Source organism: Rhinatrema bivittatum, chromosome 9 (assembly GCF_901001135.1).
Source record: "Rhinatrema bivittatum chromosome 9, aRhiBiv1.1, whole genome shotgun sequence".
Lineage (NCBI taxonomy): Eukaryota > Metazoa > Chordata > Amphibia > Gymnophiona > Rhinatrematidae > Rhinatrema > Rhinatrema bivittatum.
The window spans coordinates 265,607,757-265,751,935 of NC_042623.1; the positions used below are offsets into that span (position 1 = coordinate 265,607,757).

At 43.9% G+C, this 144,179-nt stretch overlaps 2 protein-coding genes across 4 annotated transcripts; both read right to left on the reverse strand.

Moving 5' to 3' along the window:
* Positions 1-9,468: 9,468 nt before the first annotated feature.
* Positions 9,469-82,630, reverse strand: MFSD1 (major facilitator superfamily domain containing 1). 3 transcript variants are annotated; one of them, XM_029615149.1, is made up of 16 exons: positions 82,355-82,617; positions 80,045-80,097; positions 78,081-78,193; positions 74,189-74,231; positions 73,122-73,189; positions 70,178-70,286; positions 68,431-68,533; positions 67,300-67,398; positions 55,706-55,817; positions 53,806-53,862; positions 52,258-52,414; positions 50,775-50,872; positions 37,579-37,691; positions 30,425-30,472; positions 14,268-14,322; positions 9,469-10,618 (listed from the first exon to the last, which is right to left on the reverse strand). In XM_029615149.1, exons 1-16 carry the CDS (start codon positions 82,524-82,526, stop codon positions 10,606-10,608), a joined length of 1,413 nt encoding a protein of 470 aa, XP_029471009.1. In that variant the 5' UTR covers positions 82,527-82,617; the 3' UTR covers positions 9,469-10,605. The 3 variants fall into 3 exon arrangements, 2 of the variants coding, with proteins under 2 accessions (XP_029471009.1, XP_029471010.1); XM_029615150.1 differs by lacking the exon at positions 78,081-78,193 and having other exon boundaries at positions 82,355-82,491; XR_003858549.1 differs by lacking the exons at positions 9,469-10,618; positions 14,268-14,322; positions 30,425-30,472 and adding an exon at positions 50,959-51,072 and having other exon boundaries at positions 37,669-37,691; positions 82,355-82,630.
* A 5,103-nt stretch (positions 82,631-87,733) lies between these two features.
* On the reverse strand, positions 87,734-115,157 carry LOC115098966 (galactose-3-O-sulfotransferase 2-like). Its single transcript, XM_029616163.1, has 4 exons — positions 114,941-115,157; positions 108,195-108,287; positions 100,738-101,014; positions 87,734-90,452 (listed from the first exon to the last, which is right to left on the reverse strand). The coding sequence occupies exons 1-4, from the start codon at positions 114,997-114,999 to the stop codon at positions 89,679-89,681; spliced, it is 1,203 nt and encodes a 400-aa protein (XP_029472023.1). The 5' UTR covers positions 115,000-115,157; the 3' UTR covers positions 87,734-89,678.
* Positions 115,158-144,179: the final 29,022 nt, after the last annotated feature.

Sequence of the window (144,179 nt, forward strand, 5' to 3'; positions counted from 1 at the left end):
GCACATTGACATGAAGTGCACTTTTAAAGTGTGCCTCTGGTGAAGTTACTATGTACAAAATGATATCATTAGACTTGTCCATGCGTCCCACTTAATACCACGCCGAGCTCATTCCTGCTCATTTTAATAGTTAAAAATCACTTTATTTGCGCACTTATTAGTAAGAACATAAGAAATTGCCATGCTGGGTCAGACCAAGCGTCCATCAAGCCCAGCATCCTGTTTCCAACAGAGGCCAAACCAGGCCACAAGAACCTGGCAATTACCCAAACACTAAGAAGATCCCATGCTACTGATGCAATTAATAGCAGTGGCTATTCCCCAAGTAAACTTGATTAATAGAAGTTAATGGACTTCTCCTCCAAGAACTTATCCAAACCTTTTTTGAACCCAGCTACAGTAACTGCACTAACCAAATCCTCTGGCAACAAATTCCAGCTTTATTGTGCGTTGAGTGAAATAATTTTCTACAATTAGTCTTAAATGTGCTACTTGCTAACTTCATGGAGTGCCCCCTAGTACTTCTATTATTCGAAAGTGTAAATAATTGATTCACATCTACTCGTTCAAGACCTCTCATGATCTTAAAGACCTCTATCATATCCCCCCTCAGCCGTCTCTTCTCCAAGCTTAACAGCCCTAACCTCTTCAGCCTTTCCTTAAAGGGGAGCTGTTCCATCCCCTTTATCATTTTGGTTGCCCTTCTCTGTACCTTCTCCTTCGCAACTATATCTTTTTTGAGATCTGGCGACCAGAATTGTACACAGTATTGAAGGTGCGGTCTCACCATGAAGCGATATAGAGGCATTATGACATTTTCTGTTTTATTAACCATTCCTTTCCTAATAATTCCTAATATTCTGTTTTATTTTTTGACTGCTGCAGCACACTGAGCCGACGATTTTAAAGTATTATCCACTATGATGCCTAGATTTTTTGCCTGGGTGATAGCTCCTAATATGGAACCTAACATCGTGTAACTACAACAGAGGTTATTTTTCCCTATATGCAACACCTTGCACTTATCCACATTAAATTTCATCTGCCATTTGGATGCCCAATCTTCCAGTCTTGCAAGGTCCTCCTGTAATGTATCTGAATAATTTTGTATCATCCGCAAATTTGATAACCTCACTCATCGTATTCCTTTCCAGATCATTTATAAATATATTGAAAAGCACCGGTCCAAGTTCAGATCCCTGAGGCACTCCACTGTTTACCCTTTTCCACTGAGAATATTGACCATTTAATCCTACTCTGTTTCCTGTCTTTTAACCAGTTTGCAATCCACGAAAGGACATCATCTCCTATCCCATGACTTTTTAGTTTTCTTAGAAGCCTCTCATGAGGGACTTTGTCAAACGCCTTCTGAAAATGCAAATACACTACATCTACCGGTTCCCCTTTATCCATGTTTATCCCTTCAAACAAATGAAACAGATTTGTTAGGCAAGTCTTCCCTTGGGTAAGTCCATGTTGACTGTGTCCCATTAAACCATGTCTTTCTATATGCTCTACGATTTTGATCTTGAGAATAGTGCAGAAAGAAAAGAGAATGCAAAGCTCAGGGGATGCGCTCTTTGTTCTGTGACTGTCACCAGTGACTCTCCTACCATCTGAAGCCATCAGTTCTATGCAGTACAGCCCAAGTCTCCACTTCCAGCCTCATGCCGCAGTAAGCAGGTCTGGAAGTCAGTGAACACAGCACATAGTCAAAGAACAGCTACACCCAAGCGCCCAGAAATCTAAACTTATAAACAAGGAATGTAGTCTCCGGGTGACTTTAGTAGAATAAAAATATTCTTATGTATTTTAGCTTTTCAATTTCAGATACACTAGGGTATCTGAAATTGGGGTATCTTTAATGGGTTTTTTTTTTTTTTTTAATTAGTTGGTGCTGTTTGTAAATTTTAGTCCTACAGCTGATTCAGTTTTAGATCAATTGGTAGAATACGTTAACGTCAGTATCTTATATTTATTACACAAGACACAAATTGGAAAACCCGAAAGTTCGGGGTCACAGAGAACACTCTAGGCCAAGGAAAACTGTTGCACCTGCTCTGTTTCGGCCTGCTCTGCATGTCCTTTGTGCAAAAGAGACCCTGAAAGGGAATGACTGTTTCACTGTGCTTTTTAAAAAATGAGCTTACCTTTAGCAAGGTGATGCATGCATTAGGAAGACCTAGGTTCAATCCCCAGGCCAGGTTTCTGTTCAGCAGGTTAGCTGGGGCTGGAAATACAGCAGAGGCAACTTTCACAGCTCCTGGGAAGAGGGACTCTGAGCAGTGGTGACACCATGACCAAATTCGGGGCCTACACTAGCTGGCATCTGGAAGGACTATCAGACAATTAGCAGACTCCAAAACCTCTACCACCAATAACCCATCTCAGCCCCATAAGCAACTTACATACTCTCCTCCAATCCCAGGACTATCTGAAAGCACCAACTTAAACAAGCAGTTAATAATCCCTCTTTTCATTTTTTACAATGGCTACAAAAGCTGTACGAAACCCCTAAGGCCCAGGTGAAAGTCAATGGTAGTTATGAACAAGACTTTAACATCAATAGAAGAAAAAGACAGGGATGTCCGTTATTCCCATTATTATTTGCATTGTTCCTAGAACCTTTCACTACATGAGTTAGAAATACTTCAGCTATTCGAGGCGTGAGATTAGGCCCTTACCATTTTAAAATTTCTCTTTTTGCTGATGATATGTTTATTTTGACAGAACCAGAATGTTCATTAGCTGGAGTGGAAACTGAATTAAAACGTTTTAGCAACTTAGATGTGTCATTGTGTTGGCTCTTGTTAATTGTTGTAATGTTATTGAAAATGATAAATAAAGATGGGAAAAAACAACAACTTTTTAGCAAAGTTCAAGGTTAATTTTGAGAAGTCGGAGCTGCTAAACGTAAATGTGCCAACCTCGGATATTCTTGATATTAAGAAATCTTTCCCATTCCACTTGACTAAATCAACATTGAAATATTTAGGCGTTCATTTGGGATCATAAACTTCTGATCTATATACTCTAAACTTTGCACCCCTACTTAAGGCAATAAACAGGGATCTGGACCAATGGGGAGAGGTTTCTATGCGTGGCTTGGGCACATAGCAATATTGAAAATGAGCATACTACCTAAATTTTGATATTTATACCTGACCCTACCAATCTAGCTACCTTCTGCTCTTATTCGAGCTTGGCAGGAAAAGCTTATGCAATTTCTATGAAAGAGGAGACCCCCTCAGATGGCAGCCCATCTTCTTTATGCACCTAAATCCAATGGAGGATTAGGAGTGCCCAATTTATTGTGGTACTATGCAACCTCTCAACTACGAGCATTCAATAGATCTGAACAGATCTCATTCACTATTGAGCAACATTTAATTGGAGAGATGTCGCTCAGTGCTTTCCCTTGGAGCCCACTCATACCTGGTTTCCATCGCTGTGCTTGCCATGGACAACATGCACCATGCCGAAAGTATGGTGACAGTGGAAGGCTAAGCTAGTTGGCAATTTCTCATACTATTACCAGTCTTCCCTTTTCCATATAATTATGTTTCCAGCGGCAATGGGAGCACAGGAAGATCACGACATTTGGTCACTTATTTCGCCTGGGGAAATTAATGCTGCCAGATAAGTTAGAACATGTATACCACAATTTTCTTGCGTATGCACAAATTAAGTACTTTTTGGACCATATACAAAAATCTAATATTATGCGAGAGAATAGATCTTTGTTTGAAACATACTTTACTCATGCTGACCCAATACGTGGGCTAATTTCAAAAATCTATAGCTTATTAAAATGACCAGAGTTCTCAGACGCCATCTCATGTTCTAAAATGGGAGACAGATTTGGGATTAGCCTTGGATCCTAAAATATGGAGATCTATTTACTTAACAGACACTAAAAGGCCGATACAGTACAGTGCGCTCTGGCAGAGCGCACTGTTAACCCGCGATTGGACGTGCGTTTTCGACGCACTAGCTTTACCCCTTATTCAGTAAGGGGTAATAGCGTGTCGAAAATGCGGGTCCAACGCCCCCGAACCTAATAGTGCCCGCAACATGCAAATGCATGTTGATGGCCCTATTAGGTATTCCCGTGCGATACAGTAGGTAAAACATGCAGCCAAGCCGCACATTTTACTTTAAAAAATTAGCACCTACCCAAAGGTACTGCTTTTCTATGCACCCTCCAACTTAATATCATGGCGATATGAAGTCGGAGGCCCCCAAAGCTAAAAAAAGTTAAAAATTAAAAAAAAAAAAAATTTGAAATGGGCCCGCGGCTCGCAGGTTGAAAACCGGACGCTCAATTTTGCCGGCATCCGGTTTCTGAACCCATGGCTGTCAGCAGGCTCGAGAACCAACGCCGGCAAAATTGAGAGTCGGCTGTCAAGCCCACTGACAGCTGCCGCACCTGTCCAAAAAGAGGCGCTAGGAGCGCGCTAGTGTCCCTAGCGCCTCTTTTTGCCATGGGCCCTAATTTAAATAAATTAATTTATTTAGTGAATTGCGCACACAGGAGAGCAGTTTGCCCGCTCTCCCGCAACTTTTACTGTATTGGCCTGTAGGTGCTCAGTATCTGCAGGAATACAAGAGAATTGTTATAAAATGATATTTCAGTGGTATCAAACACCAGAATTCAACTAGTTAATAATTGTAGTCAGCACTTTGTAAAGTCACAAATTCTTGATGTTGCTATTTCCAATAAAATTCTAAATTTGTTTGAATCTCAAGTGATTTTATTTATATTTTATCACACTTTTTGTTAATTTTTATAAGGGAAGGAGTAGACCTCAGCACCGGCCCAATAATTCTGTTAATTAACAGAAAGATATTTTTTGAAAGCCGTGTTGGTACAATCACTGGTCTACAGCCTATCCTGTTTTTATTTTCACTTTATATAAAATAAAATACTACTTTAATATTACTTTTTAAACTAAAATAGTGATGTAGCTTTTTCAACTGAAAGTCCTATTAATATTGGAGATTTCGATACTACAGCGCCAGTTGATTGTATTCTAACAGGGAAACAAAGATTCTTAGTACCACTGATATATGGACACTATGATGTCTTGATTTCAAAATAGGTTGAAACCTCCAATAATGATTTTTTAACTCAAAGTCCTTTTGGTCAAAGAATCAGAAATTCCTAATGACGTTGTTGCAAAAACACTGAATGATTGCCCAAACTATAGTATCTTGATTCAAACATGAACCTCCATTATGACTTTTCTGTGATATTAACATCAACTTTTAACCGAAGGCATTCTGGTGAGAGGTAAAGAACATGATTACTGTTTCTCATTCAGTTGAACTCAAACTCTGACCGCGAGCACTTCAGGTAAGCAACTTCTGAATTATGTTGACTTGAACTCGGAGCCTGACAGGCTTCCGGTAATTAAACTTGAATCAAACTGCAATAGTTTTAAATGGTGCCACCCGACAGAAATTCAGAGACCTGTTTGTAAGATGGCAAACAACCTTTCATGTCCCGACAATGACTTATCTTAAGAAACTACAATTATTAACTAGTTGAATTTTGTTGCATTTATTATATACTAGTTATATCCCTTATTTTTGTGTCTTGCATCATAGTAATAGGGATGGCTCATACATGGCAGAGCACCTTCAGTTATACACATGAATACGTCACCAATTTACTGAACACCCCCTCCTTATTTTCGAATACTACATTACAGATGTCTTCTAACTCTTGGACAGAATTATTAGCCCTATCCAAAAGGATCACCAGGAGTGAGTTACATGGGGTAACCTTAGTTGAATATTGTAAACATGAAAGGAAACCACGGGGTTTACGTATGTACAAGGAGCCAAAACTGTTCACTGAAGATAAAACTTTCTTGGATCGTTGGAATTCCATACTTAACAAATGTTCGTTAGATTTAATGGTACTGATCATCAAATCTTCACAGAATTTATGTAATGAGCTCTCTATACACTTCGATACCTCAAAATGAAGCATTACAAATTATCCAGTCATTTCTAAATAAAAGGCAACATCCACATCGAGTTCCAACTGAATTCATTTTGCAATTGGCTACATTAGCTCTCAAAAAGAATTATTTTGTTTTTCAAAATCAATTCTAGCAACAAATATCGGGGACAGCAATGGGTGCCACAATGGCTCCATCCCTTGCAAATTTATTCATGGCTGAGTTTGAGACAACGTGGGTGGAGAATTCTCCTTTTTCATCAGAAATTTTCTTCTATAAACGCTTTATTGATGACATCTCTATTATCTAGAGTGGTAATGAGCGGGAATTACTATCATTTGAAAAATGGATCAATTCATGTGATGTAAACATCCAATTTGTGATGTCATACAGTTACAAAGAAATTTCATTTTTGGATGTAAAATTGCAGAAATCGTTCTCAGGAGAGTTGATTACAAGTGTTTTTAAGAAATTGATGGACCGCAACACTATGTTACATTACAACAGTGCACATCCTGTTCCTTTGAAGAATAGTTTGCCTTTTTCGCAATTTTTGCGTTATAAATGGAATTGTTCGAATAATCAGATTTTTAAATCACAATCCAATATGTTGGCTGAAGCTTTCAAACAAAGAGGTTACCCTAAAAAATGTGTTAACAATGCGTTTAAACGTGCACTTTATTATGACAGGGAAGCTTTATTAAATCCCAGTACTAAACAAGATAGCACACAAACAATCATGTGCGTTACAAAATATTCTCCCATGTCACGGAAAATCATCAAGAGTATGCGTCAGCATTGGCACCTAATCCAAATGATACCGGGATTGGAAGAATTGGATTTCCGGATGGCCTTTTCCAGGAGCAAGAATTTTAAAGAAATCTTGAGTCCGTCTACTTTACCTTCCATTAAACGTAACAAACACAACCATTGATGGAGCAACACTTTTAGGACATTACAAATGTGGCCACTGTAAAATATGTAACCAGACATCGGAATTGAAGACATTCACATGTACAATCACTGATTACACGTACAAGTTACGCGAGCAGGGCTTTGAAAATCCGCCCGTTGGAGAACAGAGGTAGAAGTTTTGATTACAGATGTTCACAATCTCTACAGTATAGGTTATGTTGAGATCTTGTGCTGGGGAAGTCCTTCATACATTTTCTTAGAAAATTCATAATTTTTTTTTTTTTGTAAAGTATGATCATGTGGTAGGATCTGATTGCTGAAGCCCTATAATGATTTTGATTGGGGCTCCAACTATAGATGGTGAAGCCATACTGCTTCAAGAATCTGCATGCTTTGTTTTTCTTTTGAGCTTCCTTCCAGTCTGAATTTCTGAGGAAGACTCTGCTAAAGATGACAGAGCATAGATCTATGCTTGTTGATATTATTCAGCTACTGTACTGTCATCATTTGATAGGATTTCTGTATGCCCCTGCTTGGGCGATGAAGATAGTCTGTGTCATACTGCGGCGATAGGCGATCTACCATGCTGTTACTTTGGTGCTTGTAAGTCTGCATGCTCTTTCAGTGCTGGCATGCACCAATGTTTCGATGTCTGATTTTCTTGGTTCTGTTGCTGTAGGATACTTTCTGCACCGATGACTCCTTGAACCAATCTGTATCAGCATTTCAGCATTGGCAAAGCCAGTTTCTTTGATGCTATAATACTTCAGCTTACCCAGCCAGGAAATGATTTTTCAATGGTTCTTGATTTATCTACCTTAGATGAGCTTGAGTACTGGTAAATCAATGCCCTCAGGGACATCTGCCCACAGGAGACACAATTTGTAGAATGGTGCTCTGGACCCAAACATTTTAAGCACAAAAAGAGTGCTGGTCCAATTTAGACATCTTGTGCCCATATTTCCGACCCATTGGAGCTTTTTCCCTTTTCTTCGTCAACATGCAGAACAATCGCAGTGACATGGAAGTTTCCTACCATTCGCTGATGCGGTCTAAATTAGACTAAGGAGACTGACATGCAGGAAGCACTATACATGCTCAAAAAGCAAAACAAACTTTCTTGAGCTTTGAGACAAACAACCCAACTCGGCACCATCAGATGATGTCACCTTTCTAAGTGGCTTTTTCAGATGACTGTCTAATATTTCAATGCAGAAATGTGAAGATGCATGTTATATTGATCAGACAGACACTAAAGGCCAGACAAAAATCAAGCACCACAGGAAAGACCATGCCAACATATCTGTAGGTCAGCACTTTAGAACCAAACTCCTGTATCAACTTTATGATCAAGAAAATGAAAGGAAAATTTAAGACAATTCAGGAACATAAGAATTTTGATAATCAGCTACTTTAGAACTGACAAAATAGGAAACCTAGGTCTCATGAGCCTATCACATTATAATGCAAACTATTCTGATCATCCAATCCCTCCATCTCTTCACTGGAACATCTTTTATGGCTCACTTATGACAGCCACACTACTTTATATTTTCTATGCCATCTTTTTCTCTTTCAAATTCTGTGCTGAAGAGAGTTTTAGCTCTTGAAAGCTAGTCAAGATGTTAATCCAATAAAAAGGTATCACCTGATATTTTTGTTTATATTAAGTTAAACTTATTTCTGTACATTCAAGTGGACTAACATTGCAGCCACATTACTTTAACCCTCCAGATTAGTCAGAGGTAGCTCCTCAACAATGAGAGTTTGAACTGCATTGCAGCTGCAGTCTCTATGATCCACATCTCACTGTCAAATACTACACAGAGACCTTGGCCAATCCAGAAATGATTTAGGGAATCCCCAATCACCAGAGAAGTCAAAGCAGGTGGGTGAATGAGGCCTGAGATTAGGTAGTGGTTTCTAAATAATGAGCTTCCACTAAAGCAGCACAAGGATCCAATTTGCTGACATCTCACTCTGCTCTCTACATAAAGGGGTATCCTTTTATGGTGTTTCAGTGAAAAGCACCCTTTCAATGTGGCTGTCATAGGAGCTGTCCAGACTATGGTGCTGAAGAGCAGTGAAGCACACTTTAACAAGCTCTGAGGTTTATTGTACATTTATGCTGCACCAAATTTTTAGGTCATTTCCATCCAATGTAAACTTGGTTTAAATGTCTGCTGTGGACAATCATTAGCCAAACATGGTTTGATAAATTAGAGAGAACGAACAGCTCAAATTCACTCTCTCCTCTGAAGTAGTGAATACTGAACTCCTAGAAACTCATACCTGGGCTCCTAGCCTGGAAAGGTACCTGTTCCTTAACCCAAAAGCACTCATGGGCCGGAGTCTGGCTAAGCCCTCTTCATTTTGATGCCTATGTTTTTTTCATTTTTTTCTGTTCTGGAAAACAGAAGAAGGATTACAAAATTTATTCAATAACCAGATTACTTATAATAAAAAAAAAAATCTCTCTTTTTTTTTTATAATTTGTTAGTGCTAAGCACATTCTTGCCTGTGTAAGATTTAAAGAGGTAGAAAGCATCTAAACCATACAAAGAATTAAGAAGGCAGTAAACTATGATATTTACAAAACTTTATTTTTATTTAATTAGGAAATGGTGAGTGCAATTTTAGTTACATGTTTTATCATAAATTTAGTTACAGCAAAAAAAATAAAATAAAATAAAAGTCTTCCATGTCTGTTGAACAAAACAAATAAAAGCAGGTAACCATGAAAATATATTTAAATTAGTACCAGACAAGATTAGTGCAAAAAACAAAACCAAACCTGAACCACAGAATTCACACCAAAAGTAAAAAGTGCTCAACAATCTACAACAGTTACAAAGTCTTGCTGAAATTTGGTTAAGATTAAAATGCATCGTATAACAAATCTCAAAATATTATCTACTCCACAGGAGAAATATAGAGTGGAAGTGAAAATGAAGGTGTGCAGCATTGTCTTTTACCCATTACTTCAAGAAAGACCTTAAAAATCATTGCTACTTTGTGTGCCACCCGCTTATGCCATAAAGAAATCTGAAATTTTTCTTTCAATCAGTGACGTTTATTGTATCATCTTTACAACAAGAAATCTGACTATCTGGCTGCTTCTTTGCACTGTTTTTTTTGCCTAGGTCCAGGCTTAGTGTGGGCAGAGCCGGAGAACATGGCGGCAGACGAGGAAGAGGAAGAACATGGAGGGGGAATCAGACCTTGCTGGCTGGTGTCTGTCTCCAGGAAGGGATTCGCGGGCTGAACAGGCCATTTGCAGCAGCTGGACCAGGAATGCTGCAGCAGTGATTTTCAGATAGGTAGCAACAGGGAAAGAAGCCACAAGGATCATGTGTAACACTGCTCCGTGTCTAAAATTCCATCTGCCGGGCGAGAGTATGGAAGGGCCCACACACAGAGAAGCTCCAATGTACAAAGCCACAGTTACAGCATTTTATAATTCCCATTTCAGCTGTGGTGTACAGTACAGTGTCGAATTGAGACAAACTTCAAAGCTATAAATGCAGATTTTAATTTAAGAACAAAGAGCTTAGCCGTCCCCTCCATAATTATAAGTAAAAGCATCTTAATTTAATCACTGTCAAGTTTGATACACAGCAGCTCATCAGCTGCATTTTGCTAAGGTTGGTAATGCACTAAATCTCTTCATGACATCACATGCCTGATCATACGCTGTGTGCTTCTGGGTGGCTTTAGCTATTCAAGTTTCTTTTCTGAAAAACATTATTGTAATAAAAGTTATTGAAAACTTTGGCAGCAAATAATCACACATGCTAGATTGTGTTATCTGATCTATGTGATATTAGAACCAATAAAAACTACAACTTGAGCAAAAAAAGGTAAATTACAAAAAAAATCCACAATACAGCGTTAAGTGCAGAAGAAACCACTGATTTTGTGTACCCTAAAGCCAGAATGTTAGCGTGAACAGCTGTGACCATATTCTGACCTTTTCTCTGCAAAATCTGACTTATAACAGTTGAATATCTGCAGAAATCCGACCTGGGGCATTTCTCTCATGCTGCACAAACATATCTCATAGGTTCTTTGTCTGCACTAGCTGTGCACTCTGACATTCCCAAAGTCGCAGCCTTTGCTAATATCTCATCCCACCCAATGCCAGGGCAACTTTTTCTCCACAAGGACTTCTAGTCTCCAAAGTTTGGAAAAAAAATGTTGCCGAGGAGTAAATCTCCCTGGGACACAGCCAATCATCACTTCAGCGTGAGGAGAAAAAAAAACGCCCATCTTCGGATATAGTCATGCGCGTGGCTTTGGAACTTCATGGAATGGAGGCCCACAATACCTGCCAATGCTGAAGTGCAACCATTTCAAATGCTATAGGGCAGCAGGGGCTTCAAAGAGGTCTGCCATTTTAGACCAGGGCTCTCTGCTCCATCCCTGAATGGCCAAAAACCAGCATGTCCACACTGAACAGACATGTTACGTAGCAAGATATGTGAGAAATTGCAGATTAGATTAGATAGAACTGCTCGCAGCTGGTCCAGGAGCCGGGTTAATTTGCATATCTGGGTTACTCTTTAAGCCTGTGCTTAAATTCAGCATTACCACTCAGAATCTAATCCAGCACTTCATTTGCAACTCCTAAAAAGCACTAAATTCTCAAAATATGTCATAGTACAGAGACAGACTATACAAGCATCCCCACATATCTTCAGGTATTAGTACTTATTGTTTTACACCCCCTTTTCATTTCCAATTCCCAGTTGTACTCCCTTGTTTTATTGTAACTTTTCTCTTTTTCTAATTATTGCCTCTTGTTAATTGTTAACATTATTGTTAAGATCTCTGTTCTCTGTAAACAGAGTTGATATGATTTGTATCAAGAAAGTCGATATTAAAAAGCTATAAACAAACAGAAACATAGAAATGACGGCAGAAGAAGACCAAACGGCCCATCCAGTCTGCCCAGCAAGCTATGCACTTTTTTTTTCCCCCTCTTACTTGTTACGCTTGGCTCTTAGTACCTTTTAGTTCTATTTCCCTTCCACCCCACCATTAATGTAGACAGCAGTGTTGGAACTGCATCTAACTGAATATGTAGCTTAGTTAGGGGTAGTAACCGCCTCAATAAGCAAGCTACACCCATGCCTTTGTTTACTCGACTATGTAATTCAGTCCTTGTTGGTTGTTGTCTATATATAGATCCTCTTTTCTACATTGCCCCTGCCGTTGAAGCAGAGAGCTATGCGTTGAAAGTGAAGTAACAGACTAAATAAATAAATAAATACTCTACAAAACAGACCCGTTTGCGGCCCTTGAAGACCGAGGTTAAGACCCCCTCATTTCATGGCTGTATCTCACCTTCCCCGCATGCTTAGTTCTGAAACTCTGGTCTCCCACATAGTGGCATAGGGATGTGCCTTTGATGCTCCTTCCTTGGGGCAATCATACTGTTATTTTAAATACATTTCCGTTATTCTAAAGTTTTGCTTTCCTCTCAAAATGAATTCAGAGACTGTGACTTGCAACTTGCTTATTCAGCAAGTATTCCCATCTCTGTTCTCATAACATTACAAACATTTCTGCATGAAAATAAAAGCTACACACCTTGCTGGTTTGACTGTCTAACGCTAGCACTCAACAGCTTATTTCACAGTTCATAAAAACGTTAACTGTCAATAGGTTCAAAGCATTTTGCTGGAAGGAGGGCAAACTCCGAAACGACTGGGCCAAAGAGTTTACACACAAAGAAATGAAGTCGCTACAAAGCAGAACTAAAGCGACACACTTTATTAATGCTTGCTCTGCATTGCGTTCACGCTGGGCTGACTTTGTTGTAATTGCTTTATGTGAATTTGTGACCTGTTCTGGTTCATATATCACTGCATTACTTTACACCCTGTTGGGAAGCATCGTTTCCATTTTTTTTCACATTATCTTTTTGGCTCAAATCTCAGAAAAAAAAAAAAATATATATATATATATATATAATGTCTTTTACGATGTCTCCTTTAACCAGAAGAACCAGCAAAACTACACTCATTTAGCTGTTGTGTCGGCAGGCAGCATTATCTGAGTGCAGCCCACAGCAGCAAGTTTCTTCTCAGGCAGTGCGACGCCTGCTGCAAAAATCAAAATAGCAGATCTTGACCTTTTAAAAAAAAGAAATTTTAAAAAATTCCCTTCTGTGGACACAAGAATATTGCGGGTGTGCGGAGGTCGAGGGGGACTTCCATGTACAGGTATATAATGGAATCTGATCCGTGCTAGGCTATGACCCTAACTTATTCTATTATAAAGGGATGCCGCTTCCAAGGAAAGGAGAAAATTCAGTCCTCCAAAACACTGTCGCTCCTTGTGACCCTGGGCAAGTCACTTTACCCTCCATTGCCTCAGGTACAAACTTAGATTGTAAGCCCCCTGGGGATAGGGAAATACCTACAGTACCTGAATGTAATTCGCTTTGAAGTGCTGAAAAAAAGTGCGAAAAGCAGAATATAAAAAAATCTAAATAAACAAAACACATAGCTATGTACATAGTCACCAAGGGACCAGTAATCAGATGGGATTTCCCTGTGTAGCTATGCAGTCTAATTACTGCTCCCCTAATCCCCAAGTGGGGGCAACAGTGGGTTAAGTCAAGCGAGGGAAAAAGAACAGATGGAAACTGCATTTTTAAATCTTTCCTGCTTCACTGCAAGTGCAAGGTGCACAGGTAGTTTGAGTTCGCACTGTGCGCACCAGTGGGATTTTCAAAGGAAAAGTCCCCAAGGGGATGCGAGGCCTGCAGGTACCCTTTAAATTACTTTCTTTATTTAACCAGACTGCTTGAACAATTATTTAACAATTAATGTCAACTATCATTTTATACTGTCCAACAAAATATCACACAGTATTTCGATCTACCATTTTATACCAGGAACAAGATGAAAGCCTTCATGCTTTCAGTCAGACAATACTGATTCAAGTGAACCAAAAAACTAACATACTGGGTGGGTACTTCTGGTCTCATTCCATTCCAATCACCAAAAGATTTAGAGGACATCCCTTAAGAATTGGGTTGAACCCTTATATAAACCCAACTTCTAAACAGACTGTGGCCGGCACACACAAGGGATAACCAGAATTTCTAAATGATTCCCCGTCATCCTCTAGCCCTTCCCTCTCTCCCTCCAGGCAGCCAACAAAACCTCAAACTACAAAAACACATTTAAATCAAACCAACGTCTACGCTTCAGGTGGAGAGATGTCCTCCATTAAAAAAAAAAGAAAGGAAAAACAGGATCCTTCTAGCTCTCTCAAAAGCATACACAACAGGCCCTACAAGTTGAAACTCTTTTATGTTACTAAAAAGAGTTAATAAAGGTCCAGATAACCTAACCCTTGTTATATACTTACTCTATTGCAGTTTGTAGCTTTTTCCTCTTTGAGGTAGATAAGTTAAGTTCACCTCCTAGGAAATATTAAAGAGATAATTGTTCACACTGCTGAAAACATTTATTCATTCATTTTTAAGAATCTCTGCCTTAACCACCAAAAGAAAAGAAATTTGTTAAGCAGTTAGAAAGCAACAGCAGCCAATCCATATTCAGTGAAGTGGGACCTGTCCATCTAGATAATGACAAAGTGACACCAGGTAACAAAAACTCATAGGGCTGAACGCATCCTGGACAGACCAGACTTTCACAGTGTCCTCTGTGACAAGATGAGCGCCAGACATTTAGGAAACCCTACTCTTTTCTCCAATGGTTTTGGAGTTGACTCTATAAAACATCATCAGCTGTACAAGTGTCCCCTCCTCCAGGGCACAGCTAGTGCAGTTTTATTACCACTTTCAGAACAAAGTACTCCATACATCCAGGTGTCTATGGTCTGTGAATGGCAAAAGGCATAAACATTTGAAAACAGGAACTGCTGTAGGATCAGATAATCAAGAGATTTTTGCAAACCCTGCCTCCCCCTCCAAAAAAACCCCACCTTTGCCATAGCCTTAAAAGATCATTGGGGCATGCAGAAGGCACAACCACAGATGCTACATTTACACCTTCCACTCTGCCCACAGACACGCCCAAGATAACTGATTTACTCACATACGTACCTTTCATTCATCTCCTGCAGCCCTCAGACTCAAATTCAGCTTGAAGCTTGCTAGACCATTGCCACAGTCAGGGCCGGTAGAAGCACTAGGCGATCACCTAGGGTGCCATAGGTTTGGGGGGGCAACCCAGCAGCCACCTCCTGCTTCCATCGGACCTGCTCAGAACTGTGAAAAAAATGTGTCCCAATTCCCAACACTGGTGGCAGCTGCAGGACCTCCTTCTTCCAGCCCTCGAGAACTGGAAGAGAAAATGTGTTGTGGACCCGCGTGGGCAGGAAGAAGAATGCCCAATCATCGTAGCTGGAAGGAGTGGCCGTAAGAAAAGACAGAGAGGGTCAATTGCAGCATCACCCGGGCCCGGGCGGCAGAAGAGACGCAGCGATCGGACAGGCCGCGCGGCGGGAGAGAGGCAGAATCAGCTGTATGCACTGCAGAAGAGAGGCAGCATATCTGCTGAATGAGGAAGACAGTGGAGGCCTCCTGATGCTGTGGAAGTCCAAGAAGAAAGCTGCTGCCTACACCTAGGAGGTAGAGTAAAAGAAAAGAGTACATGTGTGTGTGCATGTGTATATGAGATTTTATGGGGAGAGAGAGCATGTGGGGGGGGGGGGGAGTGTGTATTTGTGAGAGAGCATATGAGGAAGAGTGAGTGTGTGGGGGAGAGAGCACAAGCATGGGGGGAGAGAGAATGTGTGTGTGTAGGGGAGAAAGAGCAAGTGTATGTGTATGTGAGAGCATATGGAGGAGAGTGAGTATGTGTGAGTAAACTAGTATGCTTGTGTATGAGAGAGGAGAAAGTCTTTGTATCGCAGCCACCACCTCCTCACGTTAATCCATGACAAGCTCAGACTGGAAATCAAAAGTTCCCAGGTATGAGTGAGGGAGATTTTTTTATCCTTATTTTTAATTATAGGGTGGTGTTTGTGTGTTTGCTGTTTTGAAATATTTTATTGGTGTTTGGGAAAGCTTTCAAAATTTGCATGAGTCTTTATTTATTGGATATTCTATTCATCAGCTGTTTTGAAATTATTTTATTAGTATGATTTTATTATGATTACTTATTTTTATATTTCTTGATTTTGTTATTTCATAAGGAATTGTGAAATTTTTGTTCTTCCATTGTTGCACTGTATAGAGTCTGGCGCTTTGTGTTTTACAATTCAGTTTTTGTCTGCACATTTCTATTTATACTTTATGGTGGCTTTATTCTGTATTTGGTGAGGGTCTGTGTTCTGCATGCAAAGACCGAGATGAAGCACTCTTAGCATGTGGTTTCTTTGTAGGGATCTGTAGTAGCTTGGCTTGTTCTGTTTTCCTGATAGGAGGTGTATTGATATTTTAGATTCTGGTGTAATATTTGTGGTATTCCTTTTCATAGGTAGGGTTGTTACTTGGCAGATAGTACTGTGTTGATACGAGAGGACCATGCCGACACGAAACATGTGATGACATATGAATTCCAAGTTGCAAAGTTATCTTGTTGGCATCACAAGAGTGCATTAACTATCACAACAACGTGTATATTATTTTTACTTCAGAATGTTATTTTTCATGTAAAATCTGTTATAAATGCATAAAATTGTGTATGGGGAGGTGTGTGTGTCTGTGTGGGGGGCAGCACCAGGCTATAAGATTTGTCTAGGGCACCTAATACCCTTGTGCCAGCCCTGGCCACAGTAATACAGTTTCCATTACTTCCTAAGGGAATAATTTTGATACTTGCAATTAAAAAAAAAAAAAAATAGGAGTAGCAACTGCAATATTCTCCAGATCCACACATATGCTAAGGATGTCGAGAATTTCTGTGCGCATAGCAAGGTGGTAATTACTGCTGTCAAATATCCACGCTTTATCAAGTGAGTCCTCTCAAGGGCCAAACTGTAAGACAAAACCAAGTCAGATCTTCATGAAAGACCAGACCTTGTTGGGGCAGGTCCCTGTGCGGTGGAAGGCACAGAGGTATCTCCACCAGCAGTCTTCCACATGTCTGTGTAACAGGAGCATTTGGGCCAATGCAGGGCCACTAGAAGGACTAAATCTCCTGTGACGCTCGATTTTGCGGATGACCTTGACTAGCAGAGACCACGGAGGGAAGGCTTACAGTAAGTCCTCCTCTGGCCAGGGCTGAACAAGGGTGTTGATCCCAGGGATCACCGATATCTTCTTCGTCTGAAGAATCAGGAGATCTTTGTATTGTGAGATGTGGCCAGCAGGTCAATGGATGGGAGGCCCCAGCAATCTACCAGCAGCTGAAAGATTCTGGCCGAAAATGCCCATGCTCCTGGATCCACACTCTCCCTGCAATGTGGGAGACCAAGATCGGTAGATTCAACTCCGCCCATGCCATAAGGAGATCTATCTCCAGAGACACTTGCTGGCACTTGGATCCTCCCTGGCGGTTGATGTAGGCTACCACTGTTGCATTGTCTGATATCACGTGGAGCGTCTAACCCTCAGCATGTGGCTGAACTGTAGACATGCTAATCTAACTGCCCAGAGTTCCAGGCAGTTTATGTTCCAGCGTGCTTCTTCCTTGGTCCAACGCCCCTGGGTTGTCAGGTCCTGACAGTGAGCTTCCCATCCCCGGAGGCTCACATCCATCATGAGGACAAGCCAGTTCAGTGGGGACAGGCTTACACCTTTGCTAAGGTGAGCTTCCTGTAACTACCACTGGAGCAGAGAACTTACTTCCTTCGGTATGTGGAGGCAAACTGAATATTCTTGGGACAGCGGGGAGTGTTGGAGTGGACGCATGTGTTCCTTCGCCCAAGGTACTACCCACCAGGGTTGACGCCATCAGAGGACCTGAAGATAGCTCCACACCCCGGGGCGCATTGTGTTCATCAATCGATGCACCCGACACATCAGCTTCCTTATCCTCAAGGATGGGAGGAAGACCTTGTCCTGCTTGGTGTCGAACCAGACTCCCAGATACTCTAAGGACTGGGAGAGCTTGAGACTGCTTTTGTCCATGTCCTCGATTCAACCAAACTCCCGAAGCATGGATGTCACTCTGCTGATCACCTGGAGTCTCTTTTCTAATGACTTCACCCAGATCAACCAGTCGTCCAAGTATGGGTGCACCAGAATCCCTTCTTTCCTCAGTGCCGCCGCCACGACCATCATAATTTTGGTGGTGGCTAAGCCAAAGGGCAGCGCCCAGAACTGATAATGGTGGCCCAATACTGCAAAGCATAGGAAACACTGGTGGTTTCGTCTGATTGGATCATGAAGGTAGGCCTCCAAAAGAACTCTCCTGGGTGTACAGTCATTATGATAAAGTGCAGAGTTTTCATGCGAAAATTAATTACTTGCAGATGGTTGACACTCTTGAGGTCCAAGATGGTGCAAATGAAATAGATGGTATGATGAAATAGATGAAATAACGACTTGTATTTTCCTGGGGCATGGGTATTGGAATTATAGCCCTCAAATTGAGAAGCCTTATTAAGGTAGATTCTACTGCTAGCTTCTTGTGCTGGGAGTAGCATGGAGACATCATGAATATGTCCTGAAGAATGCTGTGAAACTCCAGTGCTTATCCTTCTCGAATGATATCCAGTACCCATTTGTCCAACTCTATCTTGACCCACCACTGTAGAAGAGCAATAGTTGACCCCCTATCTCCTCATTCCATGGATGGGTCAGCAAAACTTCATTGGGAAGTTTGGGCCAAACCTGAACCCAAACCAGCCCCTCTCTTTGATTGTTAACTCTGAAAGGACTGAAACCTTCGATGACAGAGATGTCTAAAATGTTAAGTTCCTATAGGGCCAAAAGTGCTGGGAGCCCCTGGCCCAACCCCTCATAGGCGAGGGGCATTGTGACCTCTTTCTCTTATCTTCCTATAGCCAAGGCACTGGAGATTCACCCTATTTACTGGCCAGCTTTTCACAATTCGCTTCTGAATAGGAGGGATGCCCGAAAGGACATCTTTGTCAGGTTTGCTTTGGAAGTCGTGTCCGCTGACTAATTTTGCAGCCATAGCTGTCTTCTGGCGCTACCACTGAGGCCACTCCTCTGGCCGAGGTATGGACTAGGTCAGAGCCCACGTCTGCTAAAAAGGCAACGGCGAGCTCCATAGCCTCTCTGGAGTTTGCCCTTGAGTTATATATCTCTCTAGAGAGAAGCAGGCACAAGCGAGCCACCAGGGCACAACAGGAAGGAATCTAGTGTCACTGCTGTTCCAAAGGCTTGTTTAAGGATGGACTCCAACCGCCTATCATGCGCATCCTTTAAGGCCGCTCCTCTCTCCACTGGGATAGTATGCTTTGAAACGGCACAGACCAGGGCGTCCACTTTGGGGAAATGCAGGCATTCTCTGGCAGCTAGATCCAGTGGGTACAGAGCTTCCAATGCTCGACCACCTTTAAAACTGGCTTCTGGGGCATCCCATTCCAGGTCAATGAACTCCTGGATGGCTTCTAGCATTGTAGAATAATAAGAGGCTTTCTGTAGACACACTAGGATGGGATTCTTCTTTAGTTCCGTCATAGGGTCTGCACCAGAAACTCCCAGAGTCTTAAGGGTCTGAGAAACCAGGGCTGGCAATTCATCTCTATGGAAAAACCGTAACATGGTCCGATATGGCTCCAAGCCTGAAGGAATTTCCCCATCCTCCAATGAATCTGCATCCCCTTCATCATCCGTGGTGTCTGGGTCCCTGTCAGAGATACCCTGGTCAGACGAGGCGTGTCTTGAGACCTGATGATAGGGCTGGGAGAGCAAGGCCTCCCTGGCTGGGGTTCGGTCCAGACAAGGGCAGGAGAGACAGACTGTGCCTGTATGAAGGCCTTGAAAAAATTTCACCAAGAAAAGGACGCCGGGTCCATGCCCAGCCCAGGAGGAACTGGAGTAGGTGCAGCTTAATTTCCCTCTCCAATGGTAGACCCAGCCCCGGGATTACTCAGATCCTGAGTAATACTGGTTAAGAACATGGCTGATCCATCCTCTGAATGGGAGAAGCCAGGCTTAGAAAGGTTCTGGGAGTCCAACTCTCCCTGGGCCGCCTCACAGTGCTGACATAGGTAGGAATCAAGGTCAGACTGTGTAGTCCTAATACGGCAGGCAGCACAAAGTGTTGCTTAAGCTTCTTTGCATTATGAACGGTAACTGTGCATTCCGCTGGCTAATGCTTGAAATTGAGTGCGCACAGATCGGGTACCGATGCGCATAATCTGAAGCGCGCATATGTGCAACATTACATGCACAGCACATGTGCAGAGCCGGCACACACCGCACCAACCGACGCTCTATGGAGGACAATGGAGATGCACACAACTTGCACGCAAGATGGCGCTGCAGTGGCCTACCACACAGTGTGCCCACAGAGCCTGAAGCGGGGCCTAGCCCATCAGGGGGCTACTTAACCTGATCAGAAACTCCCTTCCCTTACCCCAACGTGATCGATAACGTCATCAGTACGGCGCGCCGAGCAAGGATTTACCGAAGCCCCTCCACATCTCTGAATAGGGAGGAATCCTCTCCTCTCTACTTACCTGGGCTCAGTGCTTACTGGCTGAGTACAGAGATGGTCTCAAGCTGCGGGGGGAGAGGGCTTTGGCCGTCACTGCCGTGCTCAGCTTCCTGCACCCGCTGCCTTTCAGCAGCAAAATCCATGCCGGGAACCAGCTACTGGACCAAGGAATACCTCTGAGGGATCTAGGAAATTGCCTCAGGAATTTTCGATTGGGGGAGGGACCTTTAGGTATCACCGCAGGAGAATGGGGCTCAATCTTTCTCCAAATTTAAAGGTAAAATTTCCTCTTCTAAAGAGTACTGCAGTCCTGATAGGGAAAGCATGTCCACATCTGCTAGGGGACAGAGATACTGAAGGGCTGAGATCTCTGCAGGTGTATACCTAAGGTGACGTCAGCTTTGAAACCTGACTCAGTCTCCACCTGCTAGCAGCGGAGCATATAACCCATTGGTCCTGAGTCTATTTGGCAACATACTAGGAAAACACATTTTCTACATTCAGCACATTTTCCCCCCTTTCAAAGTATCAGCCGAAACATACAGCACAATGTTTCCAAGGGACTGTAAGAATATCATAACGCTACACAGCACATCATCACGCCTAGCAACCAGTATGACTCATAAAACTAAGCTAAATCCAATCACCAAAGCCCAAATTCAATGTAATATGAGGACCAAATATTAATACCAAACCACAATATGTCTCTCAGTGCATCTACTAGTGTATTCCACTGCTATAACCAACTTTCTTATTTTAATTTATTTTATTTTTGTAGGACCTTCAAGTCCAATTTTATATTTATTCATCATTTTCTTTTTCTTCAAAAAGTCACTTAAAAATCACAACTCTGGAAAGTTCAATATGTATTCAAAATTTTTTCTGTTGAAGGTCCTTCATTAAAGCAGTCTCTGTTTCTCTTATCAAAATCTGGAATCAATCTACATTTCATGAAGCCAATACATGAAAACGCCACTTACCTTAGTACTCAGTTCTCCTGCCCTGACCTAGATCCAAGTTTCGATATCTGCCTCAGGGGATCTCTTTTTTTCTTTTAGAAATTCTTCTTCACATTTGAAACTTATGACTGCTCAACCAAAAGAAAATGATGAATAAAATATAAAGTTGGACTTGTGAGTAAAAAACAGGATGTTTTGGACATTGAGTACTTGAAGGTCCTACAAAAATAAAATAAATTAAAACTAAAATTAAGAAAAAGTTGGTTATATAGGTGGAATACACTAGTAAATGCACTACTGAGACACATATTGTGGTTTGGTCATAAAACTAAGCAACATTAGGATTTTGTTGATTATATAAGCTACTGTACACAAAGGTCACTCATATCCCTCTTTCAAATTGCACAACAGGTGAATAATCAAATCTCTTCCATAATTAGTTTTGATGGCTACACGGCAGCCCATTGTGAGGCAAGAGACAGGTTATTGCAAACCAAGTTAAGGCTTCCTTGTTATAATGTAACTGTATGCTCCGTATCTCTTGTTGATTGGTTAATTTTATATTCTGCTTAGTTCATTGTAAACCGAGTTGATTTGATTTGTATCAAGAAAGTCGGTATATAAAAGCCTCAATAAATAAATAAATAAATAAACCTGAGCACATTTCTGTCTGATGCTGTGTTCCTATGAACATTGGAATAAGGTAACGAAAGCTGATGCAAGTTTGATGGATACATGGCGTATATGAAGTTATTAGCATATGAAAAAGAAGCCACCTCTTGGAATACCCTCAAGCTACTACCTCTCCACCAGTTAATAAGTCATAATTATAAATGGGACATTCATATATAAGCAAAATAGCAGACATATACTCTTCAGTCAGTTGAATCTTTTGGTATGAATACAGAGACAGGTTCAGTATCCTATAAAATTCCCATGGATTGAAATGACAGTTTCTCATTGGTTCTTTATGACATTATAAGAATATAAGAAATTGTCATACGGGGTGAGACCAAGGGTCCATCAAGGCTAGCATCCTGTTTCCAATAGTGGCCAATCCAGGGTACACCTACCTGGCAAGTACCCAAACATTAAATACATCCAGTAATAGTAGTGGCTATCCCTTAAGTCAACTTGATTAATAGCAGTTTATGGACTTTTCCAGGAACTTATCCAAATCTTTTTTCAACCCAGCTACATGGACTTCCCTAGCCACATTTTCCAGCAATGAATTCCAGAGCATAATTGTGCATTGAGTAAAAAATAAATAAATTAAAAAAAAAAAAAAAAATTATATTTGTTTTAAATGTGCTACTTGCTAACTTCATGGAGCACCCCATAGTCCTATTATCTGAAATATCAAACAACCAATTCACATTTACGCACTCAAGTACTCTCATGCTTTTATAGACCTTAATCATAACCCCCTTCAGCCATATCTTCTCCAAGCTAAACACCCCTAACCTCTTTAGCCTTTCCTCATAGGGGATCCGTTCCATCCCATTTAACATTTTGGACACTCTTCTCTGTACTTTCTCCAATGTAACACTTTTTTAAGATACAGTGACCAGAACTGCACACAGTATTCAAGGTGCGTTCTTTACCATTGAGCAATACAGAGGATTTATGACAATCTCCGTTTTACTCACCATTCCCTTCCTTAATAATTCCTAAAATTCTGCAGTGTAGAATTGGTGATTGGATTAATATGCAGGACTTTTAAACAATGCTCAATTTCTGCTCGCAAATAACACTGCCAAGAACAGCTATTACCAATTCTCATCAGAACCCATGAAGAAGATGAACTATCACACTATGGACCTATGTCAGGCCTAGAGAAGATGATTGATTTGTTGTCACTGGCTTTGAGAAGATAAGGACAGTTTATGAAGATCAAATCGGTGAAGATTAGTATTGCTGCATTTTGAAAAAAAATGTGTTTTTAGGAATTTGTAACAAATTATACTAGAGAGAAAATACAGATACTGTGAAGAGGAAAATTGGTTCTTACCTGCTAATTTTCGTTCCTGTAGTACCAAGGATCAGTCCAGACTGCTCGGTTATGCCTCCCTTCCAGCAGATGGAGTCAGAGAAACAAACTGAAAGGACACCCCCTATACAACCTGGTGTGTCACCTGCAATCCCTCAGTATAATGAATATCAAAGCAGAATGAAGTAAATTTAATAACCATTGACTAGATCAATCCAAACCGTATCTTCGAAAAAAAACAGAAAAAAGAAAAAACCTGTGACATAAAACCACGGCAAAGTGCCGGTACATAATGTGTGAAAAAACTCTGCAAAGAGAAAATACAATCAACTGAACGGACTCTCAAATACCCATAGGCGGGCGTCTGGACTGATCCTTGGTACTACAGGAACGAAAATTAGCAGGTAAGAACCAATTTTCCTTTCCCTGTACGTACCCGGATCAGTCCAGACTGCTGGGATGTACCCAAGCTGCCCTAAGAGGGGTGGAACCCAGAGAGTCCAGCTCGAAGTACACTGCCACCAAAAAGTATCCACTTGTGGATCCCAGACGTCCAAACGGTAATGTTTAGCAAATGTGTGCAAAGATTTCCAAGTGGCTGCTCTGCAAATCTCTTGAGGCGACACACATTGGCTTTCTGCCCAGGAGGCCGTTTGCGACCTGGTGGAAAGTGCTTTAAGACCATCTGGTACTTTCCGTGACATATGTAAGACGAGGCAATAGCCTCCTTCAACCATCGTGCAATGGTAGTCTTAGAAGCCTTACACCCCTTCTTTGGACCGCTCCATAAGACAAGCAGGTGGTCAGATAATCAAAAAGGATTTGTCACCTCCAAGTACCGAAGAAGAATACGACGAACATCCAATCTCTGCAGATCCTGGTACTGAGGAGAATCCCGATCCACTCCTGTAAAGGCCAGCAACTCAGCTGTCTGGTTGACGTGAAAAGCCAAAACCACCTTAAGCAAAAAGGAGGGTACTGTCCGAAGCGAAACCCCCAAGTCTGAAATCCGTAAGAACGGCTCGCTGCACGACAACGCTTGAAGCTCGGAGATCCGTCTAGCCGAACAAATAGCCACAAGAAAAACCGTCTTGAGTGTTAAATCCTTCAAGGTTGCCCATTTTAGAGGCTCAAAAGGAGAACCACAAAGCCCACGGAGAACCAAATTCAAACTCCACAAGGGACATATAGCGCGTACTGGCGGTCTCAACTGTTTGGCTCCCCTCAAAAAATGGACTACATCCGGATGGCCTGCTAGAGTAGAACCATCAACCTTACCTCTCAAACATCCTAATGCCGACACCTGGACTCGGAGTGAACTGTATGCCAAACCTTTCTTTAAGCCTTCCTGCAAAAAGACAAGGATGTGAACTACTGAGGCCTTCTGCAGGGACACCTTCATCCCGCCACACCAAGAATCAAACACTTTCCAAACCCGAATATAGGAGAGGGAAGTAGAAGTCTTTTGCGCTCGAAGTAAAGTAGAAATTACTGCCTCCAGATAGCCTTTCTTTCTTAATTGCCTCCGTTCATAAGCCAAGCTGCAAGACAAAAGTGAGCTGCCTGATCGAAAAATACTGGACCTTGTCTCAGTAAATTTGGTAGGTGACTCAGACGTAGGGGGCCTCTCGATTGCGAGGTTGATCAGGGCCGCAAACCAAGGCCTTCTCGGCCACTTCGGAGCTACAAGTATGACTGGACCTGGTGAGATTCTATGCACCTTAACACCTTTCCCACCAATGGCCTCGGAGGAAACACAGAGGAGAATATCGGGAGACCAAGGGAGGACGAGGGCATCCACCCCTTCTAATCCGTGCTCCCTTCTGAAACTGAAAAATTGAGCCGCTTTTGCATTCAGATGGGTCGCCATCAGGTCCCAATGGCACACCACGAGGTGCATTGCCTCCTCGGACAAGTCCCACTCTCCGGGATCTAATCGACAACTGAGAAAATCCGCCTGGACGTTGTCCACTTCGGCAATGTGAGATGCTGCTATGCGGCCCAGATGACGTTCCACCCAGGACATTAGCTGGTCTGCCTCGGAGGCTACCGGCCAACTCTTTGTTCCTCCCTGTCTGTTTATGTAAGCCACGGTGGTCGCATTGTCGGAGAGGATCCGAACTGCCCGCTGCCGAACTAACTGAAGAAAATGATGCAACGCTAGGCGAACTGCTCTGGTTTCCAACCGATTGATGGACCACTTGGCCTGCAGAAGTGTGCACAGACCCTGCGCTATGTGATTGACAGACCGCCCCCCCCCCCCCAATCCGGAAAGGCTGGCATCTGTTGTTACAATTAGCCCCTGCGGATTCTCAAGGTCCACCCCCCGAAGCAAGTGGTCCGAAACCAGCCTCCAATCCAGGCTGGCTCGAGCGGTCTCCAGTAATGGTAAAGGCATGTGGAACTCTTCCGACTTGGGATCCCAACGGGAAAGCAACACCCTTTGTAAGGGTCTCATATGAGCAAAGGTCCAAGGAACCATTTCCAGGGTAGATGCCATAGAACCAAGAACCTGTAAACAATCCCATGCCGTGAGCAAAGGAAGGGTCAATAGACTGTGAACTTGAGACATAAGCTTCTCCATTCTCATTGGCAGGCAAAGTCTCAAAGACTTTGCCTGCCGATGTGTCGAAACGAGCTCCCAGAAACTCCAAGATTTGAGATGGGACCAGTTGGCTCTTGGCATAATTGACTACCCAGCTGAGCGAGTGTAGACGGCGTATGACCACCTGAACCGCCTCCTTGCAAAGTTCCGCTGATTTCAACCGAATGAGCCAGTCGTCCAGATATGGGTGCACCAGGATCCCCTCTCGTCGGAGGCAGGTTGCGACCACTACCATCACCTTGGTGAACACTCGGGGAGCCATTGCTAGTCCGAACAAAGAGCACAAAACCAGTAGTGCTCTGCCAGCACCATGAACCTCAGGAACCTCTGATGGTGCTCTTGAATTCCTATATGAAGGTAAGCTTCCGTCAGATCCAAAGAGGCCAAATATTCGCCTCTGTGCACGGCCGCTATGCTGGACCTCAACGTCTCCATACGATACCGAGGGACTCGCAAAACCTTGTTGACCTCCTTTAGATCCAAGATAGGGCGGAACGAGCCTTTCTTCTTGGGAACTACAAAGTAAATGGAGTATCGACCGGTCCGACATTCATGTGGTGGAACCGGGACAATAGCTCCCAGAGCCTTCAACAGAGACAGAGTTTGAAGAATCACCTGACTTTTTGCTGGCGCCCCACCAGGGGACACAAGGAACAAATCCCGAAGAGGGCGAGCAAAATCCAAAGCGTAACTGTGATTTATAATATCTAGCACCCATTGGTCAGGCGTGATTTTGACCCATTCCTCGCGAAACCGGGAGAGTCATCCCCCTATCCTCGGGACGGAGGAATGGGCCGGCGTATCTTCATTGAGGAGCTTTGTTGGCGGTGAAACCCTGAGAAGAGCCACTGCGGGGAGGCCGTCTGCCATGAAAGGAAGAAGCCCATGCCTGTGACCGTCCTGCCGGTTGCCGAGGGGCAAAGGAAGCACCCCTGCCAGAACGGAAGAGACGCTGCCCTCGGAAACGACCCCGGGTGGTGCCGAACAGCCGAGACTATCTGGGTTTATCCTCAGGTAGTTTGTAAACCTTGTTGTCCCCTAAGGTCTTAAGTTGCTCCAGATCGTCGCCAAACAACAATTTCCCCTTGAAAGGAAAAGAACCTGAGACTTAGACGAGGCATCAGCCAACCAATAGCGGAGCCACAGTAGCCTCTCCTTGCGGAAACTGCTGAAGACATAGTATGGGCAGAGGTACGGAGAAGGTTGTATAGGGCACCACCTCTTCTGGCGGGAGTTCCTGGGAAGTGAGCAGCTGTTGTACCCAGCGGAGAGTAGCCCTTTGCATAAGGCTGCTACAGATGGCGGCACGGACTCCCAATGTGGATACCTCAAAAATTCGTTTAAGCAAAATTTCCAGCTTCCTATCCTGTAAATCCTTAAGGGGCCGCTTCTCCCATGACGGGAATCATGATATGTTTAGTTATGGCTGTGACCGCCGAGTCCACCTTCGGAAGTTTAAGAAACTCCAAGGTCTCACTTGGTAACGGATAAAGCTTTTCCATGGCCCTGCTGACTCGCAAGGTGACTTCAGGCGCATCCCATTCCCGGGACAGAATTTGGAAGAGCTTCGGATGAAAAGGAAAGGTCCCAGGAGGGTCACGGAGCCCTGATAATACCTCATCTCCCGGTGAGGAATCAGACACTGCCTGCGGAGCCGGGATCTCCAGCTCCTGAAGAACATGTGGAATTAAGTGATCCAGCACCTCCTGACGGAACAGTGGGTCATCTCCCTCTAGAGTGGTGGAACTTTCCACATCATTGCCTACGTCCAATGTGGGGGGGGGGGGGGGGGAGGTCTTGCTGTACTGGATTTAAAGGAATGGAGGGTCTGGGCAACCCTGCAAGTGGCACAGAGGAAGAAATCCTAGGTCCAGTACCCCCCAGGTCCTCAGCAGGTCTGATTTGCTTTGCAGGAGCCGGATCCTGAGCGTCCCAGTCAGCCTCCGCTTCCAGATATGCTTTATGGATGAGAAACACAAATTGCGACGAAAATGGATGTCGCTTTAAGGCCCCCCCCCCCCCCCCGAGGAAAGCAGAGGGAGGGTCTTTGTCTAGCTGCCAACTGCACGGTTGCTGGGGGCTCAAATCTGGCGGGGGGAGATCTTCCCCCTCTAAGTCTGGCCCTGCATCTGGTATCGGAGCAGGCAAAATGGCCGCCGCTCCCAAGTCATGCGGGGAGGAGGCAGGCCTCCGCCTGCGAGCTGCCGAATCGGTCTCCGAGCCACGAGATCGTGGCAAAGCTTCCCCCCCCCCCCCCCCCCGCTCTGAATGCGGCCTCCGCGAAGGTCCCTCGCCCCTGGGAATACACCGAGAGCAGAGACCATCGCGTGAGAGCCGAGACGCCAGCTCCCCACAACAGGAACCACGTGGCATGTCAAGCACGTGAAAGAAAGAAGGCAGCCAGGTGAATAAATCCATCCCATCCGGAGGCCCGGGAGAGACGGCAGGCAAGTGCTGAAACCAACAGCTGACAGAAGCAAGTAAGTTATATCGATCGCAGTCAGCCGACAGGGGTAAAGAAATTAACTTCCCTGCATGAAAAAACCAGCACCTTCCAGAGGAAGAAATCGTCTCTGGGAATAAGGTGGGGGGGGGGGGGGAAGAGAGTGATTGGCCCACCAATTAATACTCCCCCAACTCACCGGGCCAGCAGCACTAACTCCGGGAAAAAACTGGCCTTAGGGCACTGCCCTGCCATGCCTGCAGGACACTCAGCAGTTGCTGACAATTTTTTTTTTTTAATTAAACTTTATTAATCGTATTTTAAGAAATTGATCTAGTCAAAGGAAGATCCCCCCCCCCCCCCAATCAAACCTGGTACCCCAGATAGCGAATAATTTGGCAAGGATCAGGACCACAGGTTATGCTCTCTTTCATCTGCTGGAGTCAGAGATATACTGAGGGATTGCAGGTGGCACACCAGGTTATATAGGGGGTGTCCTTTTAGTGTGTTTCTCTGACTCCATCTGCTGGAAGGGAGGCATAAGCCAGCAGTCTGGACTGATCCTGGTACGTACAGGGAACGCAAGGTACTATTTTGCTCATATATAAATGTCCCGTTCATAATTAAGATTAACTAGAGGAGTAGTGGCAAATTGGGGCTATTCACAGAGGGGGAATTTTTGATATCTTAAGTTTATGAACCTTATCCATTCTTAATGGACCTGTGAACTTTTGGTAGTATATGAAGTTACAGACAAAAAATAAACAGTATATTTAAAAACCATTTACAGTAGAAAATGGAAAACTTTTAGCCATTTGGTGGTTGCAGATTCTCCTTCAGGGTCATGGTGTGTTGTGTGTACTGTTTAGTTTATAATCTGCCTCTCCTGTTTGTATGCATCCGGTCAAAAAGTGCTGAAGGACAGACGTGCATCCATTTCACCATCCCCATGCACTAGACTGCCGTGTTTAATCAGCTCTGTGTTGTCTACAGAATAGTAGTTTCACACAGAACGAATGGAGCCTACTTCCAAAATTACAAGTATGTGTGGATTCCAAAAGAATACCCTGCTGCCAGAGCTCTCTTGAATCCCCCGGATAAGTTTTGAAAATGTGGTATACATACGACAAGCAGTTTCCTCCCCTGTCACAATAAAACCATAAATTGAAAAGGAACAGAAAAGGCAGTTCCCTCCCCTGAGGTATGGAGGGGGAACACACATGAACATGGCAATCTCATATGCCTTCTTCCCTTTGGAAAGTAGGATAAATACTGCTGAAGGGATATCTCCTTCCTGATGTACAGCACTGCTACTAAAAGCAGTGAAGGCAAGGCAAAGTGTAAGAAGTGAAAGATTCTTTATTTGTTTTCTGCACAGACAAGAGCCTTCCAGTATAGAATTCTTATAAAAGCTAATTTAAGCCAATTTTTATTTCACCAGGAATGAAAGACTTCTGTATTTTCCTGTCTCTTCTAAGCTTTTCCTGTGGAGCTACGTCATGTACGTGCTTTTCAGCCAATTTAAATGGGGTATCGGAAGCACAGGCGAGTGCTTTTGCCTTTTTTGTCATTAGTTGACATCACAGCCGGAGCGTGCTCAGTTGGGCTTCCCCCATCTACTTCCATACACTGGCGATAATGGCACAGCGACGTCACATATCCAAAAAAGGGAGGCTGAGAATCGTGCATGGTATAATGAAGATATATTACGTGATTCCGAGCAAGGCCCACCCAGCCTGAGCAGGCACATAAAAGGTATTTATTTACTTTTCATAAAATATGCAGGGCCTCCAAATATATGATCATTTCTGTTTGGCAAAGTCTATGAATAACTTTGCCCCAGATAATTATTTTACCATCACAGGAGAGAAAAGTTGCCAGGAATACATTTTAAGAATAAATCAGGCAGGTTCATGCCTATTAATTTGGGAGGCTAGTATGAACCACATGGCAGGAAGAGCATAAAACACGCCCTTAATCTTACCTGTCATACTGTCCACGAAATACAGCATAACTACAGCTATCAGCGAACCTGGAAAACAAACAAAAGGAAATACAAAAAACACACTATTAATGTAGAAACCTAGAAAGTACCGGTATTTAAAATATGTCGTCTATTTGGCATTATTTTCTAAGATCCTTCTTGTAAGATACATCAGTAAACAGGGCAAGAAATTTCCACCCAGAAGCACCAAGCACCGGGATACGCGTGTGCGCAAGACTACGGCCATACGTGAATCCAAAAAGAAAACAACCCTGGCTTAAGTCCTCCCACACCCACTCACGTGTTCTGAAAATCCGGTATGAAGAGGACGCCAAACACAAAACTTATCAATGACACGAGCACACAGATCTCGTAAGACTTCCCCCCCTCCCCCCCCCCCTTTGAAAAAACCAGCCACAGAGACAGAAACATTTGTTCTTTGCCAGGGGGTACAGGGAGCCAAACTTCTGAAAATATAACACACAGACAAAATAGATCAGGGATAGACCAATGGCTCTGGCAGCTGCGCTATTCATTACTTTTCCCGGGGGGGGGGGGGGGGGGGGGGGAGGGGGGGAAGAGAGCGGGATTTGATTCCCAAGCCCAGGCTCAGCACCTTGGCTCAGTCAGGCGCAAGGGAGGAAAGCGTTCAAACACCTTGAGCTGCACGGAGAGGGAGCTGCAGTCATCACACAACACTACTGACCACCTAACTGGATTAAGGGTGCGCTTGTGCCAGGATCCAGGAGGGGCCAGGGTCTACGGTCTCTCTACCAGAAGACAGTCGCTAAATACTGGGCTAGACAGCCAAGGGGGCTTTAACAAGAGAGAAAATCCCAGAGTAGCTGTGAATGAAGGCTGATCATGCACAGCCCCGGTAGGAGTTAAGGTGCGACAGGGTACGAAGCCCCAGAGTAGGAAGATGTTGCGAGTCAAGTTTTACAAACGAGTCAGTTAATCTAAAATCAGGAAGATTTCAGGCCCCCTGGCTCATTTGAAAAGTAATGCATTCCAATACCGGTTTCTCTCATATTTTCTCTATGGTGAAATTTCGCAAATGAAAGTGCTTACCGCATACTTTGCTTATTTTAAGCATGAGTTATTTATCGATAAACTTCACAAAATCAATTTAACGTCACACAGCTCAGAGACACTCACAGGACAGCCACCTCCCTTAAAAGCAGTGAGATTTAAAACAAAGCGTGAACACAACATTAACATGTGGGCTGCAGAGGTAGGAAAGAAACCCCTGGATACAAACGATATAAATAACATGACCTGCTTGATGTTCATTTGGTTTGGCATGCGCGTTTATGAGAAACGCATGAAAGGGAGTTTTCAGTGGCAGCACCTACTATGTGGAATCTTCTGCCACGGGAAAGGAAAATTCGTTTCTTACCTGATAATTTTCATCCAGACTCCTGGGTTTCCCCCCCCCCCCCCCCCCAAGCAGATGGAGACAGAGCAGTTACCATAACAACGCTCCGCCTATAAACAGAGTGGTGCCACTTACAGTCTGGCAGTATTACTCAATGTCAAAGCAGAATGGAACTCTCAAAACCATCAAAACTATATATAATAAAAGAAACAAACTGGTCCACTGAACCATCCTGGGACCTGAACCTTGAAAAAAAACACTTGAGGACAAAACATTAAAAATCTCTGTGAATCTGAAATAGCGAAATAGATAAGAACCGAGCAGACTCTCCTGTTCTTCCATGCCTCTGATGGACGGGACCTCTGGACTGATCCGTGGCACTACAGGAACAAAACTTATCAGGTAAGGAACTAATTTTCCTTTCCCTGTACGTACCCAGACTCCTGGGATGTACCAGAGCTTTCTTACCTGGGATGGGATCCGGAGAGGCCCGCTCAAAACACTCCCTCTCCAAATCCTCCTGAAACTGGAGCCTGGACATCCAATCTGTAATGTCTCACAAAAGTATGCAGAGATTTCCATGTAGCCACCCTGCAAATTTCCTGCAGCGATACCATCTGACACTCTGCCTAAGACGCCGTTTGTGAACGTGTAGAGTGGGCACGCAGATCCATAGGAAGGGATCTACCACGAAGGAGATAGGCCGAACTAATAGCCTCCTTTAGCAGCTTTATGCGCCAGCTGTCCTCACTTAGGACCACTCCACAGCACAAAAAGATGGTCACGAAACTCATTGGTAACCTCAAGGTAATGCAGCAAAGTTCTGCGAACGTCAAGCTTCTGCAAGTCGCTAGCCAAAGGATCCGAACGGTTTAAGTCCATGAAGGCTGGCAGCTCCACCAATTGGTTGACATGAAAAGAGGAAACCACTTTCAGCAAGAAAGACAGAACCGTCCTTAAAGAAATGCCAGAGTCCGAAATCCGCAAAAAGGGTTCCCTACAGGAAAAACGCCTGGAGTTTCGACACCCTACGAGCCGAAGTAATGACCACCAGAAAAATCACCTTTAAGGTAAGATCTTTTAGAGTCTCTCTCTTCAAAGGCTCAAAAGACGCAGAGCAAAGGGCAGTGAGGACTAAATTCAAACTCTACGACGGATAAAGATGCCGAAGTGGAGGATGCAAGTGTTTTGCTCCCTTAAGAAATCAAACTACATCAGGATGTGCAGCTAACGCTACACCCTGGATGGAACCATGCAAACAACCAAGTACTGCAACCTGTACTCAGAGAGAACTACATGACAAACCTTTAGAAAGACCAGATTGTAAAAAACACAGAATATCCAACACAGAGGCCCGGATAGGCGCAACCTCACGGTCCAAACACCAAGACTCAAAAACTTTCCATACTCTAACATATGTGAGATTGGTAGAAGTCTTATGCGATCAGAGAAGCGTAGCTACCACAGCCGGAGAATAGCCTTTGCAAGTTAACCTTTCCCTTTCAAAAGCCATGCCGCTAGACAGAAGTGATAGACGTCCTCCAAACAAACAGGCCCTTGATGCAGCAGGTCTGGGAGAACCGAAACCGCAGAGGACTGTCCACAAACCATCGGGAAAGTAATGCGGACTGTAAAGGTCTCATATGAGCAAAGGCCCAGGGTACCAGTTCTAATGTTGAAGTCATCGACCCAAGAACCTGTAAATAATCTCCGACTCTGGGTGGGTGCTTGAGCATTAAACCTCGAACAGACTTGCAGCTTGGAGATGCATTCCACGGTAAGTAAAAACTTGTGTCGAAAAGAGCACCCAAATATTCCAACGACTGAGTGGGCTCCAGTCGGCTCTTGGCGAGATTGACCACCCAGCCTAGGGATTGCAGGAGCTGAAGTACTTTCTGAATTGCCTCCTGGGCAAGCGCTTTTGACTTCGCACGGATCAGCCAATTGTCCAAGTAAGGATGCACCAGTAACCCCTCTCTGCGGAGATGGGCTGCCACCTTGGTGAATGTCTTGGGTGCTGTAGCCAGACCGAAGGGTAGAGCCTGAAACTGAAAATGCTGATGCAGAACTGAAAATCGAAGAAACCTCTGGTGGTCTGACCGAATGCCTATGTGAAGCTAAGCTTCCGTGAGGTCTAAGGATACTAGAAACTCTCCCTTGCGAACCGAGGCAATGATAGACCGAAGCGTCTATGTGAAACCGGGGAACCGGGAGACATCTGTTTACACTCTTAAGATCCAGAATGGGCCGAAAAGATCCCTCTTTTTGGCACTATGAAGTAAATGGAGTAACGGCCCTTCCTTCTTGCCTCTGGAGGCACTGAGACGATGGCTCCTAGTTGCAGAAGTCATTGTAAAGTGTCCTGCATCGCTCTTCTTTTGGTTTCGTAACCGCAGGGAGAAATTAGAAATCGGTCCCGAGGACGCTGTGCAAAATCTAAAGCGTAGCCGTCTCTTATCACGGTAAGGACCCACTGGTCCGTCGTTACTTTGGTCCATTCCTCGTAAAACAGGGACAGTCTGCCCCCCTATCTCCGGCACCGAGAAACGGACCTGCGCCCCCTTCATTGTGATGCTTTTGCACTGGAAGCAGATGGGGAGTTACCAGGTCTGCCAAATCGACGGCCCCGAAAGGACTGGGACCAAGTCTGTTGCCTATTAGGAGTTTGCCAAAAAGGGGTCGCAGGCGGTCTAGATGGGTGAAATCTTCGATTCCCTCTGAATCTGGCCCGAGAGGCGAAGGAACCTCTGGATTTCGGTCTATCCTCTGGTAACCAATGAATCTTATTCTCACACAGATTGGATCACATCTTCTAGATCCTTAGCAAAAGTAGTTTGCCTTTGAAGGGAAAGGACCAGTTTCTCAACCAGAGGAGCCTACGAGCTAAGACAGCTGAAGCCATGGATCTGGCCGAGGTGCGCAAAAGATCATGCAGCGCATCCGTGCTGTATGCCACCAAAGCTTCCAGACGACCTGCCTGGACCTACTCTTCATCGATAAGTCAGCATTAGCTTGCAATTGCTAAAATTTTGACAAAAATCATGAAGAAATAGCCAAAAACAAAAAGCAAACGCTGTGCTGAGACAGAGAGATAGAGTCGACGAGGGAGAAAACGAAAGTAAAATTTTTTTTTTTTTTTAAATTATAACACTTGCCCAGCAGTGGGCCAATGTGCTGATCCCTTCGGGTGGAGTGAGCCGGGCTCCCCAGTATCGCACCCAGCTGCTGAGAAGATAAGTAGGGCCCTCGACCCTGTGAAGCAGCTGCCTCAGACCAGCGTGGGATGGTTCTCTCAGAACCTAACGACCACCTGGGAGGCTAACGACCACTGTGCTGCCACAAGCTGCTTTCTTATGCTTTTTTTTTTTATTAAATAAAGCTTAAACAAGCCAGAAAACAAAAGCCAACCCCCCCACCCCCCATCCAAATTAATTAAACACAAGAATATCCAAGTAAGCACACAGCCCAGACTATAGGTTTGGCAGCTCCCCCATCTGCTGGAGACAGAAGAATACTGCCGGACTATAGGTGGCACCATTCTATTTATAGGCAGAGCATTACAGTAACTTCTCTGTTTCCATCTGCTGGAGACAGAAGAATACTGCCGGACTATAGGTGGCATCATTCTATTTATAGGCGGAGCATTACGGTAACTGCTCTGTTTCCATCTGCTGGAGACAGAAGAATACTGCCGGACTATAGGTGGCACCATTCTATTTATAGGCGGAGCATTACGGTAACTTCTCTGTTTCCATCTGCTGGAGACAGAAAAATACTGCCGGACTATAGGTGGCACCATTCTATTTATAGGCGGAGCATTACAGTAACTTCTCTGTTTCCATCTGCTGGAGACAGAAGAATACTGCCGGACTATAGGTGGCACCATTCTATTTATAGGCGGAGCATTACAGTAACTTCTCTGTTTCCATCTGCTGGAGACAGAAAAATACTGCCGGACTATAGGTGGCACCATTCTATTTATAGGCGGAGCATTACGGTAACTTCTCTGTTTCCATCTGCTGGGGGGGGGGGCAAAACCCAGGAGTCTAGACTGATCCGGGTACGTTCAGGGAACTGCGGTTAAATTGTACAAAAACTTTCAAAGTTGCACTGAAAACCCATCTTTAAACTGATATACTAAGGTCGTCCCATTTTTAATTTAATTTATTTTAGAGTTTGAGATGTAGTCCCTCTGCTTTGATTGTTTCATATGCTTTGCGTCTATTAGACTGTGTGTGTAACTTTGCAAGTTGCCTAGAGCCATTGGTGGGATATGAGTAGAAATAAATATTTTCTCAGGTCTGGGCTGCAGCACTTCCTCACTTCTCCTTTAAGCTGCTGAAACATCCACCTGTGGGGCTAAAAGGCAGGTCCCTTGCCTTTGGACCACGATTGGGAACAACTGCATACATACTTTGAGTTAGCCAGTGATGGTGTTGTTGGGCAGTAAAGTCCTCCCCTCTCTCACTCCCCTAATATACAGATTTACAAAAAAAAAAAAAAAATTGCGTTACGCCCAGAGCAGATTCTAGTCCAAAACTCAGTAGCACAAAGAACACCACTGCCTTCTCGATTCTAGTACGACAGGGCAATGCACTACTGAGATAAGCCAGACAGGACCACTTTAATTATTCTCTTTACTGCCTGACAGATTCACTGTTGCCCACTACTGAGCTTTGAACGTTGGGATCCCTTCTGGATGCTGTGAGCTTCATTCACAGCCAGCAGGAAATTTTCCCATTATGTACTGCTTCCCTCTTCCCCGGCAGCAACTCTCCTTGACTGAGACACACACAAATCACAGCTTCCTCTGGAGCCCAGCACAAGTGCAGTCTATAGTGGCTGGGAGGTATCATCACCGCATGAAACCCAGGACTCCCTCCTGCAGGAGTGAGGTGTGTGATATCCAGGACAGAACCTGGGTCTCCTGAATGGCAGTGCTGCTGCTGCTGGGCCATCGAGTCGGCCCAGAATTTATGTCAACTGGTCAGATTGTATACAAGCTAAAAGTAGCAACTGAAAAAACCAGCACTGCAGACAAAAAGGCAGAAGCCTGGAACAAACTGGTACTGCATGCAGTGTAAATCTGCAGGCATACAGATACACACACACACAAAAGAAAAGTATACATCAGAGGGGGGAAAAAGGAGATTTAGGTAAACCATTTTAATTCCTAAGCCAGAATCAAACACGTTTAAATCAATCTCCTTTTTTTGTCGACTCATTTTTATGTGCTGCCCTGTGCTTATGGCCGGGGTTACAGCTAAAATTAAAAGCATGGCAGTCATCTACTCACTCAGCTTTGGGGAGCTCTTTTTCTAACTGACCCAAATAATTCTCTCGCTTCCATGTTTCTTAGAGTTAGCAGAAAAATACTTTCAAAATAAATTGAAGAGTCAGTGCGCTTCTCATATTTCTTCTTCTTTTTTTTTTTTTTTAAAGCTACCACCATTCTCTTGAATAGTGGGATGGGAGTTTCTATTGGCCAAACAGACAGGACATAGTGCAGAGTTAGGAAAAAAAAATGTTGCTGGTTCAGACCTTGGCAAGAATAACCAGGGAAGAAAGAAAAGCTCTGAAATTAAAATAAAAAAGAAAACCACATAAAAAAAACCAAAACATTTCTGGGTTAAGAACAACATTTTGATCTTTTTTTTTTTTTAGGGGGGGGGGGGGGAGGAGGTGGGGGAGTCTCTAGGAGGCATAATAGCTTTCACATGACTATGCAACGCTCCTGCCAGAGAAACCCCTCACCCTGCAGGTATTCGCGACTTACCACACAGACAAGCAATGAAGAAGACCTCCAGAAACAAATATCCTCGGGAATCCAGTATCGCACCGGCAGCTATGGCGATGATTCCAAGTCCGAGATTCTGGATCGACTGCATACTAGAAACATTTGTGATACGCGTTACTCGATTCCTGCACCTTGCCTATTCCCAGGTAGAACACACTACTTAGTGCTGTGCTCAGTTAGGGAGTCCTTTTATAGCAGCCCTCCTAAATTAGGCAGCAAACAGGGGCATAAGTTATAGCAGTCTTTGAAGTGGACTTATACGCACAAGTCCAATTTGAAAAATTAATCCCACCCGATCGACCCGCACATATTTACACCCGCTATTATGTGCGAGGAAAATTTACATGCACACTTTTGAAAATGCAAAAAAAAAAAAAAAAGTATGTGCTCAAGTCCAAACCACTCCCTCAACTCCACCCCCCGGGAACACCTCTATCCAGTCCTGGTAAGTTTACACGTGAACAGGCACAAGTTTACCCACAATAGTGGGTGAGCTATTTTGTAAAAGGCCATTTCGACATACAAACATGACAGCAGAAAAAGACCATGCGGCCTATCTGGTCTGCTCAGCTCTACGTTCCCTACCACTCCCTCAGAAATCCCCCCACCCTGTGCTTGTCCCATGCTTTGACGTCACATACCGTCCTTGTCGCCAGCATCTCCAATGGGAGGCTGTTCCATGCAGCTGCCTCCCTTTCTGCTAGTAAAACAGTTTTACCCACAGAAATGTTTTTGAAAATTGCTCTCTTAATGGCCAAGCAAATATCCTACCTGTCAATGTTAGAAATAATACATTTTCCCATATGTAAATTGTAAAGTAATGGAGACTGCAATGCCCACTTACACAAAGTTAAAATATGCTTTAGTCATGACCACCCTGTTTGTAGCAGGAAAAATAATCACCAGTTTTTACTAGCTTTCTCTTCAAGTCTTTCCCCAATAAAAGTAAAACTGGTATTGTACAATTGGTGCCTGATTAATCATAACAAGTTAGTGCCGTGCATATAACTTTCCAAGTGTTACAACAGCTTCACTCTTGATGCTGGTACTGCAGCCAGACTAACATCTCTCAGCACTCCGGGAGAAAATATAAATCAAGCGGTCAACTAAGGTATGCCATAAGAATAAGAAAAAAAATCATTTTACTGGGGGAAGGCAGCAGGGAAAGCTAGTAAAAACACCAAACTGTTACTTTGCTAGCTACCAATAAAACAATTACTAAAATTTTTGTTGTCTCTAGAATGAACAAGACTGTCTCTTTAAATAAGAAAAAAAATGTTTCAATAGTGATAGTTCTATAGAAATTTTCTAACAGTATGTCGTTCCTGAGGTATCCAATGTTTAACCACTAGCCGTCACCCGTTGAACATTCAATGCAAACTCTTTGCCCCCTCCCCAGCCTGAACCCAGCATTTTCTACTCCCACCCCTCCAGGCGGAGAGCTCTCATCCCTTCCCTCAGGACTTTTCACCTTTTCCCCCTCCCACCCATCAAGCTCCTGGATCTACCCGTAACGTTTTGCCTCTCTCTGGGCCTGCAGGTCACACTAGCATGTGCTCTCTGCAAAGAAGAAATGTAAACACCTGTTAATTTCCTTTCCTTTAGTCCTGCTACACCAATCCAGGACAAATGGGTTATGTACCCCCTTCCAGCAGATGATAGATAGAGCACCTGACTTTCTGTGATATCACGTCTTACGTGTGGTGCAGTGACAGTTAAAGCCAGTATTCCCATGACAAAGCAGATTTTAAAGTATATAAATATTACTAATTTTAAAACAAATTACCAACTTTGTTTATAGATGAAGTCTTTAAAAAAAAAAAAGTTAAATTATAATGAGTTTTAACAATTTTAATCTTCCCATTTACTAGAAAAATCTCTATATTCTTTTATGTTTTAACTTCTCAGGTAGGTTTAAATTTCTCCATTTTTCATCCTGCGTCACCAGTCCAGAATGACTGGGAAGTACCAAACCCCAATTATTATTGGAGGCTGCATCTTCTTTTCAGAGAACATCCAATCTGAAATGCTTTACAAAATACTACAAAGTTGACCATGAAGTTTTTTTTACAAATATCTATAGGATGTACAGTCCCAGCTCTGCCATGATGAAGATTACAGCCCATTCCACAAGAGCACCATTATATTTAAAAATGATTAACCTACCTATTTAAACCTTACTATTGTTCAGTGCATATGCTATAGTAATTGTTTCCTTAATCCATTTTATTAAAGTACCTTTTACATGCTGCTTCACCTTTTGTGGTCCTCCAAACACACATCTATTTTCTAAAAGAACTCGTTACTTCTAAATATTTTAGAATACGTTGCAAGTCCAGATACTTCAAAGACCTATTCTCTCTTTCACATCCTTTTGAGAAAGCTGGTAATGTAATTCTCTGATTTAGATGAAAATTAGAGATTACCTTTGGTAGAAAAAAAAGGAACAGTTCAAATAGTTACCTTCTCTGCAGCTAGCACAATTGATGGAAACAAAAGAACGAGCTCTCTCAAATGCAGGACCCATATGCTGGAATGCTCTGCCTGGCAGCTTGCGCATAACTGCAGATACCCGAGCATTTAAGAAGGCTTTTGAGGAACTTGAGTGGGACATAGGTTTGCAGTAATAACTTCTATATCAGAATCATTGTAATGTGATGATTTTTTTTTTAAAGATCCATGAGACAAGTACGGACCTGTTTCTTGTGGAGTTTTTGATTGTTCTTACAAGTTGATGTATTTTTGGACATCATATAGTCTCGTTTTTAAGAAGTATATGTAAAGTTGTACTCTGCCCCGAACTTTGCATGTGAAATATAAATATTTTACATAAAGGTTCTCTACAAGATAGTGTATCTCAGAAATACACATTGCTGATGAAATAGCAACTAGAAAAGCCTGTCTTCAATGAAAGATCCTTAATTGTTGCATTTTTTAATGGTTCAAATTGAGGTTTTACTACAGCTTTTAATTCTAAGTTTAGGTTCCATTAAGTAACAATTGCACTAAACAGTGGATATAATCTCTTTAACCCCATACAGAAAATATCTGGATAGTATGCTACCATATTTCCTTTGATTCTACTTCTATAAGAAATTGTTGTTTTAAGAACTGAATGCTAAAACGTTTTCTAAATTTTCTAAATGTGAAAATTTAAACTATTTGAAATTTCTGCCCGCTAGGGTGAGATTAATAGTTCTTTGCAGTATATGACTTCAACAGCACGTGTGCATATGCTAAAGATTTTGAATTGTTTTTTGCTTTCAAAAGAGTAGAAATCAGAGGGAAAGTAGCCTTTTCTGCTTAATCCTAACCTTTCAAGAGATGGGTTTTCCCCTAAAACTGGTCCCCGTTTCTAAAGAACTCAGGAACTGGAAAACTAGCGGTTAATCAATTTTAACCTCATTAGATCTGCATCCCATGGCCTTCTAGTTCAATCTGGTGCTACTAGAATCACTTGAGCTTTTTCCTTCTCTATTTTTCTTGGTATATGTCCTACCAATGGCTATGGTGAGAAAACAAATTCTCTCTCCCCTTTCAGCCATGTCTGAACTAGTGCATCTACTCCTCTGCGGCGGCTGTGCAATCAATGGATTTTGGCATTTTTGCGAGTTGCCATTAGATCCATCTGTAGCATTTCCCATTGTTTCACTATCTTCTGAAAAGCCTCTTGGCAGAGTTTCCACTCCCTTGGATCCAAAAGATTTCTGCTGAGGAAATCAGCTTAACCGTTTTCTTGAACTGCAATATGTATTGCAGAAATCCATTGTAGATTTATTTCTTCCCAGGGATATAGGACTCTTCAGATATTCCTTGAGTTTACATTCCATCATTTGTTTACATATGCAATTGCCATTGTCGCAAAGAATTTTCACAGCTCCACCCCTTTACTAATGGAAGAAAATAGAAAACCACAACAATAAGATTAGTAATATATCAATCTGTTAATTGACCCATGTGGCTTCTAAGACTAAACTCTTTGTACTCAAACTCATATCTGTAGATACTGATGTCCACGATGGTGGTTCTAGACCTTTTTTTAGGTGCTATATTTTTAACCAACAAGCAAGACTTCTTTTTACTGAATCAGGGAAGGGGAGACAACACTAGATTTTGAGTTTGTGGTGGCCTATTATATAGATGGGAACTTTGTAGAGGTCTCATGTACTCTGGATCATTGAACTAGGTCTATTATTGACATTGTTCCTAATACTGAAGATAGCACCAAAGGCTTGGACTGTAGGTTGAGAATTGGTTCAATAACTTTGATCATGCACATTGATATTAGATATATGAGCTCTTCTTGGTATTGAATTGTGCACACAGTCTAGAGACTGGGTAGGGTGAAGACTGCTTTTTTTGCAAAACTGATTATCCACCCTAAACTTCCTAAGAGTTGTACTACTCTGTTGCTAACTGATTCCTTCTTGAAATGTTTTGGCTTTGAATAACTAATCATTTAGATACAGATGAACTATATCATCTTCTTTTCTCAGAAGAGCTTCTACAACCACCATTACTTTGGTGAATGTTCTTGGCGCCGAGCCTAGCCTGAAAGGGTATCCTTTAAACCTATAGTTCCCCTATTATGCAGAATCTGAAGGTATTTCTGATGGTATTTTCCAACTGGAATATAGAAATATGTCTCCAATGAAGCTAGCAAGGATAAAAAATTCACCCCGACATGATATCATGACTGTAGTTGTCTCCATACAAAAATAAGGATATGTAAACATGTTTATTCCTTTTAGGTCCAAAATTAGTCTAGATGAACCATCTTATTTTGGAATTACAAAGTAGATAGAGTAATATCCTTGCCCTTCTCCTGTCATGGAAGAAGACAGCTTTCAGTAAAAGTTTTACTGTAGTTTGTACTGCTGTTTTATTTTTTTTTTGTTGGAGGCAAACATGGTGAAATCATAAAAGGTCTTTGATACCAGTGTAGCTGAATGATATCCAGAACCTACTGTTCTGTGGTTATGTGGGGCCACTCTTGGTAAAATAGCTAAAGGCATCCTCTGTACCAATGAATGAACCCACAAGACCTTACTGGGTGGCAATGAGATGTTCCGAATAGATGTGCACCATGCAACCGCTCAGAGGCAGAAATGCAATCAAGGCATTCTGCACTGCCCTCTCCTCCAAACAGCTGATAGACCAGGACTTCTCTTCCTCAGACCACTGCCCCTGAGACGACGGATTCTGGCATAATGCTCCACAGCTGGAGAGACTGGCATCCATGGTAACTACCACCTAGTCTGGCTCTTCCAGATCCACTCAACGCCTCAAATATTCTTGACCAAGACACCATGAAAGACTGTACCTGGCAGGCTCCTCGAGTGAAAGAGGAAGATGAAACTCCTCCAAAGGATCCCAATGGGAAAGGAGTGACTGCTGCAGGGACCTCATATGTGCAAAGGCCTAAGGCATCATCTCCAACGACGAGGCCATAGAGCCCAGGACTTGTAGGTAAATCTCAGGCCATGGGCATCCTCGCTTCCAATAATCTGCGCACCTGCATCTGCAGCTTGATTATACAATCCTCCATAAGGAAAACCTTCCCTATTTTGGTATCGAAGTGCGTTCCCAAGAATTCCAAAACCTGAGTAGGGATGAAGTGACACTTCGCCAGATTCACCACCCATCCCAGGTGACTTCAATTGCTGCAAGATGAGATCCACTGCCTGAATGCCCAGGGCTTCTGACTTTGCCCAAATGAACCAGTCATCCAGATATGGATGAACCAGGATGCCCCTTTTTCTGAGCGCTGCTGCTAAAACCACCATAACCTTGGTGAACGTCCATGATGCCATCGCTAAACCAAATGGAAGGGCGCAAAATTGGAAATGTTTCCAAAGGATCATGAAGCACAGAAACCTCTGATGCCTCGGATGAATCAGAATATGCAGATAAGCTTCCATCAAATCCAGAGACACCAGGAACTCTCCCTTGCGCACTGCTGAAATCACAGACTGCAGTGTTTCCATTCGGAACAGAGGAACCTTGAAAGCGGCATTTACCTTCTTTACATCCAAAATTGGATGGTATGAACTGCCCTTTTTTGGGACCATGAAGTATAATTGAATACCTGCCCATTCTTTGTTCCTGCACCGGGACAGGAACCATGGCTCCCAATTCTTGTAACTGTTCCACGGTAACCTTGAGCTACCTTTCACTTTCCGACTGAGTAGCAAGGGGAAACCAAGAACAAGTCCCATAACGGATGAGAAATCTAATACGTAACAGTCTTTTATCACGCTGAGAACCTACCATTCTGATGTGTTCTTGGTCCACTCCTCAGAAAACAGAGTCAAACGGCCTCCAACCAGAGGAATCGAGGAGTGGGCCGGCCTCACTCCATTGGGTGGACTTTACTGCCAGAGCCCTGGCCGAGATTCTCTCTGGACTTCCTACCCCCACGAAAGGGCTGGTTCCAGGACTTTGCCTCCCAGAGCCTTGCCTCCAAGTTCCCACTGGCAGCCTACTCGGCCAAAATCGCTGGTTTGATTGAAACTGGGCTCACCCTGCAAAGGAACCTTTACCACCTTTGGGCTTGTCTTCTTGCAGCCGATGCCCTTGGTCTCATCGAGATGCTTTACGAGCTCCTCCAGTCTTCCCCAAACAGAAGCTTCCCTTTGAAGGGTAAGGCTCCCAAACGAGACTTGGCCCACACATCTGCTGACTAATTCTTTAACCAAAGGAGCCTTCTGGCCGAAACCACAGACATCATAATTCTCGAGGAAGTCTAGATGAGGTCATACAAAGCATCTGCTACATACACAGCTGATGCCTCCAGACAATCTGCCTATTTAGCTTCGGACGGAGACAACGATCTTGTAGCCTGCAACTGCTGCACCCAGTGCAAACTATCTCTGCATGAAACTACTGCATATTGCTGCTCAAATGCCAAGCACGGACACCTCGAGAATCTTCTTCAGATGAATCTCCAGCTTCCTGTCCTGAATGTCTTTCAGCACCGCTGAACTCTGTCCAGGAATAGTAGTCTTCTTTATGACTGCAGACACTGAAGTGTCCACCTTAGGGATCACCAACAAGTCCAGAGTACCCTCCGGTAATGGATACAACTTTGCCATTGCATGACAGACTTTCAAACATGTCTCTGGAGTGTCCACTCCCTGACCACCAGCTTTTTCACGGACTTGTGAAAAGAGAAGGCTTTTGCTGGACCTCGCAGGCCATCCATGACTGGGTCCACTCCCTCCTAATTGGACTCCTCAAGGGACTTTGATTCCGCAGGTGCTTGGAGAGCTAGGGATTAAAGGCCACAACTCCTTTCGGAACAATCACACCACCTTCAGGTCGTCTTCCTTTGCCACTAGCATCTGGTCCAACCCACCATCCGGATCAACACCCAGGGCCACCGGATCATTTCCCATAGGGTCTGAAACGGCTACACTCTAAGGAGCCCCTCCTGAATCATCGGAGTCAACACCTAGATGGGAGGACACTGTCCTCAACCCAAGGATTCTATGCATCCTGTGCAGCACCAGCCCCTCAGATCTCTTAACCAGTCGCTGAATGGCAGGCGTCTGAGAGCAACCCAACTTCCTGCCAGCTGCTTTGTGCATCAAAAAAACAAATTCGGAAGTGAAAGGGATGGGATCCTCAGAGGCATATTCAGAAAGATCCCCCCCCCCAACCCAAATTGGGCTGCCTCTGATCGAAAAAGCCTTTCCCCACTGGGGACAAGAGGAGGGTGGTCATCACAACTCCAATTCGCCCGAGTGGCCCTCAGCTTCGCACAAAATGGCTGACTTTCCCTGCACCCAGTGAGGGAGGAGCAACCAACTTTAAAGATGATCGCAAAAACTATTGCAGAAATCATTAATACCTCCTTAACCATGGGCACAGTTCCTAATCAGCTAAAACTTGCTATCCTCAAACCCCTACTGAAAAAACCAACTGCTTCACCCACTGACCCAGCCAACTTCAGACCCATCGCAAACCTGCCCATGATCTCCAAACTGATGGAAAAAGTTGTAAATAAACAACTCTCCGAATATCTCGAGGAGCACAACATTCTCACCCCTGCACAATACGGTTTTCGGAAATCACTAAGCACAGAGTCGCTTTTGCTTTCTCTCACAGATAAATTACTTTTGAACCTGGAGAAAAAACAGTCATTCTTGCTGGTACTGCTAGATCTATCTTCAGCGTTCGACACGGTAAATCACTCACAACTCCTAAACCAACTATCAAACATAGGAATTAAAGGCACAGCTCTCAATTGGTTTAAATCATTCCTATCAAATAGGTTTTACAAGGTCAGAATAAACAACAAAGAATCTGACCCCATCCTATCAGATCAAGGCGTACCACAAGGCTCATCGCTCTCTCCCACCCTGTTTAACATTTACCTCCTCCCCCTCTGCCATCTGTTATCACAACTCAAGCTCACGCATTACCTCTATGCAGACGACATCCAGATCCTCATCCCCATCACAGAATCAATTCAAAAAGCCTTCGCCTACTGGGATAATTGTCTCCAACCAATTAAACAACTACTCTCCAGCCTGAACCTGATTCTAAACTCAAGCAAAACAGAGCTGCTACTGATTTCACACAACCCGAACACCCACCCAATTAGCCTCGCACAACCCACACCTTTAAACATGGAGCTCTCTGCAGACGTAAGGAATCTAGGAGCATGGCTCGACAACCAACTTAACCTAAAAAAATTCATAAACACAACCACCAGGGATTGCTTCTTTAAACTACAGGTCCTAAAGAAACTAAAGCCACTCCTTCACTTCAATGACTTTCGCCTCGTTCTCCAATCCATTATTTTTTCGAAACTTGATTACTTGCAACTCATCTTACTTGGACTCCCCGCCAACAGCATCAAACCTCTACAGATGGTACAAAACACCGCAGCCAGAATCCTTACTAACACTAATAGAAGAGACCATATTACCCCCATCTTGAGCAACCTCCACTGGCTACCCATCAAGCAGAGAATCCTATATAAAACCTTAACTATTATTCATAAAGCAATTCATAACATCGCACCTGTATCTCTACAAACTCAACTACGTCTACACTTACCCTCCAGACCCATCAGAAGCGCCTACAAAGGCACATTAGTCGCAGCTCCAACCAAATCAACTCTAAGAAAAAGAGCACTCTCAACTGCTGGACCACACCAATGGAATGCGCTCCCACCAGTCCTACGACTCGAACCTAGTCTACCAGAGTTCAAAAAACGGTTAAAAACCTGGCTCTTCAGTCAAGCCTTTCAATTCCCAGAGGGTAAATAGGCACCTCAGCATGACTCTCAGTTCCAACCATTGCAGGTTGACATTAACACCTTGCACTTAATTACATATATGTACTTGCTTATTCGTTATGTTTATTTAACAGTCATTATTTACATACTATATAACAGTACATTTGCAGATTATCTTCACTACTAAAGTTCCTTGTAAAAAGTTGTACACACACATTCTATTCCAAAACACTAATAATGTTAATTGCCATTTGCTAAATGTTATTTTTACCTTCAATGTTCCTTGTAATAATGTTTAATGGTTGATTGTTATTGTTCAATGTTTAATGTTCTATGTACAAAACCCCGGTCTAACCTCCCAGACCAGGGCAACCTTTTCGTTACTTGTAAACCGGAATGATTTGTATTGCATACAGGAATTCCGGTATATAAAAATTAAAAATAAATAAATAATGATCCCACGCCCGAAATCTGCTTTGTCTGCTGGACCGCTGTGGGCTCCGATGGCCTCGACCCGCACTCTCCACCAGATGCAGCGGGAGCACAGTCTGTTGCAAGAGAGACAAGTACTGCCACATGGCATCGATGCTGAAATAAGGTGCACAGACTTTGATCAGGCCTGACCACATGGTTAAAGAGAACGAACTCTGCCAGACAGTCCGCCTGCACCACACTGCTAAACAAGTCCACAGCCTACACTCCCACCTCAGCAGAGCAGCCCCCAACTCTCCACACAGTAATCCCAGCCGCAGAAGCTTCCAAAAGATTCTGCTAAAGCAGCTCCTTTTTAATTTTGTTTTTTTTAAACTTTACTAATGCACAAGGAGAAACCAATACATCCCTAACAGAGCTGCTGCTGAAGAGCCAGAGTTCTCCTGTGGGAGTGGAGGAGGGAACTGGCACCATCAGCTATACCTCCCCCAGCAACGACAGACAGGTAAAGGTCCATGACCCCCCTGCTCGTTGCCCTCAACACCAGGAAGGTTAGCCCCACCAGGGTCCAACAACCTCCTGGGAGGAAATTCAGAAGAATCCCCATTTTTTTTTTTAAACTCATCAACACTGCACCTCCAACATCTGCTGGAAACAGAGAAATACTGAGGGACTGCAGGTGGCACTCTGGGTTACTGGCAGTGTCAGTGAAACTTTCTCTGTCTCCATCTGCTAGAAGGGAGGCATAATCCCAGGAGTCTGGACTGATCTGGGTATGAACAGAAAACTGCAGATTCTATTCCTTTCCCATGTTTCTGTAACAAACAGAATGCCTGGCGAAGAAATTTGAAAAACTCCAATGTAACTTCACTAGTGCCAAGAAAGCTTTCATTACTTCCTACTTCCATATGATGCTCATTTTCTGACATTAAAATTGGTGGATCAAGAGATTTTAGCATCTGCAGCTGTGCACAACAGCTCAAGCTGTTTTCAAAATAGCTGCCGTTTCAGGTATAATAACTGTCTCCGATTCCTCCTTTGCTTCTGGGTATAGATGTAAATTCATTATTTGTGTTTGTGGCTCTGGAGTGCTTATTTTGTCTGCTTTGATTTTGAGGCTCTCTGTACTAATTTTATCCCACAGGCAAGCTGAGCAGTATGTGCCACTTGCAGCCGCGGATCATCTTATATCTGCATATGACACAGCAGAGACTTCATTCTGATACCCGGCTCTCTTAAATTTATAGTGAAAGGAAAAACCAGGTATCATGTGTCCCATAATATATTTTGATTCCTCCTTTCTGAATACCTACTTTCTTTAAAAACTTTTTTTTTTTTTTTTTTTTTAATGCTTACAGAGAAAACAAGGGGAGGGAGGGTTTGAAAGAACATTGGCAATTTATTAAAGGATCTTCTATCTTAAATCAGGGGTTCTCAACCTAGTCCTCAGGACAAACCTAGCCAGTCATGTTTTCAAGTTATCCACAAACAACGGAAGCAGAGAATACTTAAATGTCACTGCACCATAGGTAAGTAATGATGATGTCATAGAAAAAGTCATGTGCTAGGGACCTTACCTTCTTCCCGTCTCTGCCGGGTCCTGGAGGCTTCTACCACCTGCAGGCATTTTCTAAGACACTTTGACCGAACAAAGACCCTAAAGACTTTAAATTGTGGCATCCTGCGGTGCGCCATCGTTGGCGCACAGAAGCCGTGCGCCAAAGGGGCGCACCCCTTATGCCAGTTATTTCCCTGACTTTTGCAATAAGTTATGGGAAGAAAAAGGAAAGGGAAAGTTTTAACATCTGTTTCTACATCTGCTTCCACACCAGTATCAGTCCAAGGGTCAATGGTCAAACATTTTTAAGGCTAATTCATCACTGCGAGATTAGAGTACAGAATTAGCAGGGATATCCTTATCCCCGAAGCACGATCTCCTCCTCCCAAACCCCAATCTTCTGGGTACGTTACAAGAAAATCTCATCATCTCTCTAAATTCTAAGTATTTTTATAATATGACCACTCAGGAAGTTCAAGCAGACTTGGATTCTAGTCCTGCACCCTTTAAAGTCATTGACTGGGGGAGTAGAAGATATGGTCAAATCATCTTCTGAAGATATGTCTCTTTTATCAAGTGCTATTATACCAATTCCTGATCCAGTTCCTTTAAATTTTTTAAAGGAAGATCATGAAGTATTAATGAGGAACCTGCAGAAGTCTCTCAAAGATATTTGGAGAGCTATCTCTAGAACTGAAAATATTTTTAACAAATTCAGTAAGCCAATTATCTTTATATACTGAAAAAGCCTATCTTAAGTTTTCTGAATTAGAAACAAGAAATCAATAACATTAGAATCTGAAGTTAAATTACAAAATGGAATTATATCCAAATTGCAATCAACTTCAATTTCAAGTATAAAAGATAATCTGATTATCCAACAAAAATGTGAAATTCTGGAGAACCTCCTTCATTCAAAAAATTTGCGATTATTAAAGTTTCCGATAACTCGTCTTTTATGTGGGGTTGAGTTATTTAAAAAAAGATATGCTAGGGAGGTTCTCCAGTTTTCGGATGATAAGATTTTCTTATTATCTAATTCAAATTACTTACCTGTTAAAAAGAGGGTAGCAAATCAGTTAGATGGGTCTTCTGATGTGTTAACACCAACAGAAAGCCCTAATATTTCATCTTTACATGATTCGGATTATATTAATACAAGAGCTACTTTTGTAGTTATTTTTGTGTTCGATTCTGGTAGAGATGTGCTTTTTCAGGAATACTTTAAATATAAGGAAAGTATTTTTTGTGGACATAAGATTCAAATTTTTCCTGACGTTTCTAGAGAAACCCAGGCAAGAAGGAAGCAATTTCTTCTGATGAAGGCTAGGGTGCTAGACTTAAGAGCATCCATTTATTTGAAATTTCCATGTAAGTGTGTCATTTCCTTTCATGGCAACAAGTTTATATTTGTGGACCCTGCAGATCTTGAGAAATGTTTGATAGATAAAAGTAATGCTGATTAAATGGGATTGGGAGTCCCCGGCAATATATTCTTCTTTTTTCTGTAAAATTGTCCCCCCCCTTTATGATGTGGGCTTTTGCATGATTTATTATGTTTCTATGTTTCCCTGTATAAACAAACAATTAGCAAATATGCTTTACCTATATTTCATGTGAATTTATGATATGAAATTAATAAAAGTATAAAGGAAAAAAAAAAGTCATGTGCTCTGTCTCCATCTGCTGGAAGGGGAACATAAGCCAATTTTCTGGACGTGTAGCAGGATGAGAAAGAATGCATGTTTAACAGCCAGAACCACAATGACACAACCTGCATGGACCCCCAACAGACACTACCAACAGCGCCAAGTATACTATACTTAGAGATTTTCACATGCAACACATTGCAGCTAGTCTCGGTTTAGACAAGTCACTTGTTAGCATTCTGGTTTCCCAGGGGTACAAAGGGAGACACTAAAGTATCTGAGCACTTACAAGCCATAGGCAGTTCCCAGCTGATGCTCCTGAACAACAAAAGCCACCATAGGCCACAATGCACAGGCAAGGAGCGAATAGGCAATGCCAAGCAGGCTCTGCAGGGAAACATGAAAATGGTCAGATTAGCAATGGACAGATGTACAGAGGACTTAACAAGATATAAGCTGAGCTTTCATCTTACCAAGAAAATGACTAGAAAAACAAAATTCAGTCTTTAATCCTTTCCTCATTTATTCAATCATCACATCTGTGCCATTCTCTCTGCACTGTACTGACATAGGAGAAGCTCAGGCACCTATCATGGAGATAAGGCAGACATGAAGTTGCATTAAAAACCAAATAAGATGGCTCGGTGAAAGTACTAAGTATCTCCATGTGGAAGGTCCCTGGATCAATCCCCAAACCAGGTCTTCCGTGCCCCAGGAAGGAGATGCTGCATTCACAGATCCCCCTTCCTCCCAAGGAGAGGGAGTTACAGTCATTGCTTCAGAGTGACACATCCTAGGGGCTGTGGAAGGAGTCCTGGTGGTGGTGCATGGCCCCCAGCCTTGGACAGTGCTTGCAATGACCGGACTAGATGTGCTGCAGTTGTGAATAAAGGCTTATGGTGTCAGATGCCTTCTGGCAGTACAAAACAGCAGGAGGAAACCGCTGGGACAAAGAAAAAAAAAAACAAATACAAAATTGACTCTCCAGCCCACAGAGAAAAATTAGTTCTAGGCCCCAAGATTGGAATTCAGTATGCCGTCCCTTCAGCATATAATCCTGCAGAAATACTGTCCACATCCCATGACGTCAATGAGATACACTGACATTTTATAAGCTACCAGACAGCAAGATAAGGCCAAGTGGTGTGTCAGTTAACTACTCACAAAGAAATGTATATGTTCTAGATAGGTTTAGTTCCAAGTATATTGACTCAGTCCAATTCAGCTTGAAATAATTGCAATATACATTAAAATAAAGTGACAATGAGTGCCTTTGCCCTAAGGTCCCCAGCACAGCCATCTCCAAAGCTTCCTCAGTGCCAGGTTCAGTGTTTAATGCTCCTGAGGAGCTCTGAAGCCCCAGTGATGTTGCATTTACAGTACCTGAACGTAATGCGCTTTGAAGGGTCAAAAAGAAGAATATAAATCAAATGAATACTCTTAATAGTGAGGGGAATTGGCATTACATCACTCACAAGATCGGTAAAGAGCAGCCCATGATTTAACAATTAAATAGTTTTGTGCTGGAAGGATGATCTTTAAAATTAAATTTCCTCATCAGCAATGCCTATGAATGCCACAAAATCATTTTTTGCTTTCAGCTATTATTGTAATAGCAGAATATAAATCAACTAGACACTGCAGGCCCAGCCGGATGGCTCAGTGATCATTGCAAAGATGAGACATGGCGGACTAGCTCCAGGTTCAGACTGGAAGTGGTGCCGAAGCAGAGGACAAAAAATTAAAAAAAAAACATCTTTAGAATGCATTACCATGGCAAGCCAAGGGGTCCAGAACGTGAAGGCCAACATAATGTGAGCGACGAGTGTGGCAACGACCGCACACAGCACCCAGATGACGTTTTTTCCAACTTTGTCCACCAGGAATCCAAACAAGGGTGACAGAGGGGCAGAAATAATATACACAATACTGAAAAAGAAAAAAAAACCTCTTAAAATTCAGAGCTAAAAAAAAAAAAAACCCAGAGCATCTCAGAATCACAGTACTAGCAATGTGACTTTAGCTAACAAAACTATGGAGGAGGAAACTGCCACTAGTGCTACAATGCAATGGCTGGCAATGGTTTACAACCACGGTGCTACCAGCAAAGGTCTGCAACAGGATCAGCTGCTACTCAGTAAGATGGGTCTAAGCCGACAGCTCCAATCTGCATATCCTTGCTGCCGCACAGCAAAGGAAACAAAAAAAAAAGAAAACAGAAAATGCCAGCAAGGTGCTTTTATTCTTCAAAAGGAGGAGGACATCTATTACTAAACTTCCATTTTGTAATTCAATGCTTTTACTATGGCTGGGTGATTTTTGGCTTTTTTGCAACGTTCATTTTACTACAGTTCTCAGCGTGCATAAAAACCACAAGCAATGGTACTGACGTACAAATACTGAAGCAAATTAACATCATTGCCACAGGGCATACGCCAAAGTGTCAAAGATATTAACAAACTTTCCTAGCTGCTAAAGAGAAGAAAAGATTTAAAAACAGCAGAACAGAAAATGAACATAATAAAGAAAGCAACCAGTGGCTCAGAACAGGACAGCGAGGATGGCTTGGCGGCCAACAGACTATGACTGCAGAAGTTGACAAAGTGCATTTAATTAAAAGATTTATAACCCGCTCACATCCACGGTTTCTGATGGGGTACTGTAAAATGAGCATAAAGATTAAAAACAGCATCTGCGGAGTGAGCTTCTGACCTTGTTTCTTCTTCCACTGTGAGAAGGTGCCACGATTTCTTAAATCAACTGGACCTCTTTAGGGAGTGAGGGACCCCCCAAAGATGTCACAGACTGGAGGTGATTTTCTACAATTCCATATGGCAGACTATAAATAGGAAGTAATTGGCTTGCTCCTTCAGCTGGAGGAGACCTGCACAGGAAAGCTCAGCGGGACACTGCCAGCCTATACATGGAGCTACACATTTGCTGGTGGACTTGGCGGCGACCTACAGATCCTCCCGATCTGTGGCCAATGAGTAGCAAGGATCTCAGAGGTCAGAAGCTAAGCCGGCTTAATGGATTAGTGGAGTGGAGGAGTAGCCTAGTGGTTAGAGCAGTGGGCTATGAACCAGGAGACCAGAGTTAGACTTGAGCAAGTCACTTTGCCTCAGGTACAAACTTAGATTGTAAGCCCCCCTGGGGATAGGGAAATACCTACAGTACCTGAATGTAATCCACTTTGAAGCGCTGAAAAATGTGGAATATAAATCTAAATAAATAGTGGGGATCCACTCTCCAAGGAGGCTCCTTTCCCATGCACAAAACTTGGCATCCTAAAGTGCAGCCTCTGAACATAAATACTGTACCTATTAATGGCACTTGCTTCCTGAGCAGAAAACTGGAATTTCTCCATGAAGAAAACCCTAAAAAGAGAAAATTAAAATGGAGAGAAACTTGACTCTTGAAAGATTAAACCTAACGTTAAAAACAGCAGTGACCCCCGAAGAATCTATACTTCCCTATATCTAGAGACCTTTTTCTTTCCTCTGTGTGTTTTTGTTTTGTTTTTTTAATAGCTGCAAAGTGGTTTTCGTTTCATGGTCCTTCCTTCTAAGCTCTGAGAATTCTCAGCGCACCTGCCTTATCCACATGGACCTCACCATGTTCCTGCTGTCTAGGCAAAAACAGCTCATGGCCCATGCTGACATATACATACAGCTACCAACTGGAAACACCTGGGAAGCCCAATAGTGGCTAAATTCAAATTAAATTAGTAAAAATTCATATTTCTTCAAAGCAGAAATAAAAATTAAAAAGTTGCAGGCAATACCTTTATTAAAGGACAAACAAATACACAAGTAACAAGATATCACCTGCAGCTTGTTCGCGGACCTTTATTTCTAAGTGGATAAATAGGGCGACAATACTATCTTATAATTTCTACTGTTTCACAGCGAAAGAACAGACTGAGTTGTAACCTCAAAAAAAAAAAGCATAAGAGTCACTCCTGTCTGAAAGGCAAAAATAGCCAGGGCTGGGCTTATGGCTCAGGCTGCAGTACTGTGCGGTGTGAAGCCAGAGACTCAAGTTCAGATCCTCCCACGCATTGGGGCCGGCTGGGCCCAGCAGAGGTGGTGATAAGAACTGCTGCTGCCGCTGTGGCGGTCCCTGTCGTGCAACAAACAGCACCCCTCAGGTTCTCTTTCCTCGCATGCTGCCTGAGGAGGGGATGTCAGTATTCACACTAAACTAACAAACATCCAGCCTCAAATACCAGGGGGGGGGGGGGGGTGGCCCCCACGGGACCTACCAATACACCCCTGGGAGGCTCAAGCGAATCCTCTCCTCGCTGGATTCCTTATCTTAAATTTATTTTTTTTTTTAAGAAAAAAGGGACTAAGACTAGAGGCAACCATAACTAGGCTATCCCTGAGGTAACCTGCATTTTTTCTTTTCTTTTTTTACTAACTACAGACTGCAGGTTGAGAACCTCCACCATCTGCTGGAGACAGAAATACTGATGGACTGTAGGTGGCACATCAGTGTATAGGACAGAGTCAGTCAAAATTTCTGTCTCCATCTGCTGGAGGGGAGGCAAAACCCAGGAGAGTCCGGACTGATCCAGGTACGTACAGGGAAAAGATTTTGCTTCTTTTATGATTTTCAAAAACCAGATTAAGCCTGCCCTTGTTTATGCAGAATAGAAACTACTTTGAGGAGCCATATCCAAGAACTAGAATATAATATACATAATATTAGGAACCAGTTAGCAATTCAATCTGAATTAGGCGACCACTGTGTTACTGGACTTCTAATTCATAACTAAGGGAATCGGTAGTGCAGGTGCAGCTGCACTAGCCCTGGAGATATTCTTTTTTTCAAAGCTTCTTCTGACTCAGCCCCTCTCACCATTATAAAATCCAAACAAACTGGGCTAAGTCTCTGTTCTTCTTGTCAGATCCTTAAGCAGGCCTAGGAGCAAATACATGCAAATTGTGACCCGTGCATGCACAACTGGAAGCAAGACTCGAGCAACAAGATTTTTCAAAGCATAAGACAAATCGTTCAGTTTCTAATTTAAATAAAATCTACAAATACAATAAAATATTCTAGAATAAAAATGAAAGGTGACCCAGGAATAAGGTCTAACTGGGATCTAAGAGTATGCGATACAGTGCAACTCACAACAAAAGAACAGACACAAAATCCTAAGAACCAAGCCCTACGGTGCATGAACACTGAGCTGGAGGAAACACACACACTTACTTCCCAAGTCCAATAAAAGGGAAGACAGCCACGTAATAACAGACGCAGATTAGAAATATGAGCCACAGGGAGAGGGAAAAGTCTTTCACATCAGTTAGCTTTATCACATCTCCTGAAAAGAAAAAAAAAAAAAAGAGAAACACGTAGCATAAATAAACTGCACTCAAACAAAGCAACCCTGAAGCGTCTGATCTCCAACATGAAATAAATGAACTGGAAAAAAAAATTAAATAGCATCTAATGGAATCCTGAGGGACACAATTTTAAATAGGAGCATCTATGTGCTTGTTTCTGGGATATTACATGGATTTACAAAGAACAGGAGATATTTGTAGGCCAAGTCACAGTATTTCTGGCAGAGGCCACTGCTACCAAGTGCCAACAGAATGCCACCCATGGCTGGCGAGTGGCAGCATCTCAGATTTCCAAGTATCAGATTTCTATGATTTCCATATACAAAATCTTCCACTTACAGGCAGATCCACTTTGGTACCAGGTGATGGAAGGGGGGGGGGGGGGGGGTTTACGTATGGCGCGCACGGAAGACCCAACCAACCAGCCCAGGGACATGAAAGGACTGAAGGAGCCAGCAGTACAGGACAGGCAGTGCCTAAAAGACTGACAATCTGACCATCCACCCAGCAAGGTGCATAGAGCTACCCTTCATACAGCAGCATAATTAAAATAACCCCTAATGTCAAGGTTAATTTATGACCATGCAGTTCCTCTTGGTTTAAACAGACATAGCCTGAATATGGGACATCAATTTGTGATGCCAGTGCCCAGTGAGAGAGTTACTCTAATGTTACTGGTTACCTGGCAGTCAGATATGCAAAGGAAACCATTGTGATGAATTCTCACAAGGTTAGGACACTCATGGAGAGAATAAGTCCAGAGAGAATATTCTGTCAGATAAACTGAGATGAGATTAATGTAAATATAAACACACACAAAAGTTTAGGCATCCGTGGTCAAATTGTATTTTTCAATGAATTTCTAAATGAACAGACGCTGACACAACCTCTACATGGGACAAAGTTAAACAAACCATGATTATATGTATAAAAAAAAGCAAATGTCATAAAAAGATAAAAAAAGATAAAATACAGATGATGTCACAACATAACTATATATGAAAAAAGGATACAGATCAGCAACCAGGATTATATAATAAGAAATACCTTTTATTGCTGATCGCAATTACCAGGATATAAACAGATTTATTTATTTTATTTAAAGAGTTTTCTACACAGACATTAGTCGAAACATCACATCGGTTTACACCAAAAATGAAAGGAAGGAGATTACAAAACACAGGGCAGAGGGTAGGGCACTAATGTGCACGTATGTACGGTAATTGTGATCATAATACAAAATTAAATAGAACCTCTATGTAAGAAAAATTACAATACAAGAATATAAACAGATTTCTTACTATAAATTGGTTAAAGTGGGCTGTACAAATCTTTGTGTTCCAGCAACCATCATATAGCACAGGGTCTAGTAATTGTTTACTGGTAACCAAAGATAAAATCATCAGTTGCTTGGAACCATTGTTTTGAGTGCTAATCTCAAATATTTAAGAGCAGAAACTGCACGGCATCTGTCAAGCCTTACAGCAGAAAGCACAGCTCATACACGCTGGCGCTGACCACTAAAAACTTTGACACACTCAGCCAAATGAACTTCTCACAAATGTGATCTGAATACTCGGCACTTGCAAAGACTTCCCAAGCCCGCTGTTCCCCTGAAGGAGATTTCTCCGAAACCCTGCAGAGTCGGGTGAACATACAGCAGGCATGGGGACAAACAAAACATTTAAATTTGGCATAAAAAACATTTTTAGCCTGATATCACAATACAAGCGGCATCCCAGCCTTCAACTGCAACCACAAGCCACATTAAGCAGATAAGTACAGTTTCTGCTCTTAAATGTTTATGAGATTAGCACTCAAAACAATGGTTCCAAGCAACTGATGATTTTATCTTTAAGCACATATAAGCAGCTTTGGTTACCAGTAAACAATTGCTAGACCCTGTGCTATATGATGGTTGCTGGAACACAAAGATTTGTACAGCCCACTTTAACCAATTTATAGTAAGAAATCTGTTTATATTCTTGTATTGTAATTTTTCTTACATAGAGGTTCTATTTAATTTTGTATTATGATCACAATTACCGTACATACGCGTGCATTAGTCGCTCTGAGTACAAGTCGCCCCGTTTAGACAGCTGACAATGCAAAAGCTCGCTGACCTGCATACAAGTCGTGTTAGGAAATTTTGGCATCTGGCACATTAGGAAGGGTCAACATGTTTTATGCAATTATGCTCGACACTATTTAAACATGTCGTGTCCATACCTATTTACATGCTTACAGGAAATTTACATTTAGTTTTCTAGACTTTTTCCTTAGGCAGAACAAAATCAAGGTTGAAAAGAGGAATGAATTCACAAAATTTTGCTGTAACAAATTTTTCAGTAATAACTTTTTTTATTCATTTATTCCAATTCTACTCCATACTTTATTTAAACATCTAATAGTAAGTGAAACAAACAAAAGTGTCCATTAGTCGAAACCATAAAATTCTTCACCATCGTCACTTTCATTGAACACTTGTCTTCAAAGGGGTCGTTCGATTCAATGTCTTCGCTCTTGTTGTGTTCGGTATCAGACTCCATATATATATCGTGTCGTCCTGTGATCCCACATTTCAGAAATGAGTGATGAACAGTATCCTCTGGTATTTCGTCCCAGGCCTCTAACCCACTGACAGACTAGCATCATATCCGGTTTCATAAGGTTTCCTTCTTTCGTCAGTTTAGAAGCACCTGATATCATCCAATCTATCAACATTCGGCGCACACAGTCCTTGAAAGGCTTATTTAAACATACATATAAGGGCTGCAAAATGGATGTCAGACCCCCAGGAATAACACAATGGTCCATGTTTAAGCACTTAACTGCTTTCTTAATATCATCTGAAAGATGGGCCCTAAACACATCCCAACTAGTAAACCCCGTTTTCTTGACAACACAGTAGGCCAAACATTCTACACTCTTTTCAGCCAATCATTTGTCCCATTTTCGGGTGTACTGTTACAATAATTCCTTTACAGAAAGTAAAGCCTTTCAGTAGGGTCTTTCATTTAAAGAGCACTACAGGATTTAACTTACTTCCATCTGCTAGACAGCTAAGTACCCCAGTAAAATGGGTTTGTTCGTGCCCAGTTGTCTTTATCATTACAGTTTTCTCACCACTAGCATTCACTGTGGAATTCCCAGGCATATCAAAAGTTATGAAATATGGATGAAACGCCCTGTCTGTGACAGGTCATAGTTATATTTCTTATGCAACGATATTGTGTATTTTAAGAATGAGTTGTTTCTAAATCCTTGGGAAGCTTCTGGGAGATTTTAGTGTGCCTGCGTATAAGCAGCCCACATCTGTTCATGAACCCTGTGCATCAGCCTGCGGAAGCAAGAAAGGAACCAGACAGCAGATTCAGATTGTAAGGGGCCTCTTTATTCATTTTCAAAGCTCGCAATCGAATAGCCGTCCGAGTAATGATATATCCATTTTGTCAACATTCCAGTATCCAGTCCACCAGTGCCCTCAAGTTCTGGGAATAATACTTGATCACCACGGCGTGCCTTCTTGTTTTTTGGCATTTCCGCTAAAATTTGCTTCTGTTTCCCTCCAGTCCCATACGAGCTTTTCTGAAACGCCAAAGTGGCGTTATGCGGCACAGTTATTTGTACTCTGTGAAAGCCATGATTTTCGGCTTAAAGCTTGCATCATAAGACGATCTTTTTCTTTTCAACCCCTGCGACATCATTCGTTATTTACCTAAATGCGTAAATAAACGCTTTACCAAATTTTAACTTCGGTTGAATGTAATTAATAAAATATGTGCTTACTTTAGCTATATGTAACTGAACTAGCAAACAGCCTCACGTATGGTACTATAGAAATATTTTACACTAGGCCTACATATCCTCGTTACGCGCTAGCTAGAGTAGGTAAATGCATACAACTCACTTGGTCCCTGTAGTCATAATATTTGGTCAGAAGCTCTCTCACTCCGTATTGGTCCAAGGCGTTCATTGTCACAGAAACAAGGACAAAAATATCTAACACCTCGAGACCTTTACCTGAGGCCTATCCCGCTGAAAGAACCGTAACCAATATGTTTTCAGAGTTGTGCAATGTAATCTGACACTTGCATGAAACCACAGTACACTGTGCAGTGAGGGTCCAATCACACTTAGCACCCACTCGTCCGTGTAATTTTTTGTTTTACGTCGTAAATTTTATAACTTGCACGTGAGTATATTCGGTATATAAAACCATACACTGCCCAAATAAAATATCCAATTAAATACCCAACATGGCCATGCCTGCATCAGGCGTACATAAAAGTCACGATCTTCTAAGGTGCCTTTTGCATAACACAGACATGGAGGAGAAACAAAGCAGTTACAAATGTGTGTCACCACACTTAGATTACCCAAGCGTCCTTAAAACAGGAGCAATAACCCTATCTATGGAGAATCCACTTAGCTGATAAGCTCCAAAATTGTCTTCTCCGCATGTAGCTATTATGTAAACTTAACAATATAACTGTCATACTGGGTCAAATATCGGGACCAACAAGCCCAGCATACTGTTTACAACAGTAGCCAATCCAGTTTACAAGTACCCAAATAGTAAATAAATCCAATGCTACTAATGCCAGTAATAAGTACTGCTATTCCCTAAATCAGCTTGGTTAATAGCAGTTTATGGATTTCTCCTCCAGGAACTTGTCCAAACCTTTTTTAAACCAGTTACACTAACTGCCTTAACCACATCCTCTAGCAATGAATTCCAGAGCTTAATTGTGTGAAGAGTGAAATTTTTTTTTAATTCAGATTTGTTTTAAATGTGCTCCTTGTTAACTTCATGGAGTGACCCATAGTCCTTGTATTATCTGTAAGCGTAAATAACCCAGTCACAATTACCCATTCTAGTTCTCTCATGATTTTATAGACCTCTATCATGTCCCTCCCTTCAGCTGTCTTTTCTCAAAGCTGAACAGCCCTAACCTCTTTTAAGCCTTTCCATTCCCTCTCTCAGTTTGGTTGCTCTTCTCTGTACCTTTTCTAGTGCAATTATATCTTTTTTGAAATGCGGCAAAAGAAAATTAGTTCTTACCTGATAATTTTTGTTCCTGTAGTACCAAGGATAAGTCCAGACTCCTGGGTTTTGCCTCCCCTCCAGCAGATGGAGACAGAGAAAGATTTAACAGACTCTGCCTTATATACCAGGGTGCCACCCACAGTCTGCCAGTATTACGTAATCTCAAAGCAGAATGATTCCAACTATATACAGAAACCGAACTTTAAACTGGATCACTGACCCCAACTATAAACCAGACCCATTAGAAAGGGTAAAACAGATAGCTCTGCAGATCAGAAGAAAACAAATGCAGAAGTAGCGGATTCCCCATTACCTTTATGCCCCAAATGGGCAGGAGTCTGGACTGATCCTTGGTACTACAGGAACGAAAATTATCAGGTAAGAACTAATTTTCTTTCCCCTGTACGTACCAGATCAGTCCAGACTCCTGTGGCTTTCACTTACTGGGGTTGGGATCCAGAGAGGCCCGCTCAACACATCTGCTTCGAAATTTCCTTCCCTTGGGTCCTGGACAACCAATCTATAATGCCGCACAAAAGTATGCAAGGACTTCCAAGTAGCTGCCCTGTAAATTTCTTGTGGAGAAATCTGTTGACACTGCCCAGGAAGCCGCCTGGGAGCATGTAGAATGAGCCCTAAGCCCCACTGGCAAGGGTCGACCACGAAGCAAATGCGCAGAATTTATCGCCTCTTTCAGCCACTGGGCTATCGTGGTCTTAGATGCCATATTACCCCGCTTTGGACCACTCCAGGGAAAAAAAAAAAAGAGATGATCTGAGACTCTAAAATTGTTGGTAACTTCCAGATAACGAGTAGAGCCCTGCGAACATCTAACTTTCTCAAATCCCTTGAGAGGGGATCCGACCTGTCCAGATCAGAAAAGGACAGGTGTTCCACAGACTGATTCACATGAAAAGAGGAAACTACCTTTGGAAGGATGGACCCGTTCGCAAAGTAACCCCCGAATCAGAAATTTTGCAAGAAGGGCTCCCAGCATGACAAAGCCTGTAGCTCGGAGACTCAACACACAGAGGAAATCGCCACAAGGAACACCACTTTCAAAGTGAAGTCCTTCAATGTTGCCCTCTTCAAAGGCTCAAAAGGCAGTGGACACAAAGCCGTAACAACCACATTCAAATTCCAGGATGGACATAGTGAACTCACCGGCGGGCATAAATGTTTTGCTCCTCTAAGGAAGCGAGAAACATCAGAATGTGCAGCCAACGCCACACCACTTATGGCCCCGCATAAGCAACCTAGTCCTGCCACCTGGACCTTCAAGGAACTACAGGACAAGCCCTTAGCTAATCCTGCCTGAAGGAACCCTAGAATATCGGACACAGTCGCAAGGTGGGAACAATACTACAGTCAACGCCCCACATCTCAAAAACCTTCCAGACACGCACATAAGATAGCGAAGTCGAGGCTTTGCTTGATCTCAGCAAAGTAGTCACTACCGCATCGGAGTAACCTTTGTTCTTTAGACGCTGCCTCTCAAACGCCATGCCGCTAGACAAAAGCGATCGATCTGGTCGAAACAGACGGGCCCCTGATGCAGCAGGTTCGGGAGGTACGGGAACTGCAGCAGATCCTCCACCGTGAGATTGACCAGATCCGCAAACCACGGCCGGCGAGGCCATTCGGGAGCCACCAGGACATCGGCCGGGTGTTTCTCTATTCGCCGGAGCACTTTGCCGATAAGAGGCCAAGGAGGAAACACAAAGCAAGACTGTCATTGGAGAACCAGCTCGTCCACACCCTCCGTACCTGTATCCCTGTGACGCACAAAGAAGCACGGGGCCTTGGCATTCTTGAAGGTCGCTATCAGATCCATGCAAGGCGTGCCCCATCTGTCGCAAATGAGTTGAAAGGCTGTGTCCACCAGTTCCCACTCTCCAGGATTGATCTGATTTCGACTTAGAAAATCCGCATGCACGTTGTCGACCCCCACTATGTGGGATGCGGCTATGCCGACCAGGTTCTGCTCCGCCCAACTGACCAAAAGGTGAGCTTCCAATGCCACCGGGCGACTCTTGGTTCCTCCCTGACGATTGATATAGGCCACCATGGTCGCATTGTCGGACAGCACCCTGACCGACTTCCCCTGGACAAGAGGGAGTAAGGCCTCCAGCGCCAGGTGAACTGCTCTGGTCTCCAGACAATTGATCGACCACTGAGACTCATCCAGAGACCATAGCCCCTGCACTGATTTTCGCAAACTGCTCCCCAACTGGAAAGACTGGCATCCGTGGTGACCACCTTCCATTCCGGAACCACCAAGGGAATGCCACGACTCAGATTGCCTGAGAACAGCCACCAATCCAGACTGGACCAAGCGTTAACGGCAGGGGGCTATGGAACTGTTCAGAAACTGGACTCCACCGGGAAAGCAATGTGGATAGTAAGGACTGCATGTAAGCGAACACCCATGGAACCAGTTCCAGAGTCTAGAACTTGCAAGTAATCCCAGACTCTCGAAGGATGCTTCACCAGCAAAATCAGCACTTGTTCTTGTAATTTGAGAATTCGATCCAACGTTAGGAAAACTTTGCCCTGATGGGTATCTAACAAAGCTCCCAAAATTTCCAACAATTGGGAGGGAGTTAGGTGACTTTTGGCTCTGTTGACCACCCAGCCAAGAGACTAACAGCTACAGCACACGGCGGATCGCTGCCTGACACAGAGCTTCGGACTTTGCCCGAATCAGCCAATCGTCCAAGTATGGGTGCACCAACAAGCCTTTGCGACGTAGTCGTGCTGCCACCATGGGCAGGCCAAAGGGTAGAGCCTATTTTCGCCTAAGGCAAGGCCAAAGGACCGAGCCCGAAACTGGTAGTTGTGTCCCAGGATGAAAAATCTCAGAAATTTCTGAGGATCCACCCTGATCCAGATACGCAGATACGCCTCCATCAGATCCAAAGATGCCAGAAATTCTCCCGGCCGAACTGAGGCGATGACTGAACGCAACGTCTCCATGCAGAAGCGGGGAATCCGAAGGCATTTGTTGACCCACTTTAAATCGAGAATGGGCCGGAAGGACACACCTTTTTTTGGAACAACAAAATAAATGGAGTAACGGCCCCTGCGCTGCTCTGGCGGAGGAACCAGAACAATTGCCCCCAGATCGAGGAGGCGGTGCAAAGACTGCTTCACCACTTGACGTTTTTCGGCATACCCACATGGGGAGGTCATGAACCGCAGAATGGGCCGGTGTGCAAAATCTAAAGCATAGCTGTGTTTTATCACAGAGAGTACCCATTGGTCCAAAGTAATTTTGACCCATTCCTCGTAAAACAGAGACAGTCTGCTCCCTACTACCGGTATCGAGGAATGGGCCGGCAGGCCATCATTGCGCACCTTTACCACCTGGAGCTGTCTGGGAAGTAACAGGTCTGCCGAAACGCTGACCACGAGAGGGCTGCGACCAGGACTGCTGTCTGCCCATGTTCTGTCGAAAGGAAGAAGCAGGCGTTCGGGACACTCGAGATCTTCGACTCCCTCGAAATCGGGATCTAGAAGAAAACGCTTCTCTGGACCTTGGCCTGTCCTCCAGCAGGCGGTGAACCTTATTTTCGCCTAAGGACTGAATCATGTCTTCTAGTTCCTTGCCAAAACAGTAGCTTGCCTTTAAACGGTAAAGAACCCAGCTGGGATTTGGAAGACACATCCGCAGACCAGTTCCTCAACCACAATAGCCTTCTGGCCGATACTGCCGAGACCATGGATCAAGCGGAGGTCCGTAAAAGATCATAAAATGCATCAGCACTATAAGCCACTACCGCCTCGAGGCGACCAGCCTGCCGAGCTTCGTCCTCTGAAAGGCCCTCGTTGGCCTGCAGCTGTTGCACTGAGGGGAGCCCTGCTCATAATGCAAAATTGCTACACATCGCTGCCCAGACTCCCAGGGCAGAGACTTCAAAAATCTTTTTAAGCCGTAACTCCAGCTTGCGATCCTGCAGGTCCTTAAGGGCTGTGGCCCCAGTGACTGGAATAGTGGTTTTCTTCGTGACCGCAGAAACTGCTGCAACCACTTTCGGAACTCTGAGCATCTCTAAAGCCTCCTCCGGCAGAGGATAAAGCTTATCCATCACTTTTGTGACCTTTAACCCCAAGTCTGGGGTATCCCATTCCCTGAAGAGCAGGTCTGTAGCAGTGAAATGGAAGGGAAAAGCAGTAGGAGGACCCCTCAGGCCCAATATGAGTGGATCCATAGATCCTAAGCGAGACTCTTCAGGAGGCACCGCAATCCCCAATTCCCCCAAAATGGAAGGAGTGAGAGGCCCAAGTTCATCTCGTCTGAATAGGCGGATCACCTTTGGATCATCGCCCTCGACGATGTGGGTTTGCCGAGCAGCTCCCCTGTTGCTGATCGCCGTCTCCCTCTACCCCCCTCGGGGGCTGGGCCGATGCGTCCGGATCCTCCGATCCGGGGTATCCGAATCCTCCTGTGGTGGCATGGACCTCAAAGGACGCTTCCTTTTTAAGGACTCTCCTAGGTCCGTCGGCAGATCCCCGAAAGTTACCGCAACAGACCTGTGGATAACTACACCACCCCCCCCCCCCCTCCCCCCGACGGGCTCAGACGTTCCCTCACCTCCGGGGATGCAGGCTGAACACAGCCCATCCCTCGAGAGGCGCGCGCCCCCGGAGCCACACGCTCTGCACAACTGACCGCGCAGCATGAGAAAGCCGACGAGCCGACAAACAAAACTTTTTTTTTTTTTTAAACGGGAAAAGACGGAGCACAAGGGTCACAGACCGCTGCGGCAACAAAGAGAAGGGAGAGCCTCATGGATCTGCTGCCAAAATAACCAATATTTATTTATTTAAAAAAAAACCAGACAATCCTGCTCAGCTGTCCTCGGAACGGGTCCTGAAACGGTCTGGCTGGTGTGAGTGATCCGGGCTCCCTGGTATCACCCCAAGCTGGGCTGCCCTGTGGCAAGATTAGGGTCCTCGACCCTGAGCCGCAGCTGCCTACTCGACCAGGGGGGATGGTCCCCTCAGGACCTGCCAATTCCCTGAGAGGCAAGAGACCTTAAGCCACCTTCCTTATTTATTTATTTATTTTTTTAATGAAATAAAGTTAAGAAAAGAAACTAGCAAGCTAAACACTGCCTCTACATTTTTTTTTTTTAGGAATCAGAACAGACTTTGAGTGTTGCCCCCCTACCATCTGCTGGAGACAGAGTAATACTGGCAGACTCTGGCTCCATCTGCTGGAGGGGAGGCAAAACCCAGGAGTCTGGACTGATCCGGTACGTACAGGGAACCAGAATTACACAGTACTCAAGGTACAATCTCGCCATGGAGCGATATAGAGGCATTATGACATCCTTCATTTTATTCATCATTTGTTTTTAATAATTCCAAACATTATTTGCTTTTTTGTGCTACTCTACAACTCAGATGAGTATCATTGATATGTATATAAGAAGATAGAAGTGACATTATTTTTGCGAGCATTATCGTCTAACGTGTGTGTGTGGGTCAGCTTCACTTCAGTGATACAGTATTTTATTGAAGATGAACTCTGAGTCCCATAAAATAAAAAACTAAAAAAATGGTTTTTGACTAATAAAGTAAATGGACCGTGTACCCAAGTATGAGTTTGAATGATAGAGAAACTCATCGAGTTATAGGTCCTACAAATTGAGTTCCTTTTGGCCTGATATATGTGGTTCATTACTTTAAGGTATATGAAATTTGACCAGTGATACCCTTTGTTTCTGATGTGTGTTTACAGTGTGAGGGTTCTGGAATACGTTTGGGCTTATTTTTGTGTGATTAATTTCAGATATTATAAAGCACATGGCCAGGCCATTACAGCCTCAACATCAAGTCCACATTTCTGTATCTAACAGTGCTTGACTTCCTAATACAAAGAATGAGGAAATGTATGTGAATTAAACAAGTAAGGGGAAAAAGCTAAAGCTCTGATAAAATGCTGCTTAGCTCTGCTGCTTCACGCTAATTATATGTCTGCACATGGCTTTCCTTAAACTCAAAGGAGGTAATTTTCAAAGGAGTAATGCGCGTAAATGTAACATACTATCAGAGCAATTTTCTAAAGCCATTTATTCGAGTAAAGTGCACTTATGTGAGTAAATCCTATGAACAATTCAATAGCATATATTGCAGCAATTTTCAAAAGCCCACTTAACTTGATTAAACTGCATTTACACATGTAAAACCCAATTTTAAGCGAGTAAATGCTTTTTAAAATCAGGCCAGAAGTGTTTAGTTGAGACACACAGCTGTCTCAGTTACTGGCTTACCCATGCTTCTGCACTTAAAATGACCAACAAAAGGGAAATCATTAAAGTGATAAGATTATACAGTTACTGATAGCAAGATCAGCCAGAGTATATATATAAAGACAAAAAAACCAACCCTTCAGGTTCACATACCTGTTTTCCCTTGTTCTTTATTTAGTATTTTTTCTGCTCTCTTGTCCAGATAGGCAAGAATAAGTGCACACACCAAGGAAAAGACACAAGTTACAGCACCTACAGTGAGCAAAAAAATTAGTGAACAAGTGTCAGCAGACTTTACAGGCTCCTTCCTGGTCATTTGACCGAAACAGACTCTGTACATTATCTAGGGGCAGTGCCACATCACCTTTCTGGAGACACAAAACTATTTGGACCTGGGAAGACTAGACTGCCTGTTTAAAAAAAAAACAAAATGCTATTTAACAGTGCAAGCATCAGCAAATATGACAATTAGAATATGTGCCTACCAGTGGCAGGGCTGCGCTGTGTAAAGCAGAGGATTTGGGTTCAATTTACAGATCTAGACTCTGCTGCTAGTTGGGACTGGAGATGCTTCAGAGGCAAGATCACAGCCCATGGTGGGTGGGGGAATCCCAATCACTGCACAACAGCTAAACCTGGAGGCCAGATTTGTGGCCCATGATTGCAGGATGCCTAAAAGAGCCCTGGTACATGGGCCTTGGCTGAGGTTTGTTGCCGCAATGACTGGGCTAGGGAAGGGATTTATAAAACAGGAAAAATCTGAGTCGCTGCGATTGCGGGCCCTTGGCACTGGATTCCAGCTGCATTTCAACTGAGCTGAAAGCAGCAGGAGGAAACTGCTGGTATCAAAAAGATAAACTTGCTATAAGTTATTGGACTCAGCCGTTCCACCCTAGATATGCAAAATAGCTTGTAAGCTGGAAAAAAGTTTATGTAAATTTAAATTTTCTCTTGAAGGTGGACAGCACGCATGTCTGTCTGACTCTCTCTCTCTCTCTGGCAAGCCCGTGGCGTGAAAAGTCACCCATGAATGGGTGCAGAAGAGATCTGGAGAAGGACTGCTTAGGAGCATCACAGAACACCAACGAATATCAACAGGATAGTTCCTGGGGAGAGAAACGAGGCAGAGGAAACCAGAAGTGTAGTCGTTCTCTGAAAACAGGCGATAGAGTTGACGTGAGGCGTTGTGCCAGCAGTGGGAGGACTTAGCAGTGCTATGGATATCTGCCGACACATTCTGCGCTTTCCGAGAACCGATGCATTCTCCTCCCAGACTTTACTGACCTATCATGAGACTTATGCCAAGTGTTTTATAGCCTGCGGACCCTAGTGTGGATTGAATTCTGGAATATATCCATCCCATGATATTCATGTTGACGGTACTTCCCTACAAAAGATTAAAAAAAAAAAAAAAGACAAGATTAAGATGCTCAAGTGTTTAGAAAGCTGAAATCTCATTTACTACGGTCCAGGTAGAGAATGAACAAGCATCAATTACTGTACAAACAGGGCAAAGACGACCAAGCTAGGCAAATTATCACTTGGGGTCATTTAATGTCCCCTGTGCAACACTTTACAGTAACCAAAAAATCATTTTAAAGAGTAATGAAAATAACCCATATATATTTTAAATTTATATACTGTTTTACTCCATAGGTTGTAGCGATTTACAATTTTCCTCAGAGGGCTCACAATCTAAGGTTTGTACCTGAGACATTGGAGGGTGAAGTAATTTTCCCAAGGTCTCAAGGAGCAGCAGTGGGATTTGAACCTTGGCCACTCCTCCACCTTATACTGCATTCTGTATTTCATGGGCAGCCAATGTAGATCAGTTAAACAGGGCTTATATAATCACATTTCTGCTTTCCAGAAAGGACTCTTGCAGCAGAGCTCTGCAATAACTGCAGAGGTCTTAGTATGATAGAAAGCAGGCCCAAAAGTAACCAATTGCAATAATCTGATCCAGCAAATATAGTTTGTAAAACCATCTGTTTTGAGGAATAGTTTTAACCTACTCAGCGTTCTAAGTTTAAAATATCCTGTTCTGAACAAGTTATAGACTTGATCTTTCATTGAAAGTCTTGTGTCAATCAACACACCTAAATTACATACAACGGATGAAATTTCAATACCTACATTAGCAAAACTGGTTCTATGGAATCACAGGGTTAATCAAGGGACCAAGACTGGGAATAGGAAACTGACAGAGCAAGTTTTATTTGCGCCTCTCCCATCAGGGAACGGGGTCAAACTTCATCTATGTCAAAGGCAGCAGCAATTTCTTTCAAATGAAATGCCCCCTTCTGCCGTCAGCACAGCTTTCTTCCAACTCTTTGTATTACAAAAGCTGCTGTCGTCATCGCCAGACTGGTAGATTTCAACGAGCATCGTCACCGTCGTTTATAACATGCCTTTCCAGCCAGGGAGTTCAAAACACATTTCCAGATATCAAAATCATTCCCAGCCCGCATTCACCTTGGCTGAGGCAAACATACTTTGTGTGTACAAACTGGGTAACAGTAAATGCTGTACCCAGTTTCATCATGTCAGTATCCTCTCTCTCAAGTTACAAAAACTGTTTATAGGAAAACAGAAAAAAAACCAAACCAACATTCTATATATCTGGGACAGTTTTCAAGAGCTCTTTTACCTGGGTAAATATCGATTTACCCAGATAAAAGGGCAGTTTGCAAAGTATTCACCAGCAACTCAGCTAAGCGTACAGGTGGGCTTTCACATGTGTACTCTTAGCCAGGTTAGAGAGAGATACTCAGGCCTGCATAGGCAGAGGGTGGCAAAAACAGCGCTGGCACTCAGCGTTTTCCAAAGGCACGCCTGCTATTTCCCAGTCATAAATAAACCATCAAGGAAAAAAAAGCAGGCGCAAAGCATGCGGCCACTTTCAGCAAGCCTATCAACATGAACTTTCAAAGAGGGACGATTCTCTTTAAAAATCTGCCTATAGTAAAGCACCAGTGAGCGCAAGCTGTTGGAAAACGTTAACCCTCACGAGCGAACATCAAAATCTTACCACTCGCGACATGCTGAGCTGTAATCCAAACACAAGATTTAACTCTTTGCCTTTGAACCAGCTAACAGCATAGGTGTTCTGTGCCACGGCTAACGACTCCCCGCCGATACTAGGGTAGAGAGAAAAACAAACAAAAAAAACACAAAACAGTGAACAAGAGCTGAATCCAAGGGAACACAGCATGGTTTGCCTGGAGATTAAGAAGTGATGTGCAACAGCACAGCAATTAACAACTGCAGAAAAACCTTACTATACCTGACTTGTACATCTCTGGGACATGCATTCATTGTGCATTCTCACCATCCAGATTACAAATTAAACCAAATCTCTAACTGATTCTTGAAGGGAAAGATGGACCCCAATTAGATTATCTAGTCAACTTATTCCTTCTACAAACATGAGTACATATACATAAAGAAAGTTCACAGGTCAAATGAAAATAGAAGGTAACTGGGTCATGAGGTCAATGGGAAATATTCCTTTGCTCTCTGAGATAGTTACAGAGAAGTATGAGACAAATTACTGATAAGTAACAGATGCTAAATAAGGTATTTGGTGTTAGCTTTTCAAACATGCTTTTTTACTGATTGGCTGTATGTTAGCACTATACTGCATTCCAGATGAAATCCTGCAAGCAGCTTAAGCCCTATGCCTTAAAGAAAGGTTACGCAAAGGACCTTGAAGAACAAAAATGTCACAGCTGCTTCAAAGAGTTAGTCTCTACAAAGAAATGTGAAAGGTAATTTCTAGGGAGGCCCTGGACCATGAACGGTGATGACACATGCACAGTGACTGCACACCTCACATAAACATAGCATGACCAGACAAAGGGGTGGGGAGAGACTGTGTACCAGGTGAAAAGTGCCTGGCAGGCCAGAACAAGAGGTAATGTAGTATAAATATTTCAGAACCCAAAGGAGGGCAAGAAGAGGGATTATAACTAGAAAATCATGACCTAGGTAATTGTACACTTGCTGTGTCTGTCTTTGTAAATCTAGATCTAAGCTCAGGTTTCACTCAAGTGTCTCTCATGAAGTAGTGCCAGTGACAGCTCTCCTCTATGGTTATGCATTTGTACATGGGAAAATCCCCATGAGGGCATCACCAAGGAGGAGGAAGCAGATGACTGTAAATATGTGAGTAAGACATAGGAAGAGGAAGGAGAGAGTGAGAGACAGAACGTGAGCACTCTCTCTTCTCCTTACAACTTCCCTTGTGTGCTGCTCCTGAAGAAATTATTCCAGCTCAATCACAAAGTCTTTCAGAAACCTGCACATTATGAGCACTCATCTGCTAGAGGTTAGTGCCAAGTACAATATGTATTCTATACACAGCGTTGCCTTTATTCACGGTCAAAACTAGCACAAAATCACCTAAATCCAAAACAACCCAATTAAATGAAATTATCAATATCCACAAAGTCAAAGTTGACTTTGCGCTGAACTAGCATAAAACAATGCCATTAAGCAGGCTGCCGTATTTTCGCAACAATCAACAACTCGCTCTGTCGGTAATATTAAACTGTAACCTAGGAATATTATGTAAAATACATTTTATAGTATTGAGTTTAATCAATTACTCACATAATTGAACCAAACATATTTAATAAAAAAAAAACAGTTTGTAGTGTGAAACCATAATCAGGTTGAGAGGCTGAAGTATCTGCATATGCACTTCTGAATCCAACCGAGGCATGCATATGTTCTCATGATTGTATATACTGTTCCCACGGGCTGAGCTGAAGGGGCTGTGGCTCCAGGTCCGGGGGAGTCACTGGAGAGAGGTCCGAGTCAGGGCCAGGCTGAGTGGGAGCTGGCGGCAGGGAATCCAAAATGGTCGCCGTTCCCGCACTGGGCGGGAACGGGGCCCGCCTCGCTGCGAGACGCGCCTACAAGCGCGAATGAAGCTGCCCAGCCACTCATGAGGAACCCTCCCCACCGGGAAGACATCTCACACAAATGCCCTCCCTGGAAAGCCGCGAACCCGGCTCTCCATAGGCGCAGCAATGAGACAGGCGCGGCATGGCTGTTCGGCAGAGCCGCCGACTGCAGGCTGACTGGAGCGGGAAACAGACATCCACTAGCAGAGCAACGACAAGGCTTGGAAGCCTGAAAAAAAAACAGAGGAATAATGCTTCTCTGGAAACACTGCCCCGAGGCAACGACCTCTCAGGGCAGGGCACTATGTCGTTGAGGGGGGGGGGGGGAGGAGGAGAGACTGGACCACCAGTGTGCACCCCTAAACCCTTGAACTCACTCCAGAAGAAAAAACTGGACCTGAAAGTAATAAAAAGGAACAGCACTTACCCCCAAGAAAGAAAAGAAAAGAATCACTGGCTCCGCTTGCAAGTTGGAGCCTAGAGCTGAAGGAGTGAATCCCTGAGAATTTGCTGAGAGTAAAATTTGTTATAAAGTTCTCTTTTTTTTTTTTAATTCAAGAGATCCATCCAAGAAAGAAATACTTCAAGAGAAATAAGGAAAAAATAAAAGTTCCCCTTTGTAAGCAAGATGGAGGACCGAAGGGACTGCTACCTTTCACCTACTGGAGTCAGAGAAATACTGAAGGGACAGAGAGGGCGCTCCAAGCTTGTAAGAGGCCAGCCTTTGAGTTTTGCTCTGACTCCACCTGCTGGAAGGGGGACATAACCCACTGTCTGGACTGATCCGGGTACGTACAGGGAATGCATCCAATATATTTGTTAAATTTCAGTGAAAAAGAATAAACTTGTGCCAAATGAAGTCAACCTGCCATCCAAGTTATAAATGGAGGTTTAACTGGCTGTCTTTTCTGGCTTCCTCCAATGCTAAAGGGTTAATAAAAAATATTCAATTTAACAATTCCATTCTCTGCTGCAGTATATTTAGGATTAAGTTTATAATCCTCCCACACACTTTTCACATTAAATTTCCATTAAAGTGCTGCACATTAATTCCTCTGGACTCACCCAAATATGAATCTGCCAGCTTCCATCAGCCAAAATGCATTACATAGTGCACCAGTAGCAAAAACCACCTGAAAAGAACAAGGACGTCATAAAAAGCAGGAAATACTGTCCAGCTTCCAACCATGACACCTCTGAACATTTTTAGGAGGTCAGTGGTGACCTTTCAAACAATTCTTTATCATTTTCAACGTGGTCATAGACGGCTCTAAGTTCAGCAGCTGTGTCACATTGTTTTGTGAATGTTCTGCACTATGAGAGTTCGCTAGGAACTTGGAAACATGTACACGACCGTGGCCCTAAGAGAAACATCATAAAGCCTGCTTAATCACTCCAGAAATTTAAAAAAAAAATGACATAACCACAAAACAATTCAGCTCATGCTTTGCATTTTCCCATAGGACCTATGCATTCAGCGTGTGAGCGTTCCAGTTAAAGAGCCAAGTTACTAATGCAAATTTAAACTATCAGGTCGGCCTTGGTGATAACTCTTACAAGCGCACTACTAAAAAAAAGAAAAAAAGTGGCATGAGAAACTAGCAAATCAGATTCTGTTCTTATAATCCAATGTAAACTTCATGAGATTACTGAAACTCAGCCACTGGGCTCGGGTGAAAGACGCATGTGGCCTCAAATATCTGTCATCCACAAATGAAAACCAAACCATTTTTAGCTGTCACACCTTCTCTGTGAATCATCCTACTGTACTGTCTGCTCCCATCGCCTTTCAACTCAGACCCAGGCTACCATCCAGATTGCCCCAGAGAGAATTCATTGCTGAACTGACCTCGGGGATGGAGGGGAGTTCCACTGGCAGGTTACCTTACGCACCCCATAGGAGAGAACCAATCCTTAGGCTAAAGGCAGTTCTTACCCCTTCCAACTGCCTCACCTGCCCGCAGCAAAAGTCTTTCCCTGCGTAAGGTTCATTTGTGAATTTCCTGCAAGTTTAGCACTTCTATGAAAAAAAAACACAGGGAATCTCCAGAGCAATTCCTGCAAAATGTTCTGGGAAATAAACTGGGACCAAAACTGACCAATTATGTGAAACATTTATAAACTACACTTACCTGCCCACTGCAGACAAACAGGCTGAATATTACGGTGCCCAGCCTAAAAAATAAATATAAACATATCTCTCAATTTCACTGTAAGAGTAAGCTGATCTGGATGAAAACAAACGGAAAAACAAACATTCAACGCACACCAAGCACCTCGAGTATCATGTGTGGAGTTCTGGCTACAGTGTCTCAAGCGAGACCTGGCAGAACTAGGAAAGGTGCAGAGGAGGGCAACAAAAATGATAAAGGGGATGAAACTGTTCCCCTCTGATGAGAGGCAACACAGATTAGGGCTCCTCAGCTTGGAAAAGAGAGGCAGCTAGTTTATAAAATCATGACCGCGGTGGAACAGGCAAATAAAGAATGAACATAAGAACATGCCATACTGGGTCAGACCAAGGGCCCATCAAGCCCAGCATCCTGTTTCCAACAGTGGCCAATCCAGGCCTTAAGAACCTGGCAAGTACCCAAAAACTAAGTCTATTCTATGTAACCATTGCTAATGTCAGTGACTATTCTCTAAGTGAACTTAATAGCAGGTAATGGACTTCTCCTCCAAGAACTTATCCAATCCTTTTTTAAACACAGCTATACTAACTGCACTAACCACATCCTCTGGCAACAAATTCCAGAGTTTAATTGTGCGTTGAGTGAAAAAGAACTTTCTCCGATTAGTTTTAAATGTGCCCCATGCTAACTTCATGGAGTGCCCCCTAGTCTTTCTACTATCCGAAAGAGTAAATAACCGATTCACATCTACCCGTTCTAGACCTCTCATGATTTTAAACATCTCTATCATATCCCCCCTCAGTCGTCTCTTCTCCAAGCTGAAAAGTCCTAACCTCTTTAGTCTTTCCTCATAGGGGAGCTGTGCCATCCCCTTTATCATTTTGGTCGCTCTTCTCTGTACCTTCTCCATCGCAATTATATCTTTTTTGAGATGCGGCGACCAGAATTGTACACAGTATTCAAGGTTCGGTCTCACCATGGAGCGATACAGAGGCATTATGACATTTTCCGTTTTATTCACCATTCCCTTTCTAATAATTCCCAACATTCTGTTTGCTTTTTTGACTGCCGCAGCACACTGAACCGACGATTTCAATGTGTTATCCACAATGACGCCTAGATCTTTCTTGGGTGGTAGCACCTAATATGGAACCTAACATTGTGTAACTATAGCGTGGGTTATTTTTCCCTATATGCATCACCTTGCACTTAGTCCACATTAAATTTCATCTGCCATTTGGATGCCCAATTTTCCAGTCTCACAAGGTCTCCCTGCAATTTATCACAATCCGCTTGTGATTTAACTACTCTGAACAATTTTGTATCATCTGCAAATTTGATTACCTCACTCATATTTCTTTCCAGATCATTTATATATTGAAAAGCACAGGTCCCAGTACAGATCCCTGAGGCACTCCACTGCCCACTCCCCTCCACTGAAAAAACTGTCCATTTAATCCTACTCTGGAATGGAACAGCTCCCCTATGAGGAAAGACTAAAGAGGTTAGGACTTTTCAGCTTGGAGAAGAGACGACTGAGGGGGGATATGATAGAGGTCTTTAAGATCATGAGAGGTCTAGAACGGGTAGATGTGAATCGGTTATTTACTCTTTCGGATAATAGAAGGACTAGGGGGCACTCCATGAAGTTAGCATGGGGCACATTTAAAACTAATCGGAGAAAGTTCTTTTTCACTCAACGCACAATTAAACTCTGGAATTTGTTGCCAGAGGATGTGGTTAGTGCAGTTAGTGTAGCTGGGTTTTAAAAAGGATTGGATAGGTTCTTGGAGGAGAAGTCCATTACCTGCTATTAAGTTCACTTAGAGAATAGCCACTGCCATTAGCAATGGTTACATGGAATAGACTTAGTTTTTGGGTACTTGCCAGGTTCTTAAGGCCTGGATTGGCCACTGTTGGAAACAGGATGCTGGGCTTGATGGACCCTTGGTCTGACCCAGTATGGCATGTTCTTATGTTCTTATGTTTCCTGTCTTTTAGCCAAGTTTGTAATCTACGAAAGGACATCGCCACCTATCCCATAACTTTTTACTTTTCCTAGAAGCCTCTCATGAGGAACTTTGTCAAATGCCTTCTTAAAATCCAAATACACATCTACCGGTTCACCTTTATCCACATGTTTATTAACTCCTTCAAAAAAGTGAAGCAGATTTGTGAGGCAAGACTTGCCCTGGGTAAAGCCATGCTGACTTTGTTCCATTAAACCATGTCTTTCTATATGTTATGTGATTTTGATCTTTAGAACAATTTCCACTATGTTTCCTGGCACTGAAGTCAGGCTAACCGGTCTGTAGTTTGCCATATCACCCCTGGAGCCCTTTTTAAATATTGGGGTTACATTAGCCACCCTCCAGTCTTAAGGTACAATGGATGATTTTAATGATAGGTTACAAATTTTTACTAATAGATCTGAAATTTCATTTTTAAGTTCCTTCAGAACCCTGGGGTTTACCATCTGGTCCAGGTGATTTACTACTCTTCAGTTTGTCAATCAGGCCTACCACATCTTCTAGGTTGACCGTGATTTGGTTCAGTCCATCTGAATCATTACTCATGAAAACCTTCTCCGGAACAGGTATCTCCCTAACATCCTCTTCAATAAACAAAGCAAAGAAATAGTTTAATCTTTCCACGATGGCCTTATTTTCTCTAAGTGCCCCTTTAACCCCTCAATCATCTAACGGTTCAACTGTCTCCCTCGCAGGCTTTCTGCTTAGAATATATTTTTTAGTTTTTACTGTGAGTTTTTGCCTCTATGGTCAACTTCTTTTCAAATTCTCTCTTAGCCTGTCTTATCAATGTCTTACATTTATCCTTTCAAATACTAAAAACAAGAGGATACTCCATGAAACTAACAACCAGTAGATTCAAAACTAATCTTAGATTGTGCGCTGAGTGGAAAAGTACGATCAAGTGGATAACTGTTGGCCACTGTGATTACTGAACTCATGCTGTATCAAACCAGAATAAACAGTGGAACCTGTTGCCAGAGGACCAGGTCAATGCAACTAATGCAGCTGGATTTAAGAGATGTTTGAACAGGTTCCTACTAGGAAGAGTCCATAAAACATTATTAGGCAGGTAGAGAAGGGAAAACCATTGCTATGAGTGGGCACGAGTAACAAGAAATAGATCCTACTTTCTGGGTACTTGCCAGGTGCTTGTGACTGGACTGGCCGCTGTGGGAGATTGGGCTTGACAGACCTTGGGTCTGTCCCAGAAAGGCATTCCTTATGTTCTTACTCTTTTTAACCACAGAAAATACTGCAAAAGTATTTTAGCAAGATCTAGATTCTGTCATTTAATCCTTTCATGTGTCTCTTTCCTTTCTCCTATGGAAAAGCAGACATGAAAATGCCCCACGATGCCCAAAGGACAAAACTAAAGTCTCGTTTCCTCATCATGCCTGTAGTTTATGAACAGTTTCTTCCCCCTGGTGTGGAAACTATTCTGCCCCCTCCCCATCATTCTTTTAAAGAAAAAACAGTGCTCAACTGATAAAGGAGGCTTTAAGCAGATACATTCATTTATTTCTACTCTGAGCATTATCTATCATTAGCCCGTTTTTGCAGATGGCGTTTCCTTTCCAGCTACTTTCTGTGAACCATGCAGCAGACTCTTCTGTGTGGTCAGGAGCAAAAATGGAGGATGACGTACTAATGAGCACAAAACAGCATGCACAATTTCCATTCAAGTATGCGCTATTTTGCAACCGAGACTTGAGTACACACAAGCCTGCCACCAAAATGTAATTAGTAAAAATGGATTTGGCAGCTTCATTTGTAGGTATTTTAAACCTGAGAATCACCAACATTTCAGAGCACCACCTTTGGCTACTGAGGTCGATGTCAGACTTCTTAGTTCTGCTTACCGTATTCCAAACACTCTGTCTATTAGGAACCCCCCGAAGAAACAGAGAATCACATTGGGCCAAGAATACCAGGCATACAATGCCATGAAAGTGGCAGTATTCACCTTCATATCCTAAGCACAGAAACAAGAAGAAAACAGCCAGTGAACAATTACTGAGGCGCACACTACCAGAACATACAGTCTACAGATATACCCACATGTGTACACTCACACAGATGTAACACAGACTCCATATTTTTACAATATATGCGAGTTAAGTGCTTTTTAGAATTCAAGCACAAAATGTACAGGAATTGTGCAAGTTTGCTCACTTGGCTGTGCTAGTACACCTGAATCTTGACCCCCCCCAAATTCTCACTGGGTGTCTCCATGACTTACCGAAGCCTGCAAACGGATAGTGGTTGAGGGATGTATGAAAGCTCTCTCTCAGGACATGCCACATTCAAACTCAGCTTTGGGACCTTATTAGGGATTTCAGTCCAGGCCTCCAATGATCCAAGGTCAACACATCACCTTTGTATCTGGCCATTTCTTTATTACTCACCCTACCAGTAACCTTAATAGGGCTGCTGCTAGAACAAAATGCGAGAATTCTGCTTCCCTCCTCCATGCTTCAATTATCTTTTTGACACCAAACCACCATGTGTACTCTTTACAGCTCTGTCTAGGATTTCATCTGCACATGCACAAACACTTATATGTATGCAGGTAACAGAAAAGTTGCCACACAAAGGCTGATGAACGCTAAAAGAAGAAAAGTAAAAGAAACAAGCAGCTGGAGCAGAGGGCTGGCATGCTTTCCCAGATCCTGCCAGCTGAAGAACAAGAGGCAATAAACAGATCAGCAACCCTGCTAGCCAAAGGACCTGCAATTTCCACTCACCCTCTCTCCCTGCGGCCTGACCTCCCAATCTTTCCCCTGCTGCCATCCCCTGCCCCACCTTTACACACACCCACAATCACAGGGTTCCCTCTGGCTCAGCCGGTGCTGTTTTCAGATGGCTCTGAGCACAGGGACTGCTTCAGCCCAACAGGACCACAGTATGTCTGACCCTGCTGGGTTTCAGCGAAGGAAACCAGGATCTGTGGGGTCTGTGAAGGCAGGAAGGTAAAGATCGGAGAGGCTGAAGAAAGATGAGAAGAAATTGGAGGAATAAGGGGGTGGGGACATAGGCTTTCCATTGGTGATTGATTTTACAGGAGCTATAGCTTGGTCTCTTGATATCGTTATTTATGTAAAACTTGATGATTTTGACTGTTTACGTATTGTATTAACTGTTATATGTAAAATTTGTTGCTACTTTTTGTTTTTCTGTTTAACCTGTTATATGTAAAGCCTGTTGCTAAGTTATTGTTTACTGTAAACCGAGGTGATGTAGACCTATACGTACCGTGGTATATAAGAACCTCCAAAATAAATAAATAAATAATAGGCGGAACAAGGATGTTTGGACAACATTAAGTAAGAGAAAGGAAAAGAACAAGAACTGACTGAAGGGGTTGATGACATGACAGAGATCAAGGGTGAATGCTGAGTGAAGGCACTGATAGGAATCAGTGAGACAGTGGGGACTGAGCGAGAGAGGGAAGAAAGGACTGGATAATGAACAGACAAAACTTATACAATGAAAAGAATGCCTCTGAAAATGTTGTGTACTCCAGAATGCCTTTCCACTCTTGTTCTTTTCTGCATTCTGGTTTGTACTATGGTGAAATTCACATGAAAATTAATTCAGAGAAAAAAAAGGCAGGGTTCAGCAAATGCTGTAAGCACATATATAGCTCTTTCAAGTAAGTTTTTTGTGAAACAGCCTAAAAATGTATGTTTCCAAACACACTTTCCTCAGCTGCTCTTCTCATTACAGCACTTTGAAGATTTTGTTGCTTGCAAAATAATTCACAAAGCAGCAGGAAGAATTCTTTACTCTGCATCTGGAGGTGACAACTCTTTTGTCCACTTACCCCTTGAACCTGTGTCTGCAGAGCAGCAGGATTATCATAACAGAAATAGCTACCTACAAAAAAAAAAAGTATTATATACATTTGTAGAAAAACAGTGAATATTTTTTGAAGAGAATTAAAACTTGGATCCAGGGTTACAATATTTGTTTCCACAGGTCCACCAGCAAGACCTCACTATCACCATTTCTTTGTTGTTTAGCTAATGGGAACTCATGCAGCACAGGGCTGAATTTTGACCTTGTGTGAAATCTGAAGGGGAATTATGATATGATCCCTCAGGGGCTTGGCAAAGGTGCTGGAAAGGGAACAGAAGTTAATTTGGCATAGTCCAATCCTGAAGGGCTAGGAAAGCAACAACTTCTCCATTTGAGGGCTAGAGTGCTACATTTTAACAATAAACACCCTTACAGAGCAAAAAGCTTGGCAAAGCTTAAGGCAGACCTATCTCACCATGTATGTGAGAAAATGTTTCTCAAAGCAGCATGTGAAATTTGGCAACCATATGGGCTGATTTATGAAACTTCTATCACATAACTTGCAGTAGGCTAGTCATTAACAATTTAGCATGGGTGAAACCCCATGCTAAATCTATATGCATGTGAACACCAAAGATTATTGTGCAGGCACATGCATAGGCAAATAGGGTGACAATGAGTTTATCATCTTAGTCACAAAGGACCACTGAAGTTGGTGAGGCCATCAAGCGAAGAGTAAATTTAGCTCCATTTCAGGGCAAATGTTAGCCTGTCTGCATGTAGCTCAATACATTACAGTGTACTATTAGGTGGTGCTGGTGAAGACTGGCAAGATCTCTGAAATGATAAGAGGGTAGAGATGTTCTGGTGGCTTCCAGAGAAGCCTTTTTCTTTGGCCAGGGAAGGCGGACAGGACAGCAGACCAGCCAGTGTTTTATCTTGAACTGAGGGAATAAGGATATGAAGAACTATGCAGCAATACTGCAGAAAGCTTGATGGGGGAAGATCCCCCATGCTAATCCTGCCTTACCTATTGACATGTACTATGTGCACATTCTCCTCCTAGCATGGGTGCACTCTAAATGTCAAAAACTTAGGGCCTTCTGTACTAAGCATTTTCCCCTCATAGATATCAGAGGGCATCAAAGCATTTCTAAAGGTAAAACTGCATTATATACAGAAATGGGTTATTACATCCCTGCACGCAGGTAGAAGTATCCATATTTCTCAACATGTATACTTTTATACACATAACTAGAAGCATTCCCAGGGATAGGAGAGAGCAGAGAATGGAAAAAAAAAAAAAGTACATAGCTTTCATTATACAAAACTATGCATGGGGATAACGTGCTGGTTTGGTGGTTACTACCCTTAACCAATAAGTCTTCATACTGGTGATGCAACTTAATTATTGCTCTCTGCTTCAATGGCAGGGGGAAGAGATGAAAAGGAGAAGTAGATTCAGACAGCAACCAACAAGGCCACTGAATTTTACTGTCTGAGAAGACAAGCATGGAGATAATTTGCTAATGCATCAGTTACTACCCTTAACCAATAAGCCTGATATGTTAATGCAACTCCAACATTGCTCTCTGCTTAAACAGTAAGAGATAATGGGAATGGACTCAGACAGCAACCAACAAGAGCCCTGACAGACGACCTGGGAAACTGAAAAATATGGGGTGACCCATATGGCTCAGCAGATGCTACCATAAGCTTGCTGGGCGGACCAAATGTTCCATGTGGTTGCAAGTGCAGAGCCCATGGGTAAAAGTATTTGCAGAGTTTACATCAACATGGGGACACTGTTGATAACTGCCCCGTAATGAGGAAACAAACCCTTTAGTACATTACAGATCTTACTGACTAGGGCTCCAAAAGCGATTTTAGCATCAGGCTTAGAGACTTAACTCTTTAATGCGGCCAGTTTGCTTTTGTTTCCATTCCTTGAATGAAATAAACCTTAAAGATTTGAGGCTAAACAACATTAGACAATACTAAAACTTTAGCAAGTCAAAAGAGAAAAATAAGGAACTGCACAGGGGGTGAGAGCAGGACAGCCTGCTAAATGCTTTATAATGCAGCTTGTGAGTATGTCTGGTAAATACTAGGCAAAACCTATATGAGGTTAGTTCCACCTTATTTTTTGTTCCGTTTGCCTTTATTACCGTTCATGCACGTGGACTAGCAGGGCAACCTCTCTACTTGATACGTGGAGTGCACAGGCAGAGACTCTTCCCGTCTCCCCAGCTCCCTGACCGGAGGGAGACAGCGAGAGGAGCCCCGCCGCCCTCGCCCTCGCCCAGTCCTGTCCCCCGCTGGCACCGTCACTCACCGAAGCCCAGGAAGCACATAATGGTCAGCACCAGCAGCCGGTGAGCCAAGCGGCCGGGGTCGCACAGGGCCGACGTCCCTCCGCTTCTGCTGACGGAGGGCCGCAGCTGACCGGCTTCAGCCCCATCTCCGTCCCCGTCCAGCAGCCCTTCTCGCTCCTCGCTCTCCGCCATGCCGCCGCCGCCCCAGCCGCGCGCCCGGTCTGTCACGTGACGCCGCCCCAGCCGGTCTGTCACGTGACGCCGCCCCAGCCGCGCGCCCGGTCTGTCACGTGACGCCGCCCCAGCCGCGCGCCCGGTCTGTCACGTGACGCCGCCCCAGCCGAGCGCCCGGTCTGTCACGTGACGCCGCCCCAGCCGCGCGCCCGGTCTGTCACGTGACGCCGCCCAGGTCACGTGAAGGCAGGGAGAAGAGGCGGAGCCTGCGGACAGTGACGCTACATGGAGAGCTATTTTGTTTTCATTTCTACCCCACTATTAATCTTCTCAGTGTCCTACAGTAAATCAGCTGTTGAAAAGTGGAAACATTATTTTATCCCAGTATAATCAGCAAATTATCTTTAGACAGGTGGGAGGGTAGTTGCCTGTTTTTGTCTTTCTGATATCGCATGCATGCCCGTGGAATATCCTTCCAGCTGGGTTGGTTGAGGCATATATGGTGCCGTTTCTCTCCACCCCGTCCTTGACATGGATTGAATTCGTGGTGAAGGAGCTACTCCTCGCCCCAAGCCGCCTCACTCATAAAACCCCTTTCTCTTCCTCCTCGCCTCCCCTGCAATCTCCTGAATCTGAGCAGCAGTCACGTCTTATACGGGTGTCTTTTAGACCAGTGGTTCTCAACCTTTTTTCTATTGGGACACACCTGGCAGATAATGCCTACAGGCGTGAGACACTGAGCACCTGAGCATCACGGGGCTGAATGTAGACATTTCTCTGCATCCACAGGAACACAGACCCACCATCCTCAAACAATGGATGCACAGCAGAACTGGGCTATTTCAAATACAGCTCACTATAGAAAAAAAGATCCTGATTCTGGTGCTAGCTCAATAACGGAAACACAAACTCCCTTACTACCTGGTGCATTGTAAAATATAAAACCTGAAAAAAAAAAACCACTCAGCACATGTGCAGCAAACCTCCCATAATTCCAAGAACTCAAACAGCAATAGCCCACCCAGACTCATAAGGAGGCAGCCATCAGCTGGCCCTGTAACACAGCTCCCAGGACCTGCAAAACACCAGTGTGTCCCAACACATCTGCTGAGAACCACTGTTTTAGATAGAAGGATTTGAGGGTCAAGCTAGGGAGGAAGGGGACAAGACAAAGTGACATTCCCATACATTCCATCACTGCATTTAAAATAGCTGTAAACGACATTACAAGAAAAAGTTGCAAGGGCTTTATGTGGCTAAAGAAATCCCTGCAGAATTTCAACTAAATCTATCATATAAATGGGCTTGGATCGACGTGCCGCAAATGCGCAGTAGAGAGCAGCTCTACTGTGCATGCGTGAGAGCACGTCGGTCAGAGGGGAGCCCAGCCGACGGCTGTCTTGGAAGTGCGAGGAAGAGGAGCGGCGGCAGCACAGAAGGTCTCCGGGGGGTCTCTCTCTCGCGCGCGGGGAGAAGCAGCGGCGGCACAGACACAGAAATGGGAGGTCGCCGGGAGTCTCTCTCGCGCGTGCGCCTCATCACCGTGAGGCGCACGCGCGAGAGAGACTCCCGGCGACCTCCCATTTCTGTGTCTGTGCCGCCGCTGCTTCTCCCCGCGCGAGAGAGAGACCCCCTCCCCGGGAGATCTCCCATAGAGCAGCAGCGGCGGTTAAGTGTCAGGCGGGCCAGAGAGAAGAAGAGGGAGGGAGGAGGGCTGAGGGAGAGGGACAGGGTTGTGGAGGAAGTGGGAGGGGAAGGAAGAGGATGTAAGTGGGGAGGGTAAAGTTGTGGAATACAGAAAAAGGGAGTGGAGGAGGGCTGAGGGAGAGGGGAGAAGGGGAAGGAAAGGGAAGGTGAGAGGGAAAGGAAAAGGGAAGAGGATATGACTGAACAAGTGGGAAGGGTAAGAAGTTCTGGGGAAGAGAAAAAAGAGTGGTGGAGGAGGGCTGGGAGAGGGGAAAGGGTTGTGGAGGAGGTGGGAGGGGATGGAAGGAAAAGGGAAGTTGTGGAGAACAGAGCGGCTCTAACCGTGCCGGTCTGAACGATGGAATCTCACCCGTTTTAACGGGCTTAACGGCTAGTTACCATATAAATGATATGATAGTGAAGGGGTCTGAAGGCTACAACTTGACAAAGGCCAACCTGAAACTCCTGCCAAACAGGACTTCATGTACCAGAATTCCCTGCTTCATGACGGGTTTACTTACAGTCTGCAATACAGCTGTAATTAGGACATTGAGAAACTCTCTGTCAGCACATTGCACATTTTCATTTTTTTGGCTTCGCTGTTCTTATTCTCTGATAAGCTTTCACTGCTGTAACCTAGATTAGAACAATGGATATATTATGTGATGGGCTGTATTACTGCAGACTCGCGAATTCCTTTCCAGAACTGCAAGTCCCAGCAGCCTCTCCTGCAGAACATGGGAGAAGTTTCACGAAAGTTCCAGGGTGTCTAGGGAGGGGGTCAGTAGCCCCTTCAGCCGGAATATGCTTGCTCAGCAATGCTTAGAACGCATGTGTAAAAGATAAGAACTGTAAAGTGCATAAGAGTCTGCTCCTGGAGGGGAGGGGCATGCAGTTGTACTAGGCCTTTGTCTTAGCTGCATCTTGCTGGCAATAAAAGTCTATCTTTACGGATCAGTTGTCTGGGCCTCCTTTCTGAGATTAGAGACGGTTACATTTGGCGAGCCTCAGCCAGGAGGTACCAGGGACGCTATTTTAGGAATTGAACAAATTTGAGATGAAGGCATCAGTACAGCAGCAAGAGAGAGGCTTCCCAGACTTTTGCATTGAGTGTCACATATATGATTTTTTTATCCACCGGTGAGAAATTGTACATGTGCATGCGATGCAAAGAGCTCCTGTCTCTCATAGTACGAGTACGATCTCTGGAGGCTAGAGTGGCAGACCTGGAGGAGCTGAGGCAGACAGAGAGGTATATAGATGAGACCTTCAGGGACATAGTAGCCAAGACCCAACCTCAGACAGGCAGCCCTGATGCTCTCTTGGAAGAAGAAGGTCTCATGATCGGAGAACATTAACCTGGTGCAGCAGGAAAGGATCCTGTAGCAAGGACCTGCTCTCCAGGTGGTGCATTGTCCTTTCACACTGAAGATGTGTCTCCAAGGCCTATTGCCCAGGAGGGAAGGGTTAGGTCAGCCATCATAGTTGGTGATTCGATTAATAGGAATGTAGACAGCTGGGTGGCTGGCAGGCATTAGGATCGCCTGGTAACATGCCTACTTGGTGTGAAGGTGGCGGACCTCATGTGTCACCTAGATAGGATTTTAGACAGTGCTGGGGAGGAGCCAGCTGTCATGGTACATGTGGGCACCAACGACATAGGAAAATGTGGGAGGAAGGTTCTGGAAGCCAAATTTAGACTCTTAGGTAGAAAACTTAAATCCAGAACCTCCAGGGTAGCATTCTCTGAAATGCTCCCTGTTCCACGCGCAAGTCACCAGAGGCAGGCAGAGCTCCGGAGTCTCAATGCGTGGATGAGACGATGGAGTAAGGAAGAGGGATTCAGTTTTGTAAGGACCTGGGAAACCTTTTGGGGAAGAGGGAGTCTCTTCCGAAGGGATGAGCTTCACCTTAACCAGGGTGGAACCAGACTGCTGGCGCTAACCTTTAAAAAGGAGATAGAGCAGCTTTTAAACTAGAACAAAGGGAAAAGCTGGCATCACTAGGGATGTGCATGCATTTTGTGATGAAATAGGAAATAGAGACAATATTTCCTATTTCGTCACATTTCGGGGGGGGGGGGGATGACGAAACCAGGAAAATTAGTTTTTCGGGTTTGTACGGGGAGAGGGGCACATTTTATTTTTTTAAATAAAAAACCACCCCAAGCATTAAAATTCACTGTAATACAACCCCCCCCCCCCCCCAACCATCCCGATCTCCCCCCAAGACTTACTAACATCCCTGGTGGTCCAGCGGGCTCCTGCGAGGGATTTCTCCCTCCTTGCCGTCTGACTTTTGGGCCTACCTCGATCAAAATGGCGCTGATAGCCTTTGCCCATACTATGTCACAGGGGCTACCGGTGCCATTGGTCAGCCCCTGTTACATGGCCATCAGCGCCATCTTGTTCTTGGAGAAGTCCATTACCTGCTATTAATTAAGTTGACTTAGAAAATAGTCACTGCTATTACTAGCAACAGTAACATGGAATAGACTTAGTTTTTGGGTACTTGCCAGGTTCTTATGGCCTGGATTGGCCACTGCTGGAAACAGGATGCTGGGCTTGATGGACCCTTGGTCTGAGCCAATATGGCATGTTCTTATGTTCTTCCCAGTCAGATTCATTTTTATTCCAAATAAAATATTAGATTTGCAGCATTCCTTTCTGATTGGAAGATCACAGCCATATCCATCTTCTATGGAAAGGTTTGTTGAACTCTGCATTGCCTAAATAGAACCAGAGGGCTGTTCCTCTCATCAGTGAGCATGCTTCATATCTTATGAGCACAAACTCCCATCACTGAAACTCACAGTGTAGAGGCTATTAACCATTGCCAAATATCCAGTCATGTTTCAAATAAAATATTATATTTCAAATAAAGTATTAAATATTTAGCAGTCCCATTTCATAAGGGATCATATTGATGTCCATTTTCTGCAGAAATGTATACTGAACAATGTGGTATTTCCCAAAACAAAATAAATACATTGAAAGTCTCTTAATGCTTGCTGGGTAACCAATATTCCTTCAATAAAAAATATATGATCCCCCAACAAACCAAATAACAATATATATTTACATACATTCCATTGTATTACATAGGAGACCAATATCTAATACTATAATAAATATCTTTATTGAAACATCATACAAAATATTTTTAAACATATCTCATATAGTACAAACTGTCCACCTGGTCAAAATGATCAGACAAATGATGAAATGCTAAGCGAAATCAGGGAAGCGAACCAAATTGGCAGTGCAGTAATAATAGGAGATTTCAATTACCCCAACACTGATTGGGTAAATGTAACATCAGGACTTGTTAGAGACATAAAGTTCCTGGATGGAATAAATGACTTCTTCATAGAGCAATTGGTTCAGGAACCAATGAGAGAGGGAGCTATTTTAGATTTAATTCTTAGTGGAACGCAAGATTTGGTGAGAGAAGTAACGGTGGTGGGGCCACTTGGCAACAGTGATCATAACATGAACAAATTTGAACTAATAACTGGAAGGAGGACAATAAGTAAATCTGCAGCTCTAACACTACATTTTCAAAAGGGAAACTTCCATAAAATGAGGAAAACAGAAAAAACTGAAATGTGTAGCTGCAAAGACTAAAAGTGTAAAACAGGTGTGGACATTGTTTAAAAATATAATCTTAGAAGTGCAGTCCAGATACATTCCATGCATTAAGAAAGGTGGAAGGAATACAAAACAATTACCAGCATGGTTAACATGTGAGTGAAAGAAGCTATTTTAACCGTCATGTAAAAGAAAGGTCGCAAGGAAGGAAGATGTCTATGACACCTGCTGCAAATGCTGTTAAGATAAGAGAGTCCTTTCTAGATGTCTCTGGGAACTATGGTTATTACTGAGCAATGTTTATATTGCTTCTAAGGGCTATGCAGATGTTTATACTAAAAAATGCTTATGTGCTGAACCCTTGAGAACTCTTAGTAAAGGTCAGAGAAGAAACTGGGAATATCAAGGCATGGAAACAAATATCACATCGTACTAAGGTTTGAGAAGCAGATGTGCTAAACTGTGATAGGAACAACAGGAGGGAGGGGGTAATCACTTCTGTTTCAAGCAGTGTTAGAAAAGGCCAATAAATTAAAGTATAAATAAAAAAGAAAAGAAAAAGCCAATAAAAATGAGCAAAGCTATAACAATCTCAGCAACATTGTTGCTTCTCAGACTCCGGAGCTAAGAACGCAGATGGTTTTCTTGGGTCCAATTCAACTTTCATTAGGAATGTAAGATTTGCTATCTTTATGTCTATCTTTTAATACTTTTCTAGTAGTTATTATTATTGTTTTTATTATTTTCTTTCAATCAACTATCTACTGCTTGTTGTTATTTATCTTTTGTGTTATCTTTTTGTTTAGCAGGTGCTCAAATAAATGTACCATACCTGGTTCTTGGTATACTGACTCAGAGTATATGTGCATGTTTGCATGTTGGAGAAGCCTTGAGATATAGAAGCCCCTCAGTATCTCTCTCTTTCCTGACAATTAACTCCAAGGTAGGCCTGAGGGAGTACAGGCAAAGCTCCTTAGCATATTCTGTGTATGTGTGTTTGAGGCCTGAACCCAGAACACTACTGCTGCCTCCTTCTCTGCAGGCTTCTCTATGAACTTAAAAGCATGCAGTTCTCTTGAGGCCAGTGGGTCCCACGTAGTTCTGACTTTAAAGGGAAGCTGGCAGAGGTGGCACGCTTTCTCAAACTCAAGGAAATAACAGCATGGACAGGAAAAGGCATATAATTGCAATGGGGGTGGTGGTGAAGAGGAAGACAGATGACTGGATTTCTGGTTGGTGTAAAGAAGAAAACTGATTATTGTACTGAAGAGGCAGGGAGGGAGCCAAGATGATTTTGTCAGAAGAGTGGAAGCAGGAAGGAAGGCGATTATGTTGTGGATTTCATTTACTGAATCCTTGTCTGTGAATAGCACCACACACACCTGCTGACTATCACATATGGCTCATCCAGTCCTCTGCTGTATGGCACCTGTAAAGCATCATGGGAGTTAGGAATGCTTGGAAAAAAAAAAGGCTACTCTTCCACCTTGACTTCATTGTTCTTTAACAAGGAATCAAAATGTATCTAGTACTTCAGAGAACTGAAAACAGAATCCCTCTTTTTAAAAAATGTTTACCACATAGTTTTTTCCTGCTTCTTTTCACTTCTAGCTCAAAAGGAACTTGCCTTATTTTTGTATTTGTATGTTTTACATATTTTTATGAGACTTTTCTTTAATTTAGTGAGCTATACAAAAAGAATAATCAAAAGGATTCATTGAATTTTTAGGGGGGAGTGATTTTAAGGTTTATTTTATTTTAATGTATTTATATATTCCACTTTCTCAGGAAAGAAGAGGTTGGAAACATTCACTTCATCAATTAAAGGTCCCAACAAAGCATGATAATTGTCCTCCTATTCTCGGACTTTTCATGTTTCTATAACTTCCTTCATTTATATCTGTGAAAACTGATAGTTACGCATAAGTGTGAAGTGTGTGAATTCTGGTAAAATCATCCTATGACAAATTTTCTTGTATTTACTATCCAATCCTGGTTTGAGATCATAACCCAGGATATGTGCCTTCCCCGCCTGTTGGGGCCGAAACTGTTTTTGTTTAATCTTATCTATATTTGTTCCACTCCTTTCCTGGATACAGATCTCCATGAGCTCTTTCTGTCTTGTGTGCAATATCTCTACTTCCTTCTGTATTTCCTTCTGCCCAATGGTCTCCTGAATTCTCCTCCAGAAGGTCCTGTTGAAGTGCTGGTAGAGCTTCCAGTCCAAAGAACACCACTGTTTTGCTCTTTCCTTGCTCTCCTGGGTCAGGTTCTGAATAGTGTCCTGACTCCTAAAGTTCTGCTTGAAGTAAATCACATCCTCCAGATCCCAGCATAGGGTGTTCTTTAGGAGGATCATGGACTCATCAAAGTATTCGGCAATAAGTATCAAGTGGAACCTCTGCTCGATCTCCTCTATGATTGAACTTACATAATCCTCTCTGTCTTCTGCATTGTTGTCATAGCCAAAGTCATACCAAATTGTGTTTCGAACAAGCATTTGATAATATATTGTTGGGTCATAATAAGTATGTGGAGATGCTAGGAATTGATCCAGTGTCTCAGTCTTAAAGAATTTGAAGAAATAAGTGTAGGAGGATTCCAGCTGTGAAACAGGGTTCCGCAGGATGGAGAAATAGAAGGTGTTGTTTGACATTACTTGCTTTATCTGTTTGGTTATAGAAATGAAATGAAAAGAACATTAGCATCAGTTGTTTTTTGCATAAAATATTTTATACATTATTACAAGTTCTTAGGATAGGCCTACTTTCATTGATGTAGATGCTAAGGTCAAACTGTATGACACTATTAAGCAGCACAAAAATTCAGCCCATCTCATCACTTAATTTATTGAAAGACTAGATGCATCATATTTCTTTAAGAACAAGACAATCCAATTTTCCTATTTACTAAATTTTTTTAACCATATAATTCTGCAAGAAGAAAGTGTCCAGTTGGCTTTGTACTGTGATCTAATGTTATTTCAATTAAAGGACAGCTCTCACAAACTGTAAGCCATACAAATAATATCTATTTTATTATCTATTTACTTAATAACCCACAAGAATCAATCTGTTACAGAAATATGATAGCAGTATTAATGACACTGATCTTAAGAAATAATAACAAATTTAAGGCAAAACAACATTTAATGTTTAAGGTTTGTTTATTTTTATACCGTCATATCGGTAGAACCAACATAATGGTGAACAATAAATTAAAGCATGAAAATACAATAATAATAATGATCAATACATAAAACAAGTAATAAAATAATAATCAATGAAGCATAATAAAATCATAAATACTTAAATACTTATATTTTCTCAATAAGCTTATTTTATTAGACCACAAAAAAGAAAAAAGGCAAACAGAGAGAAAAATGTGACAAAATTCCAAGGAATATAATCATTTTAAAAGGTCTTAGCATAAATACAACTCAACATCAAATACCATCTAGTTAGATGTCAAAGAAACTCTGATATCTGCAATTGGAGCAGCACCAGGAGATTTCCACTTATCCATAAAACTCAATTGCTCTGGCTCAAAAAAACATATACTTGACATTATCAAAGTTTTCTGAACATTTGCATGTATATCTAAGGAAAAAAGTAGCCTCTAACGCTTGCATTTCATGCTGCATAACTAAAAAAAAAAAAAGCTTGCTGTGCTCTTGTGTGGTCCTAGAGAAGTCCGGATAAATCCAGATCTTCTGACTCACAAATAACTCTTAGGATTTTCAAAACTACAATCGTAAAATCATAATTAAGTCTTGTTCAAAGACAAAAGAAACAAGCAAAATGGCACTTTTAGAAATATCTTGATTTTATATTTCCAATTTTTCAAGAAGATTAACTAGTTCAGATGATGAGAATGAAACAGATACATCCTTTCTTCCATATGGCAAGTCATAAAGCTTATTTATAGGCAGACAAGTTCTTTAGAAATATTCAAAATATCCAGGAAATATTATTTTTTTACCAAATCTCTAGGAGTAAATGCTACATGAGAAAAATTAAAAAATCTTAAATTTAATTAGCGAGAGTGGCTTTCCAACTATTCCAGCTTTTGATGTAATAAAAGTTTGTCTTCTGACAAAGCAAAGTTATGCTCCTTGAAAATAGACTGCTAATAGTCTCAAATTAGTCTTTGACTTACGTTATCTCATTATCTTGAAAATCCATTTGAGACTTCATTTCATTAGATAAATAAACATTGTCTGCAGAGCATAGAGAAACAGATCAATTCATGCTGACCTGGGCTGACCAAATTGTGTCAAGGGTCTCCACCAGCAGTTTGCCAAATTAGGGGAAGACTAAATCGGCAGGGACCCATGCACTGTTTGGATGCCAAGAAATTACTCTGAAAAATCTTCAGCAGCCTCTTCATATCATATCTCACATCAATTATCATGACTGAGATCTGTTTCCTTCTGAGGAGCCAACATCATCCATATGTGCCAGGGTCAAGGGCAGGCTTGGGCTGAACTCCATACGTGGTGGAGATAGGCAATCCACTGGGGAAAAAGAAAAATCTTCCCAGAGTTACTCAGGGAGGCTCAGCAGCAGAGATTGCACAGTACAGTGCAAGCCACAGCCTCTGTTGCTGTGTGGAGATCCTGGATTCTCTGCAAGGATAATTGTTCTGGTAACTGGTAATGGAACCCAAACAGTAGGGGATAATACTGCACCTGGTGCTTACCAATGGGGACACTATCTCTGATGTTGTAATTGATGATCATCTGAGATCCAGTGATCAATGGATAGTGTGGTTCAGTATTAGAGCACAAGAGATGAAGGTTTATTCAAAGGTAAGGGTCACAGACATCAGGAAAGCTAATTTTGTTAAAATGGAGGAGTGCCTGAAAGAATTGTTAGCTGGTTGTGAAAATCCGGGGCAAGTAGAAGAGAAGTGGGCAAAACTAAAATGAGATATTATAAGAGCAATTAATAGGGATGTGTAGAGAAAAAACTTTTGTTTTCGATATTCAGTTCATTTTCAGGAGGTTTTCTTCTATGAATTTCGATTTGTGGATTGTTTGATTCATTTTCATTCATGTGTAAAAATAAATACAAGCCAAAAAGTGAAAATGAGGCCACAAAAATGCAAGGGCAAGGATCCCCCCCCCAGACCCCACTTACCTGAAGCCTAGGCCTTGCATAAGCTGAGGACACAGTAGCTCGCCACCACCTCGGCCTTACATAAGTTGGGGGCATGGTAGGTTGCTGAGATCTTGGCCTAATCTAAGCCGAGGCCAGTGTATTCACCCCAGTGGATGGGGCCATTTTGATGTGCAGCAATGCCACACACACGCTGGAGATGAACATGGCACCATCTGCTAGGGTGAATACATCAGAGTTAATTCATTCTGGCACGACCCCAGCGGATGCCATCATTTGGCAGTGAAGAGCAAAATAAGAAGACCTCAGATGGGGAGCTCCCAGGCCTGGACACCTGAGCCGAGGCCCAGGTATTGGGACTCATGCTCCGGGTTGGGTTGTGGCATCAGGCCTGGGTATGGGCCTAGGCCCTGGTTTTGGGACCCAGCCTCCAAGCCAAGGCCCTGGCATTGGGACCCAGCCCCTGGATCAGGTCGCGGCATCAGGACCGGGCTTCCAAGCTGGGTCATAGCATTGGGTCTGGGTCCAGGCCCTAGCATAGGCTGAGGCCCTGGCATTGGGACCCAGCCTCCAGGATCAAAGTAAGTTGTTGATTCTTTGTTTAATTTTCAGGATCTTCATCTGCAGTCCCTGCTTTGGGTTTTGGCCTATGCATGAATGTGATGCCGATGCCTTGCCTAGGGCATTGGCAGTAGCCCCTGTTTTGGGCCTCAACCTATGCCCTAGGTGAGGACATGGCTTTGGGCCTAGATTTAGGCCCAATTATTTTTTTAAAATGAAACAGAAGGACTCCAAGATGGCACTGGAGCGTTAGCATCGTGAACGTGGGATGCTTACCTGTGGTAGTTTTCTTCAAGATTTTCTTGTTATTATGCCCCATTCAGCCAGGAAAAGGCGGGCCAGGGAGAAAGCCATCCCTGGGGCTCTCCCTGAGACGCCGAAGACGGGCCCGATGGATGCCCACGTTCTTAGAGGCTCTTTGACATCGGGTGGTGAGTCGCGGGATCAGGGAACTGAGTTGGAGGAAGCGAGTTCCCTGCCGGACTCTGAAACTACTCTATCCCCAATGATGAGGGAGGTGCCGAGGAACCCTGCGTCGCTGCGAAACCTGGATGGAGACCCAGAAGCACCGCTGGCTGAAGTTGCTGCAGGATGTACCCGGGCAGGGAGTCTCAATTCGGGAGAGGACAGCATGGAAGATCGACCCATTGGGCTGGACGCGGCCACTGGCAGCCCAGACAGAGGTTTAACGGGACTGAGTATACCGGGAAGCTCATCGACGCCGCAACAAATAGGTTTGAGTATTTCTCCTTTTATTTACAAAAACCTACTCAGATAACGCTGGAGTCATTGTGGGAAGCAATGGAGAGACTTGGTAATTTAGTTATTAAATGAACTGAGCCTCTTGTAACTAATATGTAAGACCATGAAGTCCAAATTGAAATGCTGGAAAATACTGTTAAAATGCTGCATCAACATGATGCTGAGAAATTACCACTACTAGAATCTATTAAAGTTAAGCATGAGCTAATGGTAAAAGATAATCTGGCATTACTAGGTAAAATTGAAAATATGGAAAATACCTTAAAAAATAAAAATCTGCGTTTAGTGAACTATCCTAAAATTTTACACATGTTGCCAAGAGATATGTTCAATAAATATCTTCAAGAAATATTGAAAGTGAGACAAGACCAACTTCCACCACTTGTACATGTGTTTTATATACCAGCGAGAGAAAATAGAAGAGGAGAATCTAGTAGACAACTCTGCGAGATGATCTAGAATTGTTGGGAGCGACAGGAGGGGAAAAAGAAACAGAAATTGGGATTAATCTTACAGATTTTTTGGAAACTTCGGATCAGGCTCAGGCCGTGCCTGCAATATTAATAGTTACATTTGCAATGGAAATGGACAAAGAATGGGTGTTGAAGCTTTTCTTCAAATATCGTCTTGATAACTTTTTGGGAATGCACGTTAGAGTATATCCGGATGTCTCTAAAACTAATTAAAAAAAAAAAGAAGGCGGCAATTTTTATTGCTAAGACCTCAGGTGTTTCAGATAGAGGCATCATTCTTACTTAAATTCCCATGCAAATGTCACATTAAATTTAAAGATAAATCTTTCCTGTTTTTTACATCCTCACAGCTAATGCAGTTTTTGAGTGATAAACTTGCAAAACAATTGTGAATGAGTTCCCTGATTCTCAGTTGTCGTCCAGTGGGGGGGGGGGGGGGGGGGGGGGGTCCCGGTGTGATGTTCCACTCTCGGGCCACGGGTGCGTTGATAGAAATGGTGCCGGCCGTATGGCCAGCGCCATTTTGCATTACGGCAACACGATTTGAGTGCAGGAGGTCGTTCCCGGACCCCCACTGGACTTTTGGCAAGTCTTGTGGGGGTCAGGAGGCCCCCCCAAGCTGGCCAAAAGTCCCTGGGGGTCCAGCGGGGGTCCGGGAGCGATCTCCTATGCTCGTGACGTCAGGGGACAAGAACCAAAATGGCGCCGGCGCTACCTTTGCCCTGTCATATGACAGGGCAAAGGTAGCGCCGGCGCCATTTCTATCAACGCACCCGTGGCCCGAGAGTGGAACATCACACCGGGACTCCCCCACTGGACCCCAGGTAATTTAAGACATTTTGGGGGGGTTCGGGAGGGTGGGGGATTTATTTTAAAGGGTCGGGGTGGGTTTTAGGGTTGTTTTAGTGTGCGCGAGAGTGGAAGATCACACCGGGACCCCCCCACTGGACCCCAGGTAATTTAAGACATTTTGGGGGGGTTCGGGAGGGTGGGGGATTTATTTTAAAGGGTCAGGGTGGGTTTTAGGGTTGTTTTAGTGTGCCGGTTTTCCCGCCCTCCCCCGATTTACGATTTACACGATATTTAAAAAAACAAAACTGCGACGATCCGATTCCCTCCCCCCCCAGCCGAAATCGATCGTTAAGACGATCGATCACACGATTCACATCTCTAGTTTCTAGCAAGGTTGTTGGTTCCCGGATGGATGATAATACCAACTTTAGAGTCTTTGCTTTCTTCTTTCATCACTTTGACTATTTGAATAGCATTTCTGCTGGCTGATGATCCTGGGAGGCTTTTAACCGTAGTGTTTGCCTCAATAAGAGTTCCCAGATTAGTGCCTCTGATGACAGAGTCACCCAGAACAATGAGCTGTTTCCTTTGGTTACTGATTGTATTATGGAATTTCTGTATACATTGGGTTTCTTCTTTCTTTTCAGATAACACTTCAATCCTTTCACAAGAGCTTCTTCATTACCTAATACAGAGAAGGCTTTTGTTACACCCATCAGTCGCAGATGGCTGTGACCTTTTCTGCTCACCTCTTTCTTCACCTCCCTAACTCCATGGGGTAGATTGGCAGCATCCGTTAGCTACCTACAACCTGCCTACCGCTTCCAGGCCTCCCGGATCGGCACAGACACCGCCGACCACCATCTTGCCATCTGATCTCTCTAGGCGTGTGCGCGTGTGCACACAGGCCAGACTTATCCATGTCATGGCGGGAACCTCGGGGGCGTCCCTTCCTGATGACATCAGGATCTGTGGATATTTAAACCTACTGGCCCTCTCCAAGGACGATTTGGAAAAGAGTGACATCCTTGCTATTTCCGCCTCGCTTCTTGAGGACCCTGCGTTCTAGTTCCAGTCTCAGGTACCCGCTCCTTGGGGGCCTCTTTCTCATCCTGGCTATCCACTCCTTGGAGTTCCTGACGCCTGGAACTCTGTCTGCTCCATTCCCCGGGGCTTCCTGTGAGTACTCCGTCCTGTGGATCACCTTCTACCTATCAAGTGCCTATCGGGTGACCCTGCACTGTAGGCCATTACCATCACTACAGAGAGCTCCATCAGAAGTGCTTGCTCTATGGATCTTTACCACGCTATTGAGGACCTCACAGGTGCACCCCACCTTGCGGACCGCTACCAGGCTGACTGAGGACTCTCACCGGTGTACCCCGCGCTGCGGGCCATTACCACCTCCACCTAGGGCCTCGACTGTGCTCCTCTCTCTACGGACCACTGTCACCTCTTCTGAGGGCTTCATCTGCATTTCCTACTCTGCAGGTTTTACCATCTTTACTGAGAACATCATTGGTGTACCCCACCCCGTGGGCAACTACCATCTCCTTCAAGGTCTCTTCAGTGTACCGCACTTCGCGGGCCACTACCGAGACCTCTCCACTATACTCACTTCACGGACTACTATTAGCACTACGGAGGTATTCACTCAGGGCACTACCTATCTTATCGACCCTATGTCTCAGGGCTTGTGTGGACTCTCTCTCTCTCCCTGCCACCCCCCACTCCACGGGTAGTGCTTCTATCTCTTTAATAAAGACTCTATTCATTCTGTGCCTTCCTCTGCTGAGACCTAGCCTCCCAACAGTGAGGCTCACAGGGCTCCTCCCAGTGGATGGTACCCTCTCTCACTTCAGCCAAGGGTTCACACCCCTTCTGACATCTGGGTATCCTAACAGCGTTTTGTACTTGCCCCTTTTAGAAAGCCCTGGGACTTATGCGCGTCCCGGGGCTCTGCGCACGCCGTCGGCCTATGCAAAATAGGCGCGCCGGCACGCGAGGGCCCTGCGCGCGTAAATCCGGCCGGATTTACGTGCGCAGGGCATTTAAAATCCGCCCCTATGTATTTAGGTAGACTATATCAGAAAAACAAACCTAGTGGTGGGTGGGTAGAGGGGCAGGATGCAAGGGAGTTAAACAGTTAACACTTGGCCAGGGCTGTTCACTGGACACTGTATCTGCTATTGATTTTGAACAGACCCTCCCCCAGATTTGGCTAGCTAATTTAAGCCTTTTCCTTAGCTCTCCCCAAGAATCTGTAGTCATAGCTGTCTCCTTGAAGTTCAAAGCAGACTGAGAACTTAATTGCCCCCCTGCAATGCACTATGAGTCAGCTGCCCAAAGCTGAATAGCCAAATCCCTTTTTTGGGTTTTTGTTTTTTTTTTTGCTGAAACAAACACACAGCAATTTAATGCAGCAATATCAATATCTAGAAAAATAAAGAGATAAGGCTAGCACTACACAAAAAACAGAAAAATATAACAAAGAAGCCCTCTAAAATAAGGATAAATTAAACTTATTCCTTAGCTCTCCCCATGAATCTGTACTTATAGCTGTCTCCTTAACAGAACATCCAAGGGGGATGGAAGGCTCCAAGTGCTGAAATATTTAGACTGGGATCTAAATCTAGACTGGAGGGTCTGGCCACATTAGAAAGGTTTAGGATTATTAATAATCTCAAATAAGCTTTGCAGTCCCTAGGAGTGCCACATTTCCTGCCGGCAGAGATATTTTCCAAATGCTACATGAAACTGACTCAACTACACCTTTAGGAGTGTTACAGCTACCCTTTCTCACTGTGTTGCTCTGCTCCTACCATTCCATTTTTTAAGAATTACCAGCATCATGTCTTCCACTGCCACTCTAAGGCAGTCTTTTATTTATTTATTTATTTATTTAAAATCTTTTCTATACCATCGTTAAGGTGATTACCGTCACAACGGTTTACAATAAGGCACATAAAAGTAATGATACTAAAATCTGTCAGTTTACATAGGTGCCATAAGGTTCGGTAACATAGTTTGTAATCAATGTTAATTGATAAATGTGATAATTCATGTCCAGGTCTCTTTCTATCAGTTTTGAGTGTAACACTAGTTTTATAATTGTAACTTTTCCTTTAGTGATGAGCTATCTATTAAAAACTACACACTTAGTGATTACTGTAATGTGTGTGGGTGTTCAATTGTTCGTACCTTGCACTTCCCTGGATTCTATTCTCCCCTCTCATTTTGAAAAGCTTGTTTAGCCAGGTTTTTACATTTTTTCAAAAGGCTTTGCTGTCTCTTTGTAATCTTAACTCCAAGGGCATGGAGTTCCATAGTATGGGGCCTACCAAGGTTAACACCCTTTCTCTTACTTGTGTGAGTCTTGCTGTTTTGTTTGATGGAATAGTTAGGAGTGCTTTGTTGGCTGACCTTAGGTTTCAGTTGGGGATGTGTACACGAAGGGCTGTGTTCAGCCAGTCTGCATTTTCGTTATGTATTAGTTTATGAATGGTGCACAGTGTTTTATATTGTATTCTTTGTTCAATGGGAAGCCAGTGTAATTCTGCCAGTGTTTCAGTGATGTGTTCTCTTTTACTTTTGCCAGTTAAAACTCTTGCAGCTGTGTTTTGCAAAATTTGTAGTGGTCTTAGTGAGGTGTATGGTAGACCTAGTAGAAGGGCATTACAGTAATCTGTGCTTGCAAATATCAACGCTTGTAGTACTGATCGAAAGTTGGCGGTTGTTAAAAGTGGTTTTAGTCTTTTTAGAACCATGAGTTTGGTGTATCCTTCCTTTACTTTTAGAGATATGTGTTGTTTTAAGCTTAGTTCTGTGTCAATTATTACTCCTAGATTCTGTACTTTCTCTGCTAGTATTATTTGTTGGTTGTTATTGAGTGTGATTGGGCTCTGTGTGATCTCCATATTTTTTTTTCGTTCTAAATGTAGGAATTCTGTCTTCTCTATATTGATTACTAACTCCATTTGGTTTAGTAGCTGTTTGAGTATAACTAGATACATGTTAGCTATGTTTAATGTTTTCTCAATTGTGTCGTCAATGGGTAATATTAACTGAATATCGTCAGCGTATATATAGTGTGTGATTCCCAGACCAGCTAGCAGGTGGCATAATGGAAGTAGGTATATATTAAAAAGCGTAGCAGATAGGGCGGATCCCTGTGGTACTCCTGTTTGAAGGTTTATTTTATCTGACATTGTGTCATTGATTTGTACTTGAAAGTATCTGTTACTTAGATATGATCTAAACCATTTGATAGTTTTGTTGTTTAGTCCTATTTCTTCTAGTCTATTTTTTCTCCATTCTTTTTTTTTTTTCCTTAGTTGTCACTTGACTTCCTTTATCTTTTCGTTATGCCATGGGTTTGTTTGTTTGGTATCCCTGATATTAATACATTTTATAGGGTTTATCTCTTCAGCTAGATTTCTAGTTGTTTGCATCCAAGCTGTGGTAGCAGAGCAGCAGTTGGTGTAGTCTAATTTTGTTAGTTTTTCTTCTAGCTTGTCTTTCAGGGTTTCTAAGTTATAAGGTGGGCGATATTTAAATATAATGGGTTCTTTTTTTCCTTGTGTTTGGTGTCTTGGAATCTTAGGGTGCTTCCTCCACTGTGTTCAAGGTTCTTCCTAAATCCCCTTTTCCTACATTGCTTGCCCACTTTTCATCTTGCCCTGGCATTCTATTACTTTACAAACTTACTGAACTACTCCTTGAGCTTTCGATTCTATTCTTCATCTATGGTACTTACCTACTCACCATCTCTTGCTCTTGCCAGTCTCACTTGTATACACTTTGGAAAACAGCAAGAGGAACCAAGAAGAAAAGAGAACTGAGCATGCTCAGTTTAGCCTTTTCATACTATTAAGCTTGTTCATACTGTTTAGCTTGCCCTGCATAAGAAAAGCGCTCTCACTATTTAGCCAAAGAACTTTTGGCATTATCACACATGATTATAGCATGGCCATGATATTTTTGACATTTACTTTTTATGCAAGCACACAAAATATTTGTTTCTCTTTAAGTGGCTTTTTAATGGACCTGTTAGGTTTATTAGTAAGTTCATGCAATTTGTTTGCACATTGGCCTCAATATGTTGAAGGCACTGGCAGCAGACTCACCCATATTACTATTCTGTAAACTATGGTTATTGAATTAAGAGTGCAATGTTGACCTCAATAAAAACATTGAAGATCCATTGCTCCCTTTCATTCAAATCTCCCAGAGTGCTGAACCTTACCTCAGTGTGGTTAAATGCTAGATGATTACACATCACATCGTATTTTTCCCAGATTTCTGGAAACCCCAAAACATATTCTGCCTTGAATGGCTTAGGATAATTAAATGTATTGCTCCAAACTGGGAGGGCCACAGTAAGGTGGTGGTTCTCAATGAAACGGTACAAGATGTTTAGGATGGTGCTGCTGGCAGTTTTGTGCGTCTTCAGAAACATAATGTTTGTCACAGGATGGCAGGGAGTTGGATTCAAATCAGTCATCACGTGGAGATCCTGGTTTCTGTGTAAGAATGAGACACAAAGGAATGTGTGCATGAGAAGAGCTGGCACATTAACTATAAAGCAGGCAAAGAGGTGTCGGTTTGTATAACATCACATGTGATAGAATTGAAAGGAACTAATATCTATACTATACAGCAGGTATAGAAGTGTCAAAATATAAAACAAAGCAATGGGCATTTTTACCCAGCTGCTCCATTCTCCTATGATCAAGGTCACTAACTGCCTTTCATTATCAGTCTCCCCATTGCACTCCCAAGTCAAACATTACTCAAGACTCTGACCAAAATGCATTGTACAATAGCAACCATAGCTTTCATTTACAAAATCAGTTTGTGTAATACACAGTTACTTTTACATCAACAATCATTTTAATTCAGGACTTGATTCAGCCTTGTCTACTGTCTTTTAGAGATGTGAATCGTGTGGTCGATTGTCTTAACAATCGATTTCGGCTGGGAGGGGGAGGGAATCGGATCGTCGCAGTTTGGGTTTTTAAAATATCGTTTAAATCGTGTAAATCGAAAACCGGCACACTAAAACATCCCTAAAACCCACCCCGACCCTTTAAAATAAATCCCCCACCCTCCCGAACCCCCCCAAAATGCCTTAAATTACCTGGGGTCCAGTGGGGGGGGAGGGCGGGAAAACCGGCACACTAAAACAAGCCTAAAACCCACCCCGACCCTTTACAATAAATCCCCCCCCCCCCCGAACCCCCCCCCCCCCAAATGCCTTAAATTACCTGGGGTCCAGAGGAAGGTCCCGGTGTGATCTCTTTCTCTCGGACCTCCGTGCGTTGTAGAAATGGCGCCGGCGCTACCTTTGACCTGTCAGGGCAAAGGTAGCGCCGGCGCCATTTTGTTTTTTTGTCCCCCGACGGCAGGAGATCGCTCCCGGACCCCCGCTGGACCCCCAGGGACTTTTGGCCAGCTTGGGGGGGCCTCCTGACCCCCACAAGACTTGCCAAAAGTCCAGCGGGGGTCCAGAACGAACTCCTGCAGTCGAACCGTGTTGCCGTACGGTCGACGCCATTTTGCGCCAAAATGGTGCCGGCCGTACGGCAACATGATTCGACTGCAGGAGGTCATTCCAGACCCCTGCTGGACTTTTGGCAAGTCTTGTGGGGGTCAGGAGCCCCTCCCAAGCTGGCCAAAAGTCCCTGGGGGTCCAGCGGGGGTCCGGCAGTGATCTTCTACCGCAAATCGATTTTCCGTACGGAAAAACGATTCGCGTGCAGGAAGTCGTTCCTGGACCCCGCTGGACTTTTGGCAAGTCTTGTGGGGGTCAGGAGGCCCCCCCAAGCTGGCCAAAAGTCCCTGGGGGTCCAGCTGGGGTCCGGGAGCGATCTCTTGCCGTCGGGGGACAAAAAAACAAAATGGCGCCAGTGCTACCTTTGACCTGTCATATGACAGGTCAAAGGTAGCGCCGGTGCCATTTCTACAACGCACGGAGGTCCAAGAGAAAGAGATCACACCGGGACCCTTCTTCTGGACCCCAGGTAATTTAAGGCATTTGGGGGGGGGGTTCGGGAGGGTGGGGAATTTATTGGTAAGACTTCCTTTTGCTAAAATCATGTTGAATTTTATCCATTAAGCCATGTCATTCTATATGACCAATGATTATGGGCCTAATTTTGAAAAGCATTTACATGCTTAAAAATAGGTTTTTCACTTGTAAATGGAAAGGAACAGAGGAGGGAATATCAGGGAGAAGGATTTGCTGTAGAAGCAACCCAACCTAGCATTAGTAGCAGCAATGAGAAAAAAGGGAGTCCTGTCCCTAAACTGAAAAGAGATGTATTTAGCCACAGAATGACAGGAATGCAAGCCAGTTCAAGGCAGAAAATAATTGAAATTTGGAGAGCATATGCTACTGCCAACTGTTCCTTTCCATTTTGTTTTAGATCAGAGGGAAAAGGTAGAAGAGCCACCCAAGGCTGGCATTACAGGGCAGGGGCAGCAGAAGTACAATACACAAACTAGCCGCATGCTTCTCTATGTTTACTACTTCTGAAGCAGTGAAGGTAGTATTTTTATCAACTAATTCTGAGGAAGAATCTTGTATGAACATAAGAACATAAGAAAATGCCATACTGGGTCAGACCAAGGGTCCATCAAGCCCAGCATCCTGTTTCCAACAGAGGCCAAACCAGGCCATAAGAACCTGGCAAGTACCCAAAAACTAAGTCTATTCCATGTTACCATTGCTAATGGCAGTGGCTATTCTCTAAGTGAACTTAATAGCAGGTAATGGACTTCTCCTCCAAGAACTTATCCAATCCTTTTTTAAACACAGCTATATTAACTGCACTAACCACATTCTCTGGCAACAAATTCCAGAGTTTAATTGTGCGTTGAGTAAAAAAAGAACTTTCTCCGATTAGTTTTTTTTGTTGTTTTTTTTTAATTTTTTTTTTATTATTTTTTCATCAATGTTTACACATCATGAAACAGGAAAATAAATGATATCATACAGTAAATAAAAAGGAAATACAACTCCACTTTGTCACATAAAGAAAATATACTACTATTCATTTATTTGTATGTCTCTTTATAACCCATAATAGGGGGGAGAACACTAGAAACATGAAGAATTATCCAGATATTAACATTCTGAATATAATATAGGAGGAGGAGTTATCATTATCTTTTAGGCTTCAGTCTCTGATCTTGATACTTGATTTTTATCTAAAAGAAAAGTTTCTAACTGTAAAGGATCTATAAAACCAAATTTTTTCCCTTGGTAATTAATCAAACAGAGACATGGGAACTTCAAGAAAAAAGTTGCACCCAATGCTAAAACTTTACTTTTCAGGGACAAAAAGCTTCTCCTAACCTGAGTGGACCTAGCCACATCAGGGAAGATTTGTACTTTATGTCCACAAAATAGCAGATCTTTAACTGCAAAAAATTTCTTAAATAATTTCTCTTTATCCTGTTCTGAAATACAAGAAATAATTAAAGTTGCTCTATTATTAATCTGGTCCATCGAATCTTCTAAGAAGGTCGATATACCAGGAGAGGAAGGATTTTCCTGAGCATTTAGATTACCAACAGTTCTAGAAGATTTTCTAGGTAGATAATATAACTTAGAAAGGTTAGGTATATCTTCCTCTTCATATGATAAATTTTCTTTCAAAAATTTCTTAAATAACTCCCAGGATGAGAGAAGTCGAGTTTGAGGAAAATTTATAATTCTCAAATTCTTTGCCCTGAATAAATTCTCAAGATATTCCATATCTTTATGTGTGCCCAAACTATCTCGAATAAATGCATTTTGTGAATTTTGTACTAATTGTACACTATTAGTCACGGCAATTAAATCTTTTTCGCATTTTTCTATTTTTTTTCCATGCTCTTCAATCATAGTGCTCGTAAGCACTATTATATTGTTCCATGTTCTTTGTTCCATATAATGCTACTTGGCAAGTTGAATGTAATGCTCGTAAGCACTATTATATTGTTCCATGTTCTTTGTTCCATGTAATGCTACTTGGCAAGTTGAATTGTTTTACTGTAAACCGGTTTGATTTGCATCCAATGCAAGAAGATCGGTATATAAAAAACCAAAAATAAATAAATAAATAAAATAAATATTTCTATTTGACTTAATAACTGTTAACAGTGATTCATTCATTTTTAATATATTGCTATCAAGTTTCAAAATCATTTTCCCAAGATCACTTAAGGTGAAGTCAGATTGTATTACTACAGAACTGCATACACCTTTGTCCCCTGGTGGTTGTATATCCTACAAAATTGAAATATAAGATTTCCCAGTCCATTGAGATTCAGTCTGTTTTTGCAGATCTAAGTCTCCATGGACTTCTCCTACCAGGTTCCTTGCCGCATCTGGCGTTGTAAATCCAGTCGGCTGTTGGGGAGGCTTCGGGCCATTGCCAGGACTGATGGAGGCAAAAGATGTAGCCCCCAAATTGTCCTCCTTTGGCTCTTCCATCACTCTTATCACGTGATGGTCCATCGGTCCTTGTTGTTGTTGTTGCGAGGGTGATGATGTATATATCCTCGCCTTCCTTTTCCTGCCCATAGGAAACTTTACCAATACAAAAATCAAAATTTCCTGCCGGCCAACGGCCTAACCGGTCTAAGCCGGTCCAAGCCGTGCGCCCCTTCGGCGTGCGCAGCTTAGGCGTGGCGCCGGCGGCAGCGGGGCACCGCCCCACCGCGGTTTTTATAGTCAGTGGGGAAGGGGTGTCGGTGACGTCACAGCTCTGCGACAGAGCTACTCACGAGTCCCAGGTGTTCCTCGAGCCGGCAAGCAGCGAAACGGCAGGGTGAGTGGACCTCCTCCTCTCTCCTTCCTCACTCCCCGTTCTGCTTCAGTCCCACCGCGGTTTTTATAGTCAGTGGGGGAGGGGTGTCGGTGACATCACAGCTCTGCGACAGAGCTACTCATGAGTCCCAGGTGTTCCTCGAGCCGGCAAGCAGCGAAACGGCAGGGTGAGTGGACCTCCTCCTCTCTCCTTCCTCACTCCCCGTTCTGCTTCAGTCCCACCGCGGTTTTTATAGTCAGTGGGGGAGGGGTGTCGGTGACGTCACAGCTCTGCGACAGAGCTACTCACGAGTCCCAGGTGTTCCTCGAGCCGGCAAGCAGCGAAACGGCAGGGTGAGTGGACCTCCTCCTCTCTCCTTCCTCACTCCCCGTTCTGCTTCAGTCCCACCGCGGTTTTTTATAGTCAGTGGGGGAGGGGTGTCGGTGACGTCACAGCTCTGCGACAGAGCTACTCACGAGTCCCAGGTGTTCCTCGAGCCGGCAAGCAGCGAAACGGCAGGGTGAGTGGACCTCCTCCTCTCTCCTTCCTCACATGTGCCCCATGCTAACTTCATGGAGTGCCCCCTAGTCTTTCTATTATCCGAAAGAGTAAATAACCAATTCACATCTACCTGTTCTAGACCTCTCATAATTTTAAACATCTCTATCATATCCCCCCTCAGCCATCTCTTCTCCAAGCTATAAAGTCCTAACCTCTTTAGTCTTTCCTTATAGGGGAGCTGTTCCATTCCCCTTATCATTTTGGTAGCCCTTCTCTGTACCTTCTCCATTGCAATTATATCTTTTTTGAGATGCGGCGACCAGAATTGTACACAGTATTCAAGGTGCGGTCTCACCATGGAGCGATACAGAGGCATTATGACATTTTCCGTTTTATTCACCATTCCCTTTCTAATAATTCCCAGCATTCTGTTTGCTTTTTTGACTTCCGCAGCACACTGAACCGACGATTTCAATGTGTTATCCACTATGATGCCTAGATCTCTTTCTTGGGTTGTAGCACCTAATATGGAACCCAACATTGTGTAATTATAGCAACATTGTGTAATTATTGGGTTATTTTTCCCTATATGCATCACCTTGCACTTATCCACATTAAATTTCACCTGCCATTTGGATGCCCAATTTTCCAGTCTCACAAGGTCTTCCTGCAATTTATCACAATCTGCTTGCGATTTAACTACTCTGAACAATTTTGTGTCATCTGCAAATTTGATTATCTCACTCGTCGTATTTCTTTCCAAATCATTTATAAATATATTGAAAAGTAAGGGTCCCAATACAGATCCCTGAGGCACTCCACTGTCCACTCCCTTCCACTGAGAAAATTGTCCATTTAATCCTACTCTCTGTTTTCTGTCTTTTAGCCAGTTTGCAATCCACGAAAGGATATCGCCACCTATCCCATGACTTTTTTACTTTTCCTAGAAGCCTCTCATGAGGAACTTTGTCAAACGCCTTCTGAAAATCCAAGTATACTACATCTACCGGTTCACCTTTATCCACATGTTTATTAACTCCTTCTTGGTAAATTGAAGAGCTAGTAGATGAAGACAATTTGGGAAGATAAGTCAGTAGGGTCTTAGCCTCCAGTATAATGAAAGGGGAGATAGATGATACTGAAGATTTTGAGAGCAAACCCCAGAAAATATAGACAGCAGAGGTAGAAAATGTGAGTGATACCTCTTGCATTTTTCTTCATGGTCTACCCTCAACCTACACTCCAGTGCTAGCATCAGCCCACAGGGATGTAAATAAGAAATCACGTAAGACATCCCTTTTGCTCCATCAAGGGAAGAAAGTGCACGCGGGCCATATTGCCAATCTTCAAAATGGCGCCGGCACTACCTTTGCCCTCACTATGTCATACGGGTCGTATACATAGTGAGGGCAAAGGTAGCGCCGGTGCCATTTTACCAAAAAAACCCATGACGATCAGATATCCCTCCCCCCCCAGCCAAAATCGATCGTTAAGATGATCGATCACACGATTCACATCCCTACTGCTTTCAGTTGCTTTATGGAGATAACATGATGGATTTGTACCAAGTGTCATATTATTCATATTGAATTACTCCTTTTATAAAGTATCCAGCCTCTCTATTTAAACTCAGAAGATGATAGGACACATAAGGACCAGGGCCTTCGAGGCTTATCCTTCTTCACAATGGAGATCTGGATTCAGGCAGATAGAAAGAAGACTATGACTTAGCCCCACTATTGAGTATGTGATCTTATACTTTAAGGAGAGCTTGAACTGGGTTACATAACAAAAATAAAACTCTTACTATGAGTTCTTGAGAATGGGAAGAACATTCCAAATTATTGAGGTCCTCTGTTCCAGTTTAACGCAGCAGTTCCAGTACCAGCAAAATGACAAATGTAGCACATAACACCATTACCAACCCCTCTCATTCCTCTTTCCCACAATAGTAAAATAGAAAATACCAGACTCTCAGTTTTAACACAACATAACAACAGTAAAATCAATGAACCAAATACGGTGATTAAAGTGTATCTGTGTGTGTTTAATCATGAGTGAGCAGGGAGGAACACACAGGAAAATAAATCAGTATTTAGCCACCAGTATTTAGCCACCAGAATAATATTTGAATATCGTATCATGAGAACATTGACAGAAACCAAGAGTCAGGAAATAGTATTATTTTCAGAATTCAATGAGCTATAACAGTAAGCTAGACAACAATTGAGTCCCAGGTAGAAATCAAAATAGAATTAGTGACATAGAATACAGTTTACAAAATGGTGAATATATATATATATATTTTTTTTTTATTTTTTTTTTAACCAAAAAATGTATGATAATCCACCTGGGGGTTCTATGACTTTATTTTACCAAGAGACCAGTGAAAAAGGGGCTTCACCTGATATTGTAGGATTTTTCCAGCAGACTTATCTGTTCCCATAGAATGCATCCCAGCATCACACAGACCAAAAAGAAGAGGATCCTGGAAATACTAGAAAGAAGAATGAGAAAAATCAACACATGAAAGGGATTTCACCCATGGAAATAGACTTTTAAACTGAAAACTCATAAAGAAGAGCAGCAACCTTTGACTATATAGTGATGACCGATGAAATATGTATATACTTATCTGTTTATGTAATCTCCCAAATGGAAATGTACTGTATAAACACCTTCTTCAGGAATGAATAACTTTACAAGAATATACTTAATTCAAGAATACTTTGTCCATTTGCCAAGCTAGACACTAATGTGGCAGTAATCAAACTGCGTGAACTGGTGCAGACTCCACAGGAACTCTTTATCTATGGAGTTTTAATATATTATCCCAGGGCTGGTGAAAGGTGTGGAATGTAACAATGCATGTGGTATTAATTACTCAAAAGGGCATGTGTTGTTTTTGCTTTAAAAATTACCCACAGAGATAGTGTATCCAAATATCTATGGATAATTTTCGAAGGCACAATAATCAAAGAAAAACTACCCGTGTAGTCTTGTCTTTGATCCTTGGTGGAAATCTGATGGGTAAAAAGTCCCTATGGAGTTTGCACCAACTAGGACAATTTGATTATGGATGATCTTCCCCTTCCATTATGTTTGCAGCAGGTTGCAATTAAAAACACAGACTAAAAATAAGTACATAATGATAAGACAATACCAGTACATAAAACAATGTTTAAAACTTCGTACATAAAACAATACAGTTTTATGTTTAAAACAGTACATAAAACAATGTTTAAAACTTTCCAACTTTGGTTCTATGTAAACCGACGTGATATGTACTAGTACATGAACATCGGTATATAAAAAGCTTTAAATAAATAAATAAAACAAAGGAATGATCAACAATGTTAATATTGATTAGATACAGAGATTCAGAATATAATGAGAACCTTGAACAGTAAATAAATGCTAGATTCTTTCACCCTGATTCTGCCAATAAAATATCTAAAATAGTGCCCAATATACAATAATAATAATATTAATAATCAATCTAGATAAATATGTAGAGGTCCATATTCAATGTCCAAATAACAAAGTTACTGGGTCATGTTGCGCTCGGGGGTGGACCCCTGTCCTGTGGCAGTATGGGAACTGTCCACAGGAGGCAGAGCATGGAGGGAGACAGAGGTGGTATACAGCTTCACCACTGGAAGCCCGAAGTCCCCCCCAGGAGGAGCCCGTAGGGACCCGGGCCGCTGGGACTTAGGTGGGCCTCACAGTGTCTCCTGGAAGAGTATAAGTCTAGCAGGCCCACAGACACTAGGAGAGCGCTATCGGGTTCGAGGCTGGAAACAGGTTGGAGAAAAGAGAACCAATATAGAGATGGTGAGGACAAGGCTAGGGACAGAGCCAGAATCGAGCAAGGTAAGGCGATCAAGGTCAAAGTCCAGAAGTCAGTCTGAGGAGTGGTCAATGAAGCAAGGGTCAAGATCCAGAGGTCAGGCAATGTCGAAGAGCAGGCAGAGGTCTTGGGCAGATGGCAGGCAGGTCAGGAGAAAGCTGTCTTTGGCAAGCAGGCAGGTCAGGAGAAAGCTGAGGTCTTTGGCAGGTGGCAGGCAGGCAGGTCAGGAACAAGCTGAGGTCTTTATCAGTAAGTCAGTCCGGGGTAAGACCAGGGAGACGAACAATGAACACTGGAATGAGCAGGGCAAGGAAGCAGGTACAAGCAGGAACGGAACTGGAACAGAAGGTTCCTGGAACGAGACTAGGAACAAGCAAGCAGGAACACAAGCAAGGGCAATCTCAGGAACAAACCGACCCGATTGCCAAGGCAAGGAAGTGAGACCAGGAACTTCCTTTTAACATGAGTTCAATCAGGGTGTGCCGCAGAACTAGGCCCCACCCTGGAACCTACATCAGAGTGGCTGGTCCGCACACGCATGTAGGGGCGTGGCTAGCTGCAGAGAAGCCGAGGCCCGGCATGAGGCCTGGCATGCGACTGAAGGCCCGGCGACCGTCTATGTACTGAAGAGAAGGTATTTAAAGAAAGATCGTTAGAAATGAAAGAAAGGTTTAAACAGAAAAATTATCCAGAAAACCGTATCAATGAAGGCTACTTGTGGGAGTTGAGAAAAAACAGGGATGAGTTATTGCAAAGCAAAGAAAAAACCAAATCAGATATTATAGTATGTCCCCTGAATTATAACCACATGCCACATCTGATCAAGAAAATTCTAAGAAAACACTGGGATATTCTGAAAAACCTTGATTGTTTTGCGAATACCAGACTCATTGCAAACAAAAGAGAGCGGAATGTAAAAGATATGTTAGTACCATCTGCCCTTCCACGTCCTTCAGTTCAAGACATTAGACTGCCTGGACATCGTCCATGCGGTTCATGCTCCATTTGTCATGTAAACATGAAGACAGATTGTATTTTGATTAAAGGTCAAAGCAATCCCTTTAAACTTAAAACATTCACTAACTGTAAAAGTGAGGGAGTAGTTTATGCTGCCAGATGCCCCTGTGAGAAGTGGTACATTGGGAAAACCATATGTCCTTTACACAAAAGGACAGTGGAACATAAAAGTGCAATCAAAAGAAAGGTAGAGGGCAAACCTTTGGTTGAACACTCCGTGTCCGTTGATCATAAGTTTGAAGACTACAGATTTTGTGTACTGCAAACCAAAATTGTCATGGAGAGGAGGAGATATGGACAGGTTACTTTTAAGAACAGAGCAAAGACTTATTTTCAAATTTAATACAATGTCTCCAGCTGGCTTGAATCTAGATATTGACTATACTGTATTTTTATAATTTCTAATAAGGTATAGCTATGTTTTTAAATTCTAAACTATATATCCTATGGGCAATACATTTTACAGCTTTTATTTACTTTTCATTTTATAAGTTTTGTTTTTTTAATTTAAATTTTTTTTGTAAATAATCTTTTTCAATTTTACATTAGCAGGTCACCACCATTTAAAATTTTTTTTAAGTTTTGTTTTTAATGAGGTTTTAATTTATTTTTAGAGGTTATATATTTTGATTTTATTTGATCTTAATAGTTTTTAACAATAGCAGGTCAATATCATTTTAGGTTTTTACATATAATTCTATTTTTATTTTTGGTTTTTAACCATTTTAAGTTTTATTTTATTGATTTTTTTAAAAATATTGGTTCACAGTCTCTTACCATTATTATCTTACATTTTTTAGCAGATTAATATAATTTCATATTTGGTTTTAACTAATTTTAGTTTTGGTTTTAAGGTTGCCTACAAACTACAATATTCCTAGATAGAGTGGCCAATCTGTTTTTAATTCATGCTTTTGCTTCATTTTTTAAATGGAACTATGTATCGCTAAAATGATTGACAGTAGTAGAGAAGGAAATTACATCACATTTCTCACACACTTTTTGGAACGCTGACACTACGAGTATATAAGAAACTACTGTGTTCATTGTGGTAACCTGTTATTTTGATAATATTGATTGGAGAAATATCGCTGTTCCTTCCAAGTCATCTTTGAAGATATGTGGGTAAACAAAATGGATTTTGGTTTGATGTTTTATGGTTCTACAGTATCATTATATTATTGAATATATCATACAATATGAACCATTTTGCAGTACATTTACACTGTGTTTTATTTGACCATTGCACAGTCACCGGAGCCATAATTCAAATGCTGCCACTGTCATGGCAGGATAAAGTTTAAAATTTAAAGACATCGTTAAAAAATGTACTTTTGTAAACATTAAAAGGTTCCTGACATTATATATTCTTTCTTTTAAAATCATCCTTATTTCGAAACTTTTTAATTTATATGAGGCACGATTCACTATAATGCATAATCACTGGAGCCATATTTTAAATGCTGTAGCCATGATAAGAACATAAGAACATAAGAAATTGCCATGCTGGGACAGACCAAGGGTCCTTCAAGCCCAGCATCCTGTTTCCAACAGAGGCCAAAAACCAGGCCACAATTACCCAAACACTAAGAAGAACCCATGCTACTGATGCAATTAATAACAGTGGCAATTTGCGCAAAATGGCGCCGGCCGTACGGCAACACGATTCGACTGCAGGAGGTCGTTCTGGACCCCCGCTGGACTTTTGGCAAGTCTTGTGGGGGTCAGGAGGCCCCCCCAAGCTGGCCAAAAGTCCCTGGGGGTCCAGCGGGGGTCCGGAACGACCTCCTGCAGTCGAATCGTTTTTCCGTACGGAAAAACGATTCGCGGTAGGAGATCGTTCCGGACCCCCGCTGGACTTTTAGCAAGTCTTGTGGGGGTCAGGAGGCCCCCCCAAGCTGGCCAAAAGTCCCTGGGGGTCCAGCGGGGGTCCGGGAGCGATCTCCTACGCTCCTGACGTCGGGGGACAAAAAAACATCCTTATTTCTACAACGCACGGAGGTCCGAGAGTAAAAGATCACACCGGGACCCTTCCTCTGGACCCCAGGTAATTTAAGGCATTTTGGGGGGGTTCAGGAGGGTGGGGGATTTATTTTAAAGGGTCGGGGTGGGTTTTACGGTTGTTTTAGTGTGCCGGTTTTTCCGCCCTCCCCCTTCCCCTCCCCCTTCCCCCGATTTATGATTTTTTAACGATAAATCAGGGGAACTGTTATTGTATCGCGGCTCTAACGATTTTTGACGATTTAAAATATATCGGACGATATTTTAAATAGTCAAAAAACTATTCACATCCCTAATTAACTGCACTAACCACATCTTCTGCAACAAATTCCAGAGCTTTATTGTGCGTTGCTAACTTCATGGAATGCCCCCTAGTCCTTCTATTATTCGAAAGTGTAAATAACCGAGTCACATCTACTCATTCAAGACCTCTCATTATTTTAAACACCTCTATCATATCCCACCTCAGCCGTCTCTTCTCCAAGCTGAACAGCCCTAACCTCTTCAGCCTTTCCTCATAGGGGAGGTGATCATGTACCTGCTTGCTGACACCCTTCAATTATATTAATGTGAGATTTATGTTGTGTTTATAATTTTTACATTTGCAGCTTTATTTAATATTGTGCTGAATTATGTGTTTTTCCAGGATTCTTTTTTTTTTTTTTTTTTTTGGCGGGGGGGGGGGGGGGGTGAGCTATTGATTGTAATGAGTAAATTTTCAAAATCTTGAGGGGAATGAGGCCTGTGCCCCTGATCTTTTAGATTCCTAGCAACTTCTCTGACAAGGAGCCCATGGAGAAGGTGACAGGATCAGAGCAAGCTTTCTCCAGTGTAGAAGGACTGAAACCTGAGGAAATTCAGCTTTGAAAGGAGGAATTCATTCAGCTTTGAGTCAAGAGGAATGAAAGAGTGGGGGCTTTTTTCCTGGTGCTGGCAAGGACCTAACTGGAACTGGACAAGTCCCCTTTTGTTTTTCTTTGCAGATTTGGGAAGAGTTGTTGATACGTGCAGGGGAAAGAGATTTCTCCTCTAGAAGAAGAGCATGTAAACCTTGAAGTTTTGCCTACAATAAGAGGGTGATTAAGAGGCTGATTGGGATTGCATATGATTAGCCAGCCCAACCACATTTTAGTTCACACAAGAAATAAAATATCCATGGTGCCCCTGCAATCCTTAACACATCAAAGTCCTAAGTTTACTAAGGACATGAGACACAGTGTGTACAAGCATTAGATCGAGACCTCCAGCTGATTCTTTATCTCAACCATTATGCACAGAACAGAACTATTACTGTTTTTCCTCTTTACCCTCCACACCAAGACCTTTGAGCATCTTGACTGAGTTGAGTACTCTGCCCACAGGTTGTATTGAAATATACTGGATAATGAGTACCCAGACACAACTATAGAATTTGTTAGTACATATATATAGATTATGAAATCATTGCATTTTTTTCTGTTAAAGTTGGCATTCACAAGTAAAAAGACAAAAAAGATGACCTGTATTTTTGTGTGTAGAAAAGGTATACAGTGTTCAAATATCAGAAAATGGGTGTTTAGAATTGTGGGGGTTTGGAACAATCCAAAAAGAAGCTGAAGAGCCCCCAAATGTATTATTGGGGTGAACTGGAGACTTGGTCTCCCTCACTACCTCGTAAGGGAACTTGCAATCTTAACCCCTGTTCTTCATTTGCTTCAGTATTTATTTTGCCTAGGGGGTTACCCCCAATCCCCTTGGCCCTACATTCCAAGTGGGATCCCTAAGAGACTGATCCCACTTGGAATGAAAAGAGGAAACTACCAGTAAAATAACTGAGCAACACAGTACAAAACTTTGACTTCCACATCCTCAAAACCTCATGTGGCCAGATGTCATTCAATATTATTATCAGAGCTGGGCTCTTGCTGACAGACAATTTTGCTAAAATAGTTCTGTCTGCCCTGTTTATGATCATCTACTGCTGTACTTTTTCCCTTTACAATAAAAATATTGTGTATATAGCTTGCCCTACTCTGTTGTTTGTATTTACAAACCCAGTCTCAGGTTCTCTTGCTCAGATCTCATGATAGAAATACTGCACCTTGAACCAACTGCCTTCAGGAAGAGCTCTTCAATCTGTTATGTACTGAACACTGTCAACAGAAGCAGAAGGACACTGTACAACTTGGTAGACAGTCTGGCCAAGGTGGAAGTTAGGATCCAAATTAGACAGATACACAGACAGTAAGACTAAGTAAGGGAATATTTGCAATATTATAACTTGTTTTTCGTATTTTTCTTACCTTCCAAATCCTCGGATAAATCTCATCTTGTTCCTGATCTCTGAAGACCAACTCAACATGCAATATTTAGCTATTATCCAGGTGTCCTTTTTTCCCCTTGAGGGCTCAGAAAAATTTCTGAGCCCAGCACTAGTGGACTAAGCATACATTGTATTCCTGCCCTGACACAGAAAGAAACTGGAAGCTTTAACCTCATCCACCTCCACCTTTTCCAAGCTTCTGCGCTGTTTCATATAGCGAGAAACTGCTGAGCCTCAAAATTCTTGAATCTAACTTGTTCATGCCTGTGTGAAGCTGACTCATCAGGAACAGCGTATGAGTTGTCCAAGAACACAATAATTATCAGATTTAATTGCCAAAATTACAGCTGAGAATGTTGAATAAAATGCAGAACAGAAACCATATCCATATCCATCTATACACCCAAAGCCGCATCCAAATCTATTTTTATAAATTATACTCTGGGATATGGGCTGGTCAAGAATACAATGCAAGATGGACTTGTATGCTGTTTTATTACTTAAAGGTTTGGAACATCACATTAACCTGAACCATTATATACAATGTGCCAACCCTTTGGGTTCATCACTATATTGGCCCTAGTTCTTAAACCCCTTTGAACTAGGAGTAAAGAGTTAGATAGCAGAGGATGGTGTTTACCATTATAGAAAAGCTCTTTCACCAAGGTTGCTGGAATGCCCAGCAGCCTGCAGCATTTGCTAAGTGTGGCATCTTTGGTTATGTTATGGTTAATGGTGTTTGGGTGGACCCTTGGACACTGTGGCAGCTGACCATGCTCACGGGGGGCAGTCCGTGAGGGACCTCAGTGTCAGGCTAAACTCCGGACAAACACAGATTTGAATCTTTTATTAAACAGTTTATGGAACCACCAGAGGAGGCAGTAGTGAGTAGTGGTTGTAGAGCCTGGCTGGGCACTTCTCTCACAGAATGTTGGAACAGCAGATCCTCTGTAGAGCAGTGCTGTAGTGGAAAGAGACTGAGAGTTATGAGCACACAATAAGATTAGCATTCAGAGTCCCAAGTAGAAATGGGAGAGCTCCGAGATAGGGAGAGCAGGCCCTCGAGGAACGAGTTCCTGATCCCTTAGAGCAGAGAGACTCAGTGGTGTTGTATTCACTCGCAGTAGCAGAGATTCCACAAGACGAGAGATCTGGCACCGGAGCAGAGAGCAGGCCCTCGAGGAGCGAGTACCTGATTCCGGCGAAGCAGTACTGTAGAGAGAAATGTTTTCTGAACTCACTGATGGTGACAGTAAGTTAGTTCTTCCAAGTAGAAGCATAGAAGTAGCAGGCAGCGACACAGGGAACATGGACCCTTGAGGAGCGAGTACCAGTTTCCTGATAGCACCTGAAAGAAGCAGAGAGGCCTCCAAGGAGTGGGTACCCCGCTAGCGAACCCAAAGGGTAGTAAGAGTTCCAGGTAGAGCTGGAGTGGCAGAGTAGCTTAGGAACAGAGAGCGAATCCCATCCATACGAATCCTATTGCTAACTCAACGAGCTAGCAATTACTGTAGGCAGATATAACCTGGAGTCGTGACGTCAGAACAGGGGGACACCCCTGAGGTTCACGCCAATGTGAAGATAAAGATGAGGGTGGGGTGCGCACACGCGCCCTAGAGGTACCTTGAAGGAGAATGGCGGGAGGCAGCACCAAAGCCGGTCCAGGGACGCTGGAGAGAACGGCAAGCAGATGCCGTGGCGGCCATCAGTCCAAGGTGAGCGGAAGGAGCCGCAAGTAGAGAGAGGTAGGTGGGGAGAAGCCATCGTAGACTGATGGACGCAACAGGTTAGAAGTTGAAGATGAAGGAGATATTTTACTGAGTTAAAAATTTGTTTCCTTACTCTTTGATAGGGAGGTGCAGGGGGAAAAAATTCATTTTTGTTTTTCAGTTCATTTTTGAGAGGTTTTTTCCCCCACAAATGTTATTTCCTGGAATGTTTGATTTGTTTCATTCAATGAATCAAACATTTAAGAAAAAACAAAACCAGCCAAAAAAAAATGAAAACAGGACCTCCCACCCACCTAGGAAAATGTTGGGGCCAGGATCCCTCCCAGCTCCCACTTACCTAATCTGGTGGGGGATCCACCAGCATAGCCTACCCTCAAGCCTCGGCCTTGGCCTACTCAAGGCCAACATCTCGGCCTTGGTATAGGCTGGAGCCTGAACTCAGGTCTGACGCTGTAGTCCAGCCTGAAGGCCAGGTCCCGACACCAAGGCCTCAACCCAGACCCAGGCCCGATGCCGGGACCCAGTCCAGAGACCAGGTCCCGATGCCTGGGTCTTGGCCAAGGCCAGAGCCCAGATATGGGCCCTTGACCCATACCCAGGCTCAATGCTTGGACCAAGAAGGGAGGCCTATAGGCCAATTTCTGAGGAATGGGCTTTGGCCCAGATTCAAGATTGGAGGTTGGGTCCCGATGCTGAGGCCTCGGCTTGGACCCAGGCCTGACATTGTGAACTGGCCTGGATATCAGGCCTAACACCTGGGCCTTGGCCTAGGTCAGAATCTTGACCCAGGCCTGACACCGTGACCCAGCCAATTGCAATTGCCGTACATCAAAATGGCACCATCCGCTGGGTTGAATGCGCTGGAGTTAATTAACTCTGGCACTATCCCAGTGTACAGTGTCAGAAGAAAAAAAAAAGATGTCACCCGAGAAGCTGCATGACCCTTCATGCTATGGTGAGAATGCCTCGCTATTTCCATGCACCTCTCTATCAAGTCCTACAGCCCCAAGGCATCCCTTACTGTCAGGGGAAAGCAAGTGAACAAAGCAATGTATCTGCTGATAGCCCCCATCTTTCACTGCTTTTGTCATATTTTTCCCACTGTCTGTCGCAAACAACCCTGGAAGAATACTCCTAACTTTCCAATCTAGATGCCAGCCTTCCAAAATCTTTCTTATTGCTGTTAGGATATTGCCCAAGGTATAACTGATTATCCTCACCTGGGTGTGTGGCACAGTCCACCTGCACCCCTTTGATCAGTCCCTACTAAAGCTGCTGCCTTCTCCTGCCTTGGCCAACTTTCACCAGTGTACCATCAGAGAAAGTTAGGCATGCATAATGTTCTGGCTAGTCAAGATATCACTGGTGAAGTGCATGTTACTCCCCTCTGCCTTGGCCAGCTGTGCCTGCATGTGCCTATGCACTGATTGTACAGGGTGGAGATAACCTGCCTACTGAATGAAGTCCTGGAAAGCACTTTGTAATTGGAGGATAAGAAGTACAACATAAATTTAAAGCCCAGGTTCTCCACTATCTGCAGGAGCTTGTCATCCAATACAATAATTTCCATAATGTATCTTGTCATGACCTTTGACACCCTTGCCTCTTGCCCTGGGACAATGCTACAGAACACCACCCTATCTGCTCTGTGGTGGTCTGGAGCTGCTGACATGTGGCTGGGTGCTGCTGGCCTGCCACTTCACTGGTGGAAGGGACCATGGTGTCATCTTGGAGAAAAAGTCTTCCTCTTTTCAACCATTTTGCTGCTGCCCATTGTTGATTTTGCTTTGATTGGCATATACTGTGCTCAGGCTAGTACCAGCACTGGAAAAATGCTGGGATCTATGATCCCCTTCCCCCCGGCCCCCACTTACCTGGTCTGGTGGGGATCCACCAGCATGGCCTACACAACTGACAGGTTGATATTAATGTAGCAGATGGTGTTTTTTATGTGAAGCTATATACCAGTATTTTTAAGTGTCCCAGTACCTTCCCTCAACTGATGGTCTTACAACAGTGAATGCACTCAGCAAAATATGGATCCACAGCATGGATCTCTATTCTCCCTCTCCAGATCCTTTGGTGGTGCTACTGCTTGCACTAGGGTTCAATGTGAACCAGGAGGTAACAGGTCAGGGGCATGTTGTGCAACTGTACTGACTGTTCTTCCTGGAGGATGTTCTCAGTCCTGTCATTATCATCTTCTTCCTCATCCACATAATAATTGGAGGCTGAGGATACTGACCAGAGGCCTCAAATTCTTTTCAACTACTAGCTATTCAATATCTTCTGATTCAGAGAATCCAGTGAATGGTTCTTCTTCAGAATCAGTTTTTGCAAATACCGCATTGATTGCCTGAGAAGCAGCAATCAGGGAAGAGTGCAGTGCTGATTTTGGGTGCTGCACTTCTGCATCTGCCCGTGCTTTGCTCATGCCAGCCTCCAATGGCTCTGACACCTTTTTCCCCTGTTCCAAAGTAAGAGAGAGGGGAACAGGCAGTGGTGAAATATACTCTCCCAACTTTAGCTTCTTATGACTTCAGTCTGCTACACCTGGTTTTCCTCTGCTAAAAAAAAAAATCTCTTCTTGGGTCAAGTCTATAAGCAGTGCTTCTTGGCACATGCTCAGACTTTAGGAGAAGTATCACTGGATTCAGATAGCAGTGATAGGCTAGTTAGAAAAATGCTTCCCTATGATTTGTCATGTATAGTTTCCTTGCCAAATGTGACATGAGTCAGCTCTGACAAGCTAGTGAGGTCATATATGGAAGGGCTAGTTGCTATAGTTACTTGCACTGTTTCTTTGGCCATATACTTCAGTACGCCATAGAAATAAATAGAAAGCTAAAACAAATGGGTCAAATAATATTTGTTTCTTTTGTGGGCCCCCTCCATTCCTTTCGGGGGTTAATGAAGGAAATATTTGTTTTGCTTTACCATTCAGTTCAAATAAATGAACATCACTATTGGGCATTACATTAATAAAATGAACCACCAGCAACACAAGAGCAGTTCTGTAATTTTCCTATACAATAATGATTGATTCTGCATAAAGTCACTCAGGATTGAACTTACCCACTTCAGCATGGCATCAGTTAGCCAATGAACAAAAAATGAGAAGGGGGACTGGAAACTGGAAGGTTAAGAAAATTTGACAGGCTATCAGTTCCTTACACAGGGGTGGTTCAATCATTAGGCAGGGTGAGGCGGTCACATCAGACAGAAAAATGTTGGGGTAGCAATAATTGCCCCCCCCCCCCCCAGAACACCTCTGTGATGATTGCCTCATTTCCCAACAAAGCAGAAAGAGATCCACATAGCAGCATAGTTTGATGAAGTGCCAGTGGAGTATGTATACCCCACCGGCAGGAAAAAAGAGTGCCATTTGGCAACATGGTTTCATATTGCATTGGTGAGAGAATCCCACACTTTGCCAACAGGAAGAGACAATCCCATGTGAAATAATTTGATGATGTACCAGGGAGGATTTCCATATCCCACCAGTAGGAAGAAAATGTGTGCAGTAATGCAGTTTGATGACATGCCAGTGAGGTTCCTATCCCTCACCAACAAAAAGAAGAATCTAGAACGGTGGTATACTGGCTTGCCAATAGAGGGTGGTATACTGGGGAGAGGGTAGAAGGTGTATGTAAGAGGGGAGAGTGGGGAAGGCAGGGTGGGTGAATGAAAGGATAGTTTAGTTTTAAGTATAGTTCATTCATGATCTCGATACACCGCTATTTCAATTTGTATCAAAGCGGTTTACAAACAAAACTATATGCATAAACTTAAAATTTAACAAAATAACATTTTTCTATTATAACTAAACAATTCAGATCTTATAAAACAAACTATATATTATACAGTGTAAAATGTATCTATATAAAAAATAAACCTAAAATAATAAATAATCAGAATGAATAATCTAAAAAAATCATATTGAGTAATATTATAGATATCACTATAAAGCTGGCTACTATTCCAGGTTTTCAAAATGTTCCAAAATGTATGAGAATTGCATTCTTGGCACAAATCTAAAAGAAGTAAATTCCAGAAAGCAGATGCGAAGTATCTTAAAGATGTTTTGCATGTTGTCTCCAATCTAAAAGTAGTTGGTTATGTGGTAAAGAACGTAAAGTCTTGTTGTAACGAACGTAAAGTTTGCTGCGGTTGATAGGATATCAACAAATTTGCCAAATATTGTGAGTGTCCTCTATGAATACCTCTAAATAAATACTAGTGTCAGAATTTTAAACATAATTCTATATACTGTGGGTAACCAATACAGTTCCACAGGTAAGGGAGTCACATTGTCCCATTTCTTTGCTCCACAAAGGAATTGTTTGTGGAGCAAAGAAATGGAGTTTTCCTTAGAACTAACTGTAAACGCATGATTGAAACATTGGTACAACCTTGATATAGAGCATTACAATGGTCTAAATGACTCAGAATTAGGGAATAAGTTAACATTCCAAGATCTTTTTGTTAAGACAAGAATGAATCTGATGGAAAAATCTCAGATGGAAAAAAAAACACAAACAATAACTGAGACCTTGTCTTGCATTGTTAATTTTGTATCTAATTTCATTCCTAAATGAACAGTTTCTTTAGGAGAAATTTCAACTCTTTCAAACATAGCAAGTCATTTTAAAGGTTGGTGAGTCCTTCTAACCTATAAGGCTTCTGATTTTGATGAATTCAGTTTTAAGTTTATGCTCCACTAATCAAGAGACAATGGTAGTCAGGCAATTATTCAAGATTATGAATCCTTTATTCTGAGCTGTGTCAAGTTATACCACCAGCTGAATATCATCTGCAAATATGTAACTCCTAGGCTCTGGATCAGGGACGCAGATTGGCAAGATAGATATTAAAAAGGATCATGACAGTACCAACCCTTGTGGAACTGACCTTGTGTAATGACCTTATAGTGAAAATATTTGCTCTCTATTGTACCCTATAAGTTTGATTCACTAGAAAGGAGCAAACCATTTTAGCACTGATATATTTATATTTAAATCAAATTGGCATTGGAGAAGCTTAGAATGATTCACAGTATCAAATGCCATGCTCATGTTGAATAAGACAACGTAGGCATCTTTTCCTCCATCTGCTTTCATTCTAATTTCATGGACTGCCATAGAAGAGGTAGAGTTTCTGTGCTTTCTTTGTATTTTGTCTAAATCCAGGTTGTCTGGGATGAAGGGCATCATTTTTATCTAGAAAATTTACTAACTGTAAGGAAACTATTTTTCTTACCTATCTTAGAAATGAAAGGGAGATTTGAGACAAGTCTGTAATGGCTAAGATCGATCTTCAAGGTCTAATTCCTCTTTTTTAAAGAAAAGTCAAAACCACAGATTCCTTAAACAATGTGGGGAAAAGACCCTTGTTTCAAAGTATTTTTTTTTTTTTTTACAGTTTCCAGTGAATATGGAATAAGGCCTAATTCCAGGTTTTTATTACATTTAGAAAAAAAAAGGATCCAAAGATGATGATGAGAGTCTAGTATGTGATAGAAAAAGAAAGGGAATAAAAGGAGAATAGAGTGTGGAGGAAAGGGATGGGAAGGGGATGAGTGAGAAGGGAGGGAAAGGGAAGAGGGATGTGAGTGAGAGGGAAGTGAAAGGGAAGAGGGTATGAATGAGTGAAAGGGGACGGAAGGAAAGGAGAATGGGGTGTAAGTGAGAAAAAAGGGAAGGAGAGGAATTGGCTGGAAAAGGGAAGGGGATGTGGGTAAGAGGGAAAGAAAGAAGAAAGGGATATGGATGAATGGGAGGGAAAGGAAGGAGGTATTGTTGTGTGTGAGAAAGGGAAGGGATATCCAGAGTTATCCGGATAACTTAGCTAGCTAAGCCTGGTCAGGCCAAAAAGATGCCCCAAAGTTAGCCGGCCATAATTAACGGGTTACCTTTAAGATATCCATCTATATTCAATAGTGTGGCTGCATTATTGAATATGTCTCCAAAGTTAGCTGGATACCTTTATCTGCCTAACTTTGTCTTATTATGGACCTCGGAATGTTTAAAACGGAGTTGTTCCCCCTAAGGGAAGTCTGCAAATGTTGCAAAGGGCGCAGTGAAGTAAAGTGAGAAGGTTCCAGTGACTAAAGGTCATCTATTGGTCAGAGGGTGTTACATGCCCACATTTTGACAGCCTGTTACAGGCCCTTTGGGCTTGGTTTCAGGAGCTTATAAAAACCCTGACTATCCTTAGTCTGGGGCTTCTCTAGAGATATAACTGTGTGAGAGAAGCAGAGGCTCAGGCAGGCATTCTCACCCAGAGTCTCAGCAAGCCTGAAGGGAAGACAAATGAGATTGTGTGATGCTCTTCTGAAGACTGGAAGAACTGGGAACTTGCTTAGACCAGGAGGCAAACTGTGTTAGCAGGAACTTGCTACAGGCCTCGGAAGATTCCTATCTAAAGAAAAAAAAGGGATTTCTTCCTTGAGCTGATTAGGACATAATGAGTAACTAATTCGGGGAATAGGAAGAAAAAGAGGGCCAGGGTAGGCCGAAGAAAAGTCTGTGCAAACAGAAAAGTATTTTTGGATTGTGAGGAGAGAAGAACTGATTGGTAACTTTGATTTTTCTGGCTACTGTTATTTCTTTTCCTGTGCTGTTTCACTAAGTTTTATTCTGAAGCTACAGCAGTAAACTATTTTTATGCTGGAGCACAATTATTGAGTGGACATTGATTTATTTCTTGGGAGTGTCCTTGGCCCAGTGCTGGCCCAGCAGGTTATCCTGCTCCCAGCCCTCAGCCAGTAGAAATTATTCACCCATCTAGTGCTCCCCAAGGCTGGGGAAGTGACTCTGAGTGGAACTGTGCTTACAAAAAAATATTAATGAAAACTTATCTGAATTGAGAAATATGATTTAACTTGTTCATTTTTTTCAGGAGCACAGGAACAACAGAACTGACAGCAGAGGCGATGCTGGCCAATATTTCACAAAGAGCTGCTTCAGGGCTCTTCAGCACTATTTAACTTCATAGAAAACCCAATCTGTGTAAATGGAACTAAGCTTCTCTCCCATAATTTAAATCATAATTTATTTTTTGTTTGTGAGGTAGAGGGAGCGTGTGTGTATTAGAGAGTATGGGCCAGATTTTCGAACCTACACACGGGCGTAGATTTGTGTGCACAACCCGGCGGGCACAAATCTACACCCGATTTTATAACATGCGCGCGCAGCCGCGCGCGCATGTTATAAAATCCAGGGTCGGCGCACGCAAGAGGGTGCACACTTGTGCACCTTGCGCGTGCCGAGCCCTAGGGGAGCCCCGATGGCTTTCCCCGTTCTCTCTGAAGCCGCTCCAAAATCGGAGCGGCCTTGGAGGGAACTTTCCTTTCGCCCCCCCCACCTTCTCCTATCTAACCCGACCCCCAGCCCTACCTAACCCCCCCACTTTTATTATTTAAGTTGCGCCTGCCTCTGGGCAGGCGTAGATTGCACACGCTGGCCAAGTGCCGGCGCGCGATCCCCCGGCCTAGCGGGCCTTCGGAGGCCTCTGGCCATGCCCCCATCCTGCCCCGGACCACCCCTGCCCCGCCCCTTTTTTCAAGCCATGGGACATTCGCGCATCCCGAGGCTTGCGTGCATCGCCGAGCCTATGCAAAATAGGCTCGGCACCCGTAACCCCCCTGTGCGCGTAAATCCAGCTTTTAAAATCTGGCCCTTTCTTCATGGGCAAATTTGGATGGGATATCAAATTTGATGGGTCCAACTGACCAAATACCTACTAAACCCTTACTTACCATTCCAAACACTATAGCCAAACCACTGGCAGACATCATAAATTGTTTCCTCACTCAAGGATCTGTCCCGGACTCTTTGAAAACCGCTTCTCTAAAACCCCTACTAAAGAAACCCAACCTAGATCCAGCCAACCCCGCAAACTTTCTCCCCATCGCAAACTTACCATTTATTGCTAAACTAATGGAAAAATTAGTCAACAACCAACTCACAGATTACTTAGACTCCCACAACATTCTTTATCCATCCCAATACGGTTTCCGGAAACGCTTAAACACGGAATCACTTATAGTCTCGTTAACAGACAACATCCTGATGGGCCTAGACAAAGGCCAATCCTACCTACTGGCCCTTCTCGACATCTCCGCAGCGTTCGACATGGTAAACCATGCAATCCTCATCAACCGTCTGATGGAAAACGGCATCACAGGCTCGGCACTCAAATGGTTCAAATCTTTCCTCAATAATAGGAAATACAAGGTGAGAATAAATGATATAGAATCCCAGCCCATCCCTTCCAATCATGGCGTACCCCAGGGTTTCTCGCTATCCCCCACACTACGTAACCCTGTGAAATGATTGAGTTGTTACCTTTTCTCTTACTGCAAATCAGCCTTATATCTCCTATGCTTCCTAACTCTACCATAACCTAACTCCTGCAACCCAAGAGACCTCCTTCTCCTTCCTGCCACCCTGTCTCCAGCTACCAAAGATCTCTGCCTTGGGGCAAACGTTTGAGATGCAACAATTGTAAGTAATGAAAAATTACCTGTACAATGAATAATTTCAAACTTAAAGAATCTTTGTCGTGAGAACTGATTGGAGAAAAAGTTTAGCTGTCTGGATAGGAAAAGCACGGATGTTTTCTTGATCCAGAATAGTGAAAACTCAGTCAGTAAAACTTGTTTGAACAGGAAGATAATAAAAAAAAGTAAAAGCCAATAAACTGAATCATTTTAAAGGAACTGCATGCAGTACAGTGAAACAGGGACTTCAGCCCCAAAGCACAGCCTGTGAAAGAGAAGTCTACACTGAGTAGAAATCGTTAAAGGTGAAGGGTTGTTAGAAGCAACGCCTTGCACTTGAATAAGTCTTTCATACCTCCTAGCTGTGGTGAGAGGCCAGGGAATAAAATATAAAAACCCTAAGATTGTGAAGATTTATATTATGAACTGACTTGAGCCTGCAAATCATTAAAGCACGCAAACGCAGATGTAAAATAAGCCTATACTGTAAGCAAGGTATACAGAGAGTTACAAAGAAAGCGTTTTAACTCCAAGCAACTGGCGCCAGAATTCAAATTCTAGACAAAAGATTTAATGATGGTACTTAAGCCCATTCAAGCCCCTCCCCCTTGCTACGCTCCAGCAGGCTAGTAGCAGAGAGCAATTAGTTGCCATAGATACCAGATTCCTGCTGACTCCAGGGAAAGGGAATAGAGAGCCCAAGGCAAAATTTCCCTGAAGTGTTAACTAGCCTGGCCCTTTGCCTCTAAAGCTATTCAAAGCTTATTCCCTTTAACTCAGTGGCTGAAATAAAAGTGTTTGCTGCTGACATGGCTGAATCAGCAATACAGAAAGAGAAAGACACCTTGGAACAGCCAGCTGAAGCCATTGAATTAAGAAATGACACAGAGCAAAAAGGGAGAGATGCTGAAGGAAGGGATGAAAGCCATAATTTAAGAGATTATCTAAGCCAACAGACAAAGCTACATAGAGATATGAGGCAAGAAGACAGAGGCATGAACACAGTATAGAAAGAGAGTGGCATAACATCAAGCAGAAAAGGGAGAAGGTCTCAGAAAGCCCCACCAATCTTAAGTACCACATAGAACAGCTGAGGGCTCATTTTCAAACCTATCAGCTCTTCACAGAAGAGCATGACGAATTCTTAACACGAACTAACACTGCAGAAAGCCTTGAAGATAAAGGCTGCTAACAGAATTAATACTAAATACGCCAGAGAATGGTAATGGATACCATTAACAGTGCAGAAGTAAGCGATTAAATAAGCAAGATCGGCTCTCAGCACTCTTACACCTCAAAGTTTACAACGAGGTCTGTAAGGTCACATGGGTCAAGAGGCTCGAACCATTCGCAGCTCAGCTCAGTTGCCCTCCAAAAGAAAGCAGAGTCGCAAGCAGCCATAGCTCGCATACAGTATACTGAACAAAAAGCAGCCCTTAAAAGAGAAGGGCTCAGAATAGAAGAACAACAGAAGGCCGCTGCTGCCGCCAAAGCACACAGAAAGGATGAACTAGATATCACCCTGGACATGTTGTGGCAGAAAGAAAAAGCAGTGGCCCTCGAAGCTAAAATGAAGGTATTTGATGCGGCCCTGGACCAAGGCGATGGGGGAGACCCACTCAGCTCCATGACTCAGCAGGACACAACCCAGTGGACGTTTGAGTATGTCATGGCTCACCCTTCAACCCACGCCAGCGCCAAAATGCCGCTTCCTCAGAGCAACCCACGCATCATGGGAGAACACACTCCCCCTCACAAATGGCTGGATTCACCAAAGAAATCGGACCCGAAGCACAAAATGCCACAAATATTGAACGCCATGGCAGTGATCCACTGGCTCTGAATCACACGTATGCACGGCAGTTAACTCATATGCCAAGCACACGCCCCAAGAACATAAGAACATAAGAAATTGCCATGCAGGGTCAGACCAAGGGTCCATCAAGCCCAGCATCCTGTTTCCAACAGAGGCCAAACCAGGCCACAAGAACCTGGCAATTACCCAAACACTAAGAAGATCCCTTGCTACTGATGCAAATAATATCAGTTGCTATTCCCTAAGTAAAACTTGATTAATAGTCGTTAATGGACTTCTCCTCCAAGAACTTATCCAAACCTTTTTTGAACCCAGCTACACTAACTGCACTAACCACATATTCTGGCAACAAATTCTAGAGCTTTATTGTGCGTTGAGTGAAAAAGAATTTTCTCCGATTAGTCTTAAATGTGCTACTTGCTAATTTCATGGAATGCCCCCTAGTCCTTCTATTATTCGAAAGTGTAAATAACCAAGTCACATCTACTCGTTCAAGATCTCTCATGATCTTAAAGACCTCTATCATATCCCCCCTCAGCTGTCTCTTCTCCAAGCTGAATAACCCTAACCTCTTCAGCCTTTCCTCATAGGGGAGCTGTTCCATCCTTCATGCCAGGGAGGCATGAAGGGCAGTTCCTTGAGCCTATGAGGCACCTAGGAGTACTCATGTTAGACTGAGGAGCAATCAAGCTCTTCCTATAGTGAGAGAACGTAAAGGGGGGAGGGAGCTTCTCTTAAGGGCAAGGCTCCTGTTAAAGGTGAAGGCTCACAAATTTTATCATGGGTTACAAACGGTGTTTCAGTATCAAGAATCCTCAGAAGGGAGTGGGCTGTACTAAACACAGTTAACTACAGTATATACAGTTACAAGCATGTACCCACTGCTGCACACTGCGCACTGGAATCAAAGACGATCTGGATCTGGCCTGGTTTCTTCTGATGGTACACACCAAGGGCAGGCAAGTACCAACACTCTTCATTATCCCTTAGGGGTGGAGCTACACTGCGTGGCTGTTGTCCAACACGTCGTTCCTGGAGTTAATGAAGTGTTGTTTCATCTCCGGTTTCCTTTCCAGAGTTCTCCGCAGTGACATAAGTCGTGAGAGTGCTTGTTCTCTGTTGTTAGGGAGTCGAGGTCTGGGTGTCCGGAATGGTAGAGGAGCTACCCAGCTATTTGGTTCCTCTATCAAGAACTCTTTATTCGTAGTTCTTAAGAATTTGTCTTCTACAGAGAGAGTGGGTTTGTCATCATCCTTGGTGACTTGAAACACTGAGTCTTCTATATCTGATCGGGAGTTGATCTGGCTGGTAGCTGAATTGAGATTCAGTTCCTTGCAGCTTAAGATCTCTTTGGTGCTTAGATGGTTAGGACATGGTTCAAATAGAGTAGGATGTCCATCCTCTAAGACATTCATAGTGTATGCATGAACACTTGGTCTCCTTGTTCGATTCAAGCAGACTTTGCTATCACCCATCCCAAGGCGAGTCGGTAAGCATAGGGAGCGGTTGGTGGGCCATCACGTATCTCCAGGACCTTGATCAGTGCTGACATGTCTCTGCCCAATAACAGCAGGATTTCCGCTTCCGGATCTAGTGGTGGGAGCTGATGCATTAGGGACGTTAGTTGAGAATGGTGCAAGCAGCTTCTGGTGTAGGAATGTCATCTCTGTTGTCAGGCATCTGGTTGTACTCGATGAGCAAGGGCAAGTTTGACTTGTTGCTGCCATCTATCACCGCAATTACATATCCGCTTGCTCTCCTCCCTGTCACTCAGATAACCCCTGAGCAGGTTTTGAGGTTGTGTGGAGAGTAATGGTAATGGATATCGAACAAGTCAAAAAACTCTGGTCTTGCCAGGGATCTGTTGCTCTGCTCATCTGTGATGACATACATTTTGACTGCCTTCTCAGGTTGTTCTTCGGGATACCCTCTAGCCAAGCATATCTTTGTGCAGGATTTCCCATTGCTATTTCTCCCACACACTTGTGTGCATTTGGGGATCACTTCGGGTTCTGGCGTTTGTTTTGTTTTTTCCTCCCCGCCGTGGTTTGAACTAGGGTGTAATGTTCCCAAAGGATGAAGTTTTGTTCCATCAGGGTGCAGGGCGCTATCACGTTGGTCACTCCTGCACTCTGAACACTTAATGGCTATTTTACAGTCTTTAGCCATGTGGTTAAACAAAGAACAGCACCGGTAACAAATTCTATACATTTTTAACAGTTCTTTGCGCTCTTTCAGAGGTTTCCCTTTGAATCCTCGACACTTTCTAAGTGGGTGAGGTTTCTTGGATATTGGGCACTGTCAGTCTGGATCCTCTGCTCTATCCATACTGGGAAGTTGGTCTGATGTAGATGCTGCAGGTAACACTTCCGTTTTGTGCACACAGATGGGCTTCCTGTTGCTGCTGTGCTTATCGGTTGGCCTGTCGCCCACTCGGTGGCTGATTCTGCTCCTGCTCGTCTTCGCTGTCGCCGCTACTGCTCCTCCCACTCCTGCTCCTTGCCGCCGCCGCTCCTGCTCCTTGCCGCTGCCGCTCCTGTGGCCCCAGCGCCATTTTTTTTTTCGGGCACGCTCGGCTCTGACCGACGTGCTCGCATGCGCGGTAGAGCTGCTCTCTACTGTGCATTTGCGGGCCGTCGGTCAGAGCCCATTTATAAGATAGATAGTAGATCAATAATTTATAATTCTGTTGATAGATAACTTAAACCTTTCCATATTTATTTATTTGCCCAGAGAACATCACTGGGATTTGAAACCTTCCTTCCCTGGATCTCAGGCACTGCTCTAACCACTAGGCTAGTTCTCAGCTCTGAAGAATGTCTGCCTTTTACCTTAATTAGAAATGTGTATCCTCACCTGTTGAGGCATTTGCAGTCAGGGCTTGTTAAAACAGGAAAATAAAACCTAGAATTGGCAGGCACAGAAGTGCCCCCTGGAGTTGGCATACCTGGAACCTTTTGATTTCCAATCACCCTGAGATTATCATGAACGGGGGGGGGGGGGGGGGGGGGGGGACGGGCAGAGGCGAGGGACCAGATGTGCACAAACTTACTCTCATGACACACTCACATTAACACTCATATGTTCACAATCACTTTCCACACACACACTCATTCTTAACATGCTCTCATTCCTCATTCTCTGACACATTCTCACATGCTCACAGCTTTACTCTTCTCATTTTCCCATATACACACACCCCTTTCACACACATGCTCACTCGCTCACTTCTCTCCCCCTTCCACACACACACACATGTCCACTCACCCTCACACCCATGCTCATTCACACTTTCATTTCTCTTCCTCCAACACAAACTCTCACGAACATGCTCTTTCCCCTCCCCTTGATATACTCTCTCCCTCATGCACACACCCATTCACTTATACATACATTTATTTATTTTTATTTAACAGTTTTTTATACCGACCTTCATAGTAAATAACCATATCGGATCGGTTTACATTTAACAAGGGTATAACTGGAGTAACAATTCAATTAAACGAAAGATAAACAGTAGGTAAGGAATAAGTCAAAAGTTACAATCAACAGGGAACAGAGAAATTGGAAGCTTGCAACAAGCTGGAAAGAAGATAAGGCGGAGAATAAGTATAAAGTGATATCATAGAGCGTACGGGTTAAAAGCATAATGGTGCTATAGCCTGGAAGAGTCTAGTCCATTCCTGAGTATAAATTCCAGAGCGGGAAGGAGTGGGAGTGAAGGGCAGCTAGTGATTGTCTGGTGAATCGGCGAAGGCTTGGTGAAAGAGCCAGGTTTTAAGTCTTTTTCTAAAAGTTAAAAGGCACGGTTCCAATCTAAGATTTGATGGGATGCTATTCCAGATAGATGGGCCAGCTATCGAAAAAGCTCTGTCTTTGGTCGTCGAGAGGCGTGAGGCTTTAGTGGGGGGATATTTCAGAGTACCTTTGAGAATATCTCTAGTTGGTCTGTTAGATGAGTGAAGTTTGAATGGGATTTCCAGGTCGAGTTGAAGATGATGATGTATGGTTTTATGAATTACGGTGATTGCTTTGTATAGAATTCCGAAGTTGACTGGTAACCAATGAAGGTTCCTGAGGATGGGAGAGATGTGTTCGCTGCAGCTGGTGCTGGTCAGCAATCTCGCAGCCGAATTTTGTATCATCTGCAGTGGTTTGGTAGTGGATTTGGGGAGGCCTAGGAAAAGGGCACTGCAGTAATCTATTTTGGTGAACAGTAGCGCTTGGAGGACTGTCCTGAAGTCATGGAAGAATAAGAGTGGTTTAAGTCGTTTTAGAACCTGTAATCTGAAGAAACAGTCTTTGGAGGTTGTGTTGACCATTTTCTTAAGGTTTAGTCGATTGTCTAGTATTACCCCAAGGTCTTTAACCTGCTTACAGGTAATGTGAGAGGTGAGAGGTACTGGTGGGGAGATATTGTTTTCGTTTGAGGAGATGTGGAGCAGCTCTGTCTTAGAGGCGTTGAGAACAAGGTTTAAGCTGTTGAGTAGATTAGTAATGGATGCTCCCTCACATCCATATACATGCTCCCTCACATCCATATACAAACACACATGCACATATACACCCTTCATTAGCTACCTCTCCCCACCCTATACTCACCAGTAGAGGCAACCTCTTCCTGGGGATGTTAGAAAGACTCCGCCTTTCAGTAGATGCTGCCGCTATTGGCCTCCTCCCTTCTTCCTGTTCCCACAGGCCAGTTGGAGGCCTCCACCCTTCCTTCCCTGCTCCTGCTGAGGACCTGCAGGAGAAAGTTTTTGCTGGGCTCTCTTCCCTGCAAGGCCTTCCCCTCTACCACAAACTCCTTTCCTTGCCTTCCCCTCCCTGCTTCTGCTGCTGCTCTCTCCATGAGGCTCTCTTTTTTCACCTGCAAGGTTCCTGCCATTCCATCTGAAGGTAAGGGTTCGCTGTCACCTTTTTTCCCCCTTACCTTCTGGAACAGGGCAGGCTGTGGGTGGGGCTCAGCCTGGGGAGAGAACAGGCAGAAGTCAGGAGCCTGCTTTAAAACCCCTGCCCAGTTTTTGTTTGCTTTATTCAGCTTTTGTTTAAGAACATAAGAAATTGCCATGCTGGGTCAGTCCAAAGGTCCATCAAGCCCAGCATCCTGTTTCCAACAGAGGCCAAAACCAGGCCACAAGAACCTGGCAATTACCCAAACACCAAGAAGATCCCATGCTACTGATGCAATTAATAGCAGTGGCTATTCCCTAAGTAAAATTGATTAATAGCCATTAATGGACATTTGTACTCCCTCCCCTGTCCGTTTACTGCCTGCTATAATTTCTCCATTGTTCTTCTTGTTGTCCCCTAATTAGCTCGGTTTCATTTGTTTGCTTTATTTTCAGTTTTTGTTTGTACTCCCTCCCCCTTCCCCTCTTGTGTTCCGTCGAGGGAGGAGCCCCGGAAACTGGAAGGAAGAAAAAACAAAAATTAAGCTGCACACCAGTCAGAGCCCTGAGGATGATGCCACCCTGGTGATACCCCACGCTGCAACCACTAGGCCGACCTATGCGGCAATAGTGGCAGGGAGCGGGCATAAGCCTCCCTTGAACCTCCCCCGTTGTGAGGACCGCCCCACCGCCTAGGGTTGGCATTAGCCGTAGACATGGGGGTCAAGTGCCCGATGTTAACAGGAGAGGAACCTCAGGACTATGCGTTGGCGATGGCGAAATTAGTGGGCCCCAGGAGCATAGTCTCCTGTGGGAAAATGTATGGCAAGGTTGTCATTTTTTTTAGCAAACCTTGCCTCTACGCATAAGGCGCTCGTGGAGGAGGCTGGTGGTAAAGGGGGCTTTTCACCCTTTGGAACCCCTGGATGGTGTTGGGACTAAAGTCATATTGTCCAACGTCCCTCCCTTTCTTCCGGACGAAACGCTGGCAGCGCACCTCAGGTCCCTTGGGGAACTGAAGTCCCAAGTTTCCATGATCCCGATGGGACTTACTGACCGTGCCCTGAAGCACATAGAATCGTACAGGAGGGAAGCAGTTCTCAAACTGAAGGAAGGGCAAGAGGAGGCTGAGGGGATTTTCATCATCCCCCATAATGGATTTGCTTACCGAGTGTACTACGCGGCAGGGGAGGCGAGGTGCTTTTCCTGCAGGGGAGTAGGACTCACCCGCAAGGCTACTCCCTCTACGGCCGCAGCGCCGTGCACCTCAGCCACGGTGGCCCGCCCAGCCCCTCAGCAGAAAGCCCTGGACCCCTCCAGGCGCGGTCAGAAAACCAGCATTTCATCAACAGGGAGGGATACTAGTTCCCCCACCATTGCTACAACCCCAGCCCCACCTATAACATATGCAAGCACCCAGTCCTGCAAAAGAATACCGGGGCCCGCTGACTCCTCTGTCGCCGACGCCGGAGTCCAAGAAGGCCCTACCCCTCCCCGAGCAGAGACCTCGCAGGAGCACCCGAGACCCCAGACCGAGGATCAAGGTTCACAAGACTCAGGTGGGTGCAACACCTAAGAGAGGACTCACCCCCGAGGACAAACCAACTGACACCTCCCCTATAGGCAAGTATTCCCCCCCTCAACAATAATATCCAGCCTGCTAATTCTGGGGAACCCCTTTCTCATCTGACCTTGGGAATCCGGCTGCAGAGGTGGCGCCACCCTCCGAGAACTTTCAACCCATCCCGGAAGGGCAGGGAGAATGTGGAGAAAAAGAATCAGAGGCTACAGCCAACTTGTCCCTTACAGTACCAGCAAAGAAACATAGGTCGGGACTGATGCCACTGGTTGGAGGATCACAGGATGGAGTCATTTCAGCGCCTTCCTCTGACGGCAACTCTGGTACTGCACTACCGCGTCTGCAGAAAAGGCACCAGAGCACCCTAGAAGGACCCATAGCCCAGGTAGCAAAAACCTGTAAAAGTGACCATCAAGCCAAAGCCCAGATGAAGGCCAAAAGAAGGGCGCTGATACCCACTCCAGGGGAACCCCTGAGTACAGACCTGTGGGAGCCGGACTTAACTCCAACCACGCCTTTGGGGAGGGAAGCTCTGTCCCGTTCGGACCTGAGCTTTGACTCCATCCTGGACAAATACACCCTTCCTTTTTGGTCCCCTTCCCGACCTCCTGAGGGACCCCCCCTTCCCCTCTCCTCTCGTTACCACCTGATGCGGAGCACGGCTTTAGTGCCACATCAGGAGAGGGGAAGGGGACCCCCTCGGGAGAGGAGCCTGGTAAAGGCAGAGAGATAGGCTTGACCCCGAGGCTTATCCCCGGGGGCCCCCAGCCCTGGTAGGGGGGAGGGGGGTCTGGCCCAGTCCGGTGATGGGGAAGATGGCAACAGGAATATGGGTGAGGCTATCGCTGACCCAGAACCGGTTGCTCAACCTTCCCCTCAATGGGAGCCAGTGAACCCGCTGACGCAAAATGAAACACCGCCGGCCAGGGCAGAAACACAACCGGACCCAGGAGGAAGATGCACCACTAGCAATAGTGTACAATCCGGTGATGGTACAATGCCCTCGGACACTCATATCTCCTCCAGCGCACCGGAAGGAGATATTCCGGTCTTTTTCCACCCAGGGGAGGGTGAGGCCCTGTCGGACTGGTCGTTGCACAGCTCCATGATGGAACTGGATAGGATTCTGCGGGTTAATCAGAGCTGGAAATATAGTGGACAAGGCTCTTGAGAGGTGACCCAATGCAGAGAGACTCCGCAAGGTAGCGGGAGCTCTTGTGGGTCATCTCGAAAAGAGCAAGCCTTTGGAATCCAAGGACGTTAGACAGGCCCGAAGGTTCTGCACTGAACTGGTGTCTTGAGAGGCATCAGATCTGGTGTAGTCTCATCCTGACAGAGGATGGCTCTGACGATCAGCACTCTGAATGTCAACAGCTGCAGGGAGGATCTCTGCAGGAGCTGGGTACTCTCCTATCTTCGGATGGGAGGGTACTCCATAAGTCTCCTGCAGGAGACCCACTCCACTCCAGAGAGCGAAACCAACTGGCTCCTGGAGTGGCGCGGCAGGGCGTTCTTTAGCCACTCCGGACGTGCTGGGGGAGTGGCCATCCTGCTCTCTGAATTCCTGCAGGCAGAGCTGCTGGAAGTCCGATCTGTCATGCCAGGCTGGATGCTACTCTCGTGAATTCATGTCAAGGGCTGCACGATCAATTTGATCGACGTGTATGCCCTGACCTCCGGGTCCGCCAGGTTGGCATTCTTTCATCAGTTTTCAACCCTATTGCAGACCTTGGATGCGGTGGATTAGATGGTGCTTGGGGTTGACTTTAATTGCACTCTCGAGAAGCTCGACCTTTCCAGTCGGCAGCAACACCCCTCCTCCGCCACATACTTGGGGGAGACGCTACGCCACTTCTCCCTGGTTGATGTCTGGAAGCTGCATCACCCAGTTGACTTCCTCTCCTATACTTTTGTCCGGGTATGGGGGGAACGAGTCATCCACTCTCGGAATGACCGGCTCTATGTCATGGGCTACTTAAAGTCACGGACCCTTTGAGTGCCATTGAGGTGGCAGCCTTCTCGGACCACCATCTGGTGTACGTGAAGGTGAGGCTCGACTTGGCCGGGCCTCAGGCCACCCACTGGCATTTCAATAACTCCTTATTGGAGGAGGGGGGGCCTCGTGGCAGTGATCTGGGAGTTCTGGGTGGAATGGCGCACCTTTGAGGTGGACTTTGCCTCACAGAGCCTGTGGTGGGACAAGGGGAAAATCCTCAAACGACTCTGTCAGGATTATGCCAGTCACATTAATAGGGAGCGACAGAGAGAGATCTGGCGCCTACAGGAGGAGGTGTTTGATATCAAAGCAGACCTCTCTGATGTTACGGATCAAGCTTTGCGAGATGAGTACATGGAGAAGAAGCGCACCCTCAGACACCATGAGGAGCGGCGAGGCCAGGGGGTCTTTGTGAGATCGTAAATCCGTTTCCTTCGGGAGACGGATTGCAGTTCGCACTTCTTCTTTGGGTTGGAGAAGAGGAGGGGCACCCAGAAGCAGATCACAGCCCTGGTGAATGCCGATGGGGCCCCCTTCAGCGATCCGGAGAGAATTCGGGCAAAGGTCTGGGACTTTTACTCGACCCTCTTCTCCCCGGAACCCGTCGACCCAAAGGCCTGCAGGATCTTGTGGGAGGGGCTTCCCACCGTCAGTCAGGGCAGCAGAAACAAGCTAGATATGCCCTTGAGTCTGGCGGACCCTTCTGAAGCCCTGAGCCAGATGCCCAACAACAAAACACAGGGCATCAATGGCCTGACAGCAGACTTTTTTTGCCATTTTTTTGACATGCTGGGACCTGATCTCCTGCGGGTCCTGGCAGAGGCCCTGGAGACTGGGGAGTTGCCGCTGTCATGTCACCATGGAGTACTCATGCTGCTCCCCAAGAAAGGGGATTCTCGCGACTTGCAGAACTGGCGCTCCTTCTTGTTATTGTCATGGACTATAAAATCCTGGCCAAAGCGCTTTTGCTGCGGCTAAGGCCCGTGCTAGACCAAGTGATCCACCCGGACCAATCCTACATGGTCCCCGGCCACTTGAACTTTGATAACATCTTTTTCGTCTGGGACCTCATCCATTACTGTTGTAGGAAGGACCTGTCTGTGGCTTTTTTGTCTTTGGACCAGGAGAAAGCCTTTGACAGGGTGGATCACCGCTATTTCATGCAGACCCTGCAGGAATTTGGTTTTGGCCCCTGCTTTTTGGGTCTTCTCCGCCTCCTGTACGCGTCCGCAGAGTGCCTGGTTAAGGTAAATTAGTCCCTAACAGCGCCTCTGGCATTTACAAGAAGAGTACGTCAGGGCTGTCCCCTGACCGGGCAACTGTACGCGCTGGCCATTGAACCCTTCCTGTGCTTACTGTGCAGGAAGCTCTCTGGTTTAGTGCTGCAGGAACCCGGGCTTCACATCACCCTATCCGCTTATGCTGCCAACGTGTTCCTCATGATCTGCGACCCACTTGATATGGCAAGGATGCAAACCTGCCAGCGGGTTTTTTCATCCGCATCCTCCGCCAGGATCAACTGGGCCAAATGCTCGGGGCTCGTAATAGGACTGCAGCAGAGGGACTCGCTCCCGAGCAAGTTTGCTAATTTTTCATGTAGCCGGGAGACCCTAAAATATCTGGATGTCTACCTCTCCATGGAGGAAACCACGGCCCCTATAAACTGATGAGAATTGGACGAGAAAGTTGAGGCTCGCCTGAGGTTTGGGTGAGGCTTCTACAACTGGTGTCATACCGCGGAAGGGTGTTGGTGCCGAATCAGCTTGCGGCCAGCATGTAGTGGTAGAGGCTGACCGCCCTGCCACCCCCCCCCATCCCCCCCGTGGAGTTTTCTTGCCGGGACCCAGAGAAAGTTGCTGGATTTCTTCTGGGCCGGCAAGAGGCACTGGGTCTTTTCGAGCACCCTATCTCTTCCACTGGAAGAGAGCAGACAGGGTCTCGTGTGTCTTAAGAGTCAAGTACACACCTTCCGCTTACAGGCCCTGCAGAGATTCCTGTATGCAGACCCACCACCCCCGTGGCACCCCCTGGCAGCTTTTTTTCTTCGCCAGGTGAGCAGGTTGCAGTATGACTGGCAGCTGTTTGTGATCTGGGCGAGAGGGTACGAACACAGCCTCTCGTCGCTGCCATCTTTCTATCAAGAAATTTTTAAGTCTTGGAGCATGGTTTCCATGACGAGGAAGCCGGTGGTCCCCGCGGAGGACTACCCTGAAGAACCCCTTCTCCACAACCCGGCTCTTGGTGTGGGGATCTTGGAGTCCTCCACGGTATGCCATCGGCTGGCCTTGGCTGGAACCATGAAGATCAGTCACCTCTTATTAGAGGACCAATCTACATGGGTGCCACCAGACACGTTGGCGTGGCGGATGGGCGTAAGGAACTCCGCCCCTGCCGCCGCAGTCCTCAGGTCCATTCAGGCTTGGGCACCCAGCTTGTCCACTCTGTCGGAGAGGGATCTACAGGCCGGAGGTCCCTGCCAAGTTTCCATCCCCCCTCCTCTGGATCTGAGTATAGGCCCCATCAAAAGAGACACCCCCCCCCCCCCCCCCCACTCACCCCCTTCCGGCTAAAAGCTTCATCTGGCTGCATCTGCTTCCAGCAGCCACCTTTGAGGCTATGACCCGGAAGATAATGTACCGTCTGTTTATACAGGCGGTTCACTTTTTGGCGATTGCCTTCCACCCCGACACTGTGTGGCGAGGAATGATAGGGGGGGATAGAGGGCCACGCTGGAGAACATCCTATACTTATCCCACCCCTAGGAAGAGCGCAGACCTGGCTTGGAGAGTGGCATATGGGGCCGTATTCACAGGAAGTACAATGAAAGTCATCACCAGCTCCGCAGACTGTCTTTTCTGCCAGGCAAGAGAATCCGTAGTACACATCTACTGGTTCTGCCCTCGTTTGACCCCTTTCCTCGCTTTTTTAAGAAATTTGTTTTTGTGTTTTTGTTTGTCCTTTTCTCCCCATCTTTTGATCTATGGGTACGCCATGCCGAAGAGCCCAGTAGCATGCAGCCGAGCCCGCCTCTTAACTACCTCCTGGCAGAAGCTAAAAATGTCATCAGATGGCCTAGAGAGGCGAGGAGGGCTGGTGAACAACCGGCTGCGTGTGAGACTCTTTTCAGATCTTTGGTGCGTTCCCAACTGCGGGCGGAGCATGCAGTCACTGTTCAACAGAATAACATCCAGCCCTTTACCAATGAATGGACGGTCGGCTGAGTCCTCTGCCCACCACCACTTCCCCCAACCCACAATTTATTACTATCTATTTATTTATTTATTTACTATTTTATTTAAGGTTTTTATATACCGGCATTCATGATGCAATCACATCATGCCGGTTTACAGTTGAACAGGGGGTGCAGAAAGCAAAAAAACTGGAACTAGTGCAGAAGAAATTGCAGTTACAAAAAACAAGGAGGATCAAACTGAGAGAGAAGCAAAATACAGAGTAGATACAGAAGTGATTTAACATCATGTACAGTTATTTACAGATGGCTGGAGTGGCTGCATTCTTGAAGTGGAGAGGAGGCCATTAGGATAGGTCCGGAAAAGCTTGTTTGAACAGCCACGTCTTACGTCTTTTTCGGAATGTTGTCTTTAGGTTTCAGTCTTTAGGTTTCAGTCCTCTTTTTTTTTGTTTCTCCCCTCCCTCCCTCTGCATTCTCAGTAAATTGTTTCTGCAATGATGTGCTAAAGGACACTGGCTGAGCCTGTGATTCCTTTCTGCCTTTGCGCAGTGCGTGTTGCTGAGTGAACTGATTACACTGACTCCCTGTTCCTTTCTTTTCTCCTAACCCTTGTACATTTCTGGAAGAAGGGGGTAGAATCATCAGAAACTGATTGCCTCAATACATCTAGGCACCTTGTTTATCGGAAAGCTGTTTATGTTTTTTCATTTCGTGTATGATCCACTGCAACGTGGACTACACGTTTCTTTAGGACTGTCCTTTTTGGCCAGAGCAGGGCGCCTACTCCGATAAAATAGTAGGAAAACTCCTTCTTCCAGTCAATAGCAATAGCAGCAGCATCCTCTACTGCTGCTATTGGCCTCCTCCCTTCTTCCTGTTCCCACAGGCCAATCGTAGGCCTCCTCCCTTCCCTCCTGCCAGCATTAGTCTGCAGGCTCAGGAAGAAGAAAGGAGGCCTCCGATCGGGCACAGGGCAGGGAAAAGGAAGGCAGCAATTGGCCAGTATAAGCCAATGAGATGCTTTCTACGCTGGCTCATTCACTGGCTGCAGGACACCCGGAGATTACAACAATTCCATTAGAATTCCGAGTCTCCGGGTCAAATCCGGAGAGTTCCCAGGTATGGTTGTTGGGAATTAAGGTGGTGTTCTCAACCACAAGAAAGCTGGAAACCAAGAAGGAGAGAATCCTGGCCTGTGAGAATTGTAAACGCTAGGTGACACCTAGGCCGTCAATAAAGAGTGGGTGGCTCGCCAGAATGACGGCTACTGCCTGGAGATAATACCCTTATTCAATAAACATACACATGGTTACTGTGACTCCAACATCACTCTAAGCTACAACAGCAAGAGGAAATGTGGAAAAAAGGATTCGCACTCACAAAGTGGGGAGTAGCTGGCTTGTTACGGCGGTTACTACCCCAAACCAAATAAGCCTGATACTTCACTTTCAATGCATATCCAGCATAGCTCTCTGCTTCAACGGTAGGGGAGAAGAAAAACTGATACTTCACGCATAGCTCTCTGCTTCAACGGCAGGGGAGAAGAAAAACTGATACTTCACGCATATCCAGCATAGCTCTCTGCTTCAACGGCAGGGGAGAAGAAAAACTGATACTTCACGCATATCCAGCATAGCTCTCTGCTTCAACGGCAGGGGAGAAGAAAAAAGGATTCGCACTCACAAAGCGGGGAGTAGCTGGCTTGTTACGGCGGTTACTACCCCAAACCAAATAAGCCTGATACTTCACTTTCAATGCATATCCTGCTTCAACCGCAGGGGAGAAGAAAAACTGATACTTCACGCATATCCAGCATAGCTCTCTGCTTCAACGGCAGGGGAGAAGAAAAACTGATACTACACGCATATCCAGCATAGCTCCCTGCTTCAACGGCAGGGGAGAAGAAAAACAACCAATAAGGGCTGAATAACACAGTCTGGGTAAAACAAATAAACATGGGTGTAGCTTGCTTATTGCGGCGGTTACTACCCCTACTACCCCTAACTAATCAAGCTTGATATTTCACTTGGTTGCAGCTCCATCACTGCTCTCTACATTAATGGTGGGGGTGGAAGAGAAATAGAACCAAAGAGCTAAGAGAAACAGATAAGTATGAGAAAAAAATGTGAAGCTTGCTGGGCAGACTGGATGGGCCGTTTGGTCTTCTTCTGCCGTCATTTCTATGTTTCTATATGTTTCTATGTAAACCTCCAAGTGCTTAAAGACAAGCTGAAGGATGCATGCACAGCCTGTTTGACCAGTTATGTATAAATAAAGTGCTGAGTGGCAGGGGTGTGAATTCCTTCAAGCTTCAAGCTGACACACAGACAGGTGAATGGCAACAAATTTTGACAAGAAAAAAAGGGATCCCTGGTAGGAGTCAAGAACAAGGAGGGGCAGTGCTTCATCCCCCAACCAGGGCCTACCCTGTCAGAGCTAGAAAAGTCTGTAGCTGAAGCAGCAAAGGAAGGTTACACGAATTCCAGAGGAGGAGAGGAGGTCTACAGCTTAGATGCTGTAACGAGACTAGGACCCTGGTATCAGAGAAGCTGGTAGGATTCCTAAATATAAACAATAGGAGCAGAAATGGAAAAGAGACTTCTCTGAGCTCTTTTCTAAACTGACTCTGAGCACAAAGAGAAAACCAAGGTTAAAGTGACAAAACCAGGGCCACACAGCATTTGGGCCTTGTCAAATAGGGTTGGGGAAAGGCCACAACACAAAAAGAAAGAAGAGAATAACTGATTTTCACGCTGAAGTTTGAGCTATTGAATCTTCCTTCTCTGCTATCATTGGACCGCAACTTGCACAAGAGAATGAGATCACACTGCACCAGGTATGTGCAATAGTATATACTACTTTGCTGATAGGGAAACAAAATGTTAACAGGGTGCCTGAAATGTTAGAAATGTACATGTATGGGTATCACTCTATTTCCACCCTTTAGCTATTAGGCCCTGATGCCTTACAATAGAACAGATAAGGAGAAGGAGCAAAGAGGGGGCTGGAGGCTTGTCTAAAACGTACTACTCAGAGCAGTGACAATGTCTGCCTTTTACCTTAATTAGAAATTTGGGTCCTCGCCTTGTTTGGATAAGTAAATAAGTAGGCCCTTTGGCAGAGGTGAGAGGTGGTACCGCCCAGGGGGAGGAGCATCGCTGAGCCTCACCGTCATGAGGCAGAGCCTCAGCTGTGGGATGGAATACAGCAGAAGTGAATATGGAGAAAGAGAAGGTGGCCCCAGGAGACGGGCCACAGAACGGCAGCGCAGATGCTGACGTCAGACTCAGCTTGGGCGGCAAGAGTCAAGTGATAGTTGTGGCACTACCCGAGGAGCTGGGGTGCCCGGAAAGGTTGCAGTCACTGTAGTTACACTGAGTCTGTAGTGATGATCTGCAGGAGGGTTCCTCAGTGGGAGATCACAGTAGTGGTCCACAGAGCAGGGTACACCGGCGAGGTTCCTCCACTGATATCACAGCATGGGTCCGCAGAGCAGGGTAGACCCAGAAGTGGCTCCTCAAGGAATCACGGCAATGGTCAACAGAGCGGGGTACACCGGAGAGGGTTCCAACGTAGATATCACAACAGGGGTCCACAGCGTGGTTACTCACAGCGACTGAAGACAAGAAGTAGTTCCGTAGAAATCCTCGGGAAGTGAGGCAGGCAGGAGTCCGGGTGAAAGGCCCTCCGAGGAGCGGATAGCCAAGAGACGAGGGGGGCCCCCAAGGAGTGGGTACCCGATAGTCTCACACCACGGAAACAGGAACCGGAACAAGCTGAAGTAGGAGCTGGTAGATACAGCAAGTGAACTCGTTGCCAAGTCGCCGGCTATCTGGTCTGGTGAGCTTAAGTATTGAAGTAGAGTGACATCATCTGATGGGAACGCCCCCGAGGTTCTCACCAAGAAGTGGTTAAAGCAGGTCAGGGAGCACGGCATGCGCCTAGGGAATCCCGTGGGTAAGAGATGGCGGTAGGCAGCATTCATGCCCGGGAATGGAGGCCGGAAGGCTGGTGGTAGCTCACCGAGGCTGCAAGTTCGCCCAACGGAGCCAAAGCAGTAAAAAGAGAGGTGAGCAATAGCGGTCGCAGCTGACTGAGGCTGCGGAGTGTAACACATCTGTTAAGGCATTTGCATTCAGTGCTTGTTAAAACAGCAAAATAAAACAGGAGTTAGTAGGCAGAGAGGTGCCCCAGAGGGTTTTGAAACAGTCATAGCAGTATAAATTAATAAATCAATAATTTATAATTCTGTTGGTAGATAAAATCTTTAATATTTATTTATAATAATTTGTTTTCTGTACTCATGGATAAGATGTTTGAGGCGGACTCCAATAAAACCATAGAAAACATAAGAACATTCAACTGCACTTCACACAGAAAATGTTTCCTTTTGGTTTCTATGTAATCCCAATGCCAAATACGGTCCTGAAAAGTATTCTGCATTGTTTTAACAGAAAACGCAAGCAATAACACTCATCTTCAATCAATGAAAATATTTAGTATTAAATTATTCCAGAAATACTTTAAGATTTGCCCCAGTCCTCTGGGGGCAGCCAGGTTTGGAATTGTGACACAAATCTGAAATGGAACAGGAGCTGATTTGTTCATGCAGTGTGTATGTAAGGAGACATTTGTTATAGACATTATAGTCTACTCGACTCCAATTAGCGTGAGGTAGTTTATGACTCTATTCTGAACACCAGAGTCAGGGAAATTACTGGGAGATGCCTGGCAGCTCAAACGACTCAAGCATTGCCCAGGTTGCAATGCCTCCTAGTTACTACGGTATAAACAGGAGATCGCCCGGTGGCCTGGCTCAGATCCCTGAGTACTGCTTCTGCATGTGAGGCTGCTGAGTCGGTATAAACAGGAGATCGCCCGGTGGCCTGGCTCAGATCCCTGAGTACTGCTTCTGCATGTGAGGCTGCTGAGTCGGTATAAACAGGAGATCGCCCGGTGGCCTGGCTCAGATCCCTGAGTACTGCTTCTGCATGTGAGGCTGCTGAGTCAGGATGAAATCTGGCTCGTCACTGACTCACTGGGAACAATTTTCAGTCCCCTGCGGAGATTGCAGGCCCACAAGTACATTTCAACGTGAAACTCCCAGTGGAGCTAAAAATAAACTTCTTGCATGTACTTTGCTGGGATGGCCCTAGGGCTCCTGCCACCACCCCACCACTAAAGATGAGGTATTTTTGCAAGAAATGTTCTCTGCAGTTAAACAGTAAACACCCATTTGCCTAGAGAGAATTCCTTTGAAAATTACACCATCCAGTTTTATGCACATTTGAAGGGACAACATCACAGACAGACTACAGCTCAAAACCCACCAGACCAGTGCAAAAGGGTCCATAGTCCCTTCACTAGGTCTATGTTCCTCCCAGTGAGGGTGGTAGTGAGTGGACTGTACCATTTGCTATTGCATTCCCCTTTAGAAGTAGCCACAATGGGGCAGGTTCTGGGTTTAGAGCAGGGGTGGGCAATTCCAGTCCTCGAGGGCCACAAACCTG

Coding starts and splice junctions, on each gene's coding strand:
- MFSD1 (XM_029615149.1), bottom strand. CDS start 82,526: ATGGCGGAGAGCGAGGAGCGAGAAGGGCTGCTGGACGGGGACGGAGAT. Junction 50,873..52,257: donor GGACCCCTTGGCTTGCCATG/GTAATGCATTCT, acceptor GTTTCCCTGCAG/AGCCTGCTTGGCATTGCCTA. Junction 37,692..50,774: donor CTGGGAACTGCCTATGGCTT/GTAAGTGCTCAG, acceptor AAATGTTTCTAG/TATGCAGTCGATCCAGAATC.
- LOC115098966 (XM_029616163.1), bottom strand. CDS start 114,999: ATGTTGAGTTGGTCTTCAGAGATCAGGAACAAGATGAGATTTATCCGA. Junction 108,288..114,940: donor TTTATCCGAGGATTTGGAAG/GTAAGAAAAATA, acceptor TCTTCTTTCTAG/TATTTCCAGGATCCTCTTCT. Junction 90,453..100,737: donor TAGCATTTAACCACACTGAG/GTAAGGTTCAGC, acceptor ATAACCAAACAG/ATAAAGCAAGTAATGTCAAA.